At 46.6% G+C, this 142,862-nt stretch overlaps 2 protein-coding genes and 1 pseudogene across 7 annotated transcripts; all 3 read left to right on the top strand.

The window, feature by feature from the left end:
• The first annotated feature begins 4,697 nt into the window (after positions 1–4,697).
• LOC104006559 (uncharacterized protein C7orf73 pseudogene) lies at positions 4,698–5,994 on the top strand (annotated as a pseudogene).
• A 76,017-nt stretch (positions 5,995–82,011) lies between these two features.
• VDAC1 (voltage dependent anion channel 1) lies at positions 82,012–115,486 on the top strand. Of its 6 annotated transcripts, none has more exons than XM_063810659.1 (10): positions 82,856–83,532; positions 85,219–85,423; positions 94,394–94,466; positions 95,061–95,110; positions 96,266–96,418; positions 96,513–96,565; positions 106,450–106,677; positions 111,384–111,534; positions 113,555–113,612; positions 114,537–115,486. In XM_063810659.1, exons 3-10 carry the CDS (start codon positions 94,400–94,402, stop codon positions 114,626–114,628), a joined length of 852 nt encoding a protein of 283 aa, XP_063666729.1. In that variant the 5' UTR covers positions 82,856–83,532; positions 85,219–85,423; positions 94,394–94,399; the 3' UTR covers positions 114,629–115,486. The 6 variants fall into 6 exon arrangements, with proteins under 6 accessions (XP_001151901.2, XP_003310867.1, XP_009447930.1 ...); XM_063810658.1 differs by having other exon boundaries at positions 83,012–83,532; positions 94,397–94,466; XM_001151901.6 differs by lacking the exons at positions 82,856–83,532; positions 85,219–85,423 and adding an exon at positions 82,012–82,477.
• Positions 115,487–118,524: 3,038 nt separating this feature from the next.
• On the top strand, positions 118,525–131,827 carry C5H5orf15 (chromosome 5 C5orf15 homolog). Its single transcript, XM_001165910.7, has 3 exons — positions 118,525–118,903; positions 127,341–127,867; positions 130,346–131,827. Exons 1-3 carry the CDS (start codon positions 118,765–118,767, stop codon positions 130,475–130,477), a joined length of 798 nt encoding a protein of 265 aa, XP_001165910.3. The 5' UTR covers positions 118,525–118,764; the 3' UTR covers positions 130,478–131,827.
• The last annotated feature ends 11,035 nt before the right edge of the window (positions 131,828–142,862 follow it).

Genomic DNA, 142,862 nt, shown 5'->3' with positions numbered 1-142,862 from the left:
CATGAAGGCGAGTACTGCCTTTCAGTGGGTGCAAGGAATCCCTGGGTGTTGATGTTGAAGAAACCATTTGAGAAAGTGAGGCTTGTGGGGTCGGGGTTCCTCGGTGGAGGGGGTTGGGCTGTGGGCTGGCTTCCTCTCCACTCCCTATTTTTCTGGGGTAGATGAGTCTCCCCAGCACCCAGGCCTCCTGGCTCTTCCCCGGACCTTTCAGGTGAGAAACTTTCCATTGTTGCCTTATCTCAGCAATCCGCCTCCCCTCCTTGCAGCGACCGCAGGTGCACACAGATCTGAGGGCCTGATCTGTTCCACTCTCTTTATGCCAAACAGAGGAGGGACGCGAACCCCAGCATGAAACGGCGCCCACAACCACAAGGCCCGGTGTGCGCCCTCTGAAACCGTAGGTAAAGACAATTACCGGCAATTTCCACAGCATGGTTTGTTTTTTGTTCAAAGGCCGTGGAGGCATTCTCAGCAGCAGGCCCAAAATGTAGTATTCCCACCGCACGCCGCCCTCATGAATTTGTGATAAAAGCTGTGGTCGCTTTGTCCCGGCTCTTCCTTTCAACAGTCAAACCTTCAGGTTTGATGTTGAAACTGCTTTTTTCTTCAAGTGTACTTTGATGGTGCAGATAACGCTCCATGATAAGGAATCTGCCTTCAAAACCACTCACTGTACCTTGTGCTCACCATTAAGATGAACGTCACAAGGGAAAATCAGGTACCCGAATTTTTGAGTAGTGGGATGGGAATGTGCTGAGTCTGTGAAATTCTCCTCTGTGCTGCCTGTACTGGAGATTTGGCATCCCCCAACACCCAAGAAAAGAAGGAGAAGGGGAAGGGGAAGGAAGAAAGAAAAAGGAAGAAAAAGAAGGAGAAGAAAAAAGCACCAGGCATTGATCAGAAGGAGGTCCTGGGACAGGAGGAAAATGGTGGGAAACGTCCTAGAAACAGCTGTTTTTCCTTTGGCAAAAGCTGTCAAGAATCTGCACGTTCATGCCCATCTGTTTTCCTTAATTAAAAAGACTCTGCGAAGCTGATGCTAAGTGGCCCAGAGTCTCTAAGAGCTTGTGAATATCCGAGCACCCTTGGGGAGGCCTCCCAGGTTCCAGGTTCCTCAGCTGCTGCATCTCCTGTGGTTGTGTTTAAGTTCTTCCCTTTGCTCATAAATATTTGCAATCTCCCAAGGGCTGCCTACCCTTGGAGCCATTACATCACAGTAGGAACAGGCCCTGTGTTGCTTTGTGTAAGCGATGATTGTTTTTTCTTTCTAAAGCAGTTTCATGTCTATCATCTCCCATCCTATGGAGAAAGTATTTATTATTATTATTATTTGAGACAGAGTCTTGCTCTGTTGCCCAGGCTGGAGTGCAGTGGAGCAATCTTGGCTCACTGCAACCTCTGCCTCCCGGGTTCAAGTGATTCTCCTGCCTCAGCCTCCCAAGTGGCTGGGATTACAGGCACACGCCATCACACCCGGCTACATTTTTTTGTATTTTTAGTAGACACAGGGTTTCACCATATTGTCCAGGCTGGTCTTGAACTCCTGACCTCAAGTGATCCACCCGCCTTGGACTCTAAAAGTGGTGGGATTACAGGCATGAGCCACTGCACCCAGCCTTTTTATTCTGTTTTTCAGAGATAGGGTCTTATTCTGTCACCCAGGCTGATCATAGCTCATAGTAACCTCAAATTCTTGAGCTCAAGTGATCCTCCCATCTCAGCCTCTCGAGTGGTTGGGACTATAGGTATGCGCCACCATACTCAGCTAATGAAATTTTTTTTTTTTTTTTTTTTTTTTTTAGAAATGGGGTCTTGCTATGTCGCACAGGCTGGTCTCAAACTCCTGACCTCAAGTGATCCTCCCACCTTTGCCTTCCGGAGGGCTGAGATTACAGGCGTGAGCCACTGTGCCTGGCCCTGTGGAGAAGGTTGACCAATATGGCAGCCCATGCAAACCCCTGAGGTGTTCTCTGCCCATTTTACAGATAAGGTAAGAACGATTTGAGCAGCAGCTGCAGAAAGAACCCTGAGGCCAAAGGAGGGCTTCTGGAGGAGGTCCCATAATTGTGTCTGAAGAGACCAGGCATGTTCAAAGACCTCCAAGCTTTGTACTGAAATCAGTGGCTTCCCAGGTTTCTTAAGAGAGATCATCTCAGGCCACACGCGGTGGCTCACACCTGTAATCCCAGCACTTTGGGAGGCCGAGGCAGGCGGATCATGAGGTCAGGAGATCGAGACCATCCTGGCTAACATGGTGAAACCTTGTCTCTACTAAAAATACAAAAAGCTAGCCGGGCGTGGTGGCGGGCACCTATAGTCCCAGCTACTCGGGAGGCTGAGGCAGGGGAAAGGTGTGAACCCGGGAGGTGGAGCTTGCAGTGAGCTGAGATCGTGCCACTGCACTCCAGCCTGGGCGGCAGAGTGAGACTCTGTCTCAAAAAAAAAAAAAAAAGAAAAGAAAAAAAGAGATCATCTTGGCTCTTGATTTTATTTTTCACTTTGTCTTGTGCCCAAGGACCCCAGAGATCCCAGGCCTGTGAGGTAGAGAGGTGAGAGCTGGCTTACATTAGTCAAACCGTGGGTTGAATCCTGGCCTACTGGCTGTGTGACACTAGGTCAGCTACTTTAGATCTCTGGGACTCAATTTCTTCATCAGGAAAATGTCAGTGTCACAGTAAAATCTCTTTAGGGTCCCTGCCAGGCATGACAGTTCATAGTTCTGTTATTCCCTGGATTGCCCTGGATTTGCATCAGCCTAACACCTGGCAGGTTTTGAAGCCCATTCACATGCTTTCAGCAGCTCATTCAATCCCCACCACAGCTCTGTGGGTTGGGGAGGCAGGCAGGCCTGCCATGTTTTCCCATTCCCATTTGAGAGATGGGGAAACTGAGGCACAGAGTGTTGAAGTGGCTAGCCATGGGAACCACAGCAGGCTGGGGGTAGCCAGGACCTGAGCAGGCATGTGGGGACCTCTGGACCACTGTCTTGTGGGCAGCCCCATCAGCAGGGACCCCCCACCATGCCACCCTGGAGGGCCAAGCATTCTAATGGCCATGACACCTGCTTAGACCAAAGTTCGGGCCAGTTTCAGGGTCTGGCTTGGAGTGTCTGGCCCTCTGAGCCTCCTTACCCCATGCAGCTCCAGTAGCTCAGCTCTCGGCCCAACATAGAACACTGGGCAGGATTCAGGAGCTGCTCCCGGAGGCCCCTACAAAGGCCTTTCAGAGGAGGAGGCCCTGGAATCAATACTCCAGTAGACTCTTCCTACCTCGGCACCTCCCCTCTGTGTCCACACTCCCTGCCTTAGATCAACAGGTTTCCTTTCTTGGGATCCTCTCATTCCTCCTCCCTGCCAACCTGATTCCTAGCTATCCTTTAAAGCCCGAGGACACTGTGTTTGAGCCAAGTGCTCTACATACATTTTCTTATTTAATCATCTCTAAGTTTGTTTTCTCATCTGTAAAGTGAGAATAAAAATACCGCTGATAGCATAATTTGCCCCCTATTTTACAGATGAGGAAAATGAGGCTCATGCCACATGCCTGAGATCACACAGCTCATGAGGGCTGGAGCCAGGATTGAACCTTAGGGCTTAAAAAGCCTGGGACCTCTGCACCACTCCACTTCGACTTATTTATCCTGGTCACAAAGCACTGGAGGACTGCTCAGGCCCGTGGCCACTCTTCCCTCGCTGGAGCATTCCCAGCCTCTGCTAAGTGTCTGCCCTCTGGGTCTCTCTTGTCTCCCTCTCTGGACTCTGAGTCCTACAGGCCAGAGACTGCATCCTGTCTGCTCCACACCCTAGCCTGGCACATAGTTGCTTTTGGTAAGTCCTTGCCAGTTGAAGGCTCATAGTGGAGACATCTGTGCAGAGGGGTACCACGGCCAGCTGAGGCCTGGAAGTCTGGAGCCTGGACATTCCAGAGCTCTTTGACATAGCGCTTAGAGCACAGAAGTACAGTTTTCCCCACTGACCACAAACTTGGTCATGATTCTTCTAACCATGCAGGATAATGCAACATTTAAAAGCATAGGCTTGGCTGGGCACAGTGGCTTATGCCTGTAATCCCAGCACTTTGGGAGGCCAAGGCTGGCGAATCACTTGAGGTCAGGAGTCTGAGACCAGCCTGGCCAACATGGTGAAACCCCCATCTCTGCTAAAAATAGAAAAATTAGCCGGGCATGGTGGCAGGTGCCTGTAGTCCCAGCTACTCGGGAGGCTGAGGCACGAGAATTGCTTGAACCCAGGAGGCGGAAGTTGCAGTGAGCTGAGATTGCGCCACTGCACTCCAGCCTGGACAACAAAGCAAGACCCCATCTCAAAAAAAAAAAGAAAAAAAAAAGCACAGGCTCAGGGTTTGACACTCTGTCTTCCATCACTGTGTGACCCAAGGCAAGTGACTTTATGTATTTCATAAATCTAAATCTTATGTATTTCATAAATCGAAATCTGCATCTGTTGCAAGGTTACCATATTTTATGTCATACCACAAAAGGAAAGGCATTCCTTGCCAGTTTAGCTATAAAAGCCATCAATTGTAAGATGCATCTCAGTTTCAGAGATGCTAAGATTTATACAGACATTTCACCAAAAAAGTTTTTATATATATAGATGTAATATTAATTTGCATTTCCCTGATGACATATATATAGGAATGGCTGACAAGCACATGAAAAGATGCTCAACGTCATTAGTCATCAGGGAAATGCAGATTAAAACCACAATGAGGTACCACTACTGCATCCATTAGAATAGCTGAAAAACAAAATGAAACAAAAGAAAACCCGAACTGACCATACCACGTGTTGGCAAGGAGGTGAAGCAGTTATATTGCTGATATGAATATAAAACCAATTTGGATAACAGTTTGGCAGTTCCTTGAAAAGATAAACATGTATCTATTATATGATCCAGACATTCTACTCCTAGATATTCACCCAATGGAAATTAAAACATGTCCACCCAAAGATTTCTACACAAATGTTTATAGCAACTTTATTTATAATAGCCCAAAGCTAGAAGCAACCATAATGTCTACCAATAAATGAGTGGATAAAGATATTGTGGTATATCCATGCAATGGAGTAGTATTCAGTGATCAAAAGGAATTCACTATTGGTATGTGCAACAACATGGATAAATCTCACAATAATTATGTTGAATGAAAAAATCCAGGCAAAAGAGAGTTCATAGTGTATAATTTAATTATACAAGACTCTAGAAAACATAAAGGAATCTATATTGACAGAAAGCAGATCAGTGGTTGCCTGAGGATTGGGGTGGAAGGAAGGAGGAATGCATTACAAAGAAGCACAAGAAAACTGTTGGGAGTGCTGGAGATGTCTATCATATTGATTGTAGTAATAGCTGCACGGGTGTAAACATGTTCAAACTTATCAACTGGAGGCTCAGACCAGCCTGCAGAGCTGCAGCCACCCTTCATGCCCTCCCTACCCTCCCTGCTGACGATCATGCTCCAGTTACTACTTGGATTCACTTTGGCCAACATGGTTGGAATGTATGTGGCTCAGAACTATGATGCACCAAACCTGGCTAAAAAAAAGGACTTGATGCCAGGAAGAAAGAAACCCCCTAGTTCATGAGGCCGACTCCAGCACTGCCTTCTGGATACACTGATTCCACCACTCTTGAGGGCCTCCTTTACCATCTCAACCAAAGCCTTTTGTTTTTATCCCAGCCTCAGTGATTTTCTTCCTTGCTAGACCCTGTGTTTTTGCCTTAGAGGAAGCAAAATGGGGCCCCAAGTTGAGAACTATCATTATGTTTCCTCTTACCATATCCTTCTTCCAGCTGAGTGGGAGGTTGTAAGACTGGAATTATGGTGCTAGATTAGTAAACATGACCTTTAATGAGTAGTCTCTTATTTATTTGGGATTTCTACTACCTTTTGTCAAAAGAAAAATTGATGAGTTTTGTATAGCAGGTCAAATACAAGTAATACTTTTATTTCACAGTTTTTAGCAATTAAAATAGGTGCTTGTTAAACATTTGGTACTAAATTGTGTTGTTTTGGCTGGACACAGTAGTTCACACTTGTAATCCCAGTACTTTGGGAGGCTGAGGTGGGTAGATTGCCTGAGGTCAGGAGTTTGAGACCAGCCTGGGCAACATGGTGAAACCCCGTCTCTACCAAAAATACAAAAAGTTATCTAGGGCTGGGTGCGGTGGCTCACGCCTGTAATCCCAGCACTTTGGGATGCTGAGGCGGGCAGATCACCTGGCCAGGAGTTCAAGACCAGCCTGGCCAACATGGTGAAACCCCATCTCTACTAAAAATACAAAAAATTAGCCGTGTGTGGTGGCGCATGCCTGTAATTCCAGCTACTTGGGAGGCTGAGGCAGGAGAATCACTTGAACCTGGGAGGCAGAGGTTGCAGTAAGCTGAGATCGCGCCATTGCACTCCAGCCTGGGCAACAAGAGCAAAACTCCGTCTCAAAAAAAAAAAAAGAAAAGTTAGGCATAGTGGCTCACACCTGTAATCCAAGCTACTTGGGAGCTAAGGTGGGAGGATCACTTGAGCCTGGGAGGCGGAGGTTGCAGTGAGCCGAGATCGCGCCATTGCCCTCTAGCCTGGGCAAGAGTAAGACTCTGTCTCAAAATAAATAAATAAATAAAATAAAAAATTTATGTAGTCTTAAAATAATTAAAATTAATATCTAGAGAAAAAACCTCTTGTCAGTTATACACTTTATGTATAGCTCAGTAGACTTCGATTATACCTCAATAAAGTTGAAAAATATGAACAAATGTTTGTTTTAGAATAGAACCATGTCCAGGAATATTGTTGTGAGACTTAAATGAGATACAGCACTAGCCCAGTCTGGTGGGTGGTAAGAGCACAATAAATGTCAACTCATGTTGTTGGTGCCCCAACACTTAACCTGCCCATGATACTGTACCTCCGCGACTTAACCTGCTCGTGGTACTGTACCTCGGTGACTTAACCTGCCCGTGGTACTATACCTCCGTGACTTAACCTGCCCATGGTACTGTACCTCGGTGACTTAACCTGCCGGTGGTACTGTACCTCGGTGACTTAACCTGCCGGTGGTACTATACCTCGGTGACTTAACCTGCCCGTGGTACTGTACCTCGGTGACTTAACCTGCCTGTGGTACTGTACCTCGGTGACTTAACCTGCCGGTGGTACTGTACCTCCATGGAGGCTTGCAGTTTTTGTTTCACTGCAAGGTCCCATTACAGACAGGGGTCTGGGGCTGGGAGAGACCAAGGGCTCTGCCCCAGGTCCCACAGGGAGTTCACGCAGTGCAGGCCAGCTTTTCTGGCCCAGAGTGAGTCCTGGGCCCTGGCATCTCTCACTGGCTCGACCCCAGGCCGGGCAAAAGGAGACAATCCCTGTGTCCAAGGGCCTAGAAATAGTCTGTTTTGTGGGAGTAAAGGCCACCAGGGACTGTGAAAGTGGCCACCGGACATGTGAGAAATCCTTCGTGTCTGACGATGGGTTCTTATCGAGGGCAAATGACCACAGTGAGTGGCCTGAGAGAGGCCAATGCTCAGCCGGCTTTGATGTCACACATCTTGTGGCCTCTCTACATGGATGCAGTGTTTCTCTATGCAGCACCCACTGGCCGGGCCTCACGTCCCCTGTAAGCAAATGCTTGAAAGCCACTCTTGAGAGCAATTGTGAGAAGCCCCCACCGCAGGCCGCCTTTGGGGCAAGACAAGATTCAGCATTACTCAGAGCTTCCAGTACCTGCATAAGTTCAAACAGGAAGCCTGGTTTTTCCTCTTATGTCAACAACAGCCTGTATTCTCTGTTCTGGCCTCTGAGCTCCCTCATGGAGTGGGTTTCTTGGGGTGAAAGTTAGGGTATCAGTGGCCCTTGAGGCCCCACCAGCAGATGCCTCCACCAAAAGCAACTCACCTGGGAAGGCCTGGGGCAGCAACTCACCTGGGAAGGCCTGGGGCTTTGTGCTGCCAGGCCTGGGAAATGATCTAGCAATCTAAGGCTTTGCAAACAAAGGGAGGATCTGGCTGGGCACATGGTAGGCCTCCAACTAATTTAGATTGAAATGCAACCTGTCCCAAAACAAATGCCACTTCTCCCAGATTCCTGGCTCAGCAAATATCACCTCCACCTGCTCCCTTGAGCCAGACACCCTGAAGGCACCTCCCAGGCTTTTTTGTTCCCTCATTCTCCACCCCGAGTGGAGACTAAGTCCATCTGTGCTTCTCCCTCAGTGTTTCCCAAATCCTCCCCCTCCTCCCCTTGCTCTCTGTCATGGTTTTAGTCCAGACCCCTGGTCCCCCTCAGACGGTGATGCCACTCTCTCCTCACTGTGTCGCCTGGTCCCATTCCACTTATGGGCCACACAGTGGCCAGAGCATCTTTCCTAGATGCTTGAGGGAGCCAGGCGTGGTGGCTCATACCTGTAATCCCAGCACTGTGGGAGGCTGAGGCGGGAGGATCCCTTGAGCACAGGAGTTGGAGATCAGCCTGGGCAACATAGTGAGACCTGGTCTCTACAAAAAGATTAACAAAATTAACCGGGCATGGTGGCATGTGTCGTGTCTGTAATCCTGGCTACTCTGGAGGCTGAGGGAGGAGAATCAGTTGAGCCTGGGAGGCAGAGGCTGCAGTGAGCCAAGATGGCTCCACTGCACTCCAGCCTGGGCCACAGAGTGAAACCCTATCTCAAAAAAAGAGAAAAAAAAAAAGGGGGGGGGGGTCAAAAAAAATAGACCGGGCACAGTGGCTCATGCCTATAATCCCAGCACTTTGGGAGGCTGAGGTGGGCAAATCATCTGAGCTCAGGAGTTTGAGAGCAGCCTGGCCAACGTAGTGAAACCCCATCTCTACTAAAAATACAAAAACTAACTGGGCGTGGTGGTGGGCACCTGTAATCCCAGCTACTTGGGAGGCTGAGGCAGGAGAATTGCTTGAACCCAGGAGGTGGAGGTCGCAGTGAGCCAAGATCGTGCCATTGCACTCCAGCCTGGGCGACAAGAGCAAAACTCTGTCTCAAAAAAAAAAAAAAAAAAAAAAAAAAAGATGCTTGAGGGATGACATCACAAATGGACCTTCTTACTTGCTATCTTGCACACCTGCTATGTGGCAAATGTAAACGCCCTACTGGGCTCAGGGTGGCCTTCCATCTGTCAGAACTCATCCTTGTTCCCCAGTGTGCTCTCTTTGCTCATTCTGTGAACACCCAGGTGCCTTGCGGTGGCGGGTCCCTAAACAAGCCCCAAGTCTTCCTGTCCTCCTGGGCCTTGTGTAGTGCTCTGAATAGGCACCTGCTCCCAGCTGCTGCCTGCCCCTGGACCGCACAGTGCACCAACTCTCAACTTTCAGCCGAATCCCTCGCCTCCCCCCTGTCCTGCCCCACCCACTTCACCTTTCCTGACCACAGCTGGAGTGGGTCTCCCTCCTCTGTCTGTGTGTGCAGCCAGTTTTGCATGCACCTCCCACAGGCATCTCTAGCCTCTCTGAGGGCAGGGGTCCAATTTGGCTCTGTGTCTGCAGGCCAGCCCAGCCCAGCCCTGCTCAGTCAAGGACGGTCTGGCATAGAGCAGGTGTTGGGCAGTGTGTGCTGGATGGCCACCTCTCTGTGCCTTTCATAACCTCAAGGGATCAGACTGGGCCTGGAAGCAGCTTGTAGCATGTGACAGACTCCACCTCTCCCCTGCCTCCCAGGCTCCCTGATGCGGCTTGCTTTAATAAGGAAAAAGTCCTGTGGCATTGATAATTAGTGGGCAGGCCCAAAGGGAAGGGTCTTTTTTCAGGGAATTGCTCTGAACATGGAATACCTTTCATATCCTTCTCTGGCTTTAGTAGGAGAGCTGACCTGTGGCCAGGGCTGAAACACTCAGGCAACCCACATTCCATTTTTGTGGAGCTCTGAAGAACATATTATTGGACTCCTAGAGAAATGCCTTCCCTGCCCCAGGCTGGGTAGGTGCTTGGGGGGCAAAAGGGAGGCCTAGCTCTTCTCTGTGCCTCAGTTTTCTCATTCTGTACAATGGAAAGTACCTGCCTCATAGGGTTATGGTGATGATTAAATGAGCGAGTATGCATTAAGCTCTTAAACAGAGTTGGACACACATTAGTTCTGATCATGATGGTTTATGGGGCATGCCAGCGTGACGGGAATTGTACAAGTCACAGTTTGGGAAGGTCAGATCCCATGCACATGAGAACAGTTCATGGATCCCTCTCTCCTGAGGAGTAGGCTCCATGAGGGTAGAGGCTGCATCTGGCACATGGTAGGTGCTCAGTAAGAGTTTGCTGAATGGATTTTCAGACCAGGCTGAGCTGAAGTTTTTTTTTCCTGTGCCAGGGAACAAAGGCTTTGGTAGGCAATTGGGAGAGTAAAGAGATTTAAGGGTGAATATTTAATCCCTTTTTTTTTTTTTTTTTTGAGATGGAGTCTTGCTCTGTTACCCAGCCTGGAGTGCAGCGGTGCAATCTCAGCTCACTGCAGCCTCCACCTCCTGAGTTCAAGCAATTCCTGTGCCTCAGCCTCCCAAGTAGCTGGGATTACAGGTGCACGCCACCACGCCTGGCTAATTTTTGTATTTTTAATAGAGACGGTTTTGCCATGTTGGTCAGACTGGTCTCGAACTCCTGGCCTCAAGTGATCTGGCCGCCTCGGACTCCCAAAGTGCTGAGATTACAGGGGTGAGCTACCGTGCTTGGACTTCTTAAATGAAGAAATACTTAAATTGCTTATTTACAAGGATAGTGCTAATTAGTAATAATTATTATCTGGTCATTAAATTAGACCTGCCTCCGGATCTCCTGTTAGGTACCCACAGAGGCCCACATCAGGTGAAGAACAGGCAAACTGTACATGTTTAAAATAACCTGATCAGCTCCCAGAGAGCCAGGTGGTTGTCTCTCCTGCCTCTTCAGCCTCCTGTACCTAAGGTCTCTGGAGTCTTTGGATGGTATGATATTCTATCGGATCCAGCCCCTTGCCTTACAACTAGATGCACACAGCCACTGGGAGGAGGGCCGTGTCTGGAGCCCTTTGAAGGCTGTATGGTATAAGAACTCTCAGCCAAGGATGAGCCTGCCTGGGTATGGAGTCCCTTGCACACACCATAGATCTTCCTGGGACCTGAATCCACTGGGTACTGGGCTGTGCTGGGTGCTGGGGCGAGAGCAGTGAGCTAAACAGACTTAGCCTTGCCAGTACAGGACTCAGGGTCTGGGAGGGGAGATCGGGAGACAGACATGCACAAACTTTAGATACACCGAAATACATATGGCAACAAAGGAAATGTCTGAGGTGACAGTGAAGGCTGACCTTGCAGAAAGTGACTTGTGAGTCTGGGGGACTCAGGAAGGCCTCCACACAATGTGAGGATCCAGCAGAGATCTGAAGGGTGCATAGGAGTTATCAAGGTGAGAGAGGGCTGGGCATGGTGGCTCACGCCTGTAATCCCAGCTCTTTGGGAGGCCGAGGCAGGTGGATCACCTGAGGTCAGGAGTTCAAGACTAGCCTGACCAACATGGTGAAATCCTGTCTCTACTAAAAATACAAAATTAGCCAGACATGGTGGCATGTGCCTATAATCCCAGATACTTGGGAGGCTGAGGCAGGAGAATTGCTTGAACCCGAGAGGCAGAGGTTGCAGTTAGCAAGATCATGCCATTGCACTCCAGCCTGGGTGACAGAGGGAGACTCCATCTCAAAAACAAAAAAACAAAAAAAAACATGAGAGGGGTTGAGAGAGAGTGTTGCAAGCTCAGTAGTGCATAAGTAGTGTTGTGAAGAGTATTGTGAATAGTATGAAAACGGTAGCATGGGCCGGGCACGGTGGCTCACGCCTGTAATCCCAGCACTTTGGGAGGCTGAGACGGGCGGATCACGAGGTCAGGAGATCGAGACCATCCTGGCTAACACGGTGAAACCCCGTCTCTACTAAAATAATACAAAAAATTAGCCGGGCCTGGTGGCACGCGCCTGTAGCCCCAGCTACTCGGGAGGCTGAGGCGGGAGAATCACTTGAACCCGGGAGGTGGAGGTTGCAGTGAGCCGAGACTGTGCCACTGCACTCCAGCCTGGGCAACAGAGCGAGACTCTGTCTCAAAAAAAAAAAACAAAAAAACAAACAAAAAACCAGTATCGTGTATAGTGTGTGAATAGTAGTGAGTAGTGTATGAATAGTAGTGTGAATAACAGTATGAAAGTATTGTGAACATAGTGTCAATAACCATGTGAATAGCAGTGTAAATAGTGTGTGAATAGTAGTCTGAATAGTAGTGTGAGTAGTGTGCTAACAGGAGTGTGACTAGTGTGTGGATAGTATTGTAAATAGCAGTGTGAAAGTAGTGGGAAAAGCAGTGTGGATAGCACTGTGAATTGCAGTGTGAATAGTGTGAATGGCAGTGTGAATGGCAGTGTGAATAGCATGCAGATAGCAGTGTGAATCGTATGAATAGTAATAGCATGAATAGTGTGCAAACAGTGCAAATAGAAGTGTGAATGGTAGTGTGAACTGTGTGCAAATGGTATATAAATAGCATGTGCATATGAGTGTAACTAGTATGTGGCCAGTACTGTGAATAGTAGCAGCGATGGTAGTATGAATAGAATTATGAATGGTAGTATGAATAGCATGTGAATTGTGTGCAAATCATAGTGTGAATAGTGTATCCAGACTGTGTGCATAGTGTATGAAAAAGCTCTGTGGCCTGCTGAGAGTCCAAATGGCTGGACGAGCTGTACCACTGAGCAAAGTTATGAGTAGAGAGGAGGGCTAGGGCCCAGGTCTGGAGTCTGGGGCAGTCAGTGTGGCATCCATGACTGTGCCATTTGCTCTGTCTAGGTTTTCCTGGCAAAGGAGCCTTTGATGGTGGATGTCTTCATGGCACATGTGAGGACCATCAATACCAAATCTCCCTTCATCTGCTTGGAGTTCCCTGCATCAGCACATGATCCCATATAGGGCAGGGTAAGCATTGTTCTTCAGGTTTCTTTTTAAAACTCTAAGCGCTATTGGGAAAGGGAAGCCAATGGTCCTCCCACCACTGAGTGACTGGGGCTGGGTGGGCTAAACCTGGAGGAGAAGAGGCCTGGGAAGGGTGAGGCTGCCACGGGTACCTCATAGGTTGGTTGACCAGGCCTGACTGGTGGCCTGTAAGGCTGCTACCTGGCAACCAAACCTCTGCCCTGGACTTGCACTGTGAGCCCCTCTTCCCTCTTCTCGGGGTGATCTCGCATTGGTGAGTCAGGGTCAGTTCCCTGGGGCCCAACTCCCACCCAGGCTCTGTGTCTGACATGAGGTCACAGAACACCCCCATGCTAGCATGTTTGCTCCCAAGTTTAATGTCCTTTTTCAAAGTAGATGTCATTTCAAAGCTTTTATTTATTTATTTATTTATTTGAGATGGAGTCTGGCTCTGTGGCTCAGTGTAACGGCAGGATCTTGGCTCACTGCAAGCTCTGCCTCCCGGGTTCACGCCATTCTCCTGCCTCAGCCTCTCGAGTAGCTGGACTACAGGTGCCTGCCACCACGCCCAAGTAATTTTTTGCATTTTTAGGAGAGATGGGGTTTCACCATGTTAGCCAGGCTGGTCTCGATCTCCTGACCTCATGATCTGCCCGCCTCGGCCTCCCAAATTGCTGGGATTACAGGTGTGAGCCACTGTGCCCAGCCAGCTTTTATTCATTCTTAGGCTGACTTTCAGTGACATATATGATACAAATAATGGGAAAAAACATAACATTTTTAAAGCTAGAGTTCTCCCATCTCTGTCCCCCACTTAGGGTTATCGGTTGGATGTGTCTTCTTCCAGTCTTTTTTAAATGCATTTTCATTGTTAAGTATGTAGATACAAAAATAATTTTGTTTGGGATACACACACACACACACACACACACACACAAGTCTGAGTTATATGTATTATTCAGCAGCTTCCTTTTTCAGCTACTGGTACATGTTGGAGATCTTTGCACATCAATGTATGTAAACCTACTTCCTTCTTTTTAAATGACTGCTTAGTATTCTCCAGTGTGTATTCCATGGGTTATTTGCCATCCTCTCTCTGATGAACATTCACATTGTTTCGATATTGTCACCATGACAAGCAACACTGTAGCAAACATCCTTGTGTGTGACTCAGCTTAGCTCAACTCAAGGATGGCTGTTTTGTTTGGTGATGAGGTCTGCATCAGAGGAGGTATTCAAGTAAAGGGTAAAATAATATGTCTTCCTCAACCCACAGCAGTGATGCTCAAACTTTGTTGGGTATGGAAACTACCTGGAGAGCTTTTTAAGCTATACATTGGCAGGCCAGACCTCTGGAATTTCTGATTCAGGAGGACTGGGATGAGGCCTGAGAATTTGCATTTCTAGCAAGTTCCCATGCGATGCCCCTGGTTTAAGGACATGACTTTGGGAATCGCTGCCTCAGGGTGTTAGCTGCTCAGCCTCTACTTACTTGAAGAGTCACATCATCCTAGGAAGACAATATTCAAGGAGAATTAATCTTGGGCCCCTCCCTCTACTAAGAGGTAGGTGCCCTACCTGGCATCCCTTTGGGAGGCAGGGGCTTCAGGGCACTGGTGATAGGTCCAGAGGTCTGGCTAGCAGGGCTGCCGGGTCAGATGTTCCAGCTAGGCCTAAAAGCCTAGGACCTCTTGACTCTTGACATAGCCTGCAGGACCGTCCTTTTCTTGGCATCCAACCGCCCACCCCCGTGCAGTGAGCGACTCACCCCATTCTTCCCTTTGGAGCTAAATGAAGGGTTCTGAGGCTGGCAGCGAGCTGTTTACACAACATGATTGGGAAGTGCTCTGGGGTTTTCATAACAGAAACAACGGGAGACCACATCCCCAGAGAAGGTCTTCTAAAAGTCTTGAGGTTTCAAGACCCTGATGTTGTCTTTGTTCCCAGCTGGACTGCAGGAGGTCACAATGGGGTTGGAGGAGACCATCACTGGGGCAGAGGTAGGAGGAAGCTGGAGCTGGGACCCTTGGAACTAAAGACCATCCAGAAAGACTTACTGCCCTTCTTGGGCTTACTTGGTGGCTTGGACACTTCTGCACCTGAGGATGGTCCAGTTGCAGGCTGAGGGTCAGACCCAATGGGCATTTGTCCGGTGTTTCTGCCCAGAGCAGAGCTGTGTCACCCTGCAGTTCACAGAACTCCTGGTCCTTTCCCCCCAGTGTGCTGTCCATGAACATCAGCCACCTTGATCATGAGAAAGAGGATTCCCGTCAACTGCAGGTTCCTCTGTTTGTTGCAGGTAGCGAAGGGAGGTGGGAAGGAGGCTCTGTTACCTACCACAAAGTGACCACAAATCCTGTGAGATGGATGGAAGCTCCTTTGGAGCTCCTGAGAGCTGCAGCAGGTCCTGCCCCTTCAGTGGGACAGAGTCTGGCTCCAGTTTTAATCCTGGGCAGTAATATTTGGGGTACCCTCTCTCTCTGGTTGGGTAATGTATAAAGTCCTGTCTCTCTTGACTGGTTATTGTTCATGGTTGTAAGCCCAACATCTAATATATAGTAGGTGCCTAACAGTCCCTGTTGAATAAATAATGAGATGAAGTTCTTAGAAGGTGTCTGCAAGATGGACTAGCCTTTGCATTCCCTGGAATCGGTGGGCTGGACCCTAGGGCGAGCTGCTCAGCTACTTGAGAACCCCTTTGCATCGCTGCTGCTGTGGGGGACTGGATTCCACTACCAGAAACAACTTCCACACAACCTCAGATGCCAAAGGAGCCCTGGGGGGAAACTCCAGCCTCCTATCCAGGGGTTACCCTGGGACAGGCCCACCACAGAGGAGCATGTACAGAGAGGGGAGACTGGCTTCTCCCTTCCCAAGCAGGAGGGGTGGAGTGGATCTGTGACCATTATGTCAGCATTTCGCAGACCCCAGGTCCGCCCACACGGGCTAAGGGCGAGGCCATGCTGTGTCCAGGATCCAGCACCCCACCCCTCAACCCACAGCCACCCTCCAACTCCGCACTAATACTGGAACTGGGTGGGGGTGGGGGCAGAGAATTTTAATTCTTTCAGATTCAAAACTTAACTTCTCATTTCTTTCAAGACACTCACCCCTCACCCAAAAAACGAAAGTCAAGGCTAAGGGGAATTCTGCGTGGTGGAAAAGCTTAAGGTGTTACTTTTGGTCTGGGTGAAGCTGGTCATCCGCATTTACCACACGCAGCCAAAAGTGCCGGAGGCTGAGAGCCCTGAGGCTGAGGGTCTCTAGGTGGGAATGACAGGGTGGGTTGGAGGCGTGGAGAAGGGCGCTCCCCGAGGCTGGGCGAGGAGGATGTCGCCACCTGCACAGCTGGCGCGGCTGGGCCCGGGGTTGGGGGGAAGGGGCGAGTCCCTTTGTGGGCCTCCAAGTCCAGCCCTTCCCCTGCCGCCCTACACGCGGCGCTTTGAAGTGGCCGCGCTGGCTGCCCCCTCGCGCACGGCGCCGCCCCCGCTGCGTCCGCACCTTGGCAGTGGCTGAGCGCCTACCAAGGGAAGGGGAGGGTGGCACCCGCTGGGAACTCTTTGTAAATTCATCCCCCAGGAAGGCTGGGCCGAGGATCCCCTCGGGGGAATCCGCCTCCGGGGTCGCGGGGTCGAGGTGTGTTGGGTTAACCCCTAACACTGCCTGAAAGATTGGTCACCCCTCGGGACTCAGGGTGGGACGTCAGAGCCCCCACCCCTAGGTTCCTCTGCTGGGCGGGGTTTACGACCCTGGGAAGCGGCTGGGGATGGTGACGCTTGGACCGGTTTCCTGTGAAAATCCTACGAGCCATTTTGGCAATAAATTTGTACAAGTTCTTTAAAACTGTGCAGACCTCTGATCCAGCACCTCCTTGCTGCCTAGAAAATAATCGCAGATACGTGCAAAAAGCTATGTGCTATGACGCATTGGAGCATTGCTTAGAACTGGGAAACCGTGGGAATATTCAGCAGTAGAGATTATTATATTCACTAATAAACTAATAGTTTACCACCGGCCAGACAGCATTGGGGAAAATCCGAGACTTCAAATCATGAGTAATGATGACATAGAATATTTACTATGGACAAAAAAAATTGCTCTTGACATTGTTAACCAATAACTATATAAGCCTGTATGGAAAAAAGACTGGAAGGAAATAAGACAACACATTCTTAGTAGTGGTTCTCTCTGGGTGCTGGGATTAAAGGATGACTGTGATTATCTTAGGCGTTTCTGAAATGTTTAATACTCTACGCCATAATCATGTATTTAAAAATAAATGTTGTTTAGATAAAACCTTAGTTCAGCCAGGCGTGGTGGCTCAAGCCTGTAATCCCAGCGCTTTGGGAGGCCGAGATGGGCGGATCACGGACAGCAGCCTAGCTCTTGGACTAGGGTGACTAGATAGGATGAAACCCCATCTCTACCAAAAATAAAAAAATTAACCGACCATGCTGGGAGGCACCTATAATCCCAGCTACTCGGGAGGCTGAGGCAGGAGAATCGCTTGAAACTGGGAAGCAAAGGTTGCAGTGAGCCGAGATCACGCCATTGCACTCCAGCCTGGGCAACAGAGTGAGGCTCCACCTCCAAAAAAAATAAGAAAGTAAAGGAATAAAAGAATGGCTACTTCACAGACAGAGCAGAGGGCTGCTGGTTGCCCATTTGTATGGCTGTTTTTTTTATCACATGCTAAACAAGGGGTGGATTATTCATGCCTCCCCTTTTTAGACCATATAGGGTAACTTTCCGATGTTGCCATGGTATTTGTAAACTGTCAGGGTGCTGGTGGGAGTGTAGCAGTAAGGATGAAGATAGGTCACTCTTGTCGCCATCTTGGTTGTGGTGGATTTTGGCCAGCTTCTTTGCTGCAATCTGTTTTATCAGCAAGGTCTCAATGACCTGTATCTTGTCCCGACCTCCTATCTCATCCTGTGACTTAGAATGCCTTAATCATCTGGCAATGCAACCCAGTAGGTCTCAGCCTCATTTTACTCAAGATGGAGTTGCTCTGGTTCAAACACTTTTGACACATCCATCAGCATGCAAACCAGCCCTAACCCAACCCGAACCCTCAAAGGTAGAGAAATAAAGAGAAACGCTGAGAAGCAGGAGTGAGACCCCCTCACTCCCCAAAGGCCATAGTGTGGTCTCCTAGAGGCTCCGGGTCTGATGATTCAACCTTTCTTCGATGCCATTCAGGAGGCCTGGGTGGTAGAGGAAGCTTCCAGGACTTGTCAGACATTCAGCTTCCTTCCTAATAGGTGGTGATCAGCTGGCTATGGGAGAGACCCCTCACCTCTGAGGGGATCATCATTCCTTCCTCCTGCCCTGCTCCACCTTCATATGTTCCTCTGATTAAGAACAGTCCTGAATTATTAGGTGATGGCGGGTGGAGAAGTATTGAGAACTATGTTCTCCCAGGATTTATTCAGAGGGTTGGGACTAGAGCCCATTGAAATGGGCCCCTCCATCCTGCACCATAAGGTTTAGAGAACACTAAAAAAATTTCCCTTATCTCTAGTCAGCTCTGGTGATCCTTTGAACTTTTTGTTTCTAATTTGGCAGATTATTACTGTAATACATTTTGTGCTTCTGATTTCTTTAACGTTCACTTTTTTTCTTCTGAAAGCACAATAAAACATGGGGGGTGGCTGTGTGGGTGGGAGTCTTGCTGGGACTCCCAGAGAGGACTGCTACTAAGTAAACTTTGCTTTTACTAAAATGGGCACGCGAACACACACACACACACACACACACACACACACACACACACACGCACACACACAGTCACCTCCTAGAGAAGTTTTTTTCTGTTCTAAATTCACTTTAGATAAGTGTACTGATTCAGCTTAGAGATTTTTAAAACACTGAAAAGAAATGAGAAAAGAAGACCAAGATGCACAGAGGATAGAGTAAGTGGAAGAAACACCTCTACTATTAATTTCGGCAGAAAACAATGGAGAGAATGGGGAAGAAGCAATATGCAAAGAGCTGACAGCTAATAATTTTCCAGAACTGTTGGGTCTGTGACTCCTCAGGCTGAAGAGGCACAGTGGTTTCCGAACAGAGAAAATATAAATCACTTTATACCTAGCCACGTTGTAGTGAAACTTCTTGACACCAAAGACAATGAGAAAATCCTAAAAGAAACCACAGAAAAAAGAAAAATTACCTACAAAGAAATCATAAGTAAACAGCCTTCTCATTAGCAACAAAAGAGATCCGAATAATATCTTCAAAGGGCTGAGGGAAAATAATTGTTTTCCCCAAATTCTAAACTAAAATACGTGTTGTTCAAGAATGAGTGCAAAATAATGACGTTTCAGACAAAAAAAAAAAAAAACCACTGAGAAACATTTTCACATACATCCCCTCATTGAAAAAATTGCTGAAGAGTATTCCTCAAAAAGAAAAAAAAAAAAACTGATAGGAGTGGAACGGAAGACACAATACTAAGGGGAAAAAGAATATATGTTGGGTAAATCTCATAATCGTTGTGTATAAAACAACAACAATGATAGCAACTAATTGGGAGGGTTTAAAATGAGAAAAAAATAAACTGATAGGTAACAATAATTAAGAAGATGGAGTAGAGTAATTAAAGTGAAGCATTCTGTTTTTGTTTTGTATTTTTTTTTGAGATGTAGTCTCCCTCTGTCGCCCAGGCTGGTGTTTAGTGGTGCGATCTCTGCTTACTGCAACCTCCACCTCCCAGGTCCAAGTGACTCTCCTGCCTCAGCCTCCCACGTAGCTGGTATTACAGGCTCACACCACCACGACCAGCTAATTTTTTTATTTTCAGTAGAGACAGGGTTTCACCATGTTGGCCAGGCTGGTCTTGAACTCCTGACCTCAAGTGATCCGCCTTCCTTGGCCTCCCAAAGTGCTGGGATTACAGGCCTGAGGTATCATGCCCAACTGAACTGAAGCATTCTAAGGTTCTTTTGTTGTTTTGGAAGAGAGTGTAACAGAAAGTGAACTGATCATGAAGCTAGGGAAGTATAAGCTGCAAGAGTAATTTCTGTCTCCTTCTCCTTCTCCCTCTCCTTCTCCCTCTCCCTCTCCCTCCCCCTCTCCTCCCTCGCCCTCCCCCTCCCCCTCACCGCCTCCCCTTCTCCTTCTCCTCCTCCTTCTTCTTTTTTTAAAAAAGAGAGCTTCCAAATTGAATAAGCTTCAGATCCCATAAAACCTGGATCTGCCTCTGAGGTAGCATTAATATTTTATATTTGGACTTTATTAAGACAGTTCTATAAGTTAAAAATGTAAAGACAACTACTAAAAGTATAAAAAACAGAATATATAACTTTTTTTTTTTTTTTTTTTTTAGAATATGTAACTTCTAACCTGCTAGGGAAAATAAAGATAAGAACATTTGATCTGGCTGGGAGTGGTGGCTCACGCCTGTAATCCCAGCACTTTGGGAGGCCGAGGCGGGCATGTCACCTGAGGTCAAGAGTTCAAGACCAGCCTGACCAACATGGAGAAACCCTGTCTCTACTAAAAATACAAAATTAGCCAGGCATGGTGGCATATGCCTGTAATCCCAGCTACTCGGGAGGCTGAGGTAGGAGAATCGCTTGAACCCAGAAGGCAGAGGTTGCAGTGAGCTGAAATTGTGCCATTGCACTCCAGCCCGGGTAACAACAAACTCCGTCTCAAAAAAAAAAAAAAAAGAACTTTTGATCAAAACAATCAAAAGCAGGAAAAGAGGGGGAAAAAGAAGCAAAGAAAACACATTATAAACAAAAAATACAAACTAGAATGGCAGATGTGGCAAAATTTATCACTTAACCCTAGATATCTGTTCTCCCTTTCTAGCAAGGGAATGGATATTTTTTGCCAAGCAGATTTAAAATCTATTATACATCCCTCAGCCTCTCTTACAGATAGATTTGGCCAGTGGTATGTAACTAGAAGTGACATTGCAATTTCTGTGTTGCCATTGAATGGGGAAATTCTCTTCTATTCCCTTCTCTTTCTCCTTTTCCTCTTCTAATTGGTTGGAATTCAGGTGTAATAACAGGAGCTACATCATCTATCTCGCACCAAAAGATGGAAGCTGTGTATTGAAGATGACAGAGCAATAAGAAAGGAAGAGACTGGGCCCCCGATAATTTTGGGGAGAAGAGCTATCACACTAGCCAGGACTTTTATGTAAGAGTTAAAAATGTCATCTTGTTTAAGCCACTTTTAATTTGATTTCACTGCAAAAGCAGCTAACCAATATACTAACACATGTAGCAGGTATAAATTATGTTAGAAATTACAGTAAAAGTAAATGGAGTAGACTATTTAAAAGACAGTGATTTTCAGGTTAGAATAAAACAAAAACAAAACAAAATAAACACAGACATGCTCATTTGTTATATATTGTCTATAGCTGCATTCACACCTTACTACCAGAGTTGAATAGTTACAACAGAGACTGTAAAACGTCAAAAATATTTACTATCGGCCAGGCATGGTGGCTCATGCCTGTAATCTCAGCACTTTGGGAGGCTGAGGTGGGTGGATCACAAGGTCAGGAGTTTGAGACCAGCCTGGTCAGTATGGTGAAACCCCATCTCTACTAAAAATACGAAAATTAGCCAGCACTCTCCAGCCTGGGCAACAGAGCGAGACTCCGTCTCAAAAAAATAAGTAGATAAAAATATTTACTATCGACCAGGCGCGGTGGCTCACGACTGTAATCCCAGCACTTTGGGAAGCTGAGGCAAGTGGATCATGAGGTCAGGAGTTCGAGACCAGCCTGCCCAACATGGTGAGACCCCCATCTCTACTAAAAATATGAAATTAGCCAGGCGTGGTGGCGGGGGCCTGTAATCCCAGCTACTCGGGAGGCTGAAGCAGGAGAATCACTTGAAACCAGAAGGCGGAGGTTGCAGTGAGCCAAGATGGCACCACTGCACTCCAGCCTGGGCAAAAGAGTGAAACTCCGTCTCAAAAAAAAAAAAAAAAAAAAAAAAAAATTACTATCTGGCCCTTTACAGAAAAAGTAAGTTTGATGACCCCTGAACTAATTCATAGAGCAAATTTTAACAAATATCAAAGAATAGCTATCATACTGACTATATTATCTCATCTTAATGAAATAAAACTAGAAGTTAAAACCAAAAAGGCAGGGCACAGTGGCTCATGTCTGTAATTCCAGCATTTTGAGAGGCTGAGACAGGTGGATAACTTGAGGCCAGGAGTTTGAGACCAGCCTGGCCAATATGGCAAAACCCTGTCTCTACGAAAAATACAAAAATTGGCTGGGTGTGGTGGCGCACGCTTGTAGTCCCAGCTACTCGGGAGGCTGAAGCAGGAGAATTACTTGAACCCAGGAGGCAGAGGTTGCAGTGAGCCAAGATGTGCCACTGCACTCCAGCCTGAATGGTAGAGTGAGACTCTGTCTCAAAAAAAAAAAAAAAAAAATTAAAATTAAAACCAAAGAGATAGCCAAAATAATCCCATTATATTTGGATGTGTGTCTAAATAATTCATAGGGAAAAGAGGAAACCACAGAGAAAATTACAAAACATTTGGAAATGAAGATCATTAAAACATCATATAAATTTTTTTGGAATCAGCTAGAACAATGATTAGAGAGAAATTTATATTCTTTAAAGCATATATTAGAGAAAGAAAAAGACTAAAAATTAATAAGCTGAGTATCCAGTTCGAGAATTAGAAAAAGAGTAACAGGATAGCCTGAAGAAAGTAGTAAAAAAGGAAATAAAAAAGGAAACTAAGGCCGGGCATGGTGGCTCATGCCTATAATCCCAGCACTTTGGAAGGCTGAGTCAGGCAGATTGCTTGAGCTCACAAGTTCAAGACCAACCTGGTCAATATGGCAAGACCCCATCTGTACTAAAAATACAAAAAAATAGCTGGGCATGGTGGTGCACGCCTGTGGGTCCCAGCTACTTGGGAGGCTGAGGTGGGAGGATCACTTGAGCCCAGGGAGCAGAGGTCACAGTGAGCTGAGATCACACCATTGTACTCTAGCCTGGGTGATAGAGCCAGACCTTAGCTCAAAAAAGAAAAAAAAAAAAGAAGTTACAGAAAAATTGAATAGTTCTATGTTAGTTCTATATCCCTTGTATCAGTTATCTATTGCTTAGTAACAAATCACCCCCAAAACATAGTATCTTAAAACAATAATCAGACCAGGCCTAGCGGCTCACACTTGTAATCCCAGCACTTTGGGAGGCCGAGGTGGGCAGATCATCTGAGGTCAGGAGTTCGAGACCAGCCTGGCCAACATGGTGAAACCCCATCTCTACTAAAATACAAAAATTAGCCAGGTGCAGTGGCAAATGCCTGTAATCCCAGCTACTCGGGAGGTTGAGACATGAAAATTGCTTGCACCAGGAGGCGGAGGTTGCAGTGAGCCAAGATCGCACTACTGCACTCCAGCCTGGGTGACAGAATAAGACTCTCTCTCTCTCTCAAAAAAACCCCCAAAAAACAAAAAAACAATAATCAGTCAGCTGGGTATGATGGCTCACGCCTGTAATCTCAGCACTTTGGGAAGTTGAGACAGGAGAATCGCTTGCCCAAAATTACAGTGGAAGAAAAAAATTGCAATTTTATATTCAAGATGGCATGATTGTCTATATAAAAAATTCATGGACTGGACACAGTGGCTCTTGCCTGTAATCCCAGCACTTTGAGAAGCTGAGGCAGGAGGATCACTTGAGCCCAGGAGTTTGTGACCAGCCTGGGCAACATAGGGAGAACCTGTCTATAAAAAAAAAAAAAAAAATTAGTACAGGTGGTATGCGCCTGTAGTCTCAGCTACTGGGCAGGCCGAGGAGGGGGAATCGCTTGAGTCTGGGGGTTTGAGGCTGCAGTGAGCTCTAATTGTGCTACTGCACTTCAGTCTGGTGACAGAGAAAGACCATGTCTCTAAAAATAAATAGATAAGTAGATAAATAAAAATTAGACAACAATCATTTTATTTGCTCATGATTCTGTGGTTAGCAGTTCAGGCCAGGCACATCTGGACAGTTCTTCTGCTGGTCTTACCTAGGGACACTCTGGCAGTGACCACCATCTGGCAGCTCTTCTGGCTCTGGACAATCCAGGATGCCCTCCCTCACGTGTCTAGCAGTTGGTGCTGGCTGTCAGCTGAGTCACATGTCTCCGTCAGGTTATTCCAGACTTCTTGTGTTAGCAGAAGGATTCCCAGCAAGCAGCAAAATAGAGCAAGCCCCAGTGCACAAGTGTTTTTCAAGCCTCTGCTTGTATCACACTTGCTAATGTCTCATTGGCCAAATTATAACAAATCTTGGCCAAAGCAAGTCACTGAATCAATGTGGGAGGGATTATACATAGGTAAGGATACAGGGATAGAGACAGGGATGGGGGTAGGGAGGCTGTTACTATAACAATCAACCAAGACTGTTAAGTAAACATATAAATCAACCCTCCCTAAATACATTGTGGTAGTCCACACTGGATGTTGGAACGGAAAAAGCACATTAGTGGGAAAACTAATGGTGGTGGTGAAATCCAAACAAAGACTGGAGTTTAGTTAATAGTAATATATCAATGTTAATTTCTTATTTAGACAAATATACCATGGTTATATATTCATATATTAACTTGAGGGGAAACTAGATGACAGATATAGGGAAACTCTGTTTACCATCTTTGAAACTTTTTTGTAAGTCTAAAATTATTCCAGAACTAAAAGTTTATTTTAAAAAAGCAACAACTTTCCAACATACTAGGAAACTATAGGCCTAGGTAATTTTATGGGTGATTTTTGCCAAATTATTCAAGGAACAGATATCTCTCTCTTATTTAAACTGTTTCAGAAAATTCAGGCCGGGTGCAGTGGCTCATGCCTGTAATCCCAGCACTTTGGGAGGCCGAGGAGGGCAGATCATTTGAGGTCAGGGCTTCGAGCCCAGCCTGGCTAACATGGTGAAACCCCATTTCTACTAAAAAAACAAAAATTAGCTGAGCATGGTGGTGGGCGCCTGTACTCCCAGCTACTCAGGAGGCTGAGGCGGGAGAATCGCTTGAATCTGGGAGGTAGAGGTTGCAGTGAGCCGAGATTGCGCCATTGCACTCTAGCCTGGGGAACAGAGCAAGACTCCATCGCAAACAAAGAAACAAAAACAAAACAAAAAACAAACAAAAGCTGTTTCAGAAAATTGGAAAAGAAAGAATGCTTCTTAATTAACTTTATGAGGTTAGTATAATCTTGTTTGGTCAAGGGCAATATGAGAATATTATAGGCAATCTCATTTGTGAAGAGAAAGGCAAACTTCCTAAATGTATTAGCAAACTGTATATAGATACACACACCAGGGATACAAGGACAGTTTAAAATTAGAAAACCTAAAGTAATTTGCCAAATTAACAAAGTAAAGAAGAACAATCATATAATCATCTCAACAGATGCAAGTAGAAAAAGCATTTGATAAAAATTCCATATCACTCCTTGTAAAAACTCTTGACCAGCCAGGCACAGTGGCTCAAGCCTGTAATCCCAGCACTTTGGGAGGCTGAGGCAGGTGGATCACAAGGTCGGGAGATCAAGACCATCCTAGCCAACATGGTGAAACCCCATCTCTACTAAAAATACCAAAATTAGCCGGGCATGGTGGTGGGCTGCTGTAGTCCCAGCTACTCAGGAGGCTGAGGCAGGAGAATCGCTTGAACCCAGGAACCTGGGAGGCAGAGGCTGCAGTGAACCAAGATCATACCACTGCACTCCAGCCTGGACGACAGAGCAAGACTCTGTCTCAAAAAAAACAAAACCAAAAAAACCCAAAAAACAATTCTTGACCAATCCAGAATTGAAGGGAACTTCCCAAACCTGAGAAAGGGTATCTACCAAATACCTACAGCAAACAATATCCTTGATGGCAAAATATTTTAAGCATCTCCGTTAAAATCTGACACGAGGAAAATCTACCTGCTACCACTGATACCACTCAACATTGTGCTAGATGTTTTAGCTAGCATAGTAAGATGAGAAAAAGAAATTCAAAGAATAAAAATTACAATGGAAGAAAAAATTGCAACTTTATGTGTAAGAAGACATGATTGTCTTCATAAAAAATTCAGGGGCTGTGTGCAGTGGCTCTCGCTTATAATCCCAGCATTCTTGGGGGCTGAGGCAGGAGGATCCCTTGAGTCCAGGAGTTCAAGACCAGCCTGTGCAACATAGGGAGACCCCATCTCTACAAAAAAATTTTAAAATTAGCTGGGTATGGTGGTGTGTGCCTGTAGTCCCAGCTACTTGGGAGGTGGTGGTGAGAGGATTGCTTGAGTCTGGGAAGTTGAGGCAGCAGTGAACTGTGATCTTACCATTGCATTCCAGCTTGGGCAACAGAGTGAGACCTATTCCAAACAACAATAACAACAAATTCAGGGACTTTACAAGTGAGCTGTTTGAAGTAAGAACAGTTTAGTTAGGTGGCTGGATATAAAGTCAGTATACAAATGTGAAATAAAAATATTTAACAATTATATCCAGGAGGGAAGATGAGGAACAGGAAGAACAGGATGGAGGATGGGGCTTTAGCCATAGGTATAGTTTGCTTCTTTAAAAAAAAAAAAAAAAAAAAGGAGGCTAGATGTGGTGGCTCATGTCTGTAATCCCAGCACTTTGGGAGGCCGAGGTGGGCAGATCACTTGAGGTCAGGAGTTCGAGACCAACATGGTGAAACCCTGTCTCTACTAAAAATACAAAAAATGAGTCAGGTGTGGTGGTGTGTGCCTGCAATCCCAGCTACTCGGGAAGCTGAGGTGGGAGAATTCCTGGAACCTGGCTGGAGGTTGCAGTGAGCTGATCGCACCATTGCACTCCAGCCTGGGTGACAGAGTGAGACCCTGTCTCAAAAAAAAAAAAAAAAAAAGAAGAAGAGGAGGAGATCTGCAACAAATAAAGCACAAGTATGTCTACTATATTGTTTTCATTTGTTGAATGTTTCCATGTAATATACATAATACATATAGAATGATATGTGCAACATATATATGATTTATAGGTATAATTTCAAAATAAGCCTCATGACCCTTACAACTAACTTAAAAACTAGAATTTTACCAAGAACATTTTACTATTGTATCCTCCTTCCCCATCCTTTGTCTTCCAGCCTACAAGCAAGCTCTATTCTGAATGTTGCAGTTATAAATTCTTTGATATTTTAAAATAGGGTTTGAGCTATCATATTATTTTCTGTACTTTTCAATGTGTTTGAAATGCTTCCAAATTTTAAAAAAGGCAAAATATGTCTATTCACAAGTGTGTCATATATCTCTAATAAGAAACACGATTATTGGAAAAGAAATGTTTGGAAATGACTAGGAAGCTTTTTGGTTTCCTAATGTGTACTGACCTTACTATTCATTCATTCATATTTCCTGAGCACCTTCCTGGTCCCAGGCACTGTGCCAGGTGCTGGGGATGCAGACACCTGCATTGGACGGGTGGTCGATCCCTGGCTGGGATGAGGTGCGTGCAGCGCATCAACGTGGTAGCTGGAGCACAGTTGCACTCAGTGGTGACCAGTATTATTATTATTAGTTCCTAAGAAATGGCACAAAGTTTCCAGCTGCTGAAATCAGGATCAGTTTCTGACTCTTGGCTTTACTGTGCCCAACATGTGCTCATTAGAGTCTGTATCTGGCTTGTTCCAAGTACTTGATGAGGCCAGCATCACTAGCAGGGGCCCTGGGGTGTGGGAGAGGATCTCTGTGGAACAGCCCTGGAGGGCGTGCAGGGTGCAGAAGGCCTGTGGATTTTAGAGATGCTCAGAGTCCTGGGGGTGGATGTGATTGCTCCTGAAGGAGACACACAGTCTCCCTGGGCCTCTGCCCAAGCCTGGCTTTGGCTCTCATTCCTTGCTGTTTGTGCCTCTCTGCGTCACCTTCAGCCACACAATCAAACATGTATAACAAAGAAACCCAAACAAGACATCAAATTTGGGTAGCATTTAAGTTTGCTGTTGCTGAGAATCAGTTCTTGAACTGAAAGGAATTTTGTTGGGGGCAGGATTGAGGTGGGGGGTATAGGGTGTGGTTGGCTTCATTATACTAGCACAAAATAATGACCCAGTTCTCTTGAAAATTCTGGAAACCCTGTTGTCATGGACAAGGATGCCCAAATGGCTCAGGGGTGTGCTGATGCTCAGAGGCCTGTGGGGTCAGCTCCTGTTTGGTAGGAGCTCATGAAACAGTGCGACGGGCTTCTAGCTTCCTGGCCCTATGAACAAGGCTGCTGCAGGCCCTCCCTGGGTGTGGGGATGTCTTAGAGGGCAGAGGACCACTTCCCTGGGGCCACCGCCTACAGCACGTGGGAGGCTCTCCCATAGTTTCACTTGAAAGATGCAGAATGAAAGTGTGCTAGGCTCTGATGCCAGCCGCTTCCTCTTGGTCTAGAGCCAAGGAAGCCCTGGGTCAGAGCATGTCCAAGCCTCTCTCCTGGGATCACATCACTGAAACTGTACCTTGGCTCTGTGTCCTGGGAGCCTGGGAGCCTCACGTTGGCTGGTGGGGAGGGAAGCTGTAAGAGTGCCCAGTCTGCTGCTCCTGTCTGGGCCTTTCTTTCCTTACAGCCCTCAGCCTGGAGCTCTGGAGCTCCTTGCCAGCGTTGCCACCCCATAGGCTGGCAAAGCCTGCTAGGACGGAAGGCCTGTAATTTGTGACTCATGGCCTGTCGCCGACCATGGGTTGGCAAGCCACAATCTAGGCAGTGCTGAATCACTCTGGCTTGCCTGTTCTGCTGGCATGCAGGATGCATAGCCTCTGCACTGGCACACGGGCATGAGGAGGCGGTTATTTTAAAGCCCACCCTTGATGGCTGGGTGGAGTTGGGCTCAGCTCCTGGGGAGAGGGCAAGGTGAGGCCAGGAACTGTCTGCTGGGGCTGCAGTTCCCTGCAGAGAGGCTTGTGGAGAGGCCTTGGAGTGCCGGTCACGTTGCTGTGTCAGTTTCAGATACCCTCTGCCTCAGGAAGGCCCTGCTTGCTCAGGTCCCCTCAGTCCCTGGGAATGATAGGCTCCATCTTTGCTCTGTTCCCTATCTGGCCCTGATTAGAATGCAGTTTGCATGATCAAGGCTGGTGCAATGCATGGTCTGCCTAAGGTCTCTCAGGTGGCCTTAAGAGTCAGAGTCCCTGGGCCGGGTGCGGTGGCTCATGTCTGTAATCCCAGCACTTTGGGAGGCCATGGCAGGTGGATCATGAGGTCAGGAGATCGAGACCGTCCTGGTTAACACGGTGAAACCCCTTCTCTACTAAAAATACAAAAAAAATTAGCCGGGTGTGGTGGCGGGTGCCTGTAGTCCCAGCTACTTGGGAGGCTGAGGCAGAAGAATGGCGTGAACTCAGGAGGCGGAGCTTGCAGTGAGCCGAGATTGCACCACTTCACTCCAGCCTGGGCGACAGAGTGAGACTCCGTCTCAAAAAAAAAAAAAAAAAAAAAGTCAGAGTCTCTGGCTGGCCAGGGACAGCCCGGCTGCTGACCTGGGTCCACTGGCCACTCACTCAGCCTTTTTATCATCATCAGCTTACAAAACAAGGACAGAAGTCAAAATAGTGAGAAGCAACTGGGCGTGGTGGCTCACACTTGTAATCTCAACACTTTGGGTGGCTGAAGCAGGCAGATTATTTAAGGTCTGAGACCAGCCTGGTCAACATGGTGAAGCCCCATCTCTACTAAAAATACAAAAATTAGCTGGGCATGTGGCGGGTGCCTGTCATTCCAGCTACTTGGGAGGCTGAGGTGGGAGGATTGCTTGAGCCCAGGAGGTGGAGATTGCATTGAGCCAAGATCATGCCACTGCACTCCAGCCTGGGTGACAGAGCAAGAACTTGGTCTAAAACAAAACAAAACAAAACAAAAAACAGTGAGAAGTACCTTTTATTTTTTTCTGCCCATCAGACTGGCAAAAAATTTAAAGGACTAAAAATATCCAGTGTTGAAGCGAATGTAGGGAAATGGGTACTGCAATGTGGCAGGGGCAAGGGGGTCAAGACTGTTCTGAAGGGCCATTTGGCAGTATCTGTTAAAATTCAAAAGACACATATCCTTTTTTTTTTTTTTTCAGATGGAGTTTCGCTCTTGTTGCCCAGGCTGGAGTGCAATAGTGCAATCTCTGCTCACTGTAACCTCCGCCTCCCAGGTTCAAGCAATTGTTGTGCCTCAGCCTCCCAAGTAGCTGAGATTACAGGCATGAGCCACCACACTTGGCTTATATAGATACAGATATAGATATAGATATAATTTTTTTTTTTTTGAGACGGAGCCTCACTCTGTCGCCCAGGCTGGAGTGCAGTGGCGTGATCTTGGCTCACTGCAACCTCCGCCTCCCAGGTTCTAGCAATTCTCCGGGCTCAGCCTCCCAAGTAGCTGAGATTAGAGGCGTGTGCCACCACAGCCAGCTAATTTTTGTATTTTTAGTAGAGATGGGGTTTCACCATATTGGCCAGGCTGGTCTCCAACTCCTGACCTCAAGTGGTATGCCCATCTTGGCCTCTCAAAGTGCTGGGATTACAGGCATGAGCCACCGTGCCCAGCCTTCACTTGGCTAATTTTATATTTTTAGTAGAGACAGGGTTTTACCATGTTGGTCAGGCTGGTCTCGAACTCCTGATGTCAGGTGATCCACCTGCGTCGGCCTCCTAAAGTGCTGGAATTATAGGTGTGAGCCACTGTGCCCAGCCAAAAGACACATATACTTTAGACTCAGCAGTAAACTTCTGAGAACACTTCATATAGAAAAACTTGGGCCGGGCGCAGTGGCTCACACCTGTAATCCCAGCACTTTGGGAGGCTGGTGGAGAGGGGGGGAGCGGATCACCTGAGTTCAGGAGTTCGAGACCAGCCTCAACATGGAGAAACCCATCTCTACTAAAATTACAAAATTAGCCGGGCGTGGTGGTACATGCCTGTAATCTCAGCTACTCGGGAGGCTAAGGCAGGAGAATTGCTTGAACCTGGGAGGCGGAGGTTGCGGTGAGCCAAGATCGTGCCATTGCACTCCAGCCTGGGCAACAAGAGTGAAACTCCGTCTCAAAAAAAGAAAAAGAAAAACTTACACAATAATACAAAAACATTTTGCAATCCCAAGAATAACACAAAACACAAAAAGTTATGTTCAAGAATGTTCACTGGGGCCGGTGCAGTGGCTCATGCCTGTAATCCCAGCACTTCGGGAGGCCGAGGCTAGAGGATCACTTGAGCCCAGGAGGTGAAGGCTGCAGTGAGCCATGATCGCACCACTGTACTCCAACCTGGGTAACAGAGATAAACCCTGTCTCAAAAAAAAAAAAAAAAAAAAAAAAAAATCACTGCAGCTTTGTTGGCGATTGTAAAAAAGTAAAAAAGGCAACAGCCTTAATGTTCATCAATACAGTGATGTACACACTAGGCTACACATAGCTGCACATCTTTATGTACTGATTTATGCAAAAATCATATCTTGTAAGGTAAAAATAAATCACAGACCCCTAGATCTTTTTTTTTTTTTTTTTTTTTTTGAGACGGAGTTTCACTGTTGTCGCCTAGGCTGGAGTGCAATGGTGCTATATCGGCTCACTGCAACCTCTGCCTCCCCGGTTCAAGCAATTCTCCTGCCTCAGCCTCCCGAGTAGCTGGGATTACAGGTGCATGCCACCACGTCCAGCTACTTTTTGTATCTTTTTAGTAGAGATGGGGTTTCACCATATTGGCCAGGCTGGTCTCAAACTCTTGACCTCAGGTGATTCACCTGCCTCAGCCTCCCAAAGTGCTGGGATTACAGGCGTGAGCCACCGCGCCTGGCCAATCTCTGGATTTAATATGATCTATTTAGGTAAGCAAGTTCTCTCTGTGTGTGCATGCATGTGTGCTTGCACGCCCATAGGAAAGGTCTGGAAGGATGTTAATGGTGCTTGTCTCTGGAAGGGGCTGATAATAATTGAGATAATGGGAGACTTTCACTTTTTAATCTATATAGTTTACAGGCATGTATTTACTTTTAAAGAAAAAGAAAAAGACAATTAAAAACAAAATAAGCAGCCGGGCGCAGTGGCTCACGCCTGTAATCCCAGCACTTTGGGAAGCCATGGCGGGCGGATCACCTGAAGTCAGGAGATCGAGACCACGGTGAAACCCTGTCTCTACTAAAAAAACAAAAAACAAAAAAACAACAACATTAGCGGGGCGTGGTGGCGGGCACCTATGGTCCCAGCTACTTGGGAGACTGAGGCAGGAGAATGACAAGAACCCGGGAGGCGGAGCTTGCAGTGAGCCGAGATCGCGCCACTGCACTCCAGCCTGGGTGACAGAGCGAGACTCCATCTCAAAACAAACAAACAAACAAACAAAATAAGCACTTGTCCTCACATGTCACGAGGACCAGAATGCATGTACATGTATTTGTGCACGGCTGAGACACGGGGAAATCTCCTCCAAGGCTGAAAACTCTTCCCATGCCCCCCTTCCTCAGATCAAATCACCCCATAGCCACCACAGCGGGGTCCAACTGCCATTCCTAAGAAACAGACATCCCATATCCACCCTACACCCCACCCCTGTGGCTTCCTGGGGGCCACCTGCTCCATCTCCCAGAGCTGCCAGCCTGTCTCCTTTGTGGCTGCTTCCCACTCTGTCTATCCAGCATCCCCACCCCATGCAGCTGAGCTGTGGGCACCACCAGGGCAGCCATCCTGCCTTCTTTGCTTTCCATTTATGTGCACAGAGAGGGGACTCAATCAATGTCTGGTGATCGACATATGACTGAACAATAAAGGAACGACCAGAGTTACACTGGATGGGGACGGACCTCTGAGGTCACCTAGCCCACTTGCCTACCTGATGCCCAAATGCCCTCTGCTCGCCACCTCTAGCAATGGGGCAGTAACCACATTCCCAGGCAGCTCAGTCGCCGCTTCCTGTGGTAAGTGGTTCGTCAGGTTAATCAGGAGGAGGGCCAGTAACTGAGGCACTTCCCAGTTTGGTTGAAAGACTGTGGTCCGGTTGGGCGAGGTGGCTCACACCTGTAATCTCAGCACGTTGGGAGGCCAAGGTGGGCGGATCACCTGAGGTCAGGAGTTCAAGACCAGCCTGGCCAACATGGTGAAATCCTGTCTGTACAAAAATACAAAAAAATTAGCTAGGCATGACGATGGGCGCCTGTAATTACAGCTACTCCGGAGGCTGAGGGGGAGAATTGCTTGAACCTGGGAGGCAGAGGTTGCAGTGACATAAGATGGCACCACTGCACTCCAGCCTGGGCAACAGAGCGAGACTCCATCAAAAAAAAAAAAAAAAAAAAAAAGAAAGGAAGGAAGGAAGAAAGAAAGGAAAAGAAAAGAGAAAAGAAAAGAAAGACAGACTATGGTCAGTTCTCAACAGGGAGAGTCTAGAAGCTTGCCAGGGTGAAATGAACTACCTCCATTTCTCCAGCCAGGAGAGCCCTGAGCCGCTGCACCTTCTTCCTGCCCGCTGGAGATTCATCCAGTTCCAGCAGGGCAGCCCCGCCTTAGCCACCATGCTGGCAGAGTAAATCAAGCATTAAAAACAAACTAATTAGTACTTCAGGGCAGTTTCATTCAAAAAATTACCACACTGAGAAGGTGTCTCATTTAGAATCGACTTAATTAAAAGACACTTTGTAAATTCCTCCAACAGATGAGGACAGTACTTTCCAGAAACGCCATAACTGAAATGTTTTACTGCTTATACCAAATGGTTATTAAATCCTTAATATCATAATTCCTTAAGAATGCCATTGTCAGTGACAAACAGCAACTCGCACAACAAAGGAGCTGATTGTTCCCTCCTCTGGCCTGTAACCCACAGGAAGTCATAACGTAAGACTTTTCTGTTGCTGTACTTGGTTCTTTGCATTTTTAATGAGTAGGAGTAAATGCCAGCTCTGGGAGGAATCCACCATAAAGATAGAGAATGGAAAGAAGCCCTGTTTCTGACTTGTTGACTTGTGGTTTAGGGAAAAAGGCATCTTCCCTAGGTGAAGGCAGGCACTGGTTGACTGTCTGCCGTATGGGTGGGCTGCCCTGACTGGGTAGCACAGAGATGCTGACTAAGTTGCCCAGCAAAGTGGAGGCTGGAGAGAAAGTCCCACCCATGCAATGTGGAATGGCCCGGAATGGGGCTGAGGGGGACAGGATGGGGTGTCCATAACCTGTTCTGTTTCCCCCCAGGCTTCCTCCCAGAGCAGCTGCCCTGGGGCGAGGTCCTCTAGGTCTGACTCCACGCAGGCTGCGCTCAGTGCTTCCTCCTGCAGGATCCTCCTTCCTGGCGCCTGCCCCTGGCACGGCTCACAGGAGCCCTAGACAATGATGGAGGGTTGGGCAATGGGTCCATTGACCCACAGCAAACTGACAAAATGCAGAGTATCCCCAGGCATGGTGGGTGCGGGTTGGAAGGGGATTGTTTGTAGAATGGAGGGCTTTTCAGAAGGAACTGAAAGCCATCTTTTTGCTGACTTGCTGGGTGACCAGGCAAGTGGCATGGCCACTCCATGCTTCATTTTCCTCATTTAAAAAGAAGGTGGTGTTACCAGGGCCTGGATTTGGAGTCAGTCTGATCTGAATTCAAACCCTGCTCAGTTATGCATTGCGGTATTTGGGGCTTCTGTTTCTTTTATTTCTTTCTTCTTTTTTTTTGAGATGGAGTTTCACTCTTGTTGCCCAGGCTGGAGTGCAATCGCGCTATCTCAGCTCACCGCAACCTCCGCCTCCTGGGTTCAAGGGATTCTCCTGCCTCAGCCTCCCGAGTAGCTGGGATTACAGGCATGCACCACCACGCCCAGCTGATTTTGTATTTTTAGTAGAGACGGGGTTTCACCATATTGGTCAGGCTGGTCTAGAACTCCTGACCTCAGGTGATGGCCCACCTCGGCCTCCCAAAGTGCTGGGATTACAGGCATGAGCCACTGCACCCGGCCAGGGCTTCTGCTTCTTAACTTTGCAAAGTTGGGGGAGCAACAGTAGCTCCCCACAGCATGGTGTCAGGGCTAAATGAGCATGTGTGTAGAGCACCTAGCACAGCGCCTGGCCCATGGCAGTGCTCAGGAAGTGAACTGAATAGGGGAGGGAGAAACATCTTTCCTTTTAACCTTCTAGGTTCTCAGCAGGGACCCATAACAAAAGACAGCTTGACAAGAGAAAAGCATGCAAACTTATTTAATATAAGTTTTGATTGAGCACGGTGACTCGTGCCTGTGATCCCAGCACTTTGGGAGGATCACTTGAGCCCAGGAGTTCGAGACCAGCCTGGACAACATGGAGAGACCTTTGCCTCTACAAAAAAATACAAAAATTAGCCAGGCGTGGTAGCATGGGAGGATTGCTTGAGCCTGCAAGGTCGAGGCTGCAGTGAGCCAAGATCAAGCTACTGCATTCCAGCCTGGGTGACAGAGTGAGACCTTGTCTCAAAAAAAAAGTTTTACATAACACAAGAGGCTTCATAGAGAAATGAAGACCTGAAGACAGTTAAACCTGCGTTTTGTACCAGGTTTAATGAAGAGTGGAGAGTTGTGGGAAAAGGTGACAGGACAAAAGAGAATGAGGTCAATCAGAGTAGCAAACTGGGCGAAACCAGGAAAGCTTGACCCTTCAGATTTCTCTTTGTCTTCAGAGGTAAGAAGATGCATCTTCCTTTCCCGCTGGTGGAGGGAGGGCGCCTTTCAAATGAGGGGTTATGACCTGCTTCAGGGGAAGGTCAGAGAGTCCTTCTTGCTTGTACCCGCTGTTGCTCAGATTCCTTCAGCTTAAAATATTCGGCCTTATGCAGCGGCTCACCCCTGTAATCCCAGCACTTTGGGAGGCTGAGGTGGGCGGATCACCTGAGGTCAGGAGTTCAAGACCAGCCTGGCCAACATGGTGAAACCCCGTCTCTACAAAGATACAAAAATTAGCTGGGCATGATGACAGGTGCCTGTAATCCCAGATACTCGGGAGGCTGAGGTGGGAGAATCACTTGAACCTGGGAGGTGGAGGTTGCAGTGAGCCGAGATCGTGCTATTGCACTCCAGCTGAAGCAACAGAGCAAGACTCCATCTCAAAAAAACAAAAAAACAAAAACAAAACCAAAACCAAAAAAAAAAAAAACAAACTGCCCAGGCACTAGGGGTAGTGTGTCCTTAACCCTGTTGATTGGTATTGATGATTAACATCATTTAATATCTGTAAGAAGAGAGATATGGAACAGATGGTGTCACATCCAGGTATTGAGCAAGGGGACTGGCTGACTCACTCAACAAGGTTCTCACAAATGATCAAGCTCACAGAAGGGCACTGCCTGAAAGGAAAAGGCAATGGAAGAAGCTCTGGCCCCAAACCAAAATGCAAGTGACTCTGTAGCAGTCTTTTGTTTGAAGAACGTTGGTTAGTCTGGTTGCCCTAACCTGCAGAAGCATCCCAGGGCACCTTCTTCACTGTAGCCCAGGCCTAGCCCACTGTGGGTGCTGCCAGAGCTGCTGTGGACTCTGAGAGCGGGCTCAGCATCAGAGCTGGGTTGGGACCATTGCAATCTTGAGGGCTGTGGCAGAGTTGGAGTTAGGGCCTGGCCCCCCTGGCTCCTGGGCAGTGCTCCTTCTCCATCTCACTGTCTGTACAGTCCAGACAGCTGTTGGCCCACAGGGTGCCTTCGAGGAAACTGGAAGAAGGTGCTCTGTCCTCCTCTAGCTGGAGGGCATGGGGTGGATTTCAGCCTCACTGGTTCCCCGGGCCAGGTGCCCTTGTGCACGGCACAACACATACAACTGTATAAGGCCTAATACACTGCCAACTCTTCCCTCAGCCAGGAGTTCACACATGCCCTCAAGAACTGCCAGAGGCCTCTTCACTTGCAAGGCCCTTCCTTATCCCCAGAAACTCCTGATGGCTTTTTTGCCGGGAAGGGGTGGATTGTTTTTATCCACCTGAGCCCCTGCTCCCATCCCCACCTTGACTCTGCCACCACACTCGCCCAAAGCCAACTCAGCAAACACAGATATGCCCAGTGACACCCTCATCTCCAATTTGACATGTTTTTAATAATCCACTTTGAGAATTTTTGCATCCTTTGAGTTTTTCAAGAAGTTTCTTAGGCTAATTCCCATTAGGAGAATTCTGCCTTAACTTCAAGTCAACCAGTACATTGTGGAAGCTTCTAAGAAGAAGTGGAAGACTTTGAGAGAAAGTCATTCATGTGGAGAAGAACGGGCAATCATTCCCCTGTAATTTAGGAAGACATTGGCCTCCCTATTTCACACTCTCGGTATTTTGCATTCTCTTTCATCTCTCCCCCTGCCCAGAGGAAACAGTTGCTGGGGGGGCTTGGAAGTGTAAATGGGGCTTCTCTTCAGTGCATCCCCCAAAGGGTGTGCTGAAGAACTAATGCATTGAATAATTTAAAAGCAAACTGTACAACCACTAGAAAATAGAATTATTAACTTCTGTAGAAGGGTAAAGTACTTCAAATCAGGAAACAGTGAATAATATTGAACAAGAGAAGGTGGCACATTTATTTATTTATTTATTTATTTATTTTCTTTTAGATGGAGTCTTGCTCTTTTGCCAGGCTAGAGTGCAATGGCGTGATCTCGGCTCACTGCAACCTCCACCTCCCAGGTTCAAGCAATTCTCCTGCCTCAGCCTCCCGAGTTGCTGGGACTACAGGCGCCCACCACCACGCCTGGCTAATTTTTGTATTTTTAGTAGAAACGGAGTTTCACCATGTTGGCCAGGATGGTCTCGATCACTTGACCTCATGATCCGCCCTCCTCAGCCTCCCAAAGTGCTGGGATTACAGGCGTGAGCCACCGCGCCTGGGCGGTGGTGGATTTAGTACATCTAAATTTCCATATGTAAAAGCTAAACTAAACAAAGTTGAGTGGAAAAACACACCTCAAAAGCTTTAGGCCAGGAACGGGGTGGCTCACACCTGTAATCCCAGCACCGTGGGAGGCCAAGTGGGGCCAATCACTTGAAGTCAGGAGTTTGAGACAAGCCTGGCCAACATGGCTAAACCCCCATCTCTACTAAAAATACAAAAATTATCCAGATGTGGTGGTGGGCGCCTGTAATCCCAGCTACTTGGGAGGCTGAGACAGGAGAATTGCGTGAACCTGAGAGATGGAGGTTGCAGTGAGCTGAGATCACACTAAGTTCCCTCCTGGGCAACAGAGTGAGACTCTGTATTAAAAAACAAAACAAACAAAAAAATAAACTTTAGAAATGTTTGTACCAATTGAACTAGTAATTCACTTTCTGGGGAATTTTTGCTAATGAGTAACCCTTAAATATGGAGTTGGGTTATGCATCAAGTTGTTTATTGCAGAATTATTTATGGCAATAAAAAATAATACCAGAAAGTAATCTAAATTTGCAGTGATTGAGGAATAGCAAGGGGTGGGCAAGGTGGCTCACACCTGTCATTCCAGCACTTTAGGAAGCAGAGGTAGGACGATTGCTTGAGGCCAGGAGTTGGAGACCATCCTGGGCAACATAGACAGACCTTATCTCTATTTATTTAAATAAGTTAAAAATTAAATTAAAGGATAGTATGAAATCATTTTAAATGCTGTTTCTGAAAATATTCACAGGGAGTCAGTGATACATACTATTAGGAAAACAGTCTTGACATCAGCTAGACCTGGGTTAGAAACCCAGTGCTACCCGTGTGCTTTGGGACTTAATCTCTCTCTAAGCCTAAGTTTACACATCTGTAAAATGAGGATAACAGTAGTGGCTACCTCATAGGATTACTGCATCATGTGAGATAATGCATATAAACTACTTAGCACAGAGTAAGCCCTGACACATATCATGATTATTGTTACTTTTGTGTAACATAGAAACATTATCCATGTTGGTTCATTCATTCATTCACTCAGCAAATATTTACTGAGGTACCATTTGTGCCAAGTACTGCTCTACATACTGGAGCTGCAGTAGTAAATAAATTAATGCCAAATGAAAACACAGAAGGTATGCATGCAGCATGAGCACAGATATGTTTAAAAAAAATAAATGCCCGGCGGGGGATAAGGACTAGAGGAAAGATGTCCAGCGGGGGATAAGAGCTAGGAGGACATAGATCAAGATACTATATGATCTGGATTGTCTTTGAATAATGAGGGCATTGGGTGGTGTTTCCTTATGGCCCAGTTTTCTTTAATAAGTATTTCTCTTATGAGGAGTAATGAAGTTTCTATACATTTAAAAAGTCAGGCCAAGCACGGTGGCTCATGCCTGTAATCCCAGCACTTTGGGAGGCTGAGGCGGGTGGATTACTTGAGCCCAGGAGTAGGAGTTTGAGACCAGCCTGGGCAACATGGCGAAACCCTATCTCTACTAAAAATACAAAAGTTAGCCAGGCGTGCTAATGCACACCTGTAGTCCCAGGTACTTGGGAGGCTGAGGCAGGAGAATCACTTGAAACTGGGAGGCAGAGGCTGCAGTGAGCCAAGATTGCACCACTGCCCTCCAGCCTGGGCGACAGAGTGAGACTGTCTCAAAAGAGAAAAAAAAAAAAGGCCTGGTGCAGTGGCTCATGCCCGTAATCCCAGCACTTTGGGAGGCCGAGGCAGGCAGATCACGAGGTCAGGAGATCAAGACCATCCTGGCTAACAGGGTGAAACCCCGTCTCTACTAAAAAATAGAAAAAGTTAGCCGGGCATGGTGGTGGGCACCTGTAGTCCCAGCTACTTGGGAGGCTGAGGCAGGAGAATGGTGTGAACCCGGGAGGCGGAGCTTGCAGAGAGCTGAGATCGCGCCACTGCACTCCAGCCTGGGCGATGGAGTGAGACACCATGTCAAAAAAAAAAAAAAGAGAGAGAAAAATGATGGCGCTTGTTGACTAGCCTCTTATGATGCAATGTCATGCCATCATGTTCATGTGGATGTCGTGAAAAGCAGGGCACTGTGGTGAACTGTGCTTCTGGGAGCTGCCCCTCGACATCCCCTTCACTGTGCCAGCCTCACTTGCCCTGTGGTGACAGCACTGGGCCATGTGCAGATTTGTTTTGCCCATCTCTACATTGCACAAACAGGTACACTGAATCAAAAAGGAAAACAGAAAAAACAGAACAAGAAACACCCCAATGGGTTGCAGCTTATGGATGGTGCCTGCAGCATTGTGAGCTGATAAAATACTGCTTAGCATATAGAAGTGGGGAGGCAGCACCGAGAGGGGCCCAGGAGGCCCTGTAGCCTCTGCTGCCAGTTTCCTCCTGTGCGGGCTGAATGGAGTCCCTGGGGTCTGGAGTTGGACACAAGAGCATTTGTCCTCTCTCCCATACGAATGGTCCTTTTCTGAGGCCCCACTCACGGCTTGGGCTCTGGAAGCCTTTCCAGTCCTTCGGGAACCATCCCCACCTCCTGTGTGGAGATGCCTGGGCAGCACCTCTGAAGTGGCCCCCTCTCTGTGGCCTCTCTATGGGTGCCCCTTCCCTCAATGTACCACCTGCCTGAGTCTCTGCAATCACTTGACACCCAACCTTTTATTAACCAGGGTTCCTGCCCTCCCCCAGCAGGCGGCTTTTCATGCAAAAAGCATCCCTTTGTTCCCTTTCTATGACCCACTTAGGTATCAAAGGCTTCATTCACTGGGGAGTTTCCAGGAAAGTGACCCCCCTGGCTCTGGTCTACTGCTTTGGGAGGGGCAGGAGAAAGGTCAAGGGCATTATCTCAGTTACCAGCCCTGATAGTCCGAGTATAGTTCCTTCCCTCTCCCTGCCCTCACTTCTCCCACTTCTACATGCATTAGGGTGTGTCTCTGGGCAGGGTGGCAAAAACATTGCCAAAGCTCTAACAGTGCAGCCACAAAACAGGCTCCTTGTATCCTCAAAACAGGCCACATAATGGCTCCTTATCATTGTCCCCACTTTACAGATGAGAAGATCGAGGCCTGGAGGCACTAAGCCACATGGCCAAGGTCACCCCACTGGTAGGTGTAGAGTGGAGAAGAAACTCAAACCAGGTGCTATTGACCACTCTGTGTATAGCATTTTTTAGGAAACAAGCTTAAATGTGTGTTGTGGGGTAGTCCTTTTCCTTTCCCCTGAGGTGCTGCCCAAAACAACCCAGAACTGGGGGACCCACAGCCTGAGTTCTGGCCCTTGGTCAAGCCCATTAAACCTTGGGCATTTTCCTCCATTTCTGGTGTGGTAGGCAGAACACTGTCCACCTGCCCCAAGATGTCCACATCCTAATGCCTAGACCTGTGAATATGTTGTTACCTTATATGGCAAAACGGACTTTGCAGATGTTTGCAGATGTGAATACATTAAGAATCTTAGGGCCAGGCACGGTGGCTCATGCCTGTAAACCTAGCACTTTGGGAGGCTGAGGCAGGCGGATCACTCGAGCCCAGGAGTTCAAGACCAGCCTGGGCAACATAAGGAGACCCCGTCTCTATTTTTTTAAAAAATTAAAATGAAAAGGCTGGGCATGGTGGCTCATGTTTGTAATCCCAGCACTATGGGAGGCCAAGGTGGGTGGATCACAAGGTCAGGAGAGCGAGACCATCCTGGCTAACACGATGAAACCCCGTCTCTACTAAAAAATAGAAAAAAATTAGCTGGGCGTGGTGGCAGGTGCCTGTAGTCCCAGCTGCTTGGGAGGCTGAGGCAGGAGAATGGCGTGAACCCGGGAGGCGGAGCTTGCAGTGAGCCGAGATTGCATCACTGCACCCCAGCTTGGGTGACAGAGTGAGACTCCATCTCAAAAATAAATAAATAAATAAATAAAATAAATAAAAATGGAAAAAAAAAAAAGAAGAATTGCCGGGGTCGGTGGCTCATGCCTGTAATCCCAGCACTTTGGGAGGCTGAGGTGGGCAGATCACCTGAGGTCGGGAGTTCGAGAGCAGCCTGACCAACACGGAGAAACCCTGTCTCTACTAAAAATATGAAAATTAACCAGGTGTGGTGGTGTGCCTCTGTAATCCCAGCTACTCGGGAGGCTGAGGCAGGAGAATCACTTGAACCTGGGAGGCAGAGGAGGCAGAGGTTGCAGTGAGCCAGGATCGCACCATTGCACTTCAGCCTGGGCAACAAGAGTGAAACCCCATCTCAAAAAAAAAAGAAAAATCTTGGGATGGGGATACCATCCTGGATTATTCAGGCAGACCCAATGTCACCCCAAGGGCCCTTCAAAGAGGGAGGCAGAAGAGTCCATATTAGAAGAGATGAGACAATGGAAACAGAGGCCAGAGACAGATTTGGAGATGCTGCTGGCTTTGAAGATGAGGATGATGTCCTAAGCCAAGGAACGTAGGTAGCTCCTGGAAGCTAGAAAAGGCAAGGAAATGATTCTTCCCTAAAGCCTCCAGAATGAAGGCAGCTCTGCAGGCACCTTGGTTTTAGGACTTCTGACCTCCTGAACTGTAATAGAAGACATTCTGCTTTTTTAAGCCACTAAGTTTGTAGCGCTTTTTCCAGCAGCAGTAGGAAGCTGATACACTGGACTTCAGCTGTCCTCTCTGTAGATAACTGGCGTGGCTGGCCAGATGGGCCACACACACTATGCTTTCTTGACTGAAGCTGATGAGTCCAGGCCAGCAGGGCCTAAAATTTTTCTGATTTTGTGGACTTTCTTTGGGAATCTAGTTCTCTGGCTGTTCTTCCTCCCCCATGGAAGGAGCTTTGTCCACTGTGGCTTTGGAGGGTTTTGACCCGTGATGTGATTGGGAAGCACAAGGAATGGAACTTCACAGGGCCAACCTTGTTGGGAGTTTCTGGGCCCCTGCTCTGGGCCTTGTCTTGGAACCAGCTGCCCAAAAGGCCAAAACTGCCCTCTGGCTCCCAGGCCTAATTACAGCCCCTGCCTAGGCCTCCCTTCCCCAGGATGGCCAGAGTTGAGCGGGTTTCACATGGTGATGAGCTCCTTGAAGGCTCTGAGCTCTAGGCAGCCAGTCTCTTCTGTGCCCCTAGCTCTGGCGCAGTACCTCACATGGGGTAGGAGCTCAAGAAATATTTGCTGAATGAATAAATAATTCAGTAGCACACATACACAGACACACACACAGCTTGGCACATCACACAGTCTTTTCTATACCTAGATGCATACCTAGATAAGCACCTACATACCTGTGCGTGCGCGCGCACACACACACACACACAGATAGCAATATGCACACACAAACACACACAGTTATGTGCACACACACGTGCACCAATGGGTATGTGCACACAGACACATACAGATATGCAAATGTGCCATGGAGCCCTATTCTGAAGGAAGAGAGGACACTTCTGTCCACTGAGGAAACTGAAATGCCAGCTAGCTTAGCAGGGCCTTGGAAGTTTTTATTAATCCATAAAAATCCCTTAGCTGTCTGGGGAGCCTCCCAGCAGCTGAGGAGGTTCCCCGACAGGAAGGATGGGGCGGATCTCCCATTGATGGGGAGGGGACCCAGGTGTTGGCTGCTGTTGGAGGGGCCGTTGTACAGACACCTGCATATGATGGGAGCTGGAGCTAGGGCGGAAAGAGCTGGGAGCACAGATGTCTGAGTTGGCCCCCAGCAGGGGGAGATGGGCCTCTGAAGTTCAGGCTGCCAATCATAACCTACCTTGGATCTTGGAGGAGGCCCAGCTTTTGGACAGCTATACGGAAATGAGGGGGTGTAAGCTCAACATTCCATTGGTGAAGGGATAGGGATGGGAGGCAGGGTACTGAGCAGAAAACAGCGCCTGCTCTGGAGTTGGAAAGGCTTGGTTTGAGTCGCAGTCTGTACTCATCAGCTGGGTTACCTTGGGCTGGTTGATCAACGTCTCTTTGCATCAGCTTCAGCATCTCTGAAATGGGCGACTGAGGGCACCTACCTGTCAGGGCTGGAGTGAGGATTAGGTGAGAGAATGGAAGCCAAGTGCTCCATTTATCACCAAAGAACTAAAAAAATGGGAGCTTAAGAAAAATGCAGGCACTGGATAAAAGTCTACCTAGGCTGGGCGCGGTGGCTCACACCTGTAGTCCCAGCACTTTGAGAAGCCAAGATGGGTGGATCGCTTGAGCCCAGGAGTTCAAGATGAGCTTGGGCAACATAATGAGACCCCATCTCTACAAAAAATACAAAAATTAGCTGGCCATGGTGGTGCACAACTGTAAGTACCGGCTACTCAGGAGGCTGAGGTGGGAGGATAACTTGAGCCTGGAGGTTGAGGCTGCAGTGAGCCATGATTGCACCACTACACTCCAGCCTGGGCAACAGAGTGAACCTTGTCTGGGAAAAAAAAAGAAAAAAGAAAAAAGAAAAGTCTACCCAGCCCATCCTAGGGCAGAATAACCAGAGAGGAGGAGGTGAGAGTCCTTTCCAGCCACCTCTTAGGTAGTCCCGCAGTCTAGAATTTTGCTCTGTTTGGGCTAATTCCTGGGAGGGGTGTGGCCCAGCGCTGCCCTTGTCCTAGCCCTGCCTCTGTGTGACCTGGAGTACGTTGCTTTGCTTCTCTGAACCTCAGCAGCTCCTTTTCTCTATCCTGGATAGTTGTGAAGCTCACATGAGACTGGGCATTTGAAACTATTCGGAGAGGTGAGAAATCCTCACTCAGAGGAGAGCATCTCTGGTCACCCTTGGACAGTCGCAATTGATTATATCACTTTGCCAGGCCGACAGGCCCACCATTCACCCTGAAGCCTTGATCACTCTTCTCCTGCCACCCCTGCCCCAGGATCATAGTGTTCACTGAGGCTCTTGGCAGGATCCAGCGGCATCAGTTGGACCTCCCTGCATCTGCCCCTGCTGCTCCCATTCTTTCATCCAAGCTCAGGAAAAGAAAGGCCCAGGCAGGGTTTCCACCAGCCTGTCTCCCATGACCCACATACTCAGTGCCAATGGGGAACCCCAGAAGTCTAGAGCACTCTGGTTTCTGTCCCACTATGTGCTTTCCTCTGGAGGTGGGGGACCTGGGGGAGCCCAGTTTCATTAAGAAGCATAAGTTCAACAGGCAGGTAAGATGGTGCCTGGCCGAACTCCCATTAAAAGACCCAAAGCCAGGCACGGTGGCTCACGCCTGTAATCCCCAGCACTTTGGGAGGCTGAGGCAGGCGGGTCACTTGAGGCCAGGAGTTCAAGTTGGCCAAAATGGTGAAACCCCATCTCTACGAAAATAGAAAAAGTAGCCAGGCACGGTAGTGCATGCCTGTAGTTCCAGCTACTCTGGAGGCCGAGGCAGGAGAATCGCTTGAACCTGGGAGGCGGAGGTTGCAGTGAGCTGAGATTGCACCACTGCACTCTGGAGAGGCTAAGAGACAGAGCAAGACTCTGTCTAAGAAAAAAAAAAAAGAAAAACAAAACCAAAAAATGCCCAGTGCTGAATGGGCCTTTGTGGTCTCACCTACTGGCTAGGAGTTACCACGGGGCAGGTCACCTAGCCTGGGCACCCAGCATGGGCCTGTGGGCAAGGGATGGCAAGACAGGATGGGTGGGGGCCGTGAGGTCCAGGGTGTCCCCACACTCCTCCATGGTGAGGAAGGAGGTCCAGACCAGTGACTGGAAAGCTTGTCCCTATCAGGGCCTGGTCCCCCGCAAGCCCACAGTGCCCAGGATGAGTGAGCGTGGCCATGACCCTGAGCCCACCATGGCAGCTGTTGACCCCAGGCCATCAGTGCCTGGTCAGTAGACAGCCCTGCTTCCGACCTTCCCACGCTGCCCCTTGACTCATTCTGAGAGCATTGCCACAAGGGGTTCTGGCCTCCAAGTTCACCTTTGGTTTGGTTTCTGCTCGGGCAGCTCAGAGCAGTTTTGTTTTCAAGTGCAAACCCACAGAGCTGCTTTCCCCTTTCTCTGATCCCCCAAAACAAACAAAGGATGTTGGTCTGCATTTTGGTTTGTTTTGAAGCTGCAGAGGAGAGTGAGGGAAATGGGTCACCTCAGGAGCTTCGAGGGTGGCCAGGCCAGCCAGGGAGTGTGGGGTGGTGGCCAGGATGGCGCCTTACTCTGGAGGACTGACTGGCCAGCCCACCCTGGGTGGGCCCTGCTCCCAGGGAGCCACTCACCAACAGGGATGCTTGGAGCTGGGGGCTCCTCATGGGGCCATGCAAAGCGCCCTGTGTGGAAGGCAGGAGGCCCAAGTCCCAGGCATGGCTCCAAGGCCCCTTGCTGTGTGATGTTAGGCAAGGCCTGCCTTTCTCTGAGTTTGAGTCTGGTGAAATGAGGCCCACCAGCTCGGTTCCACCATCTTTCCCATCCCCACTGGAGTGGGGAGGGGGCACTACGGAGTCCCATGCCACTCACAGTGCTGATGTCCAGGGCTCCCTGAGCAGCTGGTCCTGGGACCATTGGATAAGCACCTTATATTCTGCTAGGACGTTGGCCATCAGGGCTGGCCTTCTCTAGCCCCAGACCCATTCCTTCGCCTTCCCACTGGTCAGCAGAGGCCCCTACACTGCTTGGTTTACACGATCCATGGATGTGCCCCTCCTGGGCCTGTGGCCCCTCCCAGAGTGGGTGTAGGTACCTGAAGCAGTAAAGATTAGGTCAAGGAATTTTCAGCAGCAACCTCTTTTCTGACATCCCCCAAAGAAAGAAGTCCCCTGAGCAAGGTGAGCTCTGTCATTCCCAGAGCCTGCAGGTGACCAAAGATGTTCGGAAGGAGCCTGTGGGTCAGCCAAGTCTTTGAAGCATCAAGAGAAGGAGCTGGTAATGTTTTCCCTTGAGTAGGATCAGTAGCAGGGGTTTGAGCAAAGTGAGTGCATTTATTCCAGAACAACTGAACTGGATCCCAAGGACAATATTTTAAATTTCTTCATTAAAGTCCATCTGTTCCGACAGTTCTTCATCTTTTGCATTATTAATCCTTTTAGTGAAAGCTACAGATTCTCTTCTTGGGGGAAAAACACACACACACAATTTTGCACCACATTTAAAAAGGTTCGCAGCCCTCCATGTGTAATTCCTGGGAAGTTAAAGTAATTCAGGGAGAACTGACTTCCTAGAGTGACCCCTTTCCCAACTGGGGAGGAGACACTATTGGATAGCCTGGGTTGTTCTTCAAAGGATGTTTTGGAGAGACACAGAATCAACTGCTCTTTTTATTTTTTAATTTTATATTTGAGACAGAATCTCGCTCTGTCGCCCAGGCTGGAGTGCAGCAGTGCGATATTGGCTCACCGCAACCTCCACCTCCTTGATTCAAGTCATTCTCCTGCCTCAGCCTGCCTCCACAGGCACGTGGCACCATGCCCAGCTAATTTTTTTTTTTTTTTGAGACGGAGTCTCACTCTGTCACCCAGGCTGGAGTGCAATGGCGTGGTCTCGGCTCACTGCAACCTCTGCCTCCCGGGTTCAAGCGATTCTCCCACCTCAGCCTCCCGAGTAGCTGGGACTACAGGCACGTGCCACCACACCCGGTTAATTTTTGTATTTTTAGTAGAGATGGGGTTTCACTATGTTGGCCAGGCTGGTCTCGAACTCCTGACCTCGTGATCCGCCCACCTCGGCTTCCCAAAGTGCTGGGATTACAGGCATGAGCCACTACTCCTGGCCTATGCCCAGCTAATTTTTATATTTTTAGTGAAGACCGGGTTTCGCCATGTTGGCCAGGCTGGTCTCCAGCTCTCGACCTCAAGTGATACACCCGTCTTGGCCTCCCAAAGTGTTGGGCTTAGAGGTGTGAGCCACCGTGCCAGCCAATTGCTCCTTTTAGAATGGGAGTGCTAACCTCAGGGGTCTCTCTCTCGGGTGCCAAAAGAGGAGATGCCTTTTGTGTGGACCCATGGAACTGAAGCCTCCGTCCTTGTCCCTGGAAGGGCCCAATTTTGGGGTTCCAGGATCTCCTGCGCCTAAGGGGGTGCTGTCACCCTGTGGTTTTTCTTAGTTGACAGCTCATAGGTGCTTGGGAATGTGCTGTGTCTGCGTTCCAGACTGCTGGAGCAGTCTGGAAACTTGGCTGTGGGCAGACATGCCACCCTCCTAAGGTGAAAGAAATCTGAGTGGCCAGAGCCTAGTGTTTGCTCCCCTAATTTGAGAGCAGGGAACTGTGCCTCCTCCTGGAGACTGCAGGGTTTGGGAGCCGGGAGATGGCTCATCTCGCTTCTTTGGTCAGCTTCTGGCGCCACCTCATGGCTAATTCTCTAATAGCAGCCAGGTCTCATTCTGGCACAGAGGGTTCTCAGTAGTACCACCAGAGGGAGCTTTAAAAATACGCATGTCTGCCGGGCGCGGTGGCTCACGCCTGTAATCCCACCACTTTGGGAGGCCAAGGCGGGCGGATCACGAGGTCGGCGGATCACGAGGTCAGCAGATCGAGACCATCCTGGCTAACACGGTGAAACCCCGTCTCTACTAAAAATACAAAAAATTAGCCGGGCGTGGTGGCAGGAGCCTGTAGTCCCAGCTACTCGGAAGGCTGAGGCAGGAGAATGGCCAGAACCCAGGAGGCAGAGCTTACAGTGAGCCGAGATTGCGCCACTGCACTCCAGCCTGGGCGACAGAGGGAGACTCCGCCTCAAAAAAAAAAAACAAAAACCACGCATGTCGGGGGCCATTCCAGACCAGTGAAACAATCATCTGTTTCATTGGGGCCTAGCATCAGTATTTATTAGGGCTCTCCAGATGACATCAATGTGAAGCCAGGGTTGCGAATCACTGTAACAGCAATAGGTTGGTTCCTTGGTCTTGGCCCACAGGCAAGAGAGGACGATTGAGGTGGGGAGGATAAATTACAAGGGCTTTCTGGAGAATTGGTTTCACTTTGCTTGCATGGACCTACTTGGTGCTCTGGAAAGCATGGAGGTCAGCGAGTAATGAATGCCACAATACAGAATGTTGTAAATAAAGCGCCTATTGCAAATAAAGTGTCTATTACTGGGCCTTTACATTAGCATCTGTGGGCGTTTCCATGGGCCCTCTATGGGCATTTGTTCATTTTGTGTCTATCTCAATGATAACATTTAAAAGTCAACATATAAACACATCTTGGCTTACCTGGAAGGCTATTAACTGACTTTCTCTCCTGGTTTTGGTGTCCAAAATAACTTTGGAATTTACTATCCTATTGCTGCAAAGCAGAACTACTTAAATTGTCACGGGGTAATTAGCAAAGGGTAAAAGGATTCACTTGGTGAGGAATGTATTTGAGCCAGGCAAAGACAAAAGACTTGGCAGAATTGAGTTATCTTTTCAAAATATTTTCATGTTCACAAAACAATGCTGTAGTTGTTTTGAACTCACAAGTACCTGCCCATGCTGTCCCATACATATTACACTGAATGATATTTGTGGGGGGTGGGATTGAGGGAGGGGGTCGTGGATAGGAAATAAAGTCCCAACTCCTGGCCAGAGCCGGCAAAACCCTGTATGCTCTGCCTCTGCCTTCCTTTCCATCCCCGCTCTTACACTCCATGCTTACTGGCTCCCCTCCAGCCACACTGGGCTTTTTGCTGCCTCTCAAACATGCCACCTTGTTCCCATCCCAGGGGCCTCTGAACCTGCTGTTTGCTTTGCCTGGGGCACTCTTTCCCCAGATATTTACGTGGTTTGCTTTCTGAGTTCTTTCAGGCCTTAGCTGTAATGTCAGAGGCCTTTCCTAATCACCCTCATTAAATTAGGACCCCTGCCTAATTCTTCTCCCCATTTTGTATTCTCCATTGTACTTTTCACTGCTTGAATTGTATTGTTTATGTGCTTGTTTCCTTGTTTATTGCTTGGGAACCCACATGTGTTGTAACTCCTTGAGGGTAGAGGCCATATCTAGCATTTACCATAATTTCCCCAGTCTCTGGCACATCGACATTATTTAATAAGAATTCTTTTACGAATTCTTGTATTTTGGAATAATTTTAGTTGCAATGATATTACAGAGTTATGGTATATTTTCACTCTGATTGCCTTAATGTCAATATCATATATAACTGTAGTACAATGATCTATAAAAGGAGTTAACACTGATACAATACGATTCACTAATCTACAGGTTTTTTGTTGTTTTGGGGGGCTTTTTTTGCAGTGAGAGAAAGAGGCATTTATTGCAGGACATCAGGCAAGGAGGATGGGGAGCTCAGGCTTAAGACCCAACCTCCCTGATGGCTTACAAGCAAGGGTTTTTAAAGGCAGGGGTACATTTCAGGAAAGGAGAAGTCACAGGCCAATGTGTAAACAAACATATAGAAGCTATACATTGGTTTAGCCCAAAAAGGTGGGATATCTTGAAGCAGGGGCTTACAGGTCATAGGTAGATTCAGAGATTCTTTGATTTGCAGTTGGTTGAGGAAGGAAGACTTTGTCTAAAAAACTTGGGGTCAGCAGAAAGGAATGTTAAGGTTTGGCCTTAACATAGGCTAGTTAAGATCAGGAAACCCATTAATCATCAGGGGTGCTATGCCAGTCAGGTCACCAGAGCAAGCCCTAATGCACTAGGTCAGAGTGACCAGTTTAGCAAATTGATGGCCTGCAGGTGTCACTTTCTCCAAGCACCTCGGGAAGAAATTTAGAACACAGGGCAGCGATCAGAGTTCAGTCCTCAGTTCCCCCTTATCTGAGGTCCACATGACAGCAATGGGCATTTTCCATCTGGTGGGCGTCCTGGTTTCTGAAAAACAAATCTATTAGGATTGTTGCTTTATTGGGCCTTGTTTCTTCCATCTGACTTTCACTTCTTGTCCTGCAGTGTCCACCCTGGTCTCTGGATGGTTGCCTGTTTGTGCTGTGGTTGTTCCTCTGTTCTCCTGCACTTGGTTACTTGTTAAAGGGCACCTTCTGCATCCTCATCAGCCTGAGGAACTGCTAATAATGTCATATTAACTGTTTGTGCATTTGCTTCAGTTTTTTTGTTTGTTTGTTGTTTTTTGTTTTTTTTTTTGAGACGGAGTCTCACTCTGTTGCCCAGGCTAGAGTGCAGTGGCGTGATCTAGGCTCATTACAAGCTCCACCTCCTGGGTTCACACCATTCTCCTGCCTCAGCCTCCCGAGTAGCTGGGACTACAGGCGCTCGCCATCATGCCTGGCTAATTTTTTGTATTTTTAGTAGAGATGAGGTTTCACTGTGTTAGCCAGGATTGTCTCGATCTCCTGACCTCGTGATCCGCCTGCCTCAGCCTCCCAAAGTGCTGGGACTACAGGCGTGAGCCACCACACCCGGCCTTTTTTTTTTTTTTTTTTAAAGACAGTGTCTTGCTCTGTCACCCAGGCTGGAGTGCAGTGGTGTGATTATAGCTCACTGCAACCTTATACTCCTGGGCTCAAGGGATCCCTACAGATCTTACTAGAAGTGCACTTGACCTACTAATGTCCTTTTTTCTGGTTGGTGTTTTAGTCCAAGGATCTGACATTATGTTTAGTTGTCATGTCTCTTTAGTGTCTTCCAATCTGGGACAGTTCCCCAGTCTTTCATGACCTTGACACTTATGAAGAGTGTTGGCCAGTTATATTTTGAATGTCCCTCAATTTGTGTTTGATTTTTTTCAGGATTAGACTGAAGTTATGCATTTTAGCAGAAATACCACAGCAGTGACGTGCTATTCTCAGAGGACGGTATCAGGAAGCACATGATGTTTGTGTGCCTCCTTTCGGGTGTTATTAACTTTGATCACTTGGTTAAGGTGGTACCTGCCTGGTCTCTCCACTGTGAAGCTACTATTTTTTCTGTTTGTAATCAATTAAATATCTTGTGAGGAAATAGATGGAGATGATCCAAATATTATATTTCTTGTCATATTTTGGCTCACTAATTTCAGCATCCATTGATGATTCTTGCCTGCAACAATTCCTGTACTGTTTGGCAAATGGGAATTTTTTTTTTTTTTTTTTTTTTTTTTTGAGATGGAGTCTCACTCTGTTGTCTGGGCTGGAGTGCAGTGGTGCGATCTCGGCTCATTGCAACCTCTGCTGCCAGGGTCCAAGCGATTCTCCTGCCTCAGCCTCCCTAGTAGCTGGGATTTCAGGCACCTGCCACTGCGCCTGGCTAATTTTTGTAGTTTTTAGTAGAGACGGGGTTTCACCATCTTGGCCAGGCTGGTCTTGAACTCCTGACCTCATGACCCACCCGCTTCAGCCTCCCAAAGTGCTGGGATTACAGGCGTGAGCCACGAGGCTGGGCCTGGCAAATGATGATTTTCTATTTGCATTATTCCTTCTGCATTTATTAGTTGGAATTTGAAAGGAAGAGCTGTCCCATCTCCATTTATCTAATTGATTTTTTATTTCCATCAGTATGGACTTATGGACATTTATTCAGTGGGTTATCATCCTTTATTATTTATTTTGTTGCTCAAATGTTTGCTGGTGTGTTGGCTTAAGCCTGTAATCGCAGCACTTTGGGAGACCAAGGTGGGCAGATTGCTTGAGCTCAGGAGTTCAAGACCAGTCTGGGCAAAATGATGAGACCCCTTTTCTACAAAACGTATATTTTAAAAAATTAGCAGGGTTTTGTTGTGCACACGTGTAGTCCCAGCTACTTGCGAGGCTGAAGTGGGAGGATCACTTGAGCTGGTGAGGTTGAGGCTGCAGTAAGAGATGATGGCACCACTGCACTCCAGCCTGGGTGACAGAGAGAACTTGTCTCAAAAACAAAACAAAACAAAACAAAAATTGTCCCAGATTTGGCTTATTACTTTGTTTAGCACATCCTTAATTCCCAGGACCGCAAGATGTGCCAGGTTCATCTTGTACTTCTCCTGCCTCAGCCCAGCGACCAGCCATTTCTCCAAGAGCCTGGTCCTTGCTATTGCAGCACAGTGCTTGGAAACCGAGATCTGGGCATTAGATGTCCTCATTGTTGGGAGTGTCATTGCTCCTAGGCCCTCTCGGTGGACAGAGCTAGGAAGTGTATGTTCAGACAGACATATACATGCACATCTATATCCATTTCTACATATCCCCCGTCTCTCCATCTACCATAAAAACCATGAATTTTTCTCCCTACGATCAGTTGTCAGAGGAAAACATCATGAATGTATACCGATACCTCAGATTCCAATTCAACACCACAGGGTTCATTTTAACCTTGCTCCTTTCCTTACTCGCAGCTCCTTTCCTCCATAGTGGAAACCGGGCTCTCACTGTCCGCCATGTTTATTCACCAGCTCGGTCCCGGCAAGCACCTTGCGTTAGTGTCCCAGGGCCGCACAAGTTACCACAAGCTGGGTGGCGTCAAACACAAAATTTTATTTTCTCACAACCCTCGAGACTAGCAGTACAAAATCAAAGTGCCCGAAAAGGCGTGTTTGTTTCCTGCTGCGGGCTCTGGGAGAAAACCCTATCCCGGCCTCTTCCTAGCGTCCGGCGCGTGGCATTCTGGGCTTCCCGGGCTAGTGGACGCGTCGCTTGGATCTCTGCCTCCACCTTGGCAGGGCCTGTGTCACGCCTCTCCTTTCTCTCCGGAGAACACTGGTCACTGGAGCTAGGGGCCCACCCTCGTTTCAAGATCCTTTACTTAATGATAGTATCTGTGAAAATCCTGTCTCCAAAGAAGGTCACATTCACAGGCTCTAGGGGTGAGGACTTAGGCTTGTCTTTTGGGGGACACAATCTGCTCCACACAGAAAGTAGCTTCAAATTGCTAGCCGATATTCTCCTGAAAAACAAATATACTAACATATATGTGTAGAGTTCTTTTTATTTTTTTTTTTGCGCGTGACACAGCCCTCAGGAGATCCTGAGAACATGTGCCTTGATCTTTTTGTCTTTAGTCTTACCAATGCATAATCAAATAATGCTTCTCAAAGTTACATAGATTAGCTTTTTTCTTCCCCACCTTTTTCATGTGGCTGGTTCTATTATTTATTTCTTTTTTTTTTTTTTTTTTTTTTTTTTGAGACGGAGTCTCGCTCTGTTGCCCAGGCTGGAGTGCGGTGGTGCGATCTCGGCTCACTGCAAGCTCTGCCTCCCGGGTTCATGCCGTTCTCCTGCCTCAGCCTCCCAAGTAGCTGGGACTACAGGCGCCCGCCACCACGCCCGGCTAATTTTTTGTATTTTTAGTAGAGACGGGGTTTCACCGTGTTAGCCAGGATGGTCTCGATCTGCTGACCTCGTGATCCGCCCGCCTTGGCCTCCCAGAGTGGTGGGATTACAGGCGTGAGCCACCACACCCGGCCTATATTTCGGCTCTTTTTTTACTTTTTTTTTTTTTTTCCATTTTGGGCTCACCCACTTCCTGATTGATTTTAATTAATTAATTAATTAGTATTATTGGTATGTGAAATGCTGCCATAGTTTTAAGACCCGGAACTACAAAAGTGGAGCTCCCCCAGCATGACTTCTATCCATTCACATTTCCTCATTCTTGCTATTCTATAAGCACCTGCCTGCCCCTCTAGGCCAACAAACCTTATTTATATTTAGCTTCTCCGTGGCCGGGTGCGGTGGCTCATGCCTGTAATCCCAGCACTTTGGGAGGCCGAGGTGGGCGGATCACGAGGTTAGGAGATCGAGACCATCCTGGCCAACATGGTGAAACCCCTTCTCTATTAAAAATATAAAAATTAGCCGGGCATGCTGGCGGGCGCCTGTAGTCCCAGCTACTTGGGAGGCTGAGGCAAGAGAACCGCTTGAACCCGGGAGGTGGAGATTGCAGTGAGCCGACATCACGCCATTGCACTCCAGCCTGGGTGACAGAGCCGGACGCCGTCTCAAAAAAAAAAAAAAAAAAAATTAGTTTCTACTTCCTAGATTTCCTTGAGCATATACATGTATATTTTCTTCCTCTTTTTCCCTCTCCTCTCCTCTCTCTCCTCTCCTCCCCCTCCCCTCCCCTCCCCTCCCCTCCCCTCTCCTTTTTTGAGATGGGGCTCACTCTGCCCCCAGGCTGGAGTGCAGAGGTACAATCATAGCCTTGACTTTCTGGGCTCAAGCAATCTTCCTGTCCCAGCCTCCTGAGTAGCTGGAACTACAGGCATGCACCACTGCACCTGGCGTTATTTTGTTTTATTTTGTAGAGAAAGAGTCTCATTCTGTTGCCCAGGCTGGACTTGAGCTCCTGGCCTCAAGTGATCCTCCTACCTTGGCTGCCCAAAGCATTGAGATTACCGGTGTGATCCACTGCTCCTGGCTTTATTTCTTTATATCCTCTTCTTTCTTACATGAAAAGGAGCATACCATAGATACTCTTTTGTATTTTTCTCTTTCCAGTTAATATCTCTTGGGAATCAATTTGTATTAGTTTCCTCTTTCTATTTATAGCTGCATACTACTCCATTGTGGGGTCATACCGTGGCTCATTCAACCATTCTTCCATGCATGGACATTTAGATAATTTCCAGTATTCAGCCATTATAAACAATTTTGCACAGAATAACCTTGCACATGTATGCTTTGTAATGTTGGAGGTGTATCTTCAGAGTGAAATCCTAGGAGTGGGTTGGTGGGTCAAAGGTAAGTGCAGATGTGGATTTGTTAGGTAATATATTGGTTTCCTATTGCTGCTGTAACAAATTACCATACATTTATTGGCTTAAAACCACACACATTCATTGTCTTGCTGTTCTTGGGCCACAAGTCTGAAATAGTTTAACTTGACCAGAACCAAGGTTTGTCAGGGTTTGTCTGAGGCTCTAGGAGAGAATCTGTTTCCTTGCCTTTTCCAGTTTCTAGAGCTGTACTCCTTGCATTCCTCGGCTCTTAGTCTCTTCCTGTGTCTTCAAAGCCAGCAGAGTAGCTTTTTTGTGTGTGTGTGTGAGGCAGAGTCTCGCTCTGTGGCCCAGGCTGGAGTGCAGTGGCACAATCTTGGCTCACTGCAACCTCCACCTCCCGGGTTCAGGCAATTCTCGTGCCTCCCAAGTAGCTGGGACTACAGGTGCATGACACCACACCCAGCTAATTTTTTTGTTCTCTTTTTTTTTTTTTTTTTGAGATGGGGTCTCGCTGTGTCACCCAGGCTGGAGTGCAGTGGTGTAATCTCGGCTCAATGCAACCTCCACCTCCCAGGTTCAAGCGATTCTCCTGCCTCAGCCTCCCAAGTAGCTGGGATTACAGGCACCTGCCACCACTCCCAGCTAATTTTTGTATTTTTAGTAGAGACGGGGTTTCGCCATGTTGGCCAGGCTGGTCTGAAACTCCTGACCTCAAGTGATCCGCCTGCCTCAGCCTCCCACAGTGCTGGGATTATGGCATGAGCCACTGCACCTGGCCTAATTTTTTGTATTTTAGTAGAGATGGGGTTTTGAGGCTGGTCTTGAACTCCTGAGCTCAGACAATCCACCTGCCTCGGCCTCCCAAAGTGCTAGGATTACAGGTGTGAGCCACTGTACCCGGCCCAGAGTAGCATCTTACTTTCCTGGTCACATTGCATTCTGTATAGAATCTCCTGTCTCCCTCTTATAAACAGACTTGTGATTGCATTTAGGGCCTGCTGGGATAATTTCCCTATTTCAAAATTCTTATTTTGTGTCAGCAAAGTCCCTTAAGCCGTACAAGGCAGCATTCACAGATTCTGAGGATTAGGACCTGGATATCTTTGGGGGTCAGTATTTAGTCTACCACAGGTAACACATTTTTTTTTAACTAAGTAAATTTAATCCCTGTAGACTTACTCTAAGTCTTCATTTTCCCATATATGAAAGGTAGGGATAAAACCAGGAGGTCTTCAATGTTCCTCACTGTCTAAAATCCTATGTTGGATTTAGTTCTTTCTTGATCAGCTGGAATGGACTGCAAATGGCTGCTTCCAAGGCTAACGATCCCCACACCAGGTGGTCATCCAGGACCACCTGAGGGCAAAAGTGTGAGGTCCCTGTAGTCTGTCTCATGAGTGGCAAGTGATGGTAATGGAAGTGGTAGCTGTAACATTACTGTTGTTGGGTCCCTTGGGATCCCTAGGGAAGGGGCCTTTTTCCAGCAAATCTAGGCATAATTCATGATTCTAGCACAAACAGAAAGCTGCGGAGAGGCCGGGAGCAGTGGCTCACGGCTGTAATCCCAGCACTTTGGGAGGCCAAGGTGGGCAGATCACTTGAGGTCAGGAGTTCAAGACCAGCCTGACCATCATGGTAAAACCCCGTCTCTACTAAAAATACAAAAATTAGCCAGGTGTGGTGGCAGGGGCCTGTAATCCCAGATTCTCAGGAGGCTGAGGCAGGAGAATCACTTGAACCTGGGAGATGGAGGTTGCGGTGAGCTGAGATCGCTGTCACCACTGGACTCCAGCTTCCAGCTTGGGCGACAGAGTGAGACTCCATCTCAAAAAAAGAAAGAAAGAAGAAAGAATGCTGAGGGGAAAACTTTTCTACCCTTACTGAAACCTGCTGGTCTGAGCTTTCTTATTATTAGAGCTTTCAAACAGAACCTTGTGAGGAGGTGAGCTCTCTGCCACTGGAAGTTCTGAATGACTAGGAGATTTTGCAGAAGGCTCTGTGCATTACTGGGGCCTCCCTGTCCAACATGATGGGCACTAGCCATATGTGCTATGTAATGCTTATTTCATATTAACATTTTTTTCTCTTTTTTTTTTTTGAGATGGAGTTTCACTCTTGTTGCCCAGGCTGGAGTATAATGGCACGATCTTGCTCACCGCGGACCTCCACCTCCCGGGTTCAAGCGATTCTCCTGCTTCATCCTCCCAAGTAGCTGGGATTACAGTCATGCACCACCACGCCTGGCTAATTTTGTGTTTTTAGTAGAGATAGGGTTTCTCCATGTTGGTCAGGCTGGTCTCAAACTCCTGACCTCAGGTGATCCACCAGCCTCAGCCTCCCAAAGTGCTGGGATTACAGGTGTGAGCCACCGTGCCCAGCCTTTTTCCTTTTTCTACTGAAATAATTATAGATTTCCAGGAAGTTGCAAAAAGTAGTTGAGAGAGGTCTCATGTACCCGTCACCCAGTTTTCCCAAGGGGTTACATTTTACATTACTGTAGCACAATATCAAAACCAGGAAGTTGATGTTAGTACAATGTGTGTGTATAGTTCTGTGCCATTTTCTCACATGTGTAGATTTATGTAACTACCACCTAATCATGATACAGAACTATCCCAGCATCTCAAAGACCTCCCACAGGCTATCCTTTTATAGTCACTCCCACCGCCCTTTTCCCACCATCCCTAACCCTTGGTAACCACTAATCTGTTTTCTATCTCTCTACTTTTGTCATTTCAAGAATGTTACATAAATGGAATCCTACACATGTGCTATTTAAATGTCAAGTTTAATTTATTAAAATTAAATCAAATTAAAAAGTTAGTTCCTCAGTCATATCAGCCACATTTTGAATGCTCAATAGCCACGTTTGGCTAGTGACCATCAAATTGCACAGCACAGATGCACGACTGTTCTATCATTGCAGAAAGTTCTATTGGAAAGTGCTGCTTTAGGGAATAAGACCAGATCTGTGGTTCACAATTGCTGATTCATAAGCCCAATTACCCAACAGTGTGACAAAATACAGATTCCTGAGTGTATTACTTATATATTGTGGCATAATAAATTACCCCAAAATGCAGTGGCTTAAAACAATGATCAACCTTTATTACCCCACATATTTTCTGTAGGTCAGGAGTTCTTGGGTGACTCAGCTGTGCTGTTAGGCACAGAGTCTCTCATGAAGCTGCAATCAAGAGGTTGGTCAGGGGCAGCCATCTGAAGGCTTCGCTGGGGCTGAAGGAGCCTCCTCCAAGGTGGCTCACTCACATGGCTGGCCAGTTGGTGCTAGATGTTAGATGGGCACCCACTTCTGTTTGCCTAGGACTAAGAGGTTCCCTGGGATGTGGGACTTTCAGTGTGAAAACTGGAACTGTCCTAGACAAACCAGAACGATTGGTCACGCTACTGCTGCTAGGAGGGCTCAGTTCCACCCAAAATGGGCCCCTTCCAGGGCTGCTTGAGCATCCTTATGACATGGCTGCCATCTTTTCCTAGGATGAGGGATCCAGGAGAGTGCTCTGGTCCACATTCAAGGACAAGGGAATTAGCATCTGCCTTCTGAAGGGAGGATTGTCAAAGAATATGTGGACATATTTTAAACCTTCCATACTGTCCCATCTGATTGGGCAGATGATACAGGGCCTAGGAATCTGTACTTGGCTGAGGGATCAATGATCCCTGATGTACAGACACATTTGCCTACCAGTGGTTTGGCTGGCCGCAAGGTCCCTTCCCACTGTGAAATGACGGTCATCCCACTTACCTCAGGAGGCATTCACAGGAGGGAAGGAGGGGGAAGAGCAATGCCAGGCCAGAGGAATTAGTGAGCTGAGCATTGTTAGATGACTGGATGTTCCCTCCCACAGAAAAAATGAACAACAATTAGAGAACCATTTAGAAAATCCTCAGTGCAATGAAACTTTGAACACTGTTATAAATGATGATCACCAAGCCTACATAGCAACATGGAAGAAAAAACTCACAATACAAAATACACACTCAGGGCGGGGTGCAGTGGCTCACACCTGTAATCCCAGCACTTTGGGAGGCCAAGGCAGTCGAATCACCTGAGGTCAGGAGTTCGAGACCAGCCTGGCCAACATGGTGAAACCCTGTCCCTACTAAAAAGACAAAAATTAGCCAGGCATGGTGGTGGGTCCCTGTACTCCCAACTACTTGGGAGGTGGGGGCAGGAGAATTGCTTGAACCTGGAAGGTAGAGGTTGCAGTAAGCCGAGATGGCACCACTGCACTCCAGCCTGGGCAAGAGAGTGAGACTCTGTCTCTAAATAAATAAATAAATAAATGTATACACACACTCAAAGGATGGCTAAAATGCTATAGAAATACCTGGACATGGCCGGGCACAGTGGCTCACGCCTGTAATCTCAGCACTTTGGGAGGCCAAGGCAGGCAGATCACCTGAGGTCAGGCGTTCGAGACCAGCCTGGCCAACATGGTGAAACCCTGTCTCTACTAAAAATACAAAAATTAGCAGGGTGTGGTGGTGGGCGCCTGTAATCCCAGCTACTTGGGAGACTGAGGCAGGAGAATCGCTTGAACCTGAGAGGCGGAGGTTGCAGTGAGCCGAGATCACACCACTGCACTCCAGCCCGGGTGACAAGAGCGAGACTCCATCTCAAAAAAAAAAAAAAAAAAGTAGACAAGATCTGGAAATGAATTTATTATACCAAAAATAACAGAGTTGCAGTCATGGTAGGTGGGCAGGGAGAAGATCACGGGTAATTGAAACAAATGAAAGTTAGTGTTGGTTGTGTTGTCTTTTCAATTAAAGTGGGTGGCTCCTTTTTCAGACCTTAGCTCAGCAGTCACCTTTTCAGAGGCTTTTCCAATCTTCTTTGTTTAAGTTGGTCCCCTCTGTGTTATTCTGTGTCTCAGTCCCTTTTTTGTCCCACCCTGGCACTTGTCACATTTGCAAATACTTTGTCTCTCCCTGCAGCCTGAGCTGCTGGAAGGACGGCAGGGAGGGGCTGTCGCTTTCTTGTCCCCCATGTTCTCTCCAGGGCCCAGCACAGCGCCTGCACACCTTGCTGCTCAGGAACTGGTCATGAAGCAGTGGGTCTGAGGGAGACCTGCAGGTGAAGGAGGCAATGGGAGCCCCTCTCATGGCTGCTGATGGGGCGGGAGAGGGAGGAGGGCTGGGATCATCCTATCCAGTGGCCCCTGATCCAGGGATGTCTCAGCACTTTGCAGGCCATTGACTCTTGAGAATCTGATTAAATCAGTGTTTCTCAACCTCGTCACTGTTGATATCCTGGGCTAGACATTTCTTTGTAGGGCAGGGTTGGGGCCTGTCCTGTGTAAGATGTTTAGCATCATCCCTGGCCACCACCCGGCAGATGCCAGTAGCACCACCTCTTCCCCAAAGTTGTGAAGTTAAAAACATCTCCAGATATTGTCAAATGCCCCTGGGAGTCCAGGGTCAGGTTGCCCTTGGAACTGGGTCAGAAAACCAGCCTAACGCTCTAGTGGGAATGAAATCTTTGCAGCTCGGGCTTAGAAGCATTTCTTCAGCAGCCTCAGTTTCCACATCTGTAAATGAGGGAATCTGATGCCAGTTTCACACAGGGGAAAATCTGTCTTGAGAATTTACCTTTGTGCAGATCCATGCAGGCTTGGGGTGACGGGCTTGGAGAGTGCTGCCACTTGTTGGTGAGTAGGTGGGAGTGCACCCATGGCTCATTAAGCTCCAGTCCACAGGGAGGCAACTTGCCTGCCAGGTGGAATGCAGCTGGCTTGGCTGGTAAAGGCCTGGCTCTAAGACTGGGCCAGGGAAGCCGCAAATAAGGCCAGCTAGGGTGTGTGGCAGCCAGGGGAGTCAGTGGGGATGGGACATTTTTCTATCATTTTGATCAAATGTTTAGTGTTTTTTTTAATTTTTATTTTTCTGAGACAGAGTCTCGCTCTGTCGCCCAGGCTGGAGTGCAGTGGCGTGATCTTGGCTCACTGCAAGCTCCACCTCCCGGGTTCATGCCATTCTCCTGCCTCAGCCTCCCGAGTAGCTGGGACTACAGGTGTCCACCACCACACCTGGCTAATTTTTTATATTTTCAGTAGAGACGGGGTTTCACCGTGTTAGACGGTTAGCCAGGATGGTCTTGATCTTCTGACCTTGTGATCCGCCCACCTGGGCCTCCCAAAGTGCTGGGATTACAGGCGTGAGCCACCGCGCCCAGCCATTTAGTGATGTTTAAAAAAAGTTGGGCCAACTTTGTTTATTTCCCTCTCCCTTTTCCTGCAGATGCAGAGATTCCTCTCCCTTAGAATCTCTCTAATTCAGGGCTTGGCTGTTCGGATTTGCATGAGGGCAGGGAGTGTGAGGGTTGGAATCATGTCTAGCTGCTTGCCCGGCAATGACTCCCCGTGGCCAGACTGGTGGTGATTCCAGGCAACTCCCTCCCCCAGGCCAGGCTCGGTGGAAAAGGCAGAAGGTTGGCACTGCCCATGGCAACCCAAACTCACATCTTTCCCTAAACCTGCCCCTCCTCCAACCCAGTAGAGGCTGGACCAGACCCTGAGTTCCACAGCTAGAAACATCACCTCCATTTGGGAGGCTGAGGTGGGAGGATCGCTTGAGGCCAGGAGTTCAAGACCAGCCTAGGTAACATAGTGAGACCCTATTTCTATGAAAAAAAAAGAAAAGAAACTTAGCTGGGCATGGTGGTGTGCACCTGTAGTCCCAGCTAGTCGGGAGGCTGAGGTGGGAGGATTGCTTGAGCCCAGGAGTTTGAGGTTGCAGTGAGCAGAGATTGCACCACTGCACTCCAGCCTGGGTGACAGAGTGAGAACTCAAATAAAAATAAATAAATAAGAGAGAGGGAGAGAGGGAAACATCACCTCCATCACTGAATCCTACTGGCTCTACTTCCTAAATAAGTCCAATTCATCCATTTCCCCCACCCCTACTGCTGCCCTCACCTCAATTGGAGCCTCTGATGTGGTCTAGATATTTGTCCCTTCCGAATCTTATGTTGACGTGCGAGTCCCAGTGTTGGAGGTGGGGCCTGGTGGGAGGTGTTTGACTCATGGGGGTGAACCTCTTATGAATGATGAATGGCTTGGTGCCCTCCCTATGGTAAAGAGTTATCATGAGATCTGATTGCTTAAAAGAGACCACAACCTCCTCCCAACCCCATGCTCCCTCTTTCGCCATGCCTGGCCCCCCTTCACCTTCTGCCATGAGTGGAAGCTTCCTGAGGGCCATGCCAGAAGCAGATGCTGGCATCATGCTTCCTGTACAGCCTGCAGACTGTGAGCCAATTAAGGCTCTTTTCTTTATAAATTGCCCACCCTCAGGTATTTCTTTATGGCAACACCAAAATGGACTAACACAGCCTCCCACATCCCACGCCTGGGACAGGGCAGTGGCTTGGCTTCACCATGCTGCTCCATGTGGTGTTGGCTGGGGCCATGCATGTGGCTGCCTTCAGCTGGGAGCTTGGCCAGGGCTGGAATCTTCTAGATGGCTTCACTCACGTGTATGGTAGCTCAGCTGGCTAGGGGGTAGTGGAGTGGGTGCAGAGGCAGCTGAGCCTCTCTCTCCAGCAGAATAATTGGACTTCTTACTACCAGTGTGGGTCTGGGCTATAAGAGCAGAGAACAGAATCTACCTGGCTTCTAAGGTCCAGGCCTAGCACTGGCACAGTGTTCCTGCAACCACATTCCACTGGTTAGAGCAAGCTGTAAGGGCAGCACAGCTGCCCAGTGAAATGTGAGGTGAGTAGACTCCAGCTCTTAAAAAATTTTTATTTTGCTGCAGTCATTTATTTATTTACTCTTTTTTTTTTTTTTTTTTCAGTTTCTACCTCTTGATGAGAGAAGTGGTTGGGAGGAATTAGCCAGGTTTTTTGTTTTGTTTTGTTTTGTTTTTGAGACAGGGTCTCACTCTCTCACCCAGGCTGGAGTGCAGTGGTGCAAGCTTGGCTCACTGCAACCTCTGCCTCCTAGGTTCAAGCAATTCTCCTGCTTCGGCCTCCCAAGTAGCTGGGACTACAGGTGCCCACCACCACACCTGGCTAATTTTTGTATTTTTTGGTAGAGACAGGGTTTCACCATGTTGACCAGGCTGCTCTCAAACTCCTGACCTCAAGTGACTGCCCTCCTCAGCCTCCCAAAATGCTGGGATTATAGGTGTGAGTGACCGCACCCGACCTGGCCACCATTTTTGCAGGCAATCCACCATGCCCACCTTCTTCAAGTCAGGTCAGGGATCTCCATGAAATACTTGCTCACTTCATTCTTTTTTTTTTTTCCTCTGGAGATGGAGTCTTGCTCTGTTGCCTAGGCTGGAGTGCAGTGGCATGATCTCAGCTCACTGCAACCTCTGCCTCCTGGTTCAATCCATTCTCCTGCCTCAGTCTCCTGAGTAGCTGGGATTACAGGTATGCATCACCATGCCCGGCTAATTTTTTTTTTTTTTTTGTATTTTTAGTGGAGACGGGGTTTCGCCATGTTGGCCAGGCTGGTCTCAAACTCCTGACCTCAGGTGATCTGCCTACCTTGCCCTCCCAAAGTGCTGGGATTACAGGCATGAGCCACTGTGCCTAGCCCACTTCATTAATTTCTGCTTATAAGTCACCTCTTTGGAGAGGCCTTCCGTGACAGTCTTGAGTAGCCCTCACCCCTTATGCCCACTCTGCCTTATCGACACTTGCCATCAAACTCTTTTTGCGGTCAGTCTTGCCCCCTAGACAGTAAGTGCCAAGAGGGGAGGAAGCACATTTATTTTGTGCATTCCTGAGTCTCCAACACCTAGCAGAGGGCCTGGCCCATGGTAGGAGCTCAATAAATATTTGTTGAATGAATGAATGTTCCGAAGAACGTTTCTTCCAAAGCAGTTATCAAAATCCATAATTACATATTTATCTGCCATGGAGAGGGGGCCCAGAAGAGGGTTGTCTGTTTTTTTTTTTTTTTTCTTACTTTAAGTTCTGGGATATATGTGCAGAACATGTAGGTTTGTTACGTAGGTATACATGTGCCATGGTGGTTTGCTGCACCTATCAACATGTCATCTAGGTTTTAAGCCCGGTATGCATTAGGCATTTGTCCTAATGCTCTCCCTCCCCTTGCCCCCATCCCTGACAGGCCCCAGTGTGTGATGTTCCCCTCCCTGTGTCCATGTGTTCCCATTGTTCAACTCCCACTTATGAGTGAGAACATTCGGTGTTTGGTTTTCTGTTCCTGTGTTAGTTTGCGGAGAATGATGGCTTCCACCTTCATCCATGTCCCTGCAAAGGACATGAACTCATTCTTTTTTATGGCTGCATAGTTACTCCATGGTGTATATGTGCCACGTTTTCTTTATACAGTCTATCACTGATGGGCATTTGGGTTGGTTCCAAGTCTTTGCTATTGTAAATAGTGCTGCAGTAAACATATGCGTGCCTGTGTCTTTATAGTAGAATGATTTATAATCCTTTGGGTATACACCAAGTAACGAGATTGCAGGGTCAAATGGTATTTCTGGTTCTAGATCCTTGAGGAATTGCCACACTGTCTTCCACAATGGTTGAACTAATTTACACTCCCACCAGCAGTGTAAATGTGTTTCTATTTCTCCACAGCCTCACCAGCATCTGTTGTTTCCTGACTTTTTAATAATCATTCTAACTGGTGTGAAGGGCTTGTCATTTTTACAGTTGAATGCAAAGACTTTTATAAGAAACTGATGAAGGCTGGATGTCTCATTTGCATAAGGCACAAATTTCTGGTACCTCCACCCCCATCCTCGTAGTGCTCATGTGGGCCCTTGAGTTTCTCCATATTGCTTTGTTCCACTTACTGAGCATGTGTTAGGGGATGGAATTTTCCATTGCGGGGAGGTAGGACTCTTAAGAGATGATTAGGTCATTAGGGCAGAGCCCTCATGATTGGATTAATGCCATTATCTTGTTATTTTGGGAAATGGGTTGGCCTCCTCTTTCTTTCTCTCTCCCTCTCTTTGCCCTTCTGCCAAGTGATACTCTTCCACTATGGGATGATACACAAGAAGGCCCTCGTCAGATGGCAGCATCTTAATATCAAACTTCCCAACCTCTAGAACTGTGTGCCAATAAATTTCTGTTTATTATAAATTACCCAGTCTGTGGTATTATTATAGCAGGACAAAATGAATGAAGACATGGATGTAAATAATAATTTTCTGAATTGATTTTTTCAACACCCCAGGGAGCTGGTGTTTAGAGCAGCCACATCCTGAACTTCTTTTCATGATATTATGTAAGATCACAGCCTTTCAGCTGGGCACAGTGGCTCACGCCTGTAATCCCAGCACTTTGGGAGGCTGACACGGGCAGATCACCTGAGGTCAGGAGTCTGAGACCAGCCTGACCAACATGGAGAAACCCCGTCTCTACTAAAAATACAAAATTAGCTGGCGTGGTGGCACATGCCTGTAACCCCAGCTACTTGGGAGGCTGAGGCAGGAGAATTGCTTGGAGAAGCCGGGAGGCAGAGGTTGCAGTGAGCCAAGATCATGCCATTGTACTCCAGCCTGGGCAACAGAGTGAGACTCCGTCTCAAAAAAAAAAAAAAAAAAAAATCACAGGCTTTCTCTGAGCCTACTGCTCCAGTATTACTTGGGTGCTTGTGAAAAATACAGGTGCCAGCCCCACACCAGAAGTATTAATGGAGAACCTCCAGGGGCTAGGGGCTAGGCTCCCCCACCTGCACATCCCAGCAGCCATGCAGGTGATTCTCATGTGCACCACATTTTGTGGTAAGGTATCATTGCCTTCTCATTTCTACACTCTAAGCTGGAAATTTCTTGGGCTGGTTTTTCCTTTAAGACATCCTGTGTCTCTTAAGACCTTGGTAGCTTTATTTCCCCAGAAGGCTTATTTTTTCTTTTTTTTTTTTTTAAGACAAGGTCTCAATGCTATGCAGCCACAAAAAAGAATGAGTTCATGTCCTTTGCAAGGACATGGATGAAGCTGGAAACCATCATTCTCAGCAAACTATCACGAGGACAGAAAACCAAACACCACATGTTCTCACTCAGAGGTGGAAACGGAGCAATGAGAACACTTGGACACAGGGTGGGGAACATCACACACCAGGGCCTTTCGGAGGGTGGGGGGCTGGGGGAGGAATAGCATTAGGAGAAATACCTAATGTAAATGATGAGTTGATGGGTGCAGCAAACCAACATGGCGCATGTATACCTATGTAACAAACCTGCACATTGTGCACATGTACTGTAAAACTTAAAGTATAATAATAAAAAAAAAAAAGACAAGGTCTCATTCTGTCACGCAGGCTGGAGTGCAGTGGTGCAATCACAGCTCACTGTAGCCTTGACCTCCCGGGGTTCAGGTGATCCTCCCAGGGCTCAGGTGATCCTCCCACTTCAGCTTCCCGAGTAGCTGGGACTACAGTTGCACACCACTGTGCCTGGCTATTTTTTTTTTGTATTTTTTGTAGAGACAAGGTCTCCTTATGTTGCCCAGGCTGGTCTCAAACTCCTGGGCTCAAGCAATCCTCCCACCTCGGCCTCCCAAAGTTCTGGGATTACAAGAGTGAGCCCCCGTGACTGGCCTCCCCAGAAGGCTTTGTAAAGAAGCCTGTTCCGTAGCCGGGCATGGTGGTGGGCGCCTGTAATCCCAGCTACTTGGGAGGCTGAGGCAGGAGAATGGCGTGAACCCAGGAGGCGGAGCTTGCAGTGAGCCGAGATCGCGCCACTGCACTCCAGCCTGGGTGACTGAGCGAGACTCCATCTCAAAAACAAACAAACAAACAAACAAACAAAAAAGGAGCCTGTTCCATAATCCCTGAAAAATGCAGCATGTTTATATACCTTTTGAGGCTTGTGGAGAGGTTATATGGCCCAGGGCCTTATGACTGGGCAGGATGACACTGAAGCCACACCAAGTAGGGAGGAAGCAAAGCTGGATTCTCTCCCTCTTCAGATTTACTGTGTGCGGAATTGGGAAGTTTATGTTTGGGGTTTAGGGATACAAGGGGTGGGGTCCTTGGCTGTGGTGATGGGGAGGAGCCTTTAGCACAGTTAAGGGGAAGCAAATATTTCCTCAGGGGTAAACAGGAGCTGGGGAGGGGTGAGTGGGGGAGTTGTGGAAGAACCTGTTTTGTAACAGGTTGGGTGGCAGGCTGCTAGGTTTAGATTTGAACCTGAAACTTTTGGACTTTGAGAGGCATCTGAGGCTGTTGCTGCCTCTGACTATGCTGGCTCTGGCAGGAAAGGCTTTATCTGTGGCTTGGCGAAACAGTGGCATTAGAAAAAGGTGGGACTGAATGAGTTTTAGGAAAGCCATGATATTCCCAGAGAAAATCCTGATGGTCAGCATACCCCTCCCCACACAGTCTCTCTTCAAGCAGGAAAGGCTAGAGAGTAGGTCATGGGGGGCGGGTATGAAAGGATGGGGTGAGGACAAAGGCAGGGACGCTTGCGAGCTCATTAGCCAAACTGGCTATTAATTTATTGTGTATCTACCTGTCATTGCCCATGTCAGAGAGAAAGTCCTTCCTGGCAACCAGGACAGAGGAGGAGGTGTTGGTGTGGGGCCAATGAGGAAGCAAGTCCTCTCCAGATTCAGGAGGAGGCTAGAGAAATAAGAGCCCACAGGCAGTGTGGTCTCAGACAGGCCAGGTGCTTGGTCTGATACCAGGCCTCAGTCAGCCAGGAGAAGTCAGTCCTCATTCAGGTGCATGTGCGTATGTGATGGGGGTTGGGGCAGCTGTGGGATAGTGCAACCTTAGAGTTGTTGTAGCCTTAGGTAGAGAAATGTGGCTTCTGTTATGTTGCTGCCTGGAAGGATAGGAGGTGGGGAAATAAATACTCCATTTTTTGTTTGCTTGTTTGTTTGTTTGAGCCAGAGTCTTGCTCTGTCACCCAGGCTGGATCACAGTGGTACGATCATGGCTCACCGCAGCCTTAATCTCCTGGGCTTAAGTAATCCACCTACTTCAGCCTCCTCAGTAGCTGGGACTACAGGTGTTCACCACCATATCTGGCTAATATTTTTTAAATTTTTCATAGAGACAGAGTCTCACTATGTTTCACAGGCTGGTCCTGAACTCCTGGGCTCAAGCAATCCGCCTCCCTTAGACTCCCAAAGTGCTGGGTTTATAGGTGGGAGCTACTGTGGCTGGCCAAAGTTGTGGTTTTTGCAGTCTTTTGTGATCATTCTTGTAATTAGGTGTACATGCAGGAGAACCTTCCCTTCATGGCCTTCCCTGTGTCTACTTGTAGGGTTTTTTTTTGTTTGCTTGTTTTTTGTTAACACGAATGACTCCATTTTCATTCCAACACCTTCACACATTTTATAAGTAACTGGAGGGACTCAGTGCGATCTTATCCTAACAGTCACATTTTATTACAGGGGAAGGATGCAGATTAAAATCAGCCAAGCGGGGAGATGCGAGATGCATGGGGCAGAGTCAAGGAGGGTTCCAAACACAGAGCTTCCATTGTCCTTTCCTGATGGAGGCATATGGAGGGTGTGCAGTCCTCCCGGTGATGATGTGTAGGGGTACACATGGAGTCTTGCCAACCAGGAAAATTCACCCGAGCCTTGGGACCTAGAGTTTTTACTGGGGCTCCCTGGTCAAATGCCCACAGGGCTGACATCGTCTCCATTCTCCAGAGATCCAGCTGAGCATGCTTGACTCAAAGTCCTCACCCTGAATCACATATTAGTTTATCCAGTGTGGCCAACCCCACCCTAAATCACATTGTTCGTTTATCTGGTGTGGCCAGCCTCTGCCCTAAATATCCTCCTATCTGGCATGACATTGCAAGGGCTTAGAGATTACCTTCTGGAAGCTGAGGGCAAAGTCCAGGCCTCTCCTTGGGCAAGGTTAAATTATTTACTCCACAGGCAGACTAAACAGTCCCCAGCCCACGCCAAGGCTGTGAGTCCATTGTTTCTGGCAGATTGACAACCCAAGAAGCACGATTCCTATAGCTGTCCCCCAGGTGTGTGATATGGTTTGGATATGTGTCTCCTCCAAATCTCATGTTGGAATGTGAGCCCCAGTGTTGGAGGTGGGGCCTGGTGGGAGGTGTTTTAGTCATGGGGGCAGATCCCTCGTGAATGGCTTGGTGCCCTCCGCAAGGTAATGAGTGAGTTCATGCTCTGTTAGTTCATGCTAGAGCTGGTTGTTTGAAGGAATCTGGGTCCTCCTCCTTCTCTCCCTTGCTCCTGCTCTTGCCACATGATGTACCTGCTCCTTGTTGGCCTTCTGCCATGATTGGAAGCTTCCTCGTTAGGAGACACTCACAGGCCTCACCAGAAGCCGAGCAGATGCCTGCACCATGCTTTTTTGTGCAGCCTGCAGAAGAACTATGAGCCAGTTAAACCTCTTTTCTTTATAAATTACCCAGCCTCAGGTATTTCTTCATGGCAACACAAACACGGACTAACACAGTGTGCAACCTGCATAGAGGGGTGATAAGCCCATCTATGTCAGTCACCTGCCTTTATGCCACACGTCGTTCATCATCTATTCAGTTACTTGTTTTTATTTATTTTTTTGAGATGGAGTCTCGCTCTGTTGCCCAGGCTGGAGTGCAGTGGCACAATCTCGGCTCACTGCAAGCTCCGCCTCCTGGGTTCACACCATTCTCCTGCCTCAGCCTCCCGAGTAGCTGGGACTACAGGCGCCTGCCACTAAGCCTGGCTAATTTTTTGTATTTTTAGTAGAGACGGGGTTTCACCGTGTTAGCCAGGATGGTCTTGATCTCCTGACCTCGTGATCTGCCCGCCTCGGCCTCCCAAAGTGCTGGGATTACAAGCGTGAGCCACCACGCCCAGCCTATTCAGTTATTTGTTTACTCACCATTTATTATTTATTAGGTATTAGTAATACCTAAGATATGGCAGGCACTATGGAAAGGACACAAGCATGGACAAAGCAGAGCTGGTCCCTGCCCTCACGTCCTCACTCTAGCAAGGAAGCCAGAGCAAACCAATGATGAAATACTTTTTTTTTTTTTTTTTGAGATGGAGTTTCGCTCTTGTTGCCCAGGCTGGAGTGCAATGGCGTGATCTCAGCTCACCGCAACCTCCACCTCCCAGGTTCAAGTGATTCTCCTGCCTCAGCCTCCCGAGTAGCTGGGATTACAGGCATGTGCCACTACGCCCGGCTAATTTTGTATTTTTAGTAGAGATGGGGTTTCTCCATGTTGGTCAGGCTGGTCTCGAACTCCTGACCTCAGGTGATCCACCCGCCTCAGCCTCCCAAAGTGGTGGGATTACAGGCATGAGCCACCGCGCCCAGCTTGAAATACTTATAAATTGCTACAAGCTGTGAAGGAAACAGAGGGCTGAGCTCAGAATAAGGAAAGAGAGGAGAAAAGAATCTGTGTTAGATTTTGTGGCAGGGAAGGTAGATTGAAGAAGGTCCCGTTTAAGCAGAGGCCAGAGAATGAGAAGGCACCAGCCATCTGGGAAGAACATGCCCAGGAAAGGGGCACATGGGCCTTGCTGCCATGCCCCCTATAGACTGTGAAAGTAGAAACACAGCCCTTTCCTTGTGGCTGACATAGTCTGGTCAGGATCCAAGCTTTGCAAGTCGTGCATGGCCAGGGTCTCAGCCGTACACATCCCCTGTGCTGATGCAGTGTGTAAGCCACACAACCCTACACAGCAGGTTTGGACAGACAGTGCCTGAAAGCCAGCACCCTGTGCAGCTCTACCAGGCTGGCACCAAGATGCCAGGCCATTTTAATTGCATCTGGCCTCGTCCACATTTTATTTTTATTTTTCTATTTTTCATGCTCCCTGTCCTTGCATTTGTCCACATTTTAAATAATAAAAAACAAAGTGGTGCCCGTTAGCAGAGGCCATGGTGACAGAAACTGGGACATTCTTCAAGTCCCAGCCACTTAGGCATAAATGCAAGTCAAGTGGAAGAGACAGCTCCATTTTCGGCTCGAGGAAAAACTGCTTGGGTCCACTCACTGGTGGGGTCTGGAGAAGGGGTTCCATGTCCCTTGCAATACAAAGGGATCTCAGCCTAATTTTTTCCTGCTTTTCTTTAACCTTTATCAGGGACCAGAGTGTGCTGAGCAAAGGGGGAAGCCCTTGCCTTCTCAACTCAGAATTTTCTGGTAGGATTCCAGCCCCAGGCCAGTTCTTCTTACAACACCCACTCCCCATCACAGCCATGTGCACAGGCACACACAGTCCCTCTCAGAGAACATCACAGGTACCAGCACTGGGCCCGAGTTTGCTGTACAATAATAATGAGATCTGCACTTACCCCAAATTGCAATCTGTCTTATGCAGCAAGAATCCCTGCCTCTTTCCTGATCATTTGATTTTAATACCACACCCGGCCTCCTTTAAAAGTTGGAGGCCTCCTTTAAAAGTTGGAGGCCAGGTGTGGGGGCTCATGCCTGTAATCTTAGCACTTTGGAAAGCCGAGATGGGCAGATTGCTTGAGCTTACAAGTTTGAGACCAGCCTGGGCAACATGGCAAACCCCCATCTCTACAAAAAATACAAAAATTGCCTGGGTGTAGACGGGGCACCGTGGCTCATGCCTGTAATCCCAGCACTTTGGGAGGCCGAGGCAGGCAGATCACAAGGTCAGGAGTTCAAGACCAGCCTGGCCAATATGGTGAAACCCCGTCTCTACTAAAAATACAAAAATTAGCTAGGTGTGGTGGCGTGTGCCTGTAGTCCCAGCTACTCGGGAGGCTGAGGCAGGAGAATCGCTTGAACCCGGGAGGTGGAGGTTGCAGTGAGCTGAGATGGTGCCATTGCACTCCAGCCTGGGTGACAGAGCAAGACTCCGTCTCAAAAAATAAAAAAGTGATTCAAAAAAGAAAAAAAAATCGTTCAAGCGATTCTCCTGCCTCAGCCTCCCGAATAGCTGGGATTACAGGTGCTCCTTACAACCTTGCCATTTGCCTTAGTTCATCCAGACTGCTATGACAAAATGCCATAGACTGGGTGGCTTATAAATAACAAAGTTATTTCTCACAGTTCTGGAGGCTGGAAGTTTAAGATCAATGTCCCAGAAGATTCAATGTGTGTTGTGGGCTTGCTCTCTGGTTCATAGATGGCACTTTATTTTTCTTTTTTCAATTTTTCTTTTAGATTCAGGGGTTACGTGTGCAGATTTGTTACAAGGGTATATTGCATGGTGCTGAGGTTTGGGGTATGATTGAACCTGTCATCCAGGTATTGAGCATAGTACCCAACAGGTAGTTTTCCAACCCTTGCCCCCCTCTCTCCCTCCCTCCCCTCTCTTGTAGTCCACAGTGTCTATTGTTCCCATATTTATGTCCATGTGTATCCAATGTTTAGCTCCCACTTATAAGTGAGAACATGCAGTATTTGGTTTTCTATTCCTGCATTCATTCACTTAGAATAATGGCCTCCAGCTGCATCCATGTTGCTGCAAAGGACATGATTTCATTATTTTTTATGACTGTGTAGTATTCCGCCATATATATGTACCATATTTTCTTTATTCCATCCACCACTGATGGGCACCTAGGTTGACTCCATGTCTCTGCTATTGTGAATCACGCTGTGACAAACCTACATGTGCATGTGTCTTTTTGGTAGAATGATTTATTTTCTTTTTTTGAGATGAAGTCTCACTCTGTTGCCCAAGCTGGAGTGCAGTGGCACGATCTTGGCTCGCTGAAACCTCCACCTCCCAGGTTCAAGCGATTCTCCTGCCTCAGCCTCCTGAGCAGCTGAGACTGCAGGCGTGCACCACCATGCCCAGCTAATTTTTGTATTTTTAGTAGAGACGGGGTTTCACTATGTTGGCTAGGCTGGTCTTGAACTCCTGACCTTGTGATCCGCCTGCCTCAGCCTCCCAAAGTGTTGGGATTACAGGTGTGAGCCACCACACTCAGCCATGACTTATTTTCCTTTGGGTGGAATGGTAGTTCTATTTTTAGTTCTTTGAGAAATATCCAAACTGCTCTCTACACTGGCTGAACTAATTTACATTCCCACCAGCAGTGTATAAGCATCCTCTTTTCTCTGCAGCCTTTCCAACAACTATTTTTTAACTTTTTAATAATACCCATTCTGACTGGCGTGAGGTGGCACTCATTGTGGTTTTGATTTGCATTTATCTGATGATTAGTGATGATGAGCATTTTTTCATGTTTGTTGACCACTTGTATGTCTTTTTATTTTTATATTTTTTAAGACAGAGTCTCACTCTGTCATCCAGGCTGGAGTGTGGTGGCACGATCTCGACTCACTGCAACCTCCACCGCCCCGGATTCAAGTGATTCTCCTGCCTCAGCTTCCTGAGTAGCTGGGATTACAAGCGCGTGCCACCACACCTGGCTAATTTTTGTATTTTTAGTAGACTCGGGGTTTCACCATGTTGGCCAGGTTGTCTCAAACTCCTGACCTCAGGTGATCCGCCCACCTTGGCCCCCCAAAGTGCTGGGATTACAGGCGTGAGCCACCATGCCTGACTGTATGTCTTCTTTTGAGAAGTGCCTGTTCATGTCCTCTGCCCACTTTTTTTCGGGGGGTGGGATGGGAGACGGAGTCTCACTCTGTCACCCAGGCTGGAGTGCAGTGGCACGATCTCAGCTCACTGCAACCTCCGCCTCCCGGATTCAAGTGATTCTCCTGCCTCAGCCTCCCGAGTAGCTGGGATTACAGGTGCCCGCAACCATGCCTGGCTAATTTTTGTATTTTAGTAGAGATGGGGTTTCACCATGTTGGCCAGGATGGTCTTGAACTCCTGACCTCAGGTGATCTGCCTGCCTCGGCCTCCTAAAGTGCTGGGATTACAGGTGTGAGCCACCGTGCCCAGCCCTCTGCCCACTTTTTAATGGGGGTCTTTGTTTTTTGCTTGTTGAATTGTTTACATTCCTTATAGATTCTGGATATTAGAGCTTTGTTAGATGCGTAGTTTGTAAATATTTTCTCCCATTCTGCAGGCTGTCTGTTTACTCTGTTGATAGTTTCTTTTGCTGTGCAGAAGCTCTTAAGTTTAATTAGGTCCCACTTGTCAATTTTGTTTGTTTGTTTGTTTGTTTTTGAGACACAGTCTTACTCTGTCACCAAGGCTGGAGTGCAGTGGTGCGATCATAGCTCACTGCAGCCTCGACCTCCTGGACTCAAGTGATCCTCCCACCTCAGTTTCCTGAGTAGCTGAGACTACAGGTGTGCACCACCATGCCAGGCTAATTTTTGTATTCTTTGTACACACGGGTTTTTGCCATGTTGTCCAGGCTGATTTTTGTTTTGCTGTAACTGCTTTGGAGGACTTAGTTATTTATAAATTCTTTGCCGCGGTTGATGCCCAGGAGGGTATTTCCTAGGTTTTCTTCTAGGATTTTGATTGTTTGAAGTCTTACATTTAAGTCTTTAATCCGTCTTGAGTTAATTTTTGTATATGGTGATAGGCAGGGGTCCAGTTTCATTCTTCTGCATATGGATAGCCAGTTATTCCAGCACCATTTATTAAATAGGGAGTCCTTTCCCCATTGCTTATTTTTGTCCAACTTGTTGAAGATTAGTTGGTTGTAGGAGGGTGGCCTTATTTCTGTGTTCTCTATTCTGTTCCATTGGTCTATGTGTCTGTTTTTGTACCAGTACTATGCTGTTTGGGTTATTGTAGCCTTTTAGTATAGTTGGAAGTCAGGTAATGTGATGCCTCCAATTCTGTTATTTTTGCTTAGGATCCTTTGGTTATTCTGGCTCTTTTTTTTTTGTTTAATATAAATTTTATAATAGTTTTTTTTTCTAATTCCGTGAAAAATGATGTTGTTAGTTTGACAGGAACAGGATTAAATCTGCAGATTGCTTTTGGCAGTATGGACATTTTAATGATATTGATTCTTCCAATCCATGAGCATGGAGTGTTTTTCCATTTGCTTGTGTCACATAGATGATGCTTTCTAACTGTGTCTTTACATGGTGGAAAGGGTGAACAAGCTCTCAGGCCTCTGCCCTAATGATAATTACATTTCAAAAGCTCTGCCTTCTAATACCGTCATCTTGGGACTTAGGATTTCAACATATCAATTTTGGGAGTAAACATTCATACTATAGCCCCATTCTAATAAATCATTTCTAGAATTGTCTTTTAGAGGTTGTATATTAGTTTCCTATTGCTGTTGTAACACCTCCTATTGTGCTGTAACTGTGAACCACAGACTCAGTGGTTTAAACAACTCAGATTTATCACTTTACAGTTCTAGAGGTCAGGAGTCTGAAATCAGTCTCTCTGGGCTAAAATTAAGTGGGCATCAGGGCTCCCTCCTTCTGGAGGCCTTGGGAGGAGAATCTGTTTCCTTGTCTTTTTCAGCTTCTATATGTTGCCTGCATTCCTTGGCTCATGGCTCCTTCTTACATCTTCAGAGCTAGCGGTGTAGCATCTCCAATCTCTCTCTTTCTTTCTTTCTTCTTTTTTTCTTTCTTCCTCTTTTTCTTTCTTTCTCTCTCTATCTCTCTCCCCACCCCTGCCCTGCTCTGCTTCTGTCATTAAATCACCTTCTCTCACTCTGACCCTCTTGTCTTCCTCTTATAAGAACTGTAGGCCGGGCATGGTGGCTCATGCCTGTAATCCCAGCACTTTGGGAGGCTGAATGGGTGGATCATCTGAGGTCAAGAGTTTGAGACCAGCCTGGCCAACATGGTGAAACCTTGTCTCTACTAAAAATACAGAAATTAGCCGGGCCTGGTGGTGGGCACCTGTAATCCCAGCTACTTGGGAAGCTGATGCATAAGAATTGCTGGAACCCAGGAGGCGGAGGTTGCAGTGAGCTGAGATCACGCCACTGCACTCCAGCCAGGGTGACAGAGTAAAACTGTCTGAAAAAAAAAAAAAAAAGAACTTGTGATGACATTCTTGTGATTACATTGGGCACACTTGGATGATCTAGGACAATCCCCCCATGTCAAGATCCATAACATCTGTATGATCTCACTTAAATGTACAATCTAAAATAATCACACTCATAGAAGCAGACAGTACAATGGTAATCTTCAGGGCTGGAGGGAAGGGAAAATGGAGAGGTGATGATCAAAGGGTATAAGGTTTAGTTACGCCAGATAAATAAATTCTGGAGATCTATGCATCTGACAAAAGGTATAATATCTAGAATCTATAAGGAACTTAAACAGTTCAACAAGCAAAAAAACAAATAACCCCATTAAAAAGAGGGCAGAGGGGGCTGGGCGCAGTGGCTCACACCTGTAATCCTAGCACTTTGGGAGGCTGAGGCAGGCAGATTGCCTGAGCTCAGAAGTTTGAGACCAGCCTGGGCAACATGGCAAAATCCCATCTTTACTAAAAACAAAGAAAAAAATGTGGGCAGAGGACATGAACAGGTGCTTCTCAAAAGAAGACATACAAGTGGCCAAGAAACATATTAAAAAATGTTCATCATCACTAATCATTATCTACTATACATCACAGTGCCTACAGCTAACAATACTGCACTGTATACTTAGATTTGCCAAGAGGATAGATCTTAGGTGCCCCTACAAAAAAAAAAAAGGGAATGGGGGTAGGGGAGGAAACTTTGGGAGGTGTTGGGTATGTTTATATGCTTTACGGCGGTGATGGTTTCATGGAAATATACTTATCTCCAAACTCATCGACATATATATATTAAATATGTACAGCTTTTTGTATGCAATCCTATCTCAATGAAGTAGTTTTTGTTTTGTTTTGTTTGTTTTTTACATTCACAGGTTCCAGTGAGTAGGATGTGGATATCCTTGGGGGGCCATTGTTGTACTTACCATAGTTTGCCTCCACAGTTTTTAATGTTGGGGTTGCAGTAATACTGAACATAGATTGCCTTCCATTAACATTGTAACAGAAATATTTCCCCACAGGAAATTTGTTGTTGTTGTTGTTGTTTTGAGACAAAGTCTCGCTCTTGTCCCCCAGGCTGGAGTGCAATGGTGTGATCTCGGCTCACTGCAACCTCTTCATCTCGGGTTCAAGCCATTCTCCTGCTTCAGCCTCCCAAGTAGCTGGGATTACAGGCGCCTACCACTATGCCTGGCTAATTTTTGTATTTTTAGTAGAGGCAGGGTTTCATCATGTTGACCAAGCTGGTCTCAAACTCCTGATCTCAGGTGATCTGCCCGCCTCAGCCTCCCAAAGTGCTGGGATTACAGGTGTGAGCCACCGCGCCCGGACCCCCACAGGAAGTTTTTGTAATCATATTTCCTCAAGGTTGTGAGTGATTCAATATGCCCAAGCTGGAAACCAGGTTGTGTTCCGTCCTGGGCTGCTGTCCATTTTCCTGCAGCAGGCATTCCCCATACTTACAATGATGGTCTTAGCGTGGGTTCCCAGCATCAGATCAAGGGGGGTGGAATAGGATTATGATTCTGATCGCATATAGCCTAATTGCTTTTCAGAAGGATTGTATCACTTTACACATCTCCTGATGAACCTCATATGACTTTCTTAAAGCTGAAAAAAGTTCGCTCTTTTTATAATCAAGGTATTATGTCCTCATTAAAGCATATTTGGAGGCTGGGCCTGGTGGCTCATGCCTGTAATCCCAGCACTTTGGGAGGCCAGGACAGGTTGATTACTTCAGGTTAGGAGTTTGAGACCAGCCTGGCCAACGTGGCAAAACCACGTCTCTACTAAAAATACAAAAATTAGCCAGACGTGGTGGCACGCACCTGTAGTCACAGCTACTTGGGAGGCTGAGGCATGAGAATAGCTTAACTCGGGAGGTGGAGGTTGCAGTGACCCGAGATGGTGCCACTGAACTCCAGCCTGGGTGACAGAGGGAGACTCTGTCTAAAAAAACAAAACAAAACAAAACAAACAAACAAAAGAATATTTGGGAAATGTAAAAAGAGCCAAAGGAAAAAATCACTCATAGTCTCATAAATAGAAACACAACTTAATAATTATGTTTCAATTTATAAGAATTGATCAATTCTGGCTGGGTGCAGTGGCTCACACCTGTAATCCCAGCACTTTGGGAGGCTGAGGCCGGCAGATCACAAGGTCAGGAGTTTGAGACCAGCCTGGCCGACATGGTGAAACCCCATCTCTACTAAAAATACAAAAATTAGCTGGGCATGGTGTCGTGTACCTGTAATCCCAGCTACTTGGGAGGCTGAGGCAGGAGAATTGCTTGAACCAGGGCCTGGGAGGCGGAGGTTGCAGTGAGCCAAGATCATGCCACCGCACTCCAGCCTGGGCTACAGAGAGAGACTCCATCTCAAAAAAAAAAAAAAAAAAAAAGAATTGATAAATTCCCATAAATACTTCATTAATACTTAATACATTTCTTTCCAATATTTGTCTTTCTGTGTATATACATACAAAATTCTTAAAAATCATAGCTATGATGTTGGAACTTCTTGGAATTGTTTTAGATTAGATCTAGGACACCTCATGTTTTGGGATATGCAGGAGAATATTATCAATTGTGTTTACCTTGGGATGCTTTCTGTCCTGTTTCCCCAAGAGATTACTGCTGTCACTCAGAACCTGGAGGCCTGGCTGGGTCCTTCCCTGGATGCTGAGTGTCAGGGCACAGTGTGGGGAGTGTGGCCTGAGATCCTTGACCACAAACACGCCATCTTGATTCTTCCTACCCAGACTCTAGTCTGAGGAGTTCACTGGAAAATGATTGGAAAGTTAGGTTTTATGACAATGCAACTTTATAATCCAATTAATTGATGCTGGTTACAAGCAGAATATCTTTCTCTTTAAAAATTAATTTACATAAATGACTACCATTTCTGCCTTCATGAACTTCATCTTCAAGCTCTGGTACTTAGCACAGACAATGCTAAGAAACCACATAGAAATCCAGGGACATCTGGCTCTGAAAAGAGAAGAGTTGGGAGTGTTTCATCCTATGTTCTTGAAAGGGGGGTGGAATAGGTTTATGATTCTGATCATAAATTGCCTGCTTTCCACTTTGATAAATATCTACAGTAGAAGCCCTAAGGCTGTAAGTTAGAGATAAGACAAAAACCAAAAACTCCCTAAAATGAAATAGTCTTACATTGGTAACCCATTCCAATATTAACAATGAAAGAAAAATCTCATTTTCCCTGGATGTTTTACATTGTTCTGCTTGAATGGAGGAGAGGAACTGAGTTAGCATCTGGAAGAAAACAATCCAAACTGGACTAGGCAAAACAGGAGGCCGTTGGCTCAGGCAGCTGGTAAGTACAGGGTGTAGTCTCCGGCATGGCTAGATTCAGGACCTCATCTCTGCCTTTCTCTTATGGGCTTACTTCATTTTCAGGGAGTCTTTATTCCTGTAGCCCCAGGAATTCTCATCTGGTCTCATTGGTCCATCCCTGCGGGGCGGGGATCGGGGGCGGTGGGAGGCCAGGATGTGGGGGCGGAGAGGCGGGGGCAGGAGAGGTATACAGGGCTCTAATTGGTCAGACTGGGCTATGTGGCCACTCCCAGGAAGGCTTTGGAGTCAGGGATGGAGTCAGCTCCATGAAAGCTTGCTGACCAATAGGAGAGGGAAACAGGGTCATTCCCCCAGGGAAAAAGTGAGGTTAGGATTGTCCTGTCCCCACAAACCTCCTTCTCCACCCACCAAGATTTGACTGTCTTCGCCAGGGACTTGCTCTAGCTGGGTCAAGCTCAAGTGGGGTTATTGAAGTGGCACAGGGAAACCCACGCATGGCAAGAACTGACCCAATCAGCTGTGGCAGATGGAATGGAGGTGGGGCTCAGGGGGTTTCCCTCTCCCTCAGGGTTGTGGTGGGTCAATGGATTCTAGTGATTATGGCATCTGCAGATCTCAGCTGATTTTCTTTGTAAAAAAATTACTAATACTATTTCTTGAGACGGGAACTTGCTCTGTGGTCCAGGCTGGAGTGCAGTAGTGGGATGCTAGCTCACTGCACCCTCGAACTCCTGGCCTCAAGCCATCCTACCTCCTTGGCCTCCCAAACAGTTGGGATTACCCACATGTGCCTCTGAGCCTGGCCCAGTTACTGAGTGCCTACTCTTTTTTCTTTTTTTTTTTTTTTTGGCAGAGTTTCGCTCTTGTTGCCCAGACTGGAGTGTGATGGTGAGATCTTAGCTCACCGCAACCTCCGCCTCCTGGGTTCAAGCAATTCTCCTGCCTTAGCTTCACGAGTAGCTGGGATTATAGGCATGTGCCACCATGCCCGGCTAATTTTTGTATTTTTAGTAGAGACGGGGTTTCTCCGTGTTGGTAAGGCTGGTCTCGAACTCCCGACCTCAGGGGATCCACCCGCCTCAGCCTCCCAAAGTGCTGGGATTACAGGAGTGAGCCACTGCACGGGGCCGAGTGCCTACTCTTTATGTGTCCCATTTTAAACTTACACCAACACTCTGAAGCTGAGGCTCTTAGAGGCCAGCCTTCTTGCCTGGGTCACGCAGCCACTAAGTGAGTGGTTAATCTGAAACTAGCACCTAGGGGAGCTGGCGAAGGGGCCCAGGGTAGCAGAGGCCATGAAGAACTCTTTCCAAGTTGTTGTTGTTTTTTTGGTTTTTTTTGGGGGGGGGGGGGCCAATGTCACTCTGTCAGTCAGGCTGGAGTACAGTGGCTCAATCTCAGCTGACTCCAGGCTCCTCCTTCCAAGTTCAAGCGATTCTCGTGCCTCAGCCTCCTGAGTAGCTGGGACTACAGGCGCGCGCCACCACGCCCTGTATTTTTAGTAGAGACAGGGTTTTGCCATGTTGCCCAGGCTGGTCTCGAAGTCCTGGCCTCAAGTGATCTGCCTGTCTCGGCCTCCCAAAGTACTAGGATTACAGGCTTGAGCCACTGCGCCCGGCCCAGATTGGTTCTTTAAAGCGGAGTTGAGAGGTGGCGCTGGAGGGGAAGAAGCCCTTCGACATTTGCTCCCAGCCTCAAAACTGGGTTGCACTGGCATCTGTTCCTAGCCCTGTGAGGTTCCTGGAGCCCCGCCTTGTCGCGCCCGGCCTCCCTGAGTTCTTGTCCTCCCCCTGCCCACCAGTCTCAGTGTGCGGGGTGGGGACCACCAGGCTGGGAAGCCCAGAGTCCCCAGGCAACTCGTGGGCCTGGGAGGGTCATAGAATCCGTCCTACACTCCTCAGGATCTTGAAGGGGGCTCTTCCTTACATTCCCAGTCACCCCTCCCCCAGCCCCTACACAGGGCCTAGGTAACCTGTCTGCACCCCACTCCCACTCTGTATCAGCTACCCTCTTCCTCAGCACCCTATCCCACTGGAGCACCTTTTCTAACTCCAGTCCCACTTTTAATCTGCCGCCTTTTCCCAGCAGCCAGTCCTGATTGCCTCCTCCGTGGCCCCAGTTGCCCACTGCTTTAGCTAGTGTCGCAGCTGGCTGTGAGGAGTGTCCTGATTCTGTAACCCGGCACCTCCTCCACAGGGCCCTAGACACCCCAAGCCTTCCAGGACGTTTGTTGATCAAAGGCGAAGGATGTGCAGAATCTTCGTCCATCTACGAATTAATTCTCGAAACCTGCTTCGAGTGGGCCTCGCGCGTAACACAGGGGACACTCAGTGGTGAACGAGACCACTCGCTTAGGCCTAGCAGCGAGGTGACCGTTCACTCAACACACACTAACTGGGTCCCGCAGGACACGCCCCGGCTGGTCGCGGGGGTTCCCCGGGGTGCCCTCAGTCGGCCGGCCGGCCATAACCGGCGTGATCTCCTCGCGCCGAGAGACCCAGCAGGGACCTCGCAAAACCCAATTCACGTTTTGTTTTATTTTGTCTTTTTGCCTCTCAAATGCATGGAAATTGGCTGCTAGTAGCTTTGCTACAGGAGAAAATCGCTTATCTGTAGCGCAAAATCGGCGCACAGGGGTTTTCTCTGAGATTGTCTAGACGCCGCGCGGGCGGGTCGGAGGCGCCAGACACATTGTATCCGGAGCGCGGAGCTCGGGAGCAACAGTCGCCGCTTCTACTCTGTATCTGCGCCGCCCCAGGCGCCCAGTGTCCGCGCTGGGCCTGGGACTGCCCTCGGGGGATGGGGCCCACGCGGGCTTTGATGGGGGGCCGGGGGCCACTTTGTCCACCCAGGCGAGGCTCGGGTCCAGCGCCGGCCACATCAACTCCCGGGGGATCTAGCAGCGCAGAGGCCGAGCAGGAGGCCCGGGAGCCCCGCGCGTCTTCCATTAGCGCAGGGACCTCCGGGCCACAGCTCAGAGAATCGGAAGGCCTCCTCCCCCTTCCCGAGCGCTGCCACTGGGGCCGAGGTTTCCAGCAAGAACCCGCGTGTCCCTGCGCACGCACACACGGTGCACACATCAGTCCGGCGCCTCCCCGTGCCCCGACTCACGCAGGTCCTCCCGCGCGCCCGCAACACGCCCGCAGGCTCCTGTGTCTGCTGCCGGGGCAGCGGGGCCCGTAAGGGTAAGAACGCGGCTCGCTAGCGGGATGGGGACCCTGGCCCGGCCTGGACGCTGTCCCGGGCGGGGCCTGGGGGCGGAGCGCGCCGGGCCGGGCGCGCAGGAGGGGAGGCGGGTCCGCGCCGCCGCGGTCCGCGCCGCCCCGCCCTTGGCCCAGCCGCTCGCTCGGCTCCGCTCCCTGGCTCCGCTCCCTGCCTCCGCGTCGCAGCCCCCGCCGTAGCCGCCTCCGAGCCCGCCGCCACATCCTCTGAGGTAGGCGCAGCGGAAAAGGACCCCGGCTTCCTTGCGCCCTGGACGGCGGGGGCCGGGCCCCTGGGGAGCTGAGAGGGAGGCGCTGAGGGAGGAGCGGGCGAGGGGCCCCGGCAGCCCGGCCGCGGGCAGGGATCGCGAGCGGCCGGCGCGGGCCTGGCTGGTCAGCGGGCGGGCAGAGAAGGCCGCACAGGCGGGCGCCGAACAGATCTGGGCTGGGGAGGGCGAGGCCGAGGGTCCAGAGACGCCTGCGGCTGGCGGCGAGAGGCGGCCCGGGCTTGCGGGCGGAAGTGCAAGGGCGGCCGCGTGGAGGCCCGGCGGGCCGCGCGTCTAGGTGACCTTCCCCGGCGGCGCCCTCTGGCCCTGGATCCCACCAGCGTGCATCCGGCGGGGACCCGTTCGCCGCCCACGCTCGCCGGACCAGGCCAGCGGGCGGGTGCCGGCCACGCTGCCGCCTCGGGGATGAGCTCACGTGACGACCGTGGCCCCGAGTCCCCAGGCCCACGCGCCCTGGCCGGCCCACGCCCGCAGAAGCTGGCGCCCGGCACCGCCCGCCTGTGCCAGAGCCTTCTAGAGCGGAACGCGCCGGCCGAGAGTCGACTTAGGCGGTAGAGGCCGGAGCTCGGGCCTGGGCTGAAGGTTTGGCCTCGGAAAAGGAGGCCCCACGGGGAAGGATGTGGCCTTCTTGGTCTTAGGAGTGATTACTGGTTCGGTCGTTCATTCATTCGCCAAATGCGGCGGTGCATTCTGGAAACTGTTTCGGAGCCTAAATTTGGATTAGAGGCCCGCAGTCTTAGTGGTTTGTACAAGGTCACACAGCTGGGAAGTCCCCAAACCTTCGTTTTCTCATCTATAGGATGGGAGCAATTGTACCTCTCCTTCGTTGAGTTTTGGGGAATAATAAAATGAATTAATTAGCATGAAACCTTTAGAACAGTGCCGGTATGGAGAAGGGCTAAGTAGAAACCCTGACACCCTTGGGGCTTTTTGGGTGAATCCAGCCCATCCCCCGCAGACCATTTTGCTACACGTGGCGTTGTGGAAGGGGTTCAATAAATGTAGCTCCTGTTTTTAAACATTCTTTCACTATTATTGACAAGCATTTGTATACCAGGTATTGAGTAACTTTCAGCTTAATTTATGAAAAATCTTGTAAGTTTACAAATGGACATTGTCAAGCTGGAGCAGTAAGTTTGCATGTGGAGATCTTGAATGCAGGAGCAGACCCTGGTTTAGAGCCCGTTCCGCCCGGGGTCCCTGTCCCCTTGACTAGCCTCCCCTCTCCTGGGGAGATAGGGGAAAGGGCTCCTCTGTTGCCTAAACTTCTCCACTGAGGCAGGAGCAGGCCAGAGCAGACTACCAAGGGCCAGCCTTCATTCTGCCCACCCCAGCTCTGGACCAACTCAGCTCCTAAGGGTCAGACTGAGGCACTGAGGCCCTGTGCTACTTTGTCTTCAGTGCCTGGGGTGGTGCTGCCTGGCACACAGTAGGTGCTTGAGAAGGGTCTGTGGGGGTAAATGCACTCTTGTGTCAGAATCCACCCACCTTTACTGACAGAGTTTTACTATTCCAGTACATGGCACATAGTAGCTGCTTATTGAGTATTTGTGGAATTATTGAATGGGCATATGAAGGGCTGCAGGCCCAGACCATAGTCCTTTGATCCTGGACTTTTTTTTTTTTTTTTGAGACAGGGTCTTGCTCTGTTGCCAGATCTGGAGTGCGGTGGCACCATAACGGCTCATGGCAGCTTCTGTCTCCTGGGTTCAGGCAATCCTCCCACCTCAGCCTCACAGAGTATCTGGGATCCCAGGCACACACCACCACGCCTGGCTAATTTTTGTATTTTTAGTAGAGTCGGGGTTTCACCATGTTTGCCAGGCTGATCTCAAACTCCTGGCCTCAAGCAATCCACCCGCCTCCGCCTCCCAAAGTGCTGGGATTACAGGCGTGAGCCACCATGCCCAGTCCTGGACATCCTTTTGAGGGACACAGACATCTCACTTGTGGAAAACAGCCTCACCTAGCAGAGAGTCACAAATATTTAAAGAACTGTAACAGTATGTATAGTCTCTTGAAATAAGTGCTTTAAACACATCGTCTTCATTCTCTGGTTTTCCAAGTCCCGAGGGAAACTTGTTGAACTGGTGTTTCTGGGCTTGCAGGAAGGGTGACATGGGTGATTGGGATTCTACAGAAGGTGTTGGGCCTGTTACCCCTTCCCTCATGGTGGGTGGATGGACAGCTTGTGCTGGGGTTGTCCTGAGTAGGGTGCCTGCCTGTGGGTAGTGGGGACTACTCCTTGTTGATTATTTAGTTTTATTTTTGCTATTCTAGAGTGGGGCTGTAGGCAGGGGTTATTCGTAGCTCAGAAAGTGGGGGACCATACAGGGATGAGGTGCCTGTGGGCCCCTGGCCTTGCTGAACACTAGGCAGGTGTGGACAGTGAACTCCATGCTGGGGTGGTGAAGGGCATCCAACCTCTACCCTTACCAGGAAGATGCTTCTGAAGCACTGAAGTCCACTTCGCCCTTGATGGAATTTCCCGTGGTGCAGTGTCTTCGGTGGTAGTGACTGGAAGAGGCGCATGTGTGGTTGAGGACCAGCCGAAGCTTGGAGGCAGCCCCTCCTGGTGCTCAGAGATTCTGTAGTCTGCGGCTTTGGGTTTTCCATGGAGTCCTGTGGTAGCCACTGAGAAAAGGTGACCAGTGGGCTCCTCAGCTGGGTCTGGGTGCATTTCTCCATTTTACCACGTACTCAGGGGGTTTGGGATGAGTGGGACTTTAAGTTCTTTACTCAGAACTGTGCTGGAAAGAGCACTGGAGAGTAGCTTAGGCCCACAACACAGGTCTGGTGAGCCATAGGGTTGGTCTCATACAGGTCAAGTCACTGTCTTGTGCCTCAGTTTCTCTCTCTCTTTTTTTTTTTTTAGATGGAGTCTTGCTCTGTTGCCCAGGCTGGAGTGCAGTGGTGCAATCTCGGCTCCCTGCAATCTCTACCTCTCGGGTTCAAGCAAGTCTCTGCCTCACCCTCTTGAGTAGCCGGGATTACAGGCGCCTGCCACCAGGCCTGGCTAATTTTTTTGTATTTTTTAGTAGAGATGGGGTTTCACCATTCTTGGCCAGGTTGGTCTTGAACTCCTGACCTCCTGATCCACCCGCCTCGGCCTCCTAAAGTGCGGGGATTACAGGTGTGAGCCACTGAGCCCGGCCGAGTTTCTCTGCTATAAAAGTATGATTGTCGTCATTCCAGTGATTGCTGATTGAGGGCTTGCTCAGCACCTTTCTGGGGGCTCAACGAATGTTCTGTGATGTTGAGTTCACCACCCTATACCCTGGGAGAGAGGTAGTGTGTTTCCATTTCACAGGTCAGCAGACTCGAGCACAGAGAGGTGAGGTAACACAGCCTGGCAGGAGTGGAGTTGGGATTCAAGGCCTGGTCTGAATGGTGGTGCTCTCACATTGCAGTTGCACTCCAAGGGACCCTTGCAAGGTGCTAACAGATGTGAATGCCTTTTGGAAAGTCAAAATTGGTGTTCAGATGGGAGACATTATTTTTCCACACCAGTCAGAGTGAACTTGTGCATGGCTGTGTGCGGGCCAACTGGCAGTGGACAATGGAGTCACCTCTATTTCTTGCAAGGACAGTGGTGCTGAGTGTCTATTATAAGGGTCCGTTTTCCCTGGGATCTGGTGGGAGGCATTCTTTCAGGACCTGTTCAGCTAAACAATGCCTCATTGTGGACATGAAGGACTCTGGACCCTGTGGTTCAGGGTGACCTTTTGAACATGCTTAGCAGCCATTATTATAATAAATATACAAAATGAAAACTTGTGATAAAATACTGTGTGTATTCCCTGCTTACCAAGCGCCAGCCACTGTACCAAGTGTTGTATATTAACGAGCTAATTCAGTCCTCACAGTGACGCCAATCCAGGCTCTCTTTCTCCATATTAGAGCTGAAGAAAAAGGAGTAGAGAGGTTGCGACTTGCCCAAAGTCACATACCTAGAAAGTGGTGGGGTGGGTTAGAACTCAGGTCTATTTGATTCCCGAGGCTTCCTGCCCAAGCACTGTCTGTCTCAACCCCACCTGGTCAAGCCAAGCAGTGAGGCTCCAGGGAACTTGAGGTGCCTTAGGTCAGGTAGGAGCCCCAGGTATGCCTGGGATCCAGACCATAGTGTACTGGCTGCCAGCGCAGGCCATCTCCCCTTGATAGGTGGGTGGGCAGGCTGCCCTGAGTCAGCAACCTTCTCCTGAGCCCAGGAGCTCAGCATGGAACTCAGCTGTGCTGGTGGTGGCCCAGCTGCCAGGGTGTTTCAAAATAGAAGCTACCCCTGGAAAGCTCTACTGCCCACTGCGAGACTGTTGTGGAAGAATGGAGGGAGAGAACAGCTGCATTGGGTACGCAGACCTGCTACCAGAGCACAGGGCCATCAGCCTTTGCCAGCATCCTGGAGCTTGAACCAGGAACTGTTCCCCTGGGTTGTTTCTTCCTGGCAAGAAAGAGAAAGTGCTGGAGTGTGTGTGTGTGCATGCGTGCATGTGTGTGAGCGAGCTGCTGATTGTGTTTGCCCCCATGTTGGCTTTTAGAGCTAGGGTTGCCTTCTGCTGGGGAAGTTGCTTTTCCTGGTCCTCAGGGCTAGGAAGAGGTGCTGTTTCTGTGATCACTGGCTGGTCTGATACCCCTCCTATAGGCTGGCCTAGTTCTGCCCTGACAAACCACCTAGAATGGTGTTGGTGAAACAGCGGGGCCAGAGACTTTTCCATAGTACTCTCTTCCTTGGCAGAATCATAAGATGATGGCAATGATGATGATGATGGTTGTGATTGCTCTGTTGGTTAGCGTCTTTGCAGGGATCTGGTGCACACTTACACTTGGTAATCCAGGAGAGTTTAATGAAGACATCATTTGCAAAGCTGTGGACGGGGTGTCAGGTCTGGTCTGTTAACACCCTGAGGCCTACAAGAGAGGGAGCTTCTTGGCAGGAGCTGTGGCCTTGGGTAGAGGAAGGTAGTCATTGCCCATCTGAAGCCTAGCAGGGAGGGAGACTCGGGGTGAGTACCCCGACTTCATTCTTCCCTAAACTCCCGTCTTCTGCAAGTACCTCACGTTGAAAGGCTAAGCCCAATCATAAGCCCATGGACAGCAGTCCATAATGATCAGTTCTGGGGGCACAGAGCAGGGTGGAAGGGAGGAGAATGGATCTGGAGGGGCAGACAGAGTATCCAGTGTAGTGGATTATGGTTATTACTGCCATTTGTTGAACACTTACTCCATGCCAGATACTTCTGCTGTTCTGCCTGTTTCACTTATTCCTTGTAACAACTTCCTTAGGCCTAAGGCCTTTCCTCCCAGCTGTTTTTAGCTGAGTCTTGGAGACCCATGGCCACCCTGCTCCCTGTATCAACCATTGCAGTAGTTGTTGGCTCTCTAGGGGTGCAAAGCTCATCTACCTGAATCCTTCTATTATTACTATTTATTTCTTTTTATTTTTTATTTAAAAGAGACAGGGTCTCACTGTATTGCCCAGGCTGGTCTCGAACTCCTGCATTCAGGTGATCCTCCTGCCTCAGCCTCCCAAAGTGCTGGGATTAGAGGCGTGAGCCACCATGCCTGGCACATGCCTGAATCCTTTTGAGGGAGTCTCTGCAGAGAAAAGAGCATATTTCTACCAGGTGGGGGCCTGGTAGGTGCTTAGTGCAGGGACAGCCTTGAGCTGCTGCTTCTCAGTGGCACCTGGGGGCAGCCCTGCCTGTTAGGCACAGGCTGAGAGGTAGGGCAGGAGGAGTTCCATCTCTTCTGGCAGGCTCTTCTTGAACAAGCGCCTCTGGTGATTCTTGTGCACCCTGAAGTTAGGGAGCTCTGCCCTGCTCATGATTTCTGGCAGGGTGGCCAAGCCACTAGTGGTCACCTGGGAGTGAAATGTGCCCCGACGGACCTTGCCTGATAACGCTTCCATCTCAGTGTAGTTTAAATCTGTTCTTGCAATCTGTATGGACACTCTAGGTAGCCTTCTGCCATTGCTACTGCAGCAGCCTTGGAACGTGATTTGGGACACAACACAGCTCAATTTCAGGCACAGTGGTTGGCTTTTAAAGTGCTTTTTTTTTGGAGAGGGAGTCTCTCGCTCTGTCACCCAGGCTGGAGTGCAGTGGCACGATCTTGGCTCACTGCAGCCTTTGCCTTTGGGTTCAAGTGATTCTCATGCCTCAGCCTCCCAAGTAGCTGGGATTACAGGCACTTACCACCACACCCGGCTAATTTTTGTATTGAAATTCTTTATCCTTAAACAAATTATTAGTATACACAAACAGCTTAAATAATGAAGCAGAACAAAAAATGAAAATTCGATTTGAAGTGCATTCCTTCCCTAAACCTCCTTCTCCAGAAGCGTATCTAAGCCAGCCCCAATTTGCAGATTGGCTTGTATCCTTCCACATGCTTTCCCATCCATTCATGAACATAGAAAGATGTGTAAAAAGGTTTTACTCCAATTACATGGAATTACAAATTTTCTGACTTTTTTCATTTAACTGTATCATAGCTAGCTAGCTTTCTTTCTTTCTTTCTTTCTTTCTTTTTTTTTTTGTTTCAAGACGGAGTTTTACTCTTGTTGCCCAGGCTGGATTGCAATGGCGCGATCTCAGCTCACCACAACCTCCACCTCCCAGGTTGAGGCAATTCTTCTGCCCCAGCCTCCCGAGTAGCTGGGATTACAGGCATGCGCCACCACGCCTGGCTAATTTATTTTGTATTTTTAGTAGAGACAGGGTTTCTCCATGTTGGTCAGGGTGGTCTCGAACTCCTGACTTCAGGTGACCCGCCCACCTCGGCCTCCCAAAGTGCTGGGATTACAGGCATGAGCCACTGCGCACGGCTATCATAGCTTCATAGCTAGCTTTCTATGCCACCACATACATCCACCTTATTCTTTTTTTTTTTTTTTTTTTTTTTTTTTGTGAGACAGTCTCGCTCTGTCATCCAGGGTGGAGTGCAGTGGCATGATCTTGGCTCACTGCAACCTCTGCCTCCTGGTTTAAGCTTGTGCCTCAGCCTCTCAAGTAGCTGGCATTACAGGCATGCACCATCACACCTGGCTGATTTTTTTTTTTGTTTGTTTGTATTTTTAGTAGAGACCGGGTTTTGCCATGTTGGCCAGGTTGATCTGGAAGTCCTGGCCTGAAGTGATCCGCCCACCTCAGCCTCCCAAAGTGCTGGGATTACAGGCATGAGCCACCCACCTTATTCTTTTTGATTACCATATGGTACTCCTTAGTTTGCAAGTATAGTACCTTAATTTTTATTCATTCATTTTCCTTTTGATGGACTTTTAGGTTGCTTCTGGGTTTTGTGTTACAAATACTGCTGCAGTGAGCATCCTCATATACACATCTTTGAGTAGTGCCTTGGTTGCTACAGTGGGGCAGGTTCCTAGAAGTGGAATTGCCACTAGGGTTAATGCTGGGTTAATTGCTCTCCAAAAAGAGTGTACCTGTAGTACTCCCCCTTGGCGTGAACGAGAGTGACTGTTTTCCACACCCTCACTGACACTGGATATTATTTACGTTTTTGCTAGACTGCTGGTTAAGTGAGCTTCTGAAACACAGATGTGGTAGTCACTCAACAGTGGCTCTTGGTGGCCCTTAGAATAAAATCCATGCATGGTATTGAGGTCAGAAGCAACCAGTGCTTCTGATGGCACTTGGTCTCCTCAGCCTGAGTTCAGCTCTCCTTAGGCCGAGGTGGGAGCAGGCAGGGAGTGGAGGTCATTGCTAGTTGAGGGTCTCCCCAACTCCCCCACTCCTGGTGATGCTGCAACAGTGAGCCTGCAGAGGGAGCTCTTACTTCCTGGTTGCATTGTAATGAGTTCCTATTGTCAGATTCCAAGTTTCTACTTTTTTCCCCACTGCTAAATAATACTTTGATGCTCATTGCTCATTCACTCATCAAACACATTTATATTGAATGCCTATTATGTGCCAGGGCTTAGCATCTTTATATACATAACTTTTTCCATATTTTGGATAAATTTATGCATGACAGGCTCTGGGGTGCTTTGAATTCAAAGAGGTGATTTTGGGGGTAGGTGTATGGGGTAGGGTGGGGTGGGGGCACGGTGACCACAGCAGCTGTCATTGCCATTCAGCTGATGAGCCAAGAAGGATGTGTACCCCCAAGACAGAGGTTACGTAAGTATTATGCAGACTGTGCTGGGTGATAGATACACTATCCTTCCCCTCTGTGCTTCCAGTATGGGCCGGATTTTCATTCCTCAGCTGGAATGGGGCTTGCATAATTTGTTGAAGGTCAGCCAAGGAAAGGTTGGGTAGGTAGACTGGCAGGCTGTGGAGGGGAACCAGGGACTCCTGTATCCTGGTGTGACTTGCTGGTCCTTCTCAAAGTCTTCAGTGACTGCAGGCAGGTCTGCTCAGCCTGGCCCTGCCCATCCCTCTGTTTCCTACCAACCAGTGGGAACGAAGCCCCCAGGCTCTGCCCTGAAGCCATCACTCAGGCAGAGAGGCCTGTGGTTCTGACTCCCCCAGGATGCCCTCTGACTTCTGTCTGTCCAGGGCTAGCTGCTTTGCCGATGCCAGACTGCCCTGCTTCATGCACAGCCTCTAGAGGCTCAGCTTGTGAAGGCCCCTGGGGGGTGGATGCTGCAGAGACAGCTGTGTGTCAGTAGCTAACTGTACAGACTCCGATTTGGAGCAGATCTGGGTGGAAGGAGTGACTGGGAGGGGTGGGGGCCAGGGTTCAGCCTTCAAGTCAGCACCCTGGCAGGGTGTTAAGTGAAAGCAGGTTGCCGACTTTTCTTTCCTCCAGTCCTCGCCTTAGAAAACTAATGCAGATTATTATTTCTATCATAAAATGGTCTCTGAAATGAGTTCGAGAGCTGTGTAAAAATGGGCATTTTGGGGGTGCTGTCTGTAGCTGTAAGAAAGCTGAACTTCTCGGAGCGGCAGAGCTGTCTCGGGCCTTCCTTAGTTCCGTCAGATCAGTGCAGCAGGGGATGGGCCGAAGTGCACAAAAAGCAGGAGGGGAAGCTACCACTACCTGGCAGTTGGGGGCCTTTAGTGAAAGGGCAAGTCATCCTTTTGCTGTCCTCGGTGGTGTCACTTCAGGCCCAGGAGTGGACTTGACTCCATTCAGCCAGTGGTTTCTGTGAGTCTTCCTTGCCAGGTGCTATGCTGGGGAGAATGCTTACCTGGGGGCCCAGAACGGGGGAGATTATGCTTCATTGTCGGTTTTCAAGGAGATGGGGAAGAGAGCAAGACACAGATGAGAAAGCCAGCATCCAGTATGTTTCAAGTGAGGTGTTGTATAGGGATATGTTTTAGTGAACCAGCAAGTTCACTTGCGTGCTGCTGGTACCAACTACATGCTTGTGTTGTGGAACCCCACAGCCCCAAAAGAGCTTGGCCGTGTCGGAGCTCCTAGAGGCCCCAGGAGGGGTCCGGTCTGCTCTTCTGAGCTTTGCTCTCTGAGTGCCTTGTCCTTGGGTGGTAATCTCCTTAGTGGCCTTGTACTTCAGGCTGATGTTTGCTGTGGGTGGGGTGTTTTTTGACAGGTGGCTGTGCTTGTTGGGTTTTGGGGATTAGCAATGAGAGAGGGCATTTGGGGAACATTTAATGGATGAGTGCTCTGCCTTTATCCTGAGCGGGGACCAGTCCAGATGTGAAGGCTGCTGTGTCTGGGAGGCATCTCTTCTGTGGGGTCAGGGGAGAGTCGTGGGGAAGGCTCTGGCTCCTAAGGTCCAGGGAGGTCTTAGGTGACCCACAGATATTACCACTGGACTGTTTCTCCTTCTGCCTCCCCAGCCCCCACCCCGGCTGAGTTTGTGGCCCCCCTGGGAGGGATAGCACTGAAGAGGGGTGCTTGGTTCACTGATGATTTGTTAACCGTGTCGGGTGGAGAATGTTCTGGGCCCTTTACTGTTATGTTCTTTGTCTGCCTGGGGTTACATTGCCTCAGCTTTCAATCCAGAGTTGTTCTCCTAGGAAGGTGTCAGGTAAAGGGTATTTCTTGAGGATCTGGTGGGTGGTTTCCTGGTCTATCCCGGGGGGATGCACCTACAGGCTTAGTTTGGGAGGGAGGAAAAAGTGGGGAGAGGGGAGCCCCCAGACTGGAAAGAGCCAGTGGCGGGCAGTGTAAAATGGATCTTCCCCCCTCATCTCTCTACCCTGATACTAATGTGGGCTGACCTGTCCATGGTTTCAGCCTGATCATGTGCAAGAAATAACACAGCAGCGACAAAAATAGGACAGAGTAAACAGCTCGCTGCTCTTCTGTCTGTGCTCTGACACAAAAGTGAGCTGGGATAAAATTAACAAAGCATCTGGAAAAAGTAAAGTAGGACCTGGATCACAACTTCACAATTTAAAATTGTAGAAGTTTATACTGTTTCTTTTACAACATACTCAATGAGTCTGTGGCCTCCTGCAATGCCTTTGAAGTTAAAGCTTTGGCCAAGAATGCAACTTCCATTTGTGATATTGTTCCCCTGGGATCACTTGAACCACTTTTTAGTGGGCTCCCCCCCACTCACCAGGAGCATGTCATATATGTGTTTATTTGTGTGAATATATATACATGTAACTTCAGATGGTATATATGCAGATGGATTTTGATAATTTAGGTATACTGTATTTTAAAACGAATGGAATGGTCCTTCTGGTTGAGACTAATGATTCTGGGGATGGAGAAGGTGCAGGAGATGAGGCTTTCTCATGCATGACCCCCTCTCCTCCTGGGCAGAGCACACCGTGTACAGTCCCAGATTAGGATATTAATCCTGTGTACACAGCATATACAGCATGCCAAAGCAAAGCCTTCCAGGAATGCAGTGTGGTCCTTAGGGCAAAGACTATTTGAGTTACTCTCCTTCCTTGAACACCGAGGTGCTTAATAAATGTTTGTTGATTGACTTAGTGATATGCAGCAATCCCAAGTAGTCCTTTGATGGTTGGTTTTAAAAATAAAGTTACACTGGAGCTCAATAAATATTTGTTTAATGTATTTGGAGGATGTATTTGGGTTTTTTCCATGTGAAGAGCTGCCAAACTGGTTTGGTTTTACTGTATTCTCTATGAGAAATATGAAGTGGGTTCCCATAAAGTCCAAAAGTTTTGTGAAAAGTTGGGCCCATCCTGGCATATAGTAGGTACTCCATAAATATTTGTTGAATGAATGAAATCAGAGCCACATGGAAAATGATGTTCCCATGAAAAACTCTGATTTCTATTCGGTGCATTTAATGTCCTAGTAGCTGACATTTTGTAAGATGATATGTTTTATTGGCAACAGTCCTACAATTCAGTAAAGTCACTGGCTCATGGGAATGTGTCTTTGACAGTTTATTCATTAAGCAAATATTTCCTGACTCCTACTCTGTTCTGGGCCTGGGCTCAGTCCTGGGGATGCTGAGGAGGAGAGGTCTAAATTGTTGATCATCTGTCAACAAAGACTCATTGAGTGTCTCAAGCTCTGGCCACAAAATGAAGGACAAGACAGCAAGGGCTTCTTGGCCCATCTGGGAGGATAAGCTACCTGGTAGTCTTAGTGCTAGGTGATTTTTATTGGTTGCTAATTACATCTAATAATTGTTATTGATGGAAAGCTAATTTCCCTAATTACCAATGCATTTATTCTGGTGATTCTTTTATCGTAGCAGAAGATGGCTGTGCCACCCACGTATGCCGATCTTGGCAAATCTGCCAGGGATGTCTTCACCAAGGGCTATGGTGAGTGTTGCAGAGAGGGGGTGCCTTTCAGCTTACAGACTGAGTTGGCATGTTTGAGACTTTACCGATAACTATTTAGGAGACCTGGGTAGGTCAGCTGTTCTGAACTTTCACGTGAGGGAAAAAAGAAGCTTTCATTTGTGTGGCAATTGTAGCAACTTTGGTTGTGCACCCAGCTGGACAGGCTCCTGCATTGGTGCTGTCAAGTGGGTATTCTTGTTTTCTTTTCCAAGTGTGGAGCAGCCCTGTGGAAGCTGCTGCAGTGGAGCGCGGCTTCTATATTTAGCCTGTGCTTAGGCACATGCCCACGAGGCCCAGTAACTGTGTCTTTGCCAGCTGTCAGGTGTCTTCTTATCAGACCCTGCTGGGAGTGCAGGTGGGACCCAGGTGGGGGTGCCCATTCTGTCTGCTGCTGTTCCATGGCAGCTGAGAGCTCCCCCCACGAGCAGCAGCAGAGACTGGGTGCCCTCAGCCCCTGTGGCAGGAGTGTGCTTCTTTTTAAAAAAGCATCCTGAAGCAACCATGAGGGAGGCAGAGGTGCTGTTCTCTAGTTAGTTATTTAACCTATTGACAGTTGTCTTCTTCTTTCTTTAGGATTTGGCTTAATAAAGCTTGATTTGAAAACAAAATCTGAGAATGGATTGGTAAGTTGTCCAACCCACATGGAACATGAGTATTTATTTATTTTTATTTTGTTTTATTTTATTTATTTATTTTTGAGATGGAGTTTCGCTCTTGTTGCCCAGGCTGGAGTGCAATGGCGTGATCTCAGCTCACCACAACCTCCACTTCTTGGGTTCAAGCGATTCTCCTACCTCAGCCTACCGAGTAGCTGGGATTACAGGCACCCGCCACCATGCTCGGCTAATTTTGTATTTTTAATAGAGACGGGGTTTTTCCATGTTGGTCAGGCTGGTCTTGAACTCCCGACTTCAGGTGATCCGCCCACCTTGGCCTCCCAAAGTGCTGGAATTATAGGCGTAAGCCACGGCACCTGGCTTATTTTTATTTTTAAAAAAGATTTTAGATTCAGGGTGTACATGTGCAGGTTTGTTACATGGATGTATTGTGTAATGGTGAGGTTTGGGCTTCTAGCGTACCCATTACCCAAATAGTGACCATTGTATGGAACGTGGGAATTTGTTGTAGATCAACAAATAACTGTCGTGACCTGGCCCGCAAAGCCAAAATAAGGTACTTTTTTTTTTTTTTATTCTGGCAGTTTTTGTGGTTTTCACATTCATTCCATTTTCTACATGATGGGTGGTCCAGGGGAACCATGCCAGTAGGCCCCCAGTTCAACAGCGGGTAATACTCAGAGGAGAATGGGTCAGGTCTCAGTTTTAGTTTTCCTTGTGCTTCTTATTTTCAAATTCACCTGCATTCAACCACATAAGTGTTTTTAAAGTAATCTTAGTAGTCCCTCTGAAATTGTGTGTGCAGTAATTGTTGGAAGAAAGAAGTTTTGGGTTTGAATTACCGCTGTGTCAGCTTTAGCTCAGTGCTTTTTCTCTGTACTGGGCTGGAGCCAGGATGGAAGGGAGATGCTTTCCTGTCCAGACTGAAGAGTTAAAGGGAGGAAGGAAGCTGTCTGCTGACAATAAATTCCCCATAAGATTTCTTTACATAGCAGGCTCCTTTACTCCCATCTGTACTTTAAATATCTGTTTGAATTGTAGAGTTAGCCTTGGCCCCCCCAAATTCAGGGTCTTGCAGAAAGGCAAGTATAGTGTTTAGGAGTGAAGTGAAGCCAAGTGAGTGCTATGGTGCAGGCTGTGACTCTTCTCTCTCCTTTGAAGGAATTTACAAGCTCAGGCTCAGCCAACACTGAGACCACCAAAGTGACGGGCAGTCTGGAAACCAAGTACAGATGGACTGAGTACGGCCTGACGTTTACAGAGAAATGGAATACCGACAATACACTAGGCACCGAGATTACTGTGGAAGATCAGGTAATGGCTGCTGTGAAAAGATGTGGATTTATTAATTCGCATCTGCCAGCCTGCCTTGTGACTAAATCTAGTGGCAAATTTCTTTTCTGTTCAGCTTGCACGTGGACTGAAGCTGACCTTCGATTCATCCTTCTCACCTAACACTGGGTAAGAGTTTCATCTGTTTTCTCCACAAGGATGTTCTCTGATGTTGCAGGTGGTGGAAGCCCTTTGTGACAAAATGTTTTGGGGGCTGACAGCACCTAAAATATGGTCTCCGAGACCTGGCGATTTAAGTCCTCTGGTTTTGATTTGGTCCCAGGGGTCGTATCCACATCTATGCACTAACAGACTATGCTATAATGAGCACTTCCTAATTCAGGATTGGTGTTTACCCAACAAACGATTTCTAAGTGCCACCTGTGCTTGGCCCTGTGCCCATCTGGAGATCTAAGGGTGCCCAGGCCATGATTGTTACCCGCCGAGGAGCTCACTTTCTAATAGAGGATTCAGACCAGTGTTTAGCCATGTTTTGTAATAAGATTCTGCATTTTGTTAGTGTTCTCCTAGTTTCTGCCATGGAGGTTGCAGGATTTCTGTTCAGTAATAGCCATTTCATGTGAGTTAGGCTGCTGGTGATGTAAGTGGCCATGACCAAACGGGAGTGGGTGACATTTGGAAGCAGGGCCTAACTGGTCACTGTTGCCAGCCTCATTTCTTCAGGCATGGAAGTCCTTCTCCCAGCTTCCTGCTGCTTAGGGACACTGAGACCCTGTGGGTGTAACTGCAAGGTGGCTCCTGAGGCTGCACTTTCCCCAGGCCTTCTGGCCACAGATGTATTAGGCTTGTTAGTTCTTGACCCATCACTTGGCATGATAGCATGGTAGTCTGCCTCAATTCCTGGGTGCTTTTCAAAGTGCCTAGAAGGAATTATTCCCTTTTAGAATACACTCTTGTTTTTTTCCACTCATATTGGTGGGTCTTCTAAACCTGGGGAAGATTGTTTTATATAGTGATGTTAGCATCAAGGGCATGTACTGAATTTCAGTTTTTAAAAATTGTGGGCCAGGCGTGGTGGCTCACGCCTGTAATCCCAACACTTTGGGAGGCTGAGGCAGGCAAATCACCTGAGGTCGGAAGTTTGAGACCAGCCTGACCAACGTGGAGAAACCCTGTCTCTACTAAACATAAAAATTAGCTGCGCCTGGTGGGCGCATGCCTGTAATCCCAGCTACTCGGGAGGCTGAGGCAGGAGAATCGCTTGAACCTGGGAGGCAGAGATTGTGGTGAGCCAAGGTGGTGCCATTGCACTGCACCCTGGGCAGGAAGAGCGAAACTCCATCTCAAAAGAAAAAAAAAAAAAGAGTCGGATGCAGTGACTCATGCCTGTGATCCCAGCACTTTGGGAGGCTGAGGTGGGTGGATTGCTTGAGGTCAGGAGTTTGAGACCAGCCTGGGCAACATGGCAAAACCCCATCTCTAATAAAAATATAAAAATTAGCCAGGCATGATGGTGCGTGCCTGTAGTCCCAGATACTTGGGATGCTGAGGCATGAGAATCACTGGAACCCAGGAGACAGAGGTTGCAGTGAGCTGAGATCGCACCACTGCACTCCAGCCTGGGCTACAGAGAGAGACTCTGTCTCCAAAAAAAAAAAAAAAAATTGTGGTAAGATATACATATAAAACTTAACATCTTTAAGTGTGTAGTTAAATGGCGCTATGAATTTTTTAGTTTTGCCATGCATTTTTTTTTCTTTCTTCCTTTTTTCCTTTCCAACAGATATTTATTAGAGGGAGGATCTACCAAGTGCAGACCTGTGCTGGGTGTGCAGTGCACACAAGTGACTGGGCACACAGGGTTCCTATCCTCTGGAGATGTCTGCTTATAGCTTGGCTATAGATGATCTGAAGAGACCATTGTTACGGGGCTGATTTACTCTCATTCCTCTTCGCTGCTGTAGTTTCTCCTGCAAGAGCACTGCCTTTTTGCAGTGCTGTGCACTCTTCCCCCAGGAACTCTGCCATGGTATCAGGGAGCGGTTATCCAGAAAGATCCTGGGATAGGATGAGGGGCTGGAGGATGTGCCCACATGCTTGAATTTGCTGCCTGGGACTTTGCCTGATGCCCTGGGATAGCACACTTTGGAATTTGTAGGCGATTTCCTTCCCATGACCTTAGGGAGCTTTGCAGAGGTCTCCAGGCCCTGCAGTATAAAACACAAAGGAAAGTTTTTTGGTTTTTTTTTTTTTTTGGGTTGAGGGGGACGGAGTCTTGCTCTGTCGCCCAGGCTGGAGTGCAGTGGTGTGATCTCAGCTCACTGCAACCTCCTCCTCCCGGGTTCAAGTGATCCTTTTGCCTCAGCCTCCCCGTAGCTGGGACTACAGACACGGGCCACCATGCCTGGCTAATTTTTGTATTTTTAGTGGAGACGGGGGTTTCACCATATTGGCCAGGCTGGTCTTGAACTTCTGACCTCGTGATCCGCCTGCCTCGGCCTCCCAAAGTGCTGGGCAGATGCATGTGTTTCTCCTGCCTCAGCCTCCCGAGTAGCCGGGATTACAGGAATGCACCACCACACCCGCTAATTTTGTATTTTTCATAGAGACAGGGTCTCTCCATGTTGGTCAGGCTGGTCTTGAACTCCTGACCTTGGGTGATCTGCCCACCTCAGCCTCCCAAAGTGCCGGGTTTACAGGCGTGAGCCACTGCACCCGCCCCCCCTTTTTTTTTTAAATTTACTTTTTATTTCAAAATAATTTTATACTTAGAAAAAGATGTGGTAAAAATAGTATGCAGAGTTCTCCTGTGTTCTTCACCCAGCTCCTAATGTTAATGGTTTACATAACTATAATGATCAGAATCAGCAAGTTAATGTTGATATCATATAGTTAATTAATCTGTTGTCACAATGACATCTTTTTTCTGATCTGTGATCCAGTTCAGGTTCCTAAATTGCATCTAATTGTTAAGTCTTCTCTAATCTGGAATATTTTCTGACTCTGACACTTTTGAAAAAGAGTAGCCAATTATTTTGTTAAGATGTCCCTCAGTTTGGATTTGTCTGATGCTTCCTTATGATTAAATTTAGGTTATGCATTTTTGGCAACTGTAGTTGTTGTGTTATATTCTTCTCAGCACCTGATGTTAGGAAGAATATATCAGTAGGCCTCATTTTTGGTGATCAGTTTTGAAGTGGTGTCTGCCAACTCTCTTCATTGTAAAGCTACTATTTTTCTCTTTGTAATTAGTAAGTATCTTGTGGGTAGACACTTTGAGATTATGCAGATATTCTATTTCTTATCATACTTTTGCTCAAAAATAGTAACATCCATTGGTGATTCTTGCCTGCAACAGTTACGCTTGGCAAATGGTGACTGAAGTGCAGTGGTGCGATCCTGGCTCACTGCAACCTCTGCCTCCTGGGCTCCAGCAATCCTCCTTCCTCAGCCTCCCAAGTAGCTGAGACCACAGGCGTGTGCCACCAAGCCCAGCTAATTTTTGTATTTTTAGTAGAGATGAGGTTTCACCAGGTTGGCCAGGCTGGTCTAGAACTTCTCAGCTCAAGCGATCCACCCGTCTCAGCCTCCCAAATTGGTGGGATTACAGGTGTGAGCCACCACGCCTGGCTACAAATGGTGATTTTCTTTTCTTTTTTGTTTTTATGAGATGGGGTCTCACTCTGTCACCCGGGCTAGAGTGCAGTGGTATGATCTCGGCTTATTGCAACCTCTGCCTCCCTGGCTCAAGGGATCCTCCCTCCTCGGCCTCCCCAGTAGCTGGGACTACAGGTGCCTGCTGCCACCCCTGGTTGATTTTTATATTTTTGGTAGAGACAGTGTTTCACCATGTTGCTCAGTCTGGTCTCGAACTCCTGACTCAAGTGATCTGCCTCCCACCTTGGCCTCCCAAAATTCTGGGATTACAGGTGTGAGCCACCACACCTGGCCTCAAATGGTAATTTTCTATTGCCATCCTTCCTTCACTTGTTAATTGGTATTCTACTGTAAGGAAGAGCTATTCCTTCTTCCCCATGTATTTATTTAATCAATTATTTATTTATATTAGTATAGATGCATGGACATTTACTCTATGGGCTATAATCCACAGTGTCATTTATTTTGTTGCTCAAGTTGTCCCAGATATGGGCTTCGGGAGAATACATTCTGTGTGCTTTTTGACAAACCTCTGTCGTTTTTCAGAGCATGTCTTTATTTCTGGTTTTAGAAAGTTTACCACGCTCATGTAGTACTTGTTTTTCCCCAGTCCTGCTATTTCTCCAAGGAGCCTTGGTTCTTTATGTTGGAGAATGATATTTAGAAACTAAGATTGTAGGCCTGGCGCGGGGGCTCATGCCTGCAATCCCAGCACTTTGGGATGCTGAGGCAGGTGGATCACGAGGTCAGGTGTTTGAGACCAGCCTGGCAAAACCCTGTATTTACTAAAAATACAAAAATTAGCTGGGTGTGATGGCGCACACCTGTAATCCCAGCTACTCAGGAGGCTGAGGCAGGAGAATCGCTTGAACCCAGGAGGTGGAGGTTGCAGCGAGCCGAGATGGTACCACTGCACTCCAATGTGGGCGACAGAGCAAGACTCCGTCTCAAAAAAAAAAACAAAACTAAAATTCTGGGTGCTAGATGTACATATTGCTACTGGGTATTTGAGGAAAGTTCTGGTGGTGCATCATGGAGATTAGAAATGAAAGCTGGCTTTCCAAAGTGACTGAGGGTACAGCCTGGGAAAACACCTGGCTTCCAGGAGGAGCGGAGTGTAGACCACATCTGGATGAGGCCACAGACCTCAATAAGGACCAGCACCCACACTGAGTATCCACCACAAATAAAGCTTGCTTGTTAACCACAAATCAGTCAGGCCTCTCTCAGGTGCTTGTCAAATTAGCACTACTGTTGAAATAGCTTAAAAATAAATCCCAATAATATCTGAAAGAGGAAGACTCCACAGACATGGTGTGCAGTGTTAGAAAGAGACCTGGAGAGAAGCCTGAGCCACTCCCCAGCACTCCCCTTTCTCTTGGGGATTGTGGGCCCTGGCCAGAATCCAGTGAGACAGTGGGTGGGGGTGCCATGTAAACTGGTGCAGGTGGTGCACACCACTGGTCAGAGGCCCTGCCATAGGCATCATAGTTTGTGATCATCAGCAGCTTTTTATTAAAAATTGAAAAAGGAGGTGGTTAGAAGATGCCTGATTTTATATTTCTTTTTCCCTTTGTAAATGTCAGCCTCTCAACAGCTGTCTAATCATCAGTCATCTCAACCAGCCTGGTGCCAATCACACACTTGGCTGAAACCCAGACTTCTTTCCCCAAAGAGCAGGCAGATGAAGATAGGTTTCTTTTTCTTTTTTCTTGAGACATCTTGCTCTGTCGCTCAGGCTGGAGTGCAGTGACGTGATTTCAGCTCACTACAACCTCCACCTCCCAGGTTCAAGCAGTTCTCGTGCCTCAGCCTCCTGAATAGCTGGGATTACAGGCACATGCCACCACGTCCTGCTAATTTTTGTATTTTTAGTAGAGACAGGGTTTTTCCGTGTTGGCCAGGCTGGTCTCCAACTCCTGACCTCAAGTGATCTGCCCTCCTTGGAGTGCTGGGATTACAGGTGTGAGCCACTACGCCTGACCAGTTTTGGATTTTTCTTATTGAGAGATAATTTGGTTGTTACTCCTTTCCTTCAAACCTTGCCAAAATGTACAGAAGTAACTTGAACAAAGTTGAGGTTCCAAGACATAAGTTTCATTGTCACTTGTTCTGTTGGTGAGCAGGTCTGTGCACACCTACTCCCAACTGCTGAGGGAGCTGAGCAGCCAAAGAAAGAGACTGACAAATCCAGTTTCTCAGAAAGAAACATTTAATAGAGACTTACAAATAGAAGCGAGGTCTCAAGCAGCCAAGAGACAGTGGATCCCTGCATTCATCCTCCAGAAAGTATTCTTTATATAGCAAGCTTTTAGAGTAAAGACATGTGCATGTCTTAGACCATTTTGCAGAAAACTCTTGCAAAACTTGTGACCAAAGGGAGGTTAGATAAGTATCTTTACTTTTTAAATTTTTATTTATTTATTTTTTTGAGACAGAGTCTCACTCTGTCACCTGGGCTGGACTGCAGAGGCGTGATCTTGGCTCATTGCAACCTCTGCCTCCCGGGTTCCAGCGATTCTTCTGCCTCAGCCTCCTGAGTGTCTGGGACTACAGGTGTGCACCACCACACCCAGCTAATTTTTGTATTTTTAGTAGAGATGGAATTTTGCCATGTTGGCTAGGCTGGTCTTGAACTCCTAAGCTCAAGTGATCTACCTGCCTTGGCCTCTAAAAGTGTTGGGATTACAGGTGTGAGGCACTGTGCCCGGCTGGCATTGTTTCTTTTATGGGATTGTCTGTGATGCATTCCTTGGTCGTCATGGCTGTATTAGGCTATTCTTGCCAGGCAAGGTGGCTCACGCCTGTAATCCCAGCATTTTTGGAGGCTGAGGCAGGCAGATTGCTTGAGCCCAGGAGTTGGAGACCAGCCTAGGTAACATGGTGAAACCCCATCTACACACACACACACACAAACACACACACACACACTAGCTGGTCATTGTGGTGAGCGCCTATAGTCTTGTCCTTACATTGCTCTAAAGAAATACCTGACCAGGCGAGGTGGCTCACACCTGTAATCCCAGCATTTTGGGAGGCTAAGGCAGGCAGATTGCTTGAGCCCAGGAGCTGGAGACCAGCCTAGGCAACATGGTTAAACCCCGTCTACCCACATGCACACACACACTAGCTGGGCCTGGTGGTGTGCACCTATAGTCAGTTCCAGCTACCTGGGAGGCTGAGGTGGGAGGATCACCTGAACTCAGGAGGTAGGGGCTGTAGTGAGCCATGATCGCACCACTGCACTCCTGCCTGGACAACAGAGTGAGACCTTGTCTCAAAAAAAGAAAAAAATACCTGAGGATAGCTAATTTATGAAGAAAAGAGGTTCAGTTGGCTCATGGTTCTGCAGTCTGTACAAGCAGAGCACAGGCATCTGCTCGGCTTCTGGGAAGGCGTCAGGAAGCTTTTAGTCATGGTGATTGATGAAGCAGGAGCAGGCACATCACATGGCAAGAGCAGGAGCAAGAGAGAGAGAGTGGTGGGGAGGTGCCACACGCAAACAACCAGATCTCATAACTCATTATTGTGAGGACAGCACCAATCCATGATGGATCCACCCCCATGGTCTAATCACCACCCAGCAGGTCCAACATTGGGGACTGCATTTCAACATGAGATTCAGAGGATACAGCATCCAAACTGTGTATCAGTGGTGATTTTGCTTCAAGACGGTGTCACTCTTGCCATGGAACAGGCTATTTTCCTACATCACTTGGGAGGGGTGCTGGCTTTATTTTCAGCTGTGACCTCTAAAATTCTTGTCTCATTGAGAATTTGGAATGTTTAACCTTTATTTTTTTTTAATGAGAAATCTGAAACATACAAAAATATACAGAAAAATATGTTTAACCCTTATTCTATTCCTATCACACAGCTTTGATAGTTACCAACCTATGGCCAATCATGTTTTATTTACACAGCCATAAATATAACACTCCTCCACGCACATACTATTTTAAGTAAATAACAACAATTAATTTCAGCTGTAAATATTTTATTATGTATCTTTAAATGGCAAGAATCCATTTTAAAGGAGCATAACCATGATATTATTATTATATTGAAAAAAGTTGATCATTTCTTTTTCTTTTTTTTTTTTTAAAGATGGAGTTTCACTCTTGTTGCCCAGGCTGGAGTGCAATGGTGCGATCTCAGCTCACGCAGCCTCCGCCTCCCGGGTTCAAGTGATTGTCCTGCCTCAGCCTCCTGAGTAGCTGGGATTACAGGCATGGGCCACCACACCCGGCTAATTTTGTATTTTTAGTAGAGACAGGATTTCTCTGTGTTGGTCAGGCTGGGCTCGAACTCCCGACCTCAGGTGATCCGCCTGCCCCAGCCTCCCAAAGTGCTGAGATTACAGGCATGAGCCACCGCGCCCAGTGGATCATTTCTTAATATTGTCAAATCTCTAGTCTGTTCAAATTTACATGATTGTTTCGTGATTTTTTTTTTTTTTTTTTGAGACTGAGTTTTATTCTTGCTACCCAGGCTGGAGTGCAGTGGCGCGATCTTGGCTCACTGCAACCTCCACCTCCTGGGTTCAAGTGATTCTCCTGCCTCAGCCTCCCAAGTAGATGAGAGGCATGTGCCACCACACCCAGCTAATTTTTGCATTTTTAGTAGAGATGGGGTTTTGCCATGTTGGCCAGGCTGGCCTTGAACTCCTGACCTCAGGTGATCCACCCACCTCGGCCTCCAGAAGTGTTGGGATTATAGGCGTAAGCCACCGCACCTGGCCTTTTGCTGTTTTTAAAATAACAGGTTGGTTCTCTAGTCTCTAAAGATGACAGCTATGTGATTTGAGTGTTATTATAATTCTTTTTTTTTTTTTTTTTGAGACGGAGTCTTACTCTGTCGCCCAGGCTGGAGTGCAGTGGCGCAATCTCGGCTCACTGCAACCTCTGCCTCCCGGATTCAAGCGTTTCTCCTGCCTCAGCCTCCTGAGTAGCTGGGATTACACACGCCCACCACCGCGCCCAGCTAATTTTTGTGTTTTTAGTAGAGACGGTGTTTCACCATGTTGGCCAGGCTGGTCTCGAACTTCTGACCTTGTGATCCACCTGCCTCAGCCTCCCAAAGTGCTGGAATTACTGGCATGAGCCATTGCGCCTGGCCCCGAGTGTCATTATAATGCCTAGAATAAACATACTGTTTAATATGTTTCAGCCTATTGCTAATATTTTTCTTATTGAGGCTCACATTGCTCCATTGTTGAAGCCCTTGGGAGCCTCTTCAGGTTACCTTGTAAGTCCTTTTGCCTCCATCCCAGTAGTCTTCAATAGCTTTGATAGATGTTTTAGGTTACTGTGTACATTTCCTGCCTAAGATCTATAGTCGGCCATTTCTCCAAGGAGCACTGGTTCCATTTAGGAGGAAATGGTCTAGGTGCTGAGGATGAAGCATTAATCTCAATGTGAATAAAGCTAGAAGTGAACAGTGCTGTGTAGTCCTTGAGGCTCTGAGTGGATCTGGTTCCTCCTGTGGTCTCTGCTGAGAATGCAGCTTCCTGTGGGAGATGTCGATCTTGTAACTGAATGATAGAGACAATCAGATAAAAATGGTCCATGTTGTATTTGTTCGATGTGATCTTGTTCTCCAGTGTGTACTTTTGGTAAAAGACATGGTAATAATAGGTCTGCAGGTGACACTATTCACCTGCTCTTCCTAAGGGATGCTGGGTCTTGAGGAACAGGCAGTAGAGACACTGAACTGCTTATAGACTCACATCTGGTATCATCAGGTTGGACCTGGGGTACTGTCTGGCTAACTAACACTTCCTGGCCCCCATGACTGCAGAGTTCCAGGTTCTACATCAGTACCCGGTTCTCTGAAATATGTACTCATTGGGGTCTCATGAATATGGAATTGAAATCCATTTTACTGTTGTACTCACTTAGAGGGAACATAGCCTTTGTTTCCTTACTTAACCATGTGAGCCACAGAGTAAGAAGATAACCGTCTCTTTAAAAGCTGCTATTTAGGTAGCTGCCTTCATGGCAGATAAATCTTTTCCACAGGTTTGGAAAATATCAAAGATGCATCTGTTTCATAATTACATGGTGGCTTTCTACCTAATGAATGCCTGTGTAGGCTGCTACGTTAAGCATACAGAGAGGATAGGAGAAGAAAGTTACTTCGTATTTATTTTTCAGGCTTTTCCTGTCTGTGTTCTCACTTCGTTAGTGTGGGGTTTCTGCAGACTGAGTCCCTGTGGAAGAGAGGTTGTGTCCTGCTCATTGTGGTACAGCAGTGGCTTAAGGGAGAACTGGAGCCCTGACTTCACCCCCACCCCACTCCCTTTATTTGACCTGGGATTAAAAAAAAAAAAAAAAGACAACTTGCATTTCAAGGTGAGTTAGCTTCTGATCTTAATATAACTTATTTTCCTTCAGGAAAAAAAATGCTAAAATCAAGACAGGGTACAAGCGGGAGCACATTAACCTGGGCTGCGACATGGATTTCGACATTGCTGGGCCTTCCATCCGGGGTGCTCTGGTGCTAGGTTACGAGGGCTGGCTGGCCGGCTACCAGATGAATTTTGAGACTGCAAAATCCCGAGTGACCCAGAGCAACTTTGCAGTTGGCTACAAGACTGATGAATTCCAGCTTCACACTAATGTGTAAGTGTACATGGGGGCAGCAGGGTGGGAGGGGTGGGGTTGGAGCGTGTGTGGTAAGGGGATTGCTTTTCACTGTTTTTTTTTTTTTTTTTTTTTTAAGAAAGCCCAGTTTTTAACCACTGTACAGTGAGTTTGTTGGCATTAGATGAGCCACATGGCCTGCTGCTATCTTTTGTTTCCCACCTACCCATTTCCTGGAGTGTCTTAGATCCTTTCCACTCTGTGAACAGTATATATTGCCACAGGTACACAAAGTGGCTGATTAATTACAGCAGGGACATGGTGTCAGTCCAGAGCGTGTCCATTCCCTGCAGTTTTTGTTTTAGTTAACAAAACAGCTCTCTTTCTCTGTCTAATGCCTGAGGATTAGCCTGCTGGGCTTGATGACATGTAGACATGGTAGACAAATTTAGGAGCTGATTATCTCAGTTACAAACTATCTTCTCTGTACAGTGAAGCATGTAAAAGTAACTATTGGACAGTATGGTGAAGGGAAACAGTGATTATAGGTTAGGAGAGAGCCCCTTGAGAATTGAAGTAGATTGATGATTTAAGTTAAGGGAAACACATTTCATTCATGAATCTTGTTTTATCCATAAACCTTGTTTTATTTAGTTTCATGAGGAATTAACCTGTGACAGGCACAAGCTGGGTGCAGAGTTACCATGTTTATTTCTTTCCACTAGAGGTCACTAAAGAAGTAACTTCTTAAACTTAAGGCAAATCAGTGATATTAATGTGTAAACTAATATTTCCATTAATAAATTTTTTGAGGAATTTTTATCATTAATTTGGAATCTGTTACAGCTAAAAAGTCACAGGAAAACTATAGAGATGGACAATCTAGTGGTTGGCAGGGGGCGGGGAGGGTATGACTACAAAGCGGTGACTGAGGGAGTTTCGGGAGGGAACTGTTCTATATTCTGACTGTGGTCATGGTTACATTAATCTGTGTACGTGTGTTAAAATTCATAAAAATGTATACCAAGAAAATATCCATTTTGTCCGGGCGTCATGGCTCACGCCTGTAATCCCAGCACTTTGGGAGGCCGAGGCAGGTGGATCACGAGGTCAGAAGTTCAAGACCAGCCTGGTCAAGAAGGTGAAACCCCATCTCTACTAAAAATACAAAAATTAGCTGGGCGTGGTGGCGGGTGCCTGTAATCCCAGCTACTTGGGAGGCTGAAGCAGGAGAATCGCTTGAACCTGGGAGGTGGAGTTTGCAATGAGCTGAGATCACGCCACTGTGCTCCAGCCTGGGCAATAGAGCAAGACTCCATCTCAAAAAAAACAAAAAAAGCAAAGAAAATATCAATTTTATTGTATGTTTAATTAAGAAGAGGTGAAACATACTAAAAAAGCTATAGGAAACATACCACATGCATAGAAATGTTTTTGAATGTAGAATTCTGATTGGCATGGGAAGTGTTTTCCTTGGTTTGAAATTGGGCATTGGCACCAATTCTTCAGTACCAATTCTAGGAGGAACAATGGCTGTTAGCCATTTCCCCCACATATCTGAGCTTCAGCATTTTAAATAAGCAACAAGTGGGTATGGTTTATTTTTGGAACCAGCATGAAGGCAGCTGACACAACTCATCTGGGTTGCCCTGGTGCTTGCAGGGGCCCAGATGCATAACAGAAATTCTCTGTGCTTCATATAGATGAATTTGAACAGTTCCACTTGTGTATTTATTTATTTATTATTATTATTTTTTGGTGACAGGGTCTCGCTCTCTCACCCAGGCTGGAGTTCAGTGGCACGATCTCTGCAGCCTCCACCTCCTGGGATTAAGTGATACTCCCACCTCAGCCTTGCAAGTAGCTGGGACTACAGGTGCATGCCACCAGACCTGGCTAATTTTTTTATTTTTTGTAGAGGCAGGATTTCGCCATGTTGCCCAGGTTGTTCTTGAACTTGTGAGCTCAAGCGATCTGCCCGCCTTGGCCTCCCAAAGTGCTGGGATTACAGGCGTGAGCCACTGCATCTGGCTTCTGTTTATGGTTTTGAAAGCTCTGTACAGGAAGGCAGTATTGTGTTCCTGGTTTTAGGATATTCTGAAAAGTCTGGCCTTTTTAAAAACATGTAAGCCCAAGAAACTTCCCCATTTGAATATATTACTAAAGTCATTCAAAAATCTTATTTTTGACAGGCTGCTGTTTTATTGTAGCATACTTGGGCTGTCTACAGAAGACAGGATTCTCTGTGAATCAGGCAGTGCCTGGGTCTCCCTGTACTTTCTAGAAGCATAATGTCTGTCTCGCTGAATTTCATGGGGAAACGAAAATTTACAATGTGTGGCTCATATGTGTAATCCTAGCTACTTGGGAGGCTGAGGCGGGAGGATCACTTGAGGCCAGGAGTTTGGGACCAGCCTGGGCAACATAGAAATACTCTGTCTCTAAGAAATTTTTTAAAAATTAGCTGGGCATGGTGGCAACATGCCTGTGATCACGTGAGCCCAGGAGTTTGAGGTTACAGTGAGCTATGATTTTGCCACTGCTCTCCAGCCTGGGAAACAGAGCAAGATCCCATCTTGGGGAAAAAAAAAAAAGAAAATTTAGAATGTATTCTCTGATTTAGGGAGAGTGTCTTGTGAAGACTAGAGTTTTTGTTCTTAGGTCCTGAAGCCCTTTGCTGGATTCCAAAGTACGTGGGCTCTGACTCGCAGTTAACCAATGCCATTTCCACTGGAAATGCCCACAATGATGAGGCAGAACTCAGACACTGATTTTATGTTAAAGATGTTTGAGAGGGTCTAGGCAGGCTTGAAGACCATCTGATGCAAGGAGGATGGTCATTCCTTTTTAAAAAATTGCAGCATTAAAATTTTTCTTAATTTTTTTAATCAAAGGAGTCTGAACCCATGGTTGTAAAATCAAACAGTACAGATGGGCCTATGAAAAGCAGTGATTCCAGCCTGCCTCAGCCTGCTCATCCCAGCTCCGCAGTGGCAGCCACTTTAACTGTTTTTGTTTTCTGTGGTTCCCTCCACGGAGAAGGTTGCTTCTGACCAGGCACCAGTATGCACTGTGTGTATAAACAACAATCTGAAAGCAGTAATGAGAGACAGTCTATGATCTGTGCAGACCCCAGCCCGACAGAGGACAAAGTGTAGACTCTGAGCTCTTCGTATGCCTTTTTAGGGGTGGCAGTGACTGCAGAGTTTGTATAGGCTGTTCAGCTGGGTGGGGCAGACTTTCAAATTCTGAGAGCTTAAGCAGGGCCCCAAAAGAGGAAGAGGAGAATTTGAATGACTGAAGAAGGGAAAGGGATATTCCCAGCAACTGGAGTCATTCAGTGTGTTTGTAAGAGAGGAGGGAGCTTGGCCAGCTGGGGTTTCATTCTGAATGTTTTTGAAAGAGGGAGACATTTTATGATGTAGCAAAAAGCTCCCTTTCAAATCCTGCCAGGCTTAGATGTTGCAGTATGGGTGAGGAGTATGCACAGGTGGACGAGATGAATTGTGGATTAAGCTCTTTTGAAGTGCTGCTCCTTCAAGAGGCTAGGTCAGTGCCAACTGTATCTCCCCAGCAGTGGCTGCAGCAGGTTGTGCCAAGGGCTCTAACTTGCCTTCTGAGGCATATGTGCAGCCCCACCTTTCTTGCCATTTCTGGCTGTGTTCTCTTCTCATTTTCTTCTCTTTCCATAACATTTTTTATTTTTACTTTTATTTTTTGAGCCAGAGTCTCACTCTGTCACCCAGACTGGAGTGCAGTGGTGAGATCTCAGCTCACTGCAACCTCTGCCTCCTGGGTTCAGACGATTCTCCTGCCTCACCCTCCCAGGTTGCTGGGATTACAGGCACCCGCCACCATGCCCAGCTAATTTTTATGTTTTTAGTAGAGACAGGGTTTCATCATGTTAGCCAGGCTGGTCTCAAACTCCTGACCTCAAATGATCTGCCCGCCTTGGCCTCCCAAAGTGCTGGGATTATAGGCATGAGCCACTGCATCCGGACTTCCATGCCATTTTTCTGGTAGAATCGTTTATAAAAGTAATAACATCAGTAGCAGTAAAAATAAATCACTCAGAATCTCAGTGCTCTACTTGCTTCTTCTTTTTTTTTTTTTTTTTTCCTTATAGAGACAGGATCTCGCTCTGTTGCCCAAGCTATATCCTGGGCTCAAGCAGTCCTGCTGCCTCGGCCTCCCAAAATGCTAGGATTACAGGCGTGAGTCACCATGTACCCCCTCTCCCCTGGCTTTTTCTTTTTTTGTTTGAGACAATGTCTTGCTCTGTCGCCCAGGCTGGAGTGCAGTGGCGCGATCTCAGCTTACTGCAACCTCTGCCTCCCAGGTTCAAGCGATTCTCCTGCCTCAGCCTCTTGAGTAGCTGGGATTACAGGCGTATGGCACCAGCCCGGTCAATTTTTGTATTTTTAGTAGAAACAGGGTTTCACCATGTTGGCCAGGCTGGTCTCAAACCCCTGACCTCAAGTGATCTGCCCATCTCGGCCTCCCAAAGTGCTGGGATTACAGGTGTGAGCCACTGTGCCTGGCCAGGTGCCTGTTCCATACTTATCAGACTTCCTGTAATTTAGTACCTGTTTTGTGAAATTTGGTGAACTTCTGACTTCCCTTAATACCAGTATTGGTTCAGTCCATTTCTGTCATCCCTGTCTTCTGGGAGACTTGGGTGGATCTGTCTGGGCTGCAGCTCACCTCCCTGGGAAGCTCAGCATCTGTCCTGTGCTTGTTTGCAGGAATGACGGGACAGAGTTTGGCGGCTCCATTTACCAGAAAGTGAACAAGAAGTTGGAGACCGCTGTCAATCTTGCCTGGACAGCAGGAAACAGTAACACGCGCTTCGGAATAGCAGCCAAGTATCAGATTGACCCTGACGCCTGCTTCTCGGTGGGTATCTGTGGAATCACGCATCTCACAGGCAGGCCCATCTGCTCTTTATGTTGGAATCCTTCAGGTTTGCTGGAGTGCTGTGCGTCAGCTTACTCAAAGTGAGAGATGCTGCTGGGCGCCGTGGCTCACGCCTGTAATCCCTGCACTTTGGGAGGCCAAGGCAGGCAGATCACTTGAGGTCAGGAGTCTGACACCAGCCTCGCCAACATGGTGAAACCCCGTCTCTACTAAAAATACAAAAATTAGCCGGGCATGGTGGCGTGTGCCTGTAATCCCAGCTACTCGAGAGGCTGAGGCAGGAGAATTGCTTAAACCAGGGAGGTGGAGGTTGCAGTGAGCTGAGATCGTGTCACTGCACTCCAGTCTGGGTGACAGAGTGAGATTCTATCTCAAAAAAAAAAAAAAAGACTCCGTCTCAAAAAACAAAAACAAAGTGAGAGATGTTCTCACTTTGAAAAGAGTGCCAAATGAGTACAGTGATCATACTACTAGTGCGTCTTATGGGTACTAGGCACTGTGCAGAGCCTTTTGTGTAGATTACTGTGTTTAATCCCATTTGAAATAGGTGCTTTGTTTTTTTAATCATCTCTGGGTTTTTTTTATTTTTTGTTTTTTTGAGACAAGGCCCAGGTTGGATGCAGTGGTGTAATTGCAGCTCACTGCAGCCTCATCCTCCTGTGCTCAAGTAATCCTGCCACCTCAGCCTCCCAAGTAGCTGGGACTATAGGCACACCAGCATGCCTGGCTAATTAAAAAAAAATTTTTAGTAGAGACAATGTCTCACTCTGTTGCCTGGGCTGGTCTCAAACTCCTGGGCTCAAGCTGTCCTCCCACCTCAACCTCCCAAATGTTGGGATTACAGGCATGAGCCACCATGCCTGGCCAATCATCTCTCTCTTTTTTTTTTTTTTTTTTTTGAGACAGAGTCTCCCTCTGTTGCCCAGGCTGGAGTGCAATGGCATGATCTCAGCTCACTGTGCAACCTCCGTCCCCCAGGTTCAAGTGATTCTCCTGCCTCACCCTCCCATGTAGCTGGGAACACAGGCACCCACCACCACACCTGGATAATTTTTGTATTTTTAGTATAGACGGAGTTTCACCATGTTGGTCAGGCTGGTCTCGAACTCCTGACCTCAGGTGATCTGCCTGCCTCGGCCTCCCAAAATGCTGGAATTACAGGCATGAGCCATGGCCTCTGGCCAATCATCTGTTTTTACAAATGAGGAACTAGAAACTTAGGTGAGTAACTTGCTCAAAGGTACACAGCAGGAAAGTGCTGGGAACTGGATTTGAACCAGACTGGCTTACTGTTGAGCCTCTTCCATTAATACCAGTTCCTGTTCTATCATGCGGACTGTTAAAAGGGGCACTCTGAAATCTAGGGTTCTAATTGATAATTCCCCCCCGCCTCACTTTTCATTCTCCTTTTCAGCTCCTGCATTGCATATTAAGAAATCAATAGTCAGTTGGCATCTTGCAGAGTCTCTGGCATTGCTCACAGGCCCTCGAACTACTTCACAGTTTTTGCAGTAAATCCTATTGGGCTCATTTCTATTGTAACAGGGCACTGGAGGCTGTATCTCTTTGGGGTGAAATGAGGGAATCTCATGTTGCAGAATGGTGTCTGTACTGGTTTGTGTAATTTATGGACAGCCCTTTTTAAGTCTCCTAAACTAGAACTGAATTTGGCTCCCTTAACAGCAAGCACTTAAAAACAAGAGAAAAGGAGCCTCATTATTTATATGAGCAAAAGGACACTGGCCCCTAAGAGGCCTTCCTTCTCTCTGCTTTGTTCTTATGAGGGGTGTCAGATCTCAGCACACCATTTGAACAGGAAGGTATGCACCTAAAATTGATGTATTTTGTATTGAATTTAATGAATCTCATGAACAAGATGGTCATAAAAAATTTTGATTCTAAAGTCCAAGGTTGGTTGACTAAAAAGCTCTAATTTTGGAGATGGAAGTGCAAAGTATTATACTTAATGTTTTCTCTGTTTTGTCATTTCCTTGATTAGGCTAAAGTGAACAACTCCAGCCTGATAGGTTTAGGATACACTCAGACTCTAAAGCCAGGTATGTGTTGCTTGTGTGTGAAATCGGTTCTTTATCTTAAAAAAATTGTGGTGCTGGTTTGCTGATTTATGTCATTGCTTATAAAATGTTTATATAATACAGTGGGTATATATAAATGGATATATGTAAAGTATAATTAAATGTTTATAAAGGAGTATGGGGTCATTATAAAACATTTGGAGAATATGAGATGTAGCAAGCAGGAGGAAAAAGGCTAAGGCTAACACATATTCTTTGCTATTTTCTTCCATCCTTTTTTCCAGTGTGTACATAATGCTTGATACTTATTTCTGGCAGATTCTCAAAACTAACTTATAAATCAGCCCTACTGTAAAAAGACAAATAGGAAAAGTGGTTTGCAGGTTTCCTCTGCACAGTTGGCTAGGCCAGTCCACGGTGTATTATAGTTCTAGTGTATAACCACTTTTGAACCCTGGAAATCTAAGACTACCAGCTACTCCCTGAATCAGGTTATTCCAGGGAATGTCAGTTTGTTGTGTGCATCTGTGGATGTACATGCACACTACACGTGTGTGTACACTATGAACATGAACATGTAAGACCTTAGGTTGGATTCAGGATTGAGGTTTCATTTAAAGGGATGATTGCCAAAGAAGCTTACCGCATGCTACCAGTGCTATAGACTAATTGTACCAGGGGAACAGTGAGAGGAAAAAGGAAAGTGGGGTTCCAGAAGTAGATTTGGGTAGGCTCTCTGGGCGGTGGGATAATTATAGTTGTTTTATAAGCCCACTGTAGTATACCTGTTGGTCAGATAGTGCTAAGTAACAAGGATTGAAGGGCCATGTAGTTTGGACCCTGCTGATAATACCTGGAACAGGTTCTGAATTTGGTGTTAATCTTTCTTGTCATTTCTTTCCTCCATTCCTCCTCCTTTCCTCTCCCTCATTTTTCTCCCTGCAGGTATTAAACTGACACTGTCAGCTCTTCTGGATGGCAAGAACGTCAATGCTGGTGGCCACAAGCTTGGTCTAGGACTGGAATTTCAAGCATAAATGAATACTGTACAATTGTTTAATTTTAAACTATTTTGCAGCATAGCTACCTTCAGAATTTAGTGTATCTTTTAATGTTGTATGTCTGGGATGCAAGTATTGCTAAATATGTTAGCCCTCCAGGTTAAAGTTGATTCAGCTTTAAGATGTTACCCTTCCAGAGGTACAGAAGAAACCTATTTCCAAAAAAGGTCCTTTCAGTGGTAGACTGGGGGAGAACTTGGTGGCCCCTTTGAGATGCCAGGTTTCTTTTTTATCTAGAAATGGCTGCAAGTGGAAGCGGATAATATGTAGGCACTTTGTAAATTCATATTGAGTAAATGAATGAAATTGTGATTTCCTGAGAATCAAACCTTGGTTTCCTAACCCTAATTGATGAGAGGCTCGCTGCTTGATGGTGTGTACAAACTCACCTGAATGGGACTTTTTTAGACAGATCTTCATGACCTGTTCCCACCCCAGTTCATCATCATCTCTTTTACACCAAAAGGTCTGCAGGGTGTGGTAACTGTTTCTTTTGTGCCATTTTGGGGTGGAGAAGGTGGATGTGATGAAGCCAATAATTCAGGACTTATTCCTTCTTGTGTTGTGTTTTTTTTTTTGCCCTTGCACCAGAGTATGAAATAGCTTCCAGGAGCTCCAGCTATAAGCTTGGAAGTGTCTGTGTGATTGTAATCACATGGTGACAACACTCAGAATCTAAATTGGACTTCTGTTGTATTCTCACCACTCAATTTGTTTTTTAGCAGTTTAATGGGTACATTTTAGAGTCTTCCATTTTGTTGGAATTAGATCCTCCCCTTCAAATGCTGTAATTAACAACACTTAAAAAAACTTGAATAAAATATTGAAACCTCATCCTTCTGTTGTCTTTATTAATAAAATATAAATAAACAGGGCATTTGTTTAGATTTATTTTCTGTCTTCATGCTCTGTGTATTATATATTATTCGTTTTCACTCGCTGTACAACAGATTACCATATGTTTAGCAGCTTAAAACAACACTCATTTATTTCACAGTTCTGCAGGTCAAAGCGAGGCAGGTGTGCATGCCTACCTGGACTCTGCTTAGCTTCTCACAATGCTGGAATTAGGGTGTCGACCAGGCTGTCTTCTCATTTTATCTGGGGGCTTGGCATCCTCTTCCAGGCTTTCAGGGTTGTGGTGGAATTCAGTTACTTTCAGTTGTAGGATAGAGGTCCCTATTTCTTTGTTGGCTGAGCCACTCTCAGTGCTCAGAGGATGCCAGCATTCCTTGCCATGTGGTCCCCTCCATCGCCAAAGCCAGAAACAGAAAAACTCCCTCATGTGAGATCCCTCTCACACTTCCAGTCTCCTCCAGGTAGAGCCCCAACCCTTTTAAGGACTCACCTGATTAGGTTAGGCCCAATGAGGGTAATCTCCCTTCAAGGTAACTGCCAGGTAAAGTAACCTAATCACTGGTAATATCCTTTCATGTTTGTAGGTCCCCTCCATATGGGTCATGGGAAGGGGTGATTTTGGAATTCTCCCATACATTTATATGTTTTTAATAACTTGATTGTGGATTTTTTTTTTTTTTGAGGCGGAGTTTCATTCTTGTTGCCCAGGCTGGAATGCAATGGCGCACAATGTCTGCTCACTGCAAGCTCCGCCTCCTGGGTTCAAGCAATTCTCCTGCCTCAGCCTCCCGAGTAGCTAGGATTACAAACATGTGCCACCACACCCGGCTAATTTTGTATTTTTAGTAGAGATGGGGTTTCTCCATGTCGGTCAGGCTGGTCTCAAACTCCTGACCTCAGGTGATCTGCTCACCTCGGCCTCCGAAAGTGCTGGGATTACAGGCGTGAGCCACCACATCCGGCCTATTGTGGAAACACAAATAGTAATAAACTCTATGCATGATCCAGCTTCAACAAATATGAACATTTTTTTCCATTCATGATTTTTCAGCAGAATTCCTTTTTTTTCTATGTTTGAAAGTGACATTCAAAACAGGAACCATCTATTTTAGCATTTTATGCAACTGATCACCCAAAAACTGTCGGCCTCAGTATTTGTCATACTGTCTTCAGGGACTTGCAGCTATTTCTAAGTGAATGTTCATAGAATTTATCCAGAGATTATGGCACATAGTGGTTGCTGGGTACATCTAGTCAGACGTCAGGTACAGTATTAAGATATTTTACTTTTAGAGACAGTCTTACTCTGTCACCCAGACTGAAGTGCACTGTCATCATCATAGCTCACTGCAGCCTTGAACTCCTGGGCTCCTGTGATCCTCCCATCTCAGCCTCCCAAGTACTTGGGATTACAGGCATAAGCCACCATGCCTGGCCCTAAAATATTTAAAAATGTATAAAGGGTTCTCTTGAGTATGAGGGAATATTTCCCTCACTAGTTACTTATTGTCTGCCTGTTGCATGCAGCATGTTGGAATATCATTGTGCAAAATGCTTTGAGTTCATAATATCTCACCAGTTAATTGAGACAATCTGGTATGAGGACACAAATGGACAAAGTGGACAATGAGTCAGGGAAGAGGACTGCAGTGTGTTTATTATAGATTAAAGTCAACAAGCAGAAACTAAGATTGAGAAGCTCATTTGTTGAACTGAGTGGTTTTACAGAAAACTTAAGTACAGCTCAGAGAAGGGAAGCTCCTGGGGTACTGGGAGGACTTTGCACCTTGGCTAAAGTGGAGAGTTTGCAATAAGGACACCATTCAGTCTAATATGGGCTTCTGGGGGATTTCGGGAAATGTGCAGATGAATGACTTCTTAGTTTTCTTAACACAGAGTTTGTGTGTTTCTGAGCTGTCACCAGGGTGAGATAAAAGCTTAGGGGAAACCAGATTCAGGAGTAGAACACAGGCCCTTTAGAGAGACAGCTCAGCTGTGTCTCTGGGGGATAACAGCAATCTTCGCAGGGAATCATAGAGACCAGAATGGTGAAGCTGTGGGCACAATAAATGTCTTGCTTAACGTCACATTGATTTTCCTGAAATTGATCAAATGGAACTTTTATGAATTGAAGCCTGTATCTGTTTATTAAGGAGACATTTACAGAACGTACACACAGAGCAAAGTATGGCGCCAGGGCCCTAGGTGAACTTCTTGGAATTTGTAAGTTTGCATTTTTATATACTGGGGATTTCAAGTAACAAAATTTAAAAAGAGAAGCTTATTTTAGGAAATCTGAAAGTTATTTTCAATGGCAGCCCCTCACCTCTACTTCCTAGCTACCTTCCTTTCTTTTCCTCCATAATTTTTTTTTTTGAGACGGAGTCTCTGTGGCCCAGGCTAGAGTGCAGTGGCATCTCGGCTCCCTGCAGCCTCCACCTCCCGGGTTACAGCGATTCTCCTACCTCAGCCTCCCGAGTAGCTGCGATTACAGGCACGCGCCACCACGCCTGGCTAATTTTTGTATTGTTAGTAGAGACGGGGTTTCTCCATGTTGGCCAGGCTGGTCTCCAACTCCGGACCTCAGGTGATCTGCCCTCCTCGGCCTCCCAAAGTGCCGGGAGCCACTGCACTAGGGCCGGTCCATAATATCTTTATCATCTTGTATAGTGTGTATTTTACACCATATTTGCCCTCACAAGAAAATAAACTGCCAAGGCGGGGGGGGGGGGGTTCTTTTTGTTCACTGCTGTATCTTAAATAGGGAGAGGTGCTAAATCTTTGTTGAAAAAAATAAATGACTGTCGGGAAAGATTTTTTAAAATTACTTATAATCCCATCACCGAAATAGGACTACTTAACATTTGTGTTTCTTTCGCCTTTGAGAGAGGAAGAGCAGTTACTTCGCTTTCGTGATCAGTCTGTTCTACAGCTGGATCTTCCTTTTTAAAATGGCTAAAAACGCTATTTTTGGCTGTATAGTACCCAATCACGCAGGCGGCAGGGAGGGGCTCGCTTTGGCCCTCTTCAGCACGTCACACCCTACCTTTAATCCGCAGCCAACTGTGTGGCGGTCCCCACTTTCGCCTAGCTGCAACTCCCTCCTCCCTGCAATCCTTCCTTCTTATTCCGGTTTCCAGAGCACTTCTCCAGGCTTCGACGTCACCACGCTGGGACGTATGTGCCGAGGGCCGCGGCGTCTGACCTCATGGCGTAGAGCCTAGCAACAGCGCAGGCTCCCAGCCGAGTCCGTTATGGCCGCTGCCGTCCCGAAGAGGATGAGGGGGCCAGCACAAGCGAAACTGCTGCCCGGGTCGGCCATCCAAGCCCTTGTGGGGTTGGCGCGGCCGTTGGTCTTGGCGCTCCTGCTTGTGTCCGCCGCTCTATCCAGTGGTAACGGGGGCGCGGCGGCAGTGTGGGCTTAGGAAAGCTAGGAGGGCTCGGGCGCAGGGCAGGAGACAGGCCGGGCCAGGGAAAGGGCGCTTCCAAGTGTCAGGAGCAGACGGCGGTGTCTGGTTGGGTCAGGGTCTCCGCGGGCCTGAGGACGGAGGGTATGGTGTCTGAAGGGGTCCAAGGTGGTAGGGTCTCCAAGGGGCCTGAGAAGCGGGGTCCTTGAGAGATGCAGGAACCCAGGGAGCAGGCAGCAGGGTGTGTAGATGGGCGGGGAGGGAGGAGTGGTGTTAGCGCCTAGAGATCGTTGAAGAATGGGCTGCCACAAGGAATGGCGGTGGTGGGGTCTCCAAAATTTCTTGGATCGGAAAGTTAGGAGACTCTGGAAGAGAGGGTGGCGACAGGGGCTGAGGAGGTGGCCGGGGCTGGGGGTGTGGTGTCTGGAAAGGGTCCTGAGTTTGGGGGACTCAGGAATCTTGCAGGACCAAGGAAAGGTGGGGGTTTTCCAGAATGGGAGAGGTCAGTGGTAAAGACCGAGGCGGGCAGGGGCAGTAATCCAGTGACTGGACTGAACCAATGGAATATTTCCGAGAGGGAAAGTGAAAGGGAAAGAGCTGTCTTAGGGTACTGGTGCATATTTGAAGACTGGGAGGTTCTGGTGTTTGATAAAGATTCAGAGTACTGGGGCGTTGGGCCCCTGAAGGCTTGGGAGGCAGAGAGGAGTTTGGAGACAAGGGAGATCATGATTCCTCTTCCCTGTGTTCCGAGTTAACCAGGATAACCCTGCCTCGTTTTAATGCATCGGTAGGATTTGATTGATAAAATATTTCATTTCTTGCAAATGTTGCATGGTGAAATCAAGAGATTGAAGGCTTTTATTGAGAAATTAGGAAATCTGTAAACCAGTGCCTGATACTTGGTGGGAAAAATCCACTATTAAGAACTTGTAAGGATTAAACGGTATTTTGTTTAGTAGTCCCATTTTTCTTTCAGGCCAAGACACAGTCCTGCGTTTCTCCCTAAATTTGAATTTTCAGCTGCAAAACAGTGTAACCTGGTATAGTGTTTTCTTTCTTGCCAACAGGGCCTGTCCAGCCCTACATTCCTCTGCGACAGTACTGTGGGTACATACTTATGTTTCCTCAGCAACATTTCAGTGTTGCTAACTGGACGCCCTCCCAGAAGTCTTTGCAGTCTCTGAGGAAGGACTGCTGTCCATTTCCTAAGGACCTTTTATCATTAGTGAAATGTAATGAGGATTTCCCTGGTTGATGCAGATATTCCCGTTCCTAAAGTACTTAAGTAGCTTAATTGTTTTGGCCATTTAATCATCTAAGAAAAATAAAACACAAACATTTATATTTCCTGCTGGAATGCTTAAGGGATATATATCTGGCAACTGTAGTTTCAGAAACAGCTTTTTTCCCCTAAGAGATGGTTGAAAATTGGGCAAGAAGTGAGGCAGAATGTGGACTGTTAAGTGTCCTTTAGTCTCTGCTTTTATTTGTTAGAGCCCTATAAATATTTCTCTAACTATACTGAGACATTTTAGAGAATCTTTATCTTTTAAATTAAGTCTTTACATACACCAGTTTAAAATGTCATAAATTCAGATTATTCTGTCCTGAAAAGAAGCTAAATGAAAACGAACATACATGTCTTTAATAGGCGAGCAGCTCCATTGCACTACAGTGTAGCTTGGGATATAAGTATTTTTTGTAAGCATACCTTATAATTTCAAAGTAGTCACTCCTGTAATAAGAAAATTAGTCTAGAATGTGTTGAGTTCCAAATTTCAAGTGAGTTTACAAAGGTAGAAGGTTACCACATTAGATTTATTTAAATTTGTTCCATATTAGGTTTTAAAAACTGTCAATGCTTGGTTATATGTTCGTCAGTCTGTAAGAATTTTTGTTTTATGTTTTTGTTTTGATCAAGTCTAAAAACTTAACATAAGCAGTTTGGATCACTGGGTGACTAATTCTTGGTTATGCCATTTCAAAAATGCCTGGTTCTCTACATTTGCCATTATATTGTCCCCAAATGATCACCTAAACTTAATGTATAATGCATTTCATTTTTAAGGCATTGTTTCTCAAACCAGTGTGTGAATGAGTTCTCGGGGTCCTCTGCATTCTTAAGTTTAAGAAATGCTGATATAGTTTTATTTTAGGGCAGTTTTTAAAAAGGGACCAGTAGAAGGGGAGAATTAAATTTATAAAGTTTTGTTTTGTTTTTTTTTTTTTTTTTTTGAGTCTGTTGCCAGGCTGGAGTGCAGTGGCGTGATCTCGGCTCATTGCAACCTCCGCCTCCCGGTTTCAAGTGATTCTTCTGCCTCAGCCTCCCGAGTATGCTGGGACTACAGGCGCGCACCACACCTGGCTAGTTTTTGTATTTTTAGTAGAGACGGGGTTTCACCGTGTTAGCCAGGATGGTCTCAATCTCCTGACCTCGTGATCCGCCCGCCTTGGCCTCCCAAAGTGCTGGGATTACAGGCCTGAGCCACTGTGCCCAGCCTTTTTTGTTTGTTTGTTTGAGACAGGGTTTTGCTCTGTCGCCCAGGCTGGAGTGCAGTAGCACAAACTTGGCCCATTGCAACTTCCGCCTCCTGGGCTCAAGCAGTCCTCCCACTTCAGCCCCCTGAATAGCTGGGACCACAGGTGCCTGCCACCGTGCTCAGCTGATTTTTGTATTTTTGTAGAGATGGGGTTTTGCCATGTTGGCCAGGCTGGTCTTGAATTCCTGTGCTTAAGCGATCCGCTTGCCTTGGCCTCCCAAAGTGCTAGGGTTACAGGCGTGAGCCACCGTGTCCGGCCTAAGCTTTATTTTTAAAATGTTAAGCTTCAAGTAGAGAGGTAATATCAATTAGGAAAGGGAAGATTTAGAAGTCTTATTTATATGCTCATAGAAGGTCAACAGTTACATCCGTAAAGTCAGAGTTGTACCTTTGTTCTGAATACTCTTCATATCTGACTTAATCAACTTCTCTGATTTGAAGGAGTTTGAGTAAGTTGATAGCCTTTGTATTACATGTTTCAGATCAATTATTTGTTTTTTCTTGTGCTGTATTTGTGTATTACTTCCAAGATTTTACTGCTTGACTAAGACATATTCTGCTCCTACTTGGTGCTAGGTATTGGAGTTAAACAATGAATAGGGTGATATTGGGGGTATCCTTAGAAGAATGAGTGGCGTTTTGCTGAGAACCATGGCATGGGCTCTTGAGGGAGTGCAGTAGGTGCATAGATGCTATGTGGGATGTGGTGTGGGATTTGTGGTGAGAGTTGAATCGAGAGCATATTCAATAAATACTTATTGAGTGCCTGCTATCTATTAAGTAGGTAATGGGGATAGAGCTGTTAGGGAGATTAGTAAGATAATGAGAGTGAGGTAATGGGGGCCAGATCATGTAGGATCTTGAAGGCTATTATAAAAACTTTCACTTTTGTGAGAAATGGATGGCCCTAGAGGGTCTTAAGTAGAGGAGTAACATTTGATTTAAGTTTTGACAGAATGACTCTGGCTGCTTTGTTGAGTATAGACAGTAGAAGTTAGGGTGGAAGCAGGCAGATTAATTAGGAGGCTATTGTAATAATCCATGTGAGATAACGGTTACTTGGACGAGGCAGGAGCAGTGGAGGGTGAAAAGCCCTCAAATGCTGCATATGTCAGAATAACAGATTGGATGTGGGATGTTAAAAAAAATGACAACTCCAAGGTTTTTAGTTTTAGTAACTAGAAAGATGTAGTTGCCATTAATTGAGATGGAGACTAAGTAGAACAAGTTTTTTTGTTTTTTGAGTGGGGCATAGGAATTTATTTAAACTTATTTTGAGATAATTATAGATTCACTTGGCAGTTGTAAGAAATAATATAGAGATCCTGCATATCCCCTACCCAGTTTTCCTAATAGTAACGTCTTTCAAAACAATAGTGCAATATCACGACCAGGATATTAACATTGGTACAGTCAAAATACGGGGCATTACCATCACCACAAGGATATCTCATATTGCCCTTATAAAGCCACCCCACTTCCCTCCTACCTCACCCCTCCTGAACTCCTGGTAGCCACAAATTATCCATTTGTATAAGTTGGTAATTTTGAGAATCTTACATAAGTGGAATAATACAGTATGTAACTTTTGGGATTGACCTTTTTTCACTTAGCATAATTCTCTGAAGATTCACCTAGGTTGTTACATGTGTCAATAGTTTGTTCCTTTTTAAATTTTAACTTTTATTTTTTTCGAGAGGAAGTCTTGCACTCCAGGCTGGAGTGCAATGGTACGATCTCGGCTCACTGCAACGTCCGCCTCCCAGGTTCAAGCAGTTCTCCTGTCTCAGCCTCCAGAGTAGCTGGAATTGTAGGTGCACACCACCACACCCAGCTAATTTTTGTATTTTTGGTAGAGATGGGGTTTCACCATTTTGGCCAGGCTGGTCTCGAACTCCTGACCTTGTGATCCACCTGCCTTGGCCTCCCAAAGTGCCCGGATTACAGGTGTGAGCCACCAGTCCTGGTTGTTTGTTCCTTTAAATTGCTGAGTAATATTCTATGGTATAGGTAGACTACACTTTATTTATCTGTTGAAGGATGCCTGATTGTTTCCAGTTTTTGGCTATTATGAATAAAGCTGCTATGAATGTGTTTGTGCAGCACTCCAGCCTAAGTGACAAAGCGAGACCCTGTCTCAAAAAGAAAAAAATAAAATGAGCTTTCTATGGACATCATGTAGTTGAGTCTGCCAGTCTCTGTTTTTTAATCGATGTATTTAGGTCATTTACATTTACTGCACTATGGATATGTTAGAGCTGAAGTCTGCCATTTTTATTTTTTGTCTTTAGCCTGGGATATATGAGGTAAAAAGAAAAGCCTAAGGAAGTCACCACCATGTTGTTTCACATATCCTGAGGTCTCTAACTGTTCTACCCAGTTCTTTCCACCTTTCAGAGTGTTCTTGTGTTATTTTATACATAATATCCAGAGCTTTTAGTTGTTTTTAGTGGGAGAAACAGGGAAGAGTGTGTTTGTCTTCCTGAAAGCCAGCCAGAATTCATTTTGAACATGTTAATGTGAATGTCAGACATCTAAGAGGAGATGTCAAGTATGTGGTTGGATTTATGAGTCTAGAATTCTGGTTGTTCTTGGAAGTTCTTTTAATTTTTCTCAGAAAAGTTAGGAAGTGATGTCATCAGTTGAAAATGAGGATAACAGAGAAGACATTTGAAGTTTGTGGTTAGAGGAAAATGTGAGTGGTGTCCTAAGAGAGTAGAAGGGTAAATGGACTAGGAAAATATGATTGCCAACAATTTTAATTGCCAACAGCTTTAAACATACACCTGAATCTTTGGCATTGAATTTAAAATGAAATGAAAACAGTGGCATGGTTGTATATTTTTTCTAGCCATGTTCAGCTGCTGGGTGCAGATGTGAGTAGTCAGAGAGCTTGATTTATTAATAACTAGGGATGAGTGTAGTCTCACCAAGTGAATGGGTCAAAGTGGACAAGGGGGAAGGGAATTGAAGATGGATGTAAGAGAGTGATTATAAGCAATTATAGCTGACACAGAATTGAATCTGAATAAAGAGAGAAGAGAGTGTATTGGGCAAGTTTTGATGGTGACCGTAAGGGAATGAAAAGGATTAGAGGGTTGTAGGTGTTGATGGATTGAGAATACCAGGGAATGAACTGGAAGGATAGGAGGTCTTGCCAGCAAGTAGAATGCATGAAATTGAGATTATGGAAGAATTGTGATAATAAATAATGACTCTGGGAGTGAGTGGCTGAGGTAAAGAGGAGGGCTAACTCATGAGAAGAGAGGAGGTCAAAGATTTTGAAATCAAGGCAGGAGTACTTGTCTTAGATGGAGTGAACTCTAGAGCCAGGAGCTAAAGATCATTAAGAATTAGGGGGCATGACTTTGGAGTTGGATGAAAGTAAGTTAGTGCATTATAGCTTAAGATAAGAGAATCAAAGCTAGAGGCATTTAGGGAGAAGAACGGGAGAATGGTCTGAAAAGGGCAATGAGGAGGAGAACTGTGCCTCCTCGAGATTCAGTGGTTCAAGGATGTGGGAGAAAAAACAGCTATTACTTAAACAGGCTGAAAGGAAAATGTGTCCTTAAGGGAGAGTCAGGTTTCAGTAATAACAAGAAAGCGAAGGGTGAAAGAAGGGATTTGCTGATGACTGTGAATTCTATACTGCGTGGTGGAAATTTCTTTATAATCATTCCCACCCTATCAGCTTGTGTCCTTTAAAGGCACTCACCCATGGAAAAATTGTTCTTTTAAAAGTTAAGTTTAGTTAGTTGGCTCTCACTTATTTCAATTTTAAATTTTATTTTAAAACATGTTTTTTGTACTTTGGCAGGAAAATTAAATGTATCAGAAAATAATAATTTTTAAATTCTTGAATTATAACTAAGTTGAAGTGATAAATGCAAAAATTATTTTCAGAAATTCCTGTTAGTAGTTTTCTGAGTAATGTACTCAGTTGTAGGTCCTGTTTATTTCTCTTTTCTTCCAGTAAAAAATTTCAAGGAACTCAATTATTGAAAATGTTTTAAGAGTTTTACTGTAATCCCAGCACTTTGGGAGGCCAAGGTGGGAGGATTTCTTGAGCCCTGGAATATGAGAGCAGCCTGGGCAACATGGCAAGATGCTGTCTCGAAAAAAAAAAAAAAAATTGCATGTGGCATTGGACAAATATATGAAAAATAAAAAAAGCCAGGCAGGGTAGCATGTGCCTGTGGTCCCAGCTACATGGGGGGCTTGAAACCAGGAGGTCGAGGCTACAGTGAGCTATGTTTGTGCTACTGCATTTCAGCCTGGGCAACAGAGTGAGACCCTGTCAAAAAAAAAAAAAAAAAAAAAAGGGAAAAAAGAGAGAGTTTTACTAATTTATTGGTTTTTTTTTTTTTTTTTGAGATGAGGTCTTGCTCTGTCGGCCAGGCTAGAGTGCAGTGGCGCCATCTCGGCTCACTGCAACCTCCACCTCCCAGGTTCACGCCATTGTCCTGCCTCAGCCTCCCGAGTAGCTGGGACTACAGGTGCCCACCACCATGCCTGGCTAATTTTTTGTATTTTTTAGTAGAGACCGGGTTTCATCATGTTAGCCGGGATGGTCTCGAGCTCCTGACCTCATGTTCCGCCTGCCTCGACCTCCCAAAGTGCTGGGATTACAGGCGTAAGCCACAGGGCCTGGCCTTTTTTTTTTTTTTTTTTTTAACTAACTTACTACATTATTTTTCTGAGATCCTCTGTTCATTCTAATTGACACCAGCTATTTCTTTTTTTTCTACACAAAATGGATGTCAACTGTGGTACACAAACCAGAGTGTATTCACATGAAGAAAGGGTTGTCTGTTGGATTGTTAACTTGTGTGAATGCACATGTTTCTGAAAGCACTAGAATGACTTGGTTTAATCTTACCCCTATAAAATATTTTACTTTAATGTGATAGACTTTAAAATATTGTCTGAATATGTTTAGATCTACATGACAGAGGTTTTTATTTTATTTTTTTAGTGTAGTAGAGGTCCTTGAAGTTCTTCAACAGATATTACATTAGATTATAAATTAGAGATGGTTAAATTTCGGCAGGGATTCCTCTGGAATCTTCCTCTATTCATTCTTCTTGGTAAAAGAATAGTAAGAATTCTTATGTAAAGAATTTTACCTTTAGTAAACTATGCTGAGTAGGTAGCAGCACAGGGAAATAAGAATGTGTGTGTATTTGGTGTCATTTGCTATACCTAGATGCCTTCCCTCATCTTCAAAATAGTCTAGTTGTCACTTAGCTCTCAGGTTCCCGTTTCGGATGCTTCTCCTTTAGAAGTTTTTTCTTCTTCGTAAGGATCCTTCTTTTTTTTTTAATTTAGGAGAGGGAGTCCTCTAGTTCAAGTATCACTTAGAATTACTATCTACAGCATGCCTATAGCTTCCCCTGAATTTGTTACGTTGTGTTGAAAGTATTTAGGTCCAAACTCCATATCTTTTTTGGGACCTACTTGAGTGAGAATCAGCCACTTTTTGGTCTGTTCTAGGGATCAGGTAAAGTCTGGACAAGGTAACTGAAATCCACACCCTTTATGAAATGAAAACAGAGGGGATGGGTGAGGGCTGTATGTGAACTTTGCCATCGTGACTTAAAGTCAGACCTTTTTGTTTTCTTTTGGTGGCAGGCTGTATAATGCAGTAGGTCTTTTATGCTGCTTAAATTGTTAGTATCTAGCAAAGCAATTATTATCTGAAGAATAACTGACTAAGAAGAAATGTAACTGAATGCTGGCTATTGAGACTTAATAACTAGTTTTCGAGAAAGTTATAGGAATGTAGCAGAGAGAAATGCTTAGTGTAAAATTTGGGTAAATATGCTTTTAGCTTGGTGGAGATAAAGTTGGAGATTTCAGTTTGATATTCTTTGTTTGTTTCAGTTGTATCACGGACTGATTCACCGAGCCCAACCGTACTCAACTCACATATTTCTACCCCAAATGTGAATGCTTTAACACATGAAAACCAAACCAAACCTTCTATTTCCCAAATCAGCACCACCCTCCCTCCCACGACGAGTACCAAGAAAAGTGGAGGAGCATCTGTGGCCCCTCATCCCTCGCCTACTCCTCTGTCTCAAGAGGAAGCTGATAACAATGAAGATCCTAGTATAGAGGAGGAGGATCTTCTCACGCTGAACAGTTCTCCATCCACAGCCAAAGACACTCTAGACAATGGCGATTATGGAGAACCAGACTATGACTGGACCACGGGCCCCAGGGATGACGATGAGTCTGATGACACCTTGGAAGAAAACAGGGGTTACATGGAAATTGAACAGTCAGTGAAATCTTTTAAGATGCCATCCTCAAATATAGAAGAGGAAGACAGCCATTTCTTTTTTCATCTTATTATTTTTGCTTTTTGCATTGCTGTTGTTTACATTACATATCACAACAAAAGGAAGGTAGGTTTGGGATTTTTTTAGCCCTTTATTATTTCAGTCATAATGCTTTTGATGATTCATGGTTCTTTTTTTTTGCAAAAAAAAAGTGTAGTGGGTTTCACTCTGTCACCAAGCTGGATGGAGTACAGTGGCACAATCACAGCTCACTGGAGCCTCGACCTCCTAGGCTTAAGTGATTCTCTTGCCTCAGCCTCTCGAGTAGGTGGGACTACAGAGTCACACTACCACACCTGGCTAATGTTTAAAAATTATTAAATTAAAAATTTAAAAATTATTATTGTTTGTAGAGACGAGGTGTCGCTATTTTGCCCAGGCTGTTCTTGAACTCCCAGGCTCAAGCAGTCCTCCCGCCTCAGCCTCCCAAAGTGTTGGGATTACAGACATGAGCCACCATGCCCAGCCTTCTTTCCTTTTTTTCAGTGAAGTTTAAATTCATAGTAAAATATTGAGATGTCTAATCAGCATGTAAATCTATTGTGTATTTTAACACACTGCAGACAGAATGCTTGAATGTATGTACTTCTAAAAAAAGAAATAGTCCTATTTCTTAATGAGTAATACCAAAGCCCAGTGATTTTTTTTTTTAAGAGTTTATGTCTTAATTTGGCATCATTACTTCAGTAGGAATACTTGTGGAGAAAATGTTAATTTAATATTTGTCTTTTAATTTATTAACATTGAACTTAATCTTTTGGTTTTTTTTCTGGTTATAAAGTGTTACACATTTATTTTAGGGAATTCAGAAAACAGAAGAGTTTAGAAAAGAAAATTTAAACTACTTCTCAGCATTAACATTTTGGTGTATTTCTGGTCTATAAATGTGCATATAATTTATACATATAGGTGTATGTAATGATTTTTAAGGAATTTTATCTCACAGAGTTTTTTGTTTTTTTTTGTTTTTTTTTTTGAGACAGAGCTTCACTTTGTCTCCCAGGCTGGAGAGCAGTGGTGCGATCTCGGCTCACTGCAACCTCCACCTCCCAGGTTCAAGCGATTTTCATGGCTCAGCCTCTTGAGTAACTGGGACTACAGGCGCAGGCCACCACGCCTGGCTAATTTTTGTATTTTTAGTAGAGACGGAGTTTTGCCATGTTGGCCAGGCTGGTCTCAAACTCCTGGCCTCAAGTGATCCACCCACTTCAGCCTCCCAAAATGCTGGGATTACAGGCATGAGCCACTGCACCCAGCTATCTCATAGAGTTTTATGTCCTGACCAATCATGACCATTTTCCATATCCTTAATATTCTTTAAAAACATTATTTTTTTTTGAGACAGGATCTTGCTATGTTGTCCACGCTGGTGAACTCCTGGCCTCAAGTAATCCTCCCACTTCAGCCTCCCAAGTAATTGAGATTATAGGCGTGAGCCACTAATAAAACATATTAGATTCATGGTTTACAATTTTTGGTTCAGAAATAATATTGTGATGAACATTTCTGTGCTGTTACCAGTTTGCTGGATTACATGAGGCACAAGAGACATCTATAGGACAGGATACATCACATTTAGTGTGAGGGTACATGTTGGCACTGTACAGTCCCAAAGCTGAATAGTTAAGCCTTTTAAAATCCTTAAAGGGAGATCAAACACACAGTTCCTTTTTAATACTTACTGGTCAGGAAGTCTCAGTTCTTGACTTTATTGTAACTTGCTTTGTAACCCTGTAAGCCACCTTCCCCTTCGGGGCCTTGATTTCCTTACCTGACAAATAGTGAAACTGGACCTGATAATTTCAAAATGCCTTCCTGCTTTGAGAATCAGTGACTCTAATAATAGTTCAAAAAAAAGCAAACCAACCAACTCTTCTGGTTATTTGTATTTAGTGCTATATTGCTAGCTTTGTAAGTGTTTATGGGTAGACATAACCTTGAGTGCTGCTGATATTATATCCCACTGTTTAGTGTTTGGCCATCTCTATTATGAACATCAAAGGGACTTGTTAAACAAGTAGGTTCCTGGGCTCCACCTCAAGTACTAACTCAGTCTCTGAAGATAGAGCCTAGGAATCTGAGTCTTTAACAAACATTCCTATATATATTGAAATTTGAGAAGCACTGTTTAGCCTTGTTTACAAGATGGAAAGCAAAATAGCTTTTTTTTTTGAGACAGGGTCTTGCTTTGTCACCCAGGCTGAAGTGTTGTGGTGCTGTCATGGCTTACTGTGATCTCTGCCTCCTGGGCTCGAGTGATCCTCCACCTTAGCCTCCTGAGTAGCTGGGACTACAGGCAAGCGCCTCCATGCCTGGCTAATTTTGTATTTTTTGTAGAGATGGTGTTTCACCATGTTGCTTAGGCTGGTCTCGGACTCCTGGGCTCAAGTGATCTGCCTGCCTCGGCCTAAAATAGCTTTTTTGTTGTTGATATTTTGTGTTTTATATTTAGAAACCTAGAAGAGAGATATTTTACTTGTTATAAAAATGTTTACCATATTCTCTGTTTTCTCTTTTGCCTATTTAATGACTTTTGTTTTCCAGATTTTTCTTCTGGTTCAAAGCAGGAAATGGCGTGATGGCCTTTGTTCCAAAACAGTGGAATACCATCGCCTAGATCAGAATGTTAATGAGGCAATGCCTTCTTTGAAGATTACCAATGATTATATTTTTTAAAGCACTGTGATTTGAATTTGCTTATGTAATTTTATTTGCTTGACTTTTTATATGATATTGTGCAGATGTTTGCCATAGGCAATTGGTACTTAAATGAGAGGTGAGTCTCTCTTTTGCCTTGGTGCTTTGGAAATTAAATGTCACAAACGAGTATATAATTTTTTATCTGTACTTTTAGAGCTGAGTTTAATCAGGTGTCCAAAATGTGAGTTAAACATTACCTTATATTTACACTGTTAGTTTTTATTGTTTTAGATTTATTATGCTTCTTCTGGAAGTATTAGTGATGCTACTTTTAAAAGATCCCAAACTTGTAACTAAATTCTGACATATCTGTTACTGCTGACTCACATTCATTCTCCGCCATTCAAATACTATTTTTTATCCACATTTTTTTTTTGTTCCCAAACTGTAATGTACAAGGATATGTGTGATAATGCTTTGGATTTGAGTAATATTTTTTTTTCTTCCAAGAAAACTGCTTTGGATATTTTTAGATAATTTAAACATAATTTAGGATAATGATATTGCTCAATCTGACCACAATTTTAGGTAAAACATCAAATGTGTCAAGAAATCTTGGCAACAGAGCCTCTGCAGCTTGCAGTGGACATAGATAAAATGTTACAGAGATACTATTTTTTTGGTTGGAATTACTATATTAAATTTAGAAGCAGAAACTGGTAAAATGTTAAATACATGTACAATTGCTTTTAGTTAGCAATTGATTGTAGCATGGGTTCCTCCAAGGTTTCAAGCAATGGGCAGAGTTTAAAATTATATCAGATTCGTTTACTTCGTTTATTATTTTACAGTAAATTTGAATAAATCTTAGGGGTCATTATCACTTAAATAATACTGTACCTAGGTCTTTCAAACTAAAATTATACCTGAATGAAGTTGTTTGTATACATAAAGGATATTTGTGTACAATTACCTTTTTTCCCCCACACTTGTTTTCTTTGTTTTTGTTTTTTATGGCAACTGGAAAGTATTTACTATGGGATTCATTTATGTCTGTCTTTCTATCATAAAGAATTGATCAATATGTAAATATGTGATTTGAACCATGGTTGACTTACAAGTGTCACTACAGCTTTTTAGAAAACATAGCCCTAATATATGTTAAGCAGGACCCGGGTGAGCCAGTGGGCTTGCGCTTTATGTAGAGCTGGAAGAAGGCCGTCCATCCTGTCTCTTGGGCGGACAGTGTACTTTCCTAATAGGGAAGGGAAGCACAATGGAAATACCCCTGAACCGTTTTATTGCAGTAATTTTTTTCATATCTGAAACTATTATTTAATATTTTGAATAAGATTTTAAAAAATAAATGGCAAAGATATAAATCTATGATTTCACGAGTGTGTTTCTGTGTTTCATTTCAGTGATGACATTTAGGTGGTGACGGGGAGTAGCGTATGTCTGGGAGCAATCTAACCTGATTCACTTGCAGGTGTCCCTCTCAGCAGTGCAACTCTGCCTCTATGAATTCCACTTACATTTCTAAATTCTTCTTTAGGTCCAACTTACTGCGAGGTACTGAAGTTTATTGAGAACTGTAGCAAAGTAGGATGGCAAAGAAAAGCAAAGTGGCTAAATCAGTGTGCTCTTTCTAGCATCCTGGGGTCGCTATCTGGGATGGAAGGCTCCCCGAGTGTGGAGGCTCATCCCCCTTAGTGGATTGGGGGATTCTTGGGTACTTCCTGGTGGTCCAGCCACCTAGGTCACAGTGCTGCAATTAAGTAGCCTCAGACTTTTGGAGCATCAGATCATACATTGATTAAAAATGCCCCTGGAGTCTCACAGAGGCACTTGAGCACTAGGGACTAGTGCTAGGGACTAGGCACGCAGGGGCCACGGTTGAGCCTCACAACCTCATGCCACCTCCTCCTGTGTGGTGTTATCTGCTCCTTTCTCCTAGACTAGACTCACTTTCTGGTCAGACCTGAAGCTCTGCACCCGATTTTGGTACTAATGGTATAATAGATTACCTTTTAGCTCCCGTTTCTGTGTCTTAGCTGAAAAGGAATGTGTTGGAACTTGCGGGGCAGACAGAAACAGACATTTAGAATTTGGGCAGTCAGGCAGGCATGTTATATTAGTCTGTTCTCACATTGCTATAGAAATACCCGAGACTGGATAATTTATAAAGAAAAGAAGTTTAATTGGCTCACTGTTTTGCAGGCTGTGGAGGGAGCATGATGCTGGCATCTGCTCAGCTTCTGGGGAGGTTTCAGGAAGCTTACCATCATTGTGAAAGATGAAAGGGGAGCAGTTGTCTCACATGACAGGAACAGGAGCAAGAGAGAGTAAGGGGGAATGTACTACACAGTTTCTTTCTTTTTTTTTTTTTTTTGAGACAGTCTCGCTCTTTCACCAAGGCTGTAGTGCAGTGGTGCAGTCTTGGCTCATTGCAGCCTCCACCTCCTGAGTTCAAGTGATTCTCCTGACTCATCCTCCTGAGTAGCTGGGACTACAGGCACCTGCCACCACTCCCAGCTAATTTTTGTATTTTGTATTTTATTTTATTTTTTAGTAGAGGTGGGGTTTTACCATGTTGGCCAGGCTGGTCTTGAACTCCTGACCTCAAATGATCCACCCGCCTCGGCCTCCCAAAGTGTTGGGATTACAGGCATAAGCCACTGTGCCTGGCCTTACTATACACTTTTAAATCACCAGATCTCATGAGAACTCATTATCATGAGAACAGCACCAAGGGAGATGGTGTTAAACCATGAGAAAACCACCCCCATGATCCAGTCATCTCCCACCAGGCCCCACCTCCAACACTGGGGACTTCAATTCGACGTGAAGTTTGGGCAGGACACAGGTCTAAACCATACCACATACCTTGACTGGGCTTTCTTGATTTTAAATGTGATCTCCTGAGCGTGAGTGCAAGCTCTTGCGGAATGTGTGGTTTGCCCCACCGAGTGCGTTGCTTGAGAACAGGAACTGGCTCTTAACTACTCTCCAGCCCCAAGCTCATTACTCTACCTGGCACCTGCTAGGCCCCTTTAAATTGTTATTCAATGAAGTATTTGAGAAATTAGATGAGGAGAAAACCAAGACAACTCAGGCTCTGCACAAGATCACATAGTCTGCATAGAGTCCAATACTACTAACGTCCTGGGTACACAGAGGAATGCGGGATCAGAGCCGAGTACAGCGTGTCAGTCATTATGTGCACATCCACAATTCTACGGGAAGCTAAAGCCCACACTAGTTGTATGAGATATCACCCCTTCCTCCAAATCCCAGGTTCTCATCAGAGCAGGTGCTGCCTGTTGAAGGTGAAGGAGATCACTGCCGGCACTGCTGCCGATGTTCCAGTTCTCCCCCATCCTGTGTGTGGGGTGGGGTGACCAGGGCTGGCTTTGCCCTTTGGCCTTCTTTCAGCCTGGTTTGCTGGTGCAGCAGTTTGCCTCCCTTCTGGGTTCAGTGTGAAGCAGTTCATCCTTCCCAGCTGAAGTTCAAAAGGTTAAAAGTCTTTCGAGGACCAAATGTCTTCCAAGGGAACAGAAAAGAAGGCTGTCCTGAGGTTGTCAGTCTGGCCTGACTCAGCACAGCTTGAGCCAGGATATGTGGGGTGGTTCTCTTCAATTAGCTGGATTCTGTTTTCATTTCGACGTTAGGAGCGGAAGTTGCTGGGACAGATTCTGGAAATGGAACCAGGGCTATTTCTGTGTAAGTACCACATGCTAACCAATTGCACCACTGGAGCTCAGAGCTGGAGCTGTTTCTGACTCACATCTCAGTAGCCGTCTGTGGTGATGGCCTGCTGTCTAGGCTGTTTAAGTGGCTCAAGGGAGCCTGATTTTGGACCAGTAAGCAGCAGCTTCTACCCCATGAGGTCTAAGCCCACCTCTCTTCTAACTCCATCCTAAGGAGTCCCAGACCCATCTGTACTAGCTGGTACCAGTGGGCACCATAGGGGCAGAAACAGCATCTGGCTTGAACCACTCTGTCATCCCAGCATGCAGCACAGGGCCTGAGTAAAAGGAATCCAGGTGTTTTGCTTTTAATGCAGTGCCTATGCCATGAGGGATTTTTTTTTTTTTTTTTTTTTTTTTTGAGATGGAGTTTAGCTCTTGTTGCCCAGGCTGGAATGCAGTGGCACGATCTCGGCTCACCACAACCTCCGCCTCCCGGGTTCAAGTAATTCCTCTGCCTCAGCCTCCCGAGTAGCTGAGATTATAGGCATGCACCACAATGCCTGGCTAATTTTGTATTTTTAGTAGAGATGGGGTTTCTCCATGTTGGTCAGGCCGGTCTCAAACTCTCGACCTCAGATGATCTGCCCGCCTCAGCCTCTCAAAGTGCTGGGATTACAGGCGTGAGCCACTGCGTCTGGCCGAGGGGCTTTTTAATCTAATGAGGCTCTAGATTAAAAAAACCCTACTCCTTACTTAGGAAGCCTTTCTCCACCTATCCTAACAGTTCCGCTCTGAAACCCTATGCCTCTTTCTCTCACAACCTCAAAACTGCCTCATTTCTCTGCTGGGAAACCCAGAGATGCCATGTTCTGGGGATCCTTGACTTCCTGGATGCCTTTCTTCTCATAGGGCCCTTTGTGCTTCTCTCCCCTTGGCATGTGGATTGGACAGCACTCCCACCTGAGGAGGCCATGCTTTGCAGTGGGCCCTGCCAGAGCTAGGATGGGCCATGAAATCATACAGGCCTGGGTTGGAATCCCTCTCTGGGCCTAACCCCTAGGCTGAGCGTCCTCCCCAGGCCATTTTTCCTGACTGTTCCTTGGAAATGAGGAAGGGTCAAGGGTCTTGAGGGCTAACTCGAATGTCCTGCACCTTGCTGGGACTGAGGTCATCCTGGCCCATGTGGCACCTACCTGGTCTTCTAGGAAGACAGACCTAGGGAGAAATGGAGGGAAAGAAGGGTATGGGTTGAGGCCAGGGCTGGATGACCATAGTCTGAGCATGCTGTGCCTGTTGCAGTCTCCTACCTTATAAAATGAGTGATTGATTAGCTCGCTAGTCTGTTAGGAAGAGTAAATGGATTGATGTTTGTGGAAGGATTTTGTGCATAGGAAGTTTTCACCATGTCACTGACCACAGAAGAGCCAGCTTAAGCCTTGAGTCCACCAAGGAGGGATAGCCCACAGTCCTGAGGCTGCCTTCCCTAGTCCCCTTGGGACTACCTTGAGGCACACAGCTGGTCAGAGCTGGGTTTCTCCTGAACCATCCAGGCATGTATGGTCCTATTAGGGACTAGGTGGGTCTCCTTTGGAGCCTCTCAACCCCATTCCCCGTTCTCCAGCCTCATCCTTTCCCAATAAAGAGGCCAAGGGGTCCTTCCCATCATTCCCTGGACTGTTCCCAAGAATAGACAGCAGAGAGGCAAGGGGACCGAGGACCCCAGAGAGGTGGCTACTTTTAGGCTACACGGTATGTATGCCTCAGCCTCGCCTCAGGGAGCATGGATGGAGGCAGGGCTTGGGCCGTGGAGGGTCACTCTCAGGGGTCCACACTCTACTATGACCATGGCACTGCATTAAAAGGAAAACACCTGGACTTCTTCTACTCAGGCCCTGTGCTGCGTGCTGGGAAGACAGAGTGGTTCAAGGCAAATGCTGTCTCTGCCCTTGTGGTGCCCACTGTCAGGTAGAGAAGAAAAAGAATCATAGTGAAGTGTGATGAATGCTATAGGCTGAAAACTGCATTTTACTTTTTTTCCTTATAAAGGTAATTTAGACATTCTGATAACAGCTAACACAGGGCTTACTACGGATTGAGTATTTGCCATTTCTGTGTGTGCAACCAACCCAATAAGGCAGTTACTATTATTATCCTCATTTTACAGATAAGGAGCCAGGAGCATGGAAAGTTTAAGCAAGTTGCCCAAGGTCATGGAGCTGATGAGAGAGAGCTGGGATTTGAATTAAGGCATGGTCTGTTTCCATACTCCCTGCTCTCTATCACTAATTCCCCATTACTCTAGAAAATGAAACAGCTACAGAAGGTAAGAAAAAGAAATTATTCAAAGGTTCTCTACCCTTAGGCCCTCAACATTTGTGTGTATTCTCCTTTTTTTCTTTTAAACTTTCTTTTATTATGTTATGACATAGCACACTACAGAAAAATACATCAAACAAATGTACAGCTTAACAAATTATTATAAAGTAAACACTGTTTAGCCACCGCTCAGGTAGAGAAATAGAATTTTGCCAGCACCCCCAATCCTCACTTCCTAATTATTACCTTCAGTCTCCCCCACAAGGAATTATCATTTTGATCTTTATGGCAATTATTTTTTCACTTTGCTTTTTAGATTTACTATCTAAGCATATATGTGTAAAACCATCGTTTAGTAGGTTTTGGAATTTTAGATAAATTGCATCACACTGCATGCATTATACATGTTTGTGCTGGCTGTTTTCACTCAACATTAGATTGTGGGTTTCATCATGGTAGTTGAGTGTGTAGCATCAGTTCAGTCATTTTCATAGCTACATTGTATTCTATTATAAAAATATACTCACTGTGCTTATCTAACCCACATTTGATGGACATTTGAGTTGTTTCTAGTTTCATACTATTATGGGTGATACTGTTAGGAATATTCTTACACGTGTCTTTTCTTGTTTGCAGGGGTATTTCCATCTCTGGTGGGTATATACTTGAGTGGAATTGCTGAATGCGTATGTCCAGCTTGAACAGCTAATGTCATACAATTTTCTAAGGTGATTGGACCAATTTATATTTCTTTAAAAAATTTTTTTTGAGACGGAGTCTCACTCTATTGCCTAGGCTGGAGAGCAGTGGTGTGATATCAGCTCACGGCAACCTCCGCCTCCTGGGTTCAAGCAATTCTCCTCCTTCAGCCTCCCGAGTAGCTAGGGCTACAGGTGTGTGCCACCATGCCCAGCTAATTTTTGTATTTTTATTAGAGACAGAGTTTCAGCATGTTGCCCAGGCTGGTCTCAAACTCCTGAGCCCAAGTGATCCATCCGCCTCAGCATCCCAAAGTGCTGGGATTACAGGCATGAGCCACTGCACCTGGCCCGATTTATATTTCTTCCAGCCTGTGCAAGTTCCTGTTGCTCTCTGCATCTTCGCTAACACTTGGCATTGTTAGTGTTCTTAATTTCAGCTATTCTGGTGGATATGCAGTGGCCTCTCCTTGTGGTTTGACTTTGTCTTTCCCTGATGACTAATCATATTGATAATTTTTCATGTGTTGATTGGACATTTGCATATCTTCTTTTGTGACGTGCTTGTTTAAGTCACTTGCTTATTTTTCCATTGGGGTGTTTGTCTTTTTCTTATTTGTGTGAGTTCTCTGTTCTGGATATAAGCCCTCATTAGTTCTATATGCGATAAACAGCCACTTGTATGCTGTGACTTGCCTTGTCACTTTCAGAATGGTATCTTTTCATGAAGTTTTTTTTTTTTTTGAGGAAATTACAGCTCTGTTTTATTGAGGTATACTTTACATACATAAATTCATAGATTTTAAACATTTAATCAGTTTTGACAACTGTATATATCTTTGTAACTGCCACCCCCAAACAAGATAAAAGATATTTCCATCACTCCAGAAAATTCCCTAGTGCCATTTTCTAGGCAATTCGTCACTGATCTTCCAGAGGTAACTACTTTCTGATTTCTATCACAATAGATAAGTTCTGCCTGTTCTAGAATTTCAGATAGATAGAATCAAAAGTGTATGTTCTTTTGTGTCTAGCTTCTTTTGGTCTATATAATATTTTTGCTTTTAATTTTTAGATTCATCTATATTGTTGAATTATCAAGTCATTCCTTTTTATTGCTGAGATTCATCAATAACACTGAGTAGTATTCATTGAGTGAATAAACCAAAATTTGTTTATGCATTCTCCTGTTAATGGATGTTGGTGGTGTTTCCAGATATTGATCTAGCTATATATGAATTTAATATTATAAACATTTTAATATATTAATCATATATTTTAATATTTAATAATTAATGTATAAAATATTATGAGTATATATAACCTTTTTACTTTGAGATAAACTGTAGATTCACATGCAGTTGGAAGAAATAATACAGGGGTCCTATGTACACTTTACCCAGGTTCTATCAATGATAACTTCTTTTTTTTTTTGAGATGGAGTCTCCCTCTGTCACCCAGGCTGAAGTGCAGTGGCGTGATCTCGGCTCACCGCAATCTCTGCCTCCTAGGCTCAAGTGATTCTCTTGCCTCAGCCTCCAGAGTAGCTGGGATTACAGGGGCACACCACTACTGCCCATCTAATTTTTGTATTTTTAGTAGAGACAGCGTTTCGCCATGTTGCCTTGGCTGATCTTGATCTCCTGACCTCAAGTGGTCCCCCGACCTTGGCCTCCCAAAGTGCTGAGATTACAGGCGTGAGCCACTGTGCCTGGCCTGATATAGTTTGACTCTCGAAATCTAATGTTGAAATGTGATCCCCAGTGTTGGAGATGGGGCCTGGTGGGAGATGTTTGGGTCTTGGAGGCAGGTCCCTCATGAATGGCTTGATGCCCTCCCCATGGTAATGAACGCATTCTTGCTCTGTTAGTTCATGCAAGAGCTGGTTGTTTAAAGGAGCCTGGCACCTCCTCCCACCCTTGTTCCCTCTCTTGTCATGTGATGCACCTGCTCCCCACTTGCTTTCTGCCATGATTATAAGCATCCGGAGGCCCTTACCAGAAGCAGATGCTGGCACCATGCTTCGTGTTCAGCCTGCAGAACCATAAGCCAAAGTAAACCTCTTTTCTTTATAAATTACCCAGCCTCAGGTATTCCTTTATAGCAATAGCAAACTAACACGTGGTGGGAGGGCTAGACTGGTACCAACTACTCCATCATAGCTGGAAGCAGAAGTTTCCCTCTTTCTTTCTTGATGAAGTGAAGCATGTGTTGGCAAAGATGTTGAGACAGACGCCAGGCAGAGCTAGCCACTTTCTCTGACCCTTTGTCAGGTCTCTATGAGCAGTATGGCAACTACTTGTTAGGCTCTGTAAGTGCATAGCTGTAATGTCTTGCAACCCCCTGCCTTTAGCAGACTCCAAATGAAGGAGCTTCTACTACATAAACACTGGTGTAAGATTTTCTCGGATCCTGGAAATGATTCATCTTACCGTTACCACCAGATAGAGTGTGTTCATTTCTTATTACAAATCCAGTTCTGCCTATATTAGTCTGCCCTTTTGCAGTGAAAAAGTTAAGGTTGCCCTGCTGCCTGGTTGAGAGTAGTAGACTGTTTCAAAGGTCTACTGGGCTTCTTTGCTGCTGAAAGTCATTAACTCATGGGCTAGATTGTTGGCCTTGGGCCTGTAGGCAGAAAGCCATGTAGTAAACACTGTTCCAACAGAGGGAGACACACAAGGCGTGTCTTTCAGCCCATTAGGAAGCAGGCATGGCCAAATCAAACACCAGCACAGGAAAGTTACCCTGAGATATGCTATGCCTATAAAGAATGTGAAGCTTGGCGTCTCACTCTGCTCTAGGAGCCCACAAGCAACTCATTCATTCAATAGACATCTAGTGATTGCCTGTACTGAGCCAGGCCCTGTGCTGAGTTTTGGGGATACAGGGCGAGGGAAAGGTTCACCAAACACATGATGCTTGGATTGGCTCCTGGGGTCAAATCTTGGTTCCAAAGAAAATTGAGAAAAAATATTGCAGTGAGCTCGTCTTTTCCACGTTTGAAGAAAAGAACATACAAATCAAGTTCATATTTTGGAAAGGAACCCAGAGATTTCATTTTGGAGCTCGGGAGCATTGCTTGGAGGGGGACCCCTGGCCTTGCCTAACCCATCCACAGGCTCTCAAGAACCCAGACCCAATTGTATTTCCATAGTGGAAGATATGAACACACTTCTATCCTTTTTGGAAGCCTGAGGACTCCTTCTGATCCTCTCCTTTTCCTCTTCTCTCCCAGAAACAGATGTCTGAGCTTGAGGACACCAATTTCACATTACAGGATCAGGTGTGGCCCTTTGGGATCCATCACTGGGTTACTCTAGGGGCTGGACCCTCCCTTCTTGCCCTTCTGGCACCCATAGTCTGTGGTTGGGTTTGTGATGGGTAGAAATGTGGTAGTTCTGTTTCAGATGCCCTGAGCAGGGAGACTGTTGGCCAGGGTGAACATTTATGGGGTCTGTATGTTCTTTGGATAAGTGAATCTACCTCCCTAAAGTCTTGATGTTTTCTCTGAAAATTCCATTTCTGTTGAAGGGGAGGTCTCTGCAGGTTCTAAGATTCCAGAGACTTCCTAGGTTTCCAAAGATGATTTCTGGGCTTCCTTTTGTTAGTTTTATAAATATACCTCTGACTTCCTTTCTTGGTCATGTTCTTGTGAGCCCTCTAGCTTTGGGGCCTAAGGTCATGAACAAGGGAAGCAGGCAGAGCTACCTTGGTTACTGGGTCTGGTTTTTTGGGGTTCGCTTGACCACATTGGTGGATAATACCTCGAGGCCAGGTAGGATGGTGTGCCTGGACACACCCTTGACCATATCTTGTCCTGATTCCCCCATCCCCTCTCTCTGCCCTCCCACCAGCTTGCAGAGTCCTTTTCTGCCTTGTATCCATTGTCACTGGCAGGATGATGATGTTCCTTCCATGGACAGGCTTAGATTTTTGAGGAAACCCAGGTGTGTGTGTGTGTGTGTGTGTGTGTGTGTTTTAAGGGAGGAAAAGTCTATGATATGATGGTCAGAATTAGTTACAATGAAATAATAAAAGTTTGTGGATTTAAAAATAAAACAATTGGGTCTGGAAAATACACTGTAGAGGAGGTTCTGTAAGTGGAAATCTGTGAATGCTGTGGCATTCTAAGTTTTCAGTTGGAAAGGGATTACTGAGTTGGGAAGCTGTATCCTGCCCTGGAAGCTAAGAAGGCAGAGGGAAGCCTGATCTGCTACCAACTGAGTGGCCATCAGAAATGGGAGCTGCGACCTTCCTGGGTGATGGTATAAGGCCTCTTTTCTCTCTCAGTAGAGCAAGTATGAATGCCAGTCAATGAAGGGCACAGTGTTTTCCTCATCAGCCCTTCTGCATGAAACAAGGAAACCATTTGATAACACGCCAAGGCTCACCAGAGAGGGAGGGGACTGAGGCTTCAAAGTGATGTGTTAGATTCTTTGGGAATGTACCAGAAGGGTACAGCTTCCTGACTCAGTAATCCCATTCCAACCAGAAAACATAGCATGCCACAGAGTCCACAGATTCCAGTTAGGCCAGGGAGAAAGGGAGTCCATAATTACTTCTGATAAAAAGATACATGAATAGCCGGGCACTGTGGCTCACGCCTGTTATCCCAGCACTTTGAGAGGCTGAGGCGGGCGGATCGCCTGAGGTCAGGAGTTCAAGACCAGCCTGGCCAACATGGTGAAACCCCATCTCTACTAAAAATACAAAAAATTAGTCAGGTGCGGTGGTGGGTGCCTACAATCCCAGCTACTTGGGAAGCTGAGGCTGGAGAATCGCTTTAACCCGGGAGGCGGAGGTTGCAGTGAGCAGAGATCGCGCCACTGCACTCCAGCCTGGTTGACGGAGTGTGACTCTGTCTCAAACAAACAAACAAACGAAAAGATACATGAATAAGTAGGGAAAATTCATGAAGGTGTGGCCAGTATTGGATAAATGTATCCAAAGCTTTCTGATGGACCAGATTTTAAGAAAAGGATTTTCCTGGTACGTAAACTGCTCAGAGCCTCCAAGAGTTTGATTCTTTCCTTCCAGCTCTCCTGGCACAGCCAGAGGAGGGTTTTGTGTGATTGGCCCTTGAAACATTATTACAATCACTTTGTGGCCTCCTTCAGCTTATTTTTAATTACAAGGTCTATTGCATTTTAAAATTATTAACTCTGACAATTACTTATCTTGGCATTTTCTTATCTTGATGAAAATGAAAACAGCAAGGTCATGTTAGCTCACTTGAGGTTTCGGTCTGCTGCAGCTTAAATTGAGCTGAATAGATCAGCAAATGTTTGCAGTGCGGGGACCAGCTGAGGTTGCAGAGGGTCTGTTCAGGGAACAGGGGCAGAAAGAACTTGGCAACACAGAGGCTAGTTCAAGGGCGTTTGGGGCCCAGGTGGTCGGAGCCCGTCTGTGGAAGTGGGAGGTGCCCTTGTAGGTGATGATGGCCCATAAGCAGCTTCTTCCCCTCAAGAGCTCTGCGTACATCTCCCCTGGGATAGACAGCCAGAGGCAGACCCCAGAAGGCGATAGCAACCCTCTGCCTCACAGTAACTTCTTTCTCTGATCTTCTGTGGTGGTCCTCACTCTATGACAACAACAGCAACTAAACGATAACAATAAGTGACTGTTACTGAGTGCTTACTGTGTGTCTAATGCCTTGCCCACGACACTTGGCAAATATCCATGGATGCTGGGCACTGCAGGCCCTCATCACCATGC

Source organism: Pan troglodytes, chromosome 4 (genome assembly GCF_028858775.2).
Source record: "Pan troglodytes isolate AG18354 chromosome 4, NHGRI_mPanTro3-v2.0_pri, whole genome shotgun sequence".
Classification (NCBI taxonomy): Eukaryota; Metazoa; Chordata; class Mammalia; order Primates; family Hominidae; genus Pan; species Pan troglodytes.
This window is presented reverse-complemented; position numbering and strand designations above follow the sequence as displayed.

Excerpts from the sequence above, each read along its gene's own strand:
- VDAC1 (XM_001151901.6), top strand. The coding sequence starts at position 94,400 with ATGGCTGTGCCACCCACGTATGCCGATCTTGGCAAATCTGCCAGGGAT. Across the intron at positions 96,419-96,512 it reads AGATTACTGTGGAAGATCAG|CTTGCACGTGGACTGAAGCT; the intron begins GTAATGGCTGCT and ends TTTTCTGTTCAG. Across the intron at positions 106,678-111,383 it reads TTCCAGCTTCACACTAATGT|GAATGACGGGACAGAGTTTG; the intron begins GTAAGTGTACAT and ends GCTTGTTTGCAG.
- C5H5orf15 (XM_001165910.7), top strand. The coding sequence starts at position 118,765 with ATGGCCGCTGCCGTCCCGAAGAGGATGAGGGGGCCAGCACAAGCGAAA. Across the intron at positions 118,904-127,340 it reads GTCCGCCGCTCTATCCAGTG|TTGTATCACGGACTGATTCA; the intron begins GTAACGGGGGCG and ends TGTTTGTTTCAG. Across the intron at positions 127,868-130,345 it reads CATATCACAACAAAAGGAAG|ATTTTTCTTCTGGTTCAAAG; the intron begins GTAGGTTTGGGA and ends TTTGTTTTCCAG.